A 121,896-nucleotide genomic window follows, 5' to 3' on the forward strand; every position below is an offset into this window, starting at 1 on the left:
GCACCGCCATTTTGTATGTACTGTGTACGTACTAGGGTTGGGGGCATGTGAAAGAAACACCCCCGGGCAATCCTAGTAAGTACAGGGTACATACTAAAAGACCCTTGTGGAAAGGGCCATAATTCCCCTCTTAGAATGTGCCTGATTCTAATTCGGAATACAAAAATAAAGGTGAAAGAAACAATAATCTTGGCTGCATCTACACTGCAGAATTAATGCTGTTTGACACCACTTTAACTTCCATGACTCAGTGCCATGGACAGGTGAAATTCACCCAAGAGTATGCAGAAAGATCTTGTAGCACCTTGGTTAGTTTCAAAAGTGCTAGAAGATCTCTCTACATACTGACTCTACAGACTAACATGGCTATATCTTTGAATTCATCCAAGAGTAGTAAAGTAACTTGCAGGTGTAATTTCACAGCGACTGTCAGCAATCTTTGAGAATTCATGGAGGATAGAAAAGATCCCAGAAGATTAGAGGAGGGCAAATGTTATTGTAAGACCAATTTGACAGTGGAATACATGGTCTCAGAAGGTAGTAGGCTCTCCATTTTTGGAGGTCTTTAAATTGAGGTTGGATGAGCATCTTTCAGGAATGCTATAGCTGTATATTCCTGCATGGCAGGGGGATGGAACAGATGGTCCCTTCCAATTTTAAAATTCTATGATACTAAGATATACTGGATTCAACCTTTAGCCAGCACAGGCTCTGTCTGTGGCAGAAAGCATTGCTGTGCTTTTTTACTTTGTATGAGAGGAGACTTGTTTTTCATTATAAACACTTGGGGAAAACTTTTGCCCACATGTGGCATGAAAAGAGAATCATTCCTCACTCACCTCTTAACAAACAGACAGAGGCACCACTGGGAATCAAACCCAGGATCTCGTAGTTACAAGGCAGATGCTTTGACCAACTTCCTCTCTTTCCACAGGCTCTGTCCACAATACAAAAGGTTGATATTCTGGCTTATCTTAGTGCAAGAGACATGTTTTGCCTTGGAAGAAACCGCAACTGAGAGAGTGGCAGCACAAGCCAGCCGTGATCGTATAGTGGTTAGTACTCTCCGTTGTGGCCGCAGCAACCTCGGTTCGAATCTGAGTCATGGCATGTATTCTGAACTTTTGTTTTCCACCTTAGAGAATTGAAAAAAGCCCTCAGTGAGCTCTTTTGAGCCCACATAAATCATGCTTGGACCAAAGAGGTTAGCTCGCAAGACACCACTTTGTGTCTAATCTAGGATTCCCTATTTACAAAGCAGCTGTTTTGGCTGGTTTATCCACAGTACAGATCTGACCCATTCACTGGCAGAAGGCACAACCAAATTGGTGTGTTAGCATCAGGCCTCCCTTGTTGTCAGGAAGGCTTAGCAGAAAGGCGTTTTCTGTAATTGTGACCTGATTTCCATAAGTGAGGAATAACTGCCTTTCTGACTTGTAGTCTATTGGCATGAATCTTACTAAGGGAGCAGTTAGCTGTCAATTTTGGCCCATCATGCTTAGGAAAGACCTGCCATGTCCTTAGATAAAACAGATGTTCCTACAAAGCAGCATCGTATCAGCTGACTGTACAGTGGCTATTACTCTGCACTGTGGCTTCAGCAACCTGAGTTCAAATATGAGTCATGGAAGAAATTTAGGCATTTTTAAAAGTTCTTTTCCTTCTTCAAGGAATGCTAAATGGTCTTCTGTAAATCTCACTGAATCACATTCATACTGCCAGACAGGGAGTTGAAATCAGGATCTCTGCTTTAAATAGAGGATTGACTCAGTTTGGCCATGGTACCCCACACTACGAGTATCTCCTAGTCACAGGAGGCAAGAATGATATCCTAAGGCCGGTACATGCCTTCCATGTTGTCCTGACTGGCGGCGGCGTTTTTTTTCTCCACAGGGAAGCCGCAGCCACCAAACCATATGGCTTCCGCGCAGAAGAAAAAGAACCCGCTTTTAAAGCCACAGGGGCAGCGTAACAAGTGCACCACTGACACACTAGTTATGTAAGCACTGCGCAGCAACGTGCAGATGCCACGCAGCACTTACATAACAATGGCGGCACCCATGTATACAGGACACCACCATTGTTACAGCACTGTGCCGTACTAGGGTGAGAGACCATGCGGTTCCTGCATGGTCCCTTAACCCTAGTACAGTGCCAGCACAGCGCATTAGCACCATCTGTACCACGCCTATATTAGCAATATGTGCTCTCTTCTGTTGAGGCGGCTTGATGGCAAATGTTGAAAATGTGTTCCTTTATATCTGTCTTATTGGTCTTGTATTATTATTATTGTTTAGAGCACAAATGTTTCAAATTCTGGACAACTCCATACTGCAGAAATAATGTAGTTTGATACCACTTTAAATGCCATGACTCTATTCTACAGAACCCTGGGATTAGTATTTGGATGAGGCACCAGAGCTTTCTGACTGACCAGGCTGAATATTTCACCAAACTACAAATCTCAGGATGGAGCCATGACAAAGTGGTGTCAAACTGCTTTATTTCTGCACTGTGAATATATCCGAGATCATGAAAGCTGACTATACAGTTCAATTTTCATTTTGTCAGGATGGTAAAGAGCTCATTTTCATTGATAAAGACACCTAGGCAATATTTTGGTTAGCTGCGACTTTTTTTGACTAGCGATTCTTTTTCCCCAGTCAGTGTAGCTGCACACATCTTCCCAAGGCTTTTGCTGTGATCATATAGTGGCTAGTACTCTGCATTATGGCTTAAATATGAGCAGCTTATTGATCAATTGTGCCTCCTCCCATCATCTCAGGATTAGGAACCCCTTTAGTCTAAATGTTGTCAAACTCAGTTCAAACCCAAGCCATGGCACATTGTGTGTGTATTGAGTAACAGAAAAAATGAGCTCCACTGTACCACACTCAGTGTGCCATGACCAAAAGGATCAGTTTCCAAGAACAAAGTGATGCTTAGTAGTGTGCATTCTCTCTGCTTGGAATGTTTGATAGTCAACCATAGCATTCCTTGCCTAAAGCCCTCACAATTGTATTTATAACATAGCCCTAATGATCAAACTCTGACTTGCAGACATCAGCTTTATTATTTTATATAGAGTTGAGTCAGTGGCATCACTAGGGTTGGTGTCACCCAGTGCAGTAACTCATGGTGTCACCTCCCCATTGACCTCCTCCCATACTACATCATACAAAAATTTTAGTAATGTTTTTTGTACGAATGTTATTCATAAATTGTTATCCCTATATATCACTGAATGTAATGGCAATATTTGTGACATAACCAACTAGCAAAATTAAAATTATACTTTATATTACAGTGTCATGTGCACAGCCTAAATGTATTAGCATGTACATAGTTTAATTTGGTCAGAGTGAAGATTTAGTAAGATGTGATGTTTTTAAAGAAAATTGTAAAATAATTTTTAAATTAATTTTAAAAAATTAATAAATTTTAAGTTTTAAGTTTTAAAAAAAGAGGAAGAGCTACAACTAAGCCCTCATGAGTCTGGCTAAAACTTCTTTAGATTAGCTGGTGATGAGGTATAATGGGAATGGTAATTCATCAGAATCTGGAGATCCATAAATTCCCTGGGGCTGGCTTAGAGTGTCATCTGGTGCAGCCCACACACCGCGCACTCCTTCTGTGTGGAGTCTACTTTGAGGAAAACAAAATGTATCTGTCATATTTCATTGTGATATTCATTGAATATCACACATGTTCATATATATTTTGGTCTAGTTTGTTTTTGCAGTTTTCACCCCATGTAGCACCGTGGAACTGAAGACTGCAGTTGTCAGGCATGTAGCAAATCAATAAGGAATACAAATGAAAAGGGAATGTGCAAAAAAGTACTAGGTGGTGCAAGAGAAGCTGCCAACAAACATTCAACAATCAACTATCTTCCGAAAACCATTATTTGAACTCCCTGTGGCATTTTGCCTCATTATAGATAATCCTCTCTTTTAATCTCTTATAGTAGAATGTCCAAATCCATGTATATATAACTGAAATTAAGCCGCATGCCTCAGCATGAATACTTTAGAACATTATCTTCAAAACATTTCTATCATGATTAGTACATGGGCACCATTTTCTCTCTGGCACTCTAAGGTCTTGAACATAGAACCACTAGTTAATTAATGCAATTTAAGTTGCAGGCAAATCCACTGAAGCAAGGAATTCTTAGAGTCAGTTTAGACTAAAATATTAGGTCTGTGGAATGTGCAACATTTCCTGGCAAACAACACAGCGTTTTTCAGGCATAGACCTTGCCTGAGGGAATGAATGAACTGGCTCTCTACAATGGGCATTGGACATTGGGTCTGCATTGTCTTCAGGTGTTGTTGTTTGTCTGTCTTCTTTTTTCAATCTATACATTTGGAGGGAAAAAAAGAAAGTTAATTTTCATTGAAAAATTACCAAATTCCAGTATTCTATCCCTTCATGAGTACAGATCAAGGCTGCCTTGAGCGTCACAACATTCACAAATAGCAGAAGCAAATCTGTAGAACAAACAGGTCTGTTGCCATGAATCAGTCTAGCAATAAAATTTAATCTGATCACCTAAGAAATACCAGCACAAATGTAGGTTTTTGTACCACCAAATTTGGACTAAATGAGAGAAGTGCAAGGGGAAAGTCTTCTCAGCCAAAGAAGCTTCACTGGCAGTTTCTCCTAGGACTGATCCCCTATAAAAACATTCAGGTCATATTGTTTAGTGAATGGAGGAATGAACATTTGGGTTTATCCCCAGTAGCTGGACCTAACACTAAGTGGGAATCAGCAAAGTAGAATGCCTATAGGGGCTACTTTAGAGCTCAGTGCCTCAGTTTGATAAAATAAAGCTTCTAGCAGCACTGCAACAATAGTAGCCGTTCCATTATGCATGACTTTTTACTACTTACAGTATCAGTGTTCAAAGGAAAGATCAGTGAAACATTAGGCTTTTAACTCTAGTTGAATCATATAGGTTAGTTGTTTTGATCTTGTATAATACGTCTTCTAGTAGCAGTGGGGCATAAAGTTGCTTGCCATTTAGGAATCTATTGTGCCATTCAGTAGTTCCCTATATTGAAGATCATGCTGAGCAGAATAAAAGAAAAAGAGAGCCAACCTTTAGAAAAGTAATATAGTGTCTCTGCATAGTGTTTGGCGGCTGAGGCTTCCCTCCAGCGGAAAAACAGGCGCCAGCAGGCTGCCTTTTTGGGAAGTCTGTACCAAGCCTATATCTCTCAGGAAAGTGTTAAAAGGACTGCCATATAAACTAACAAAACCAGTCATTTTTAACTTTGCCCTCATAATAAGGAAAACAATTCTGACTTTAGATTTTGTATTATTGCCTTGCTATTGTTATACTGGTTCTATTTTTATATATATTATCCTTTCTTGAGAATCCATTGTGTTCAAATGACAAAGTAACAATGTCATCATAAAATTTAAAACAACCAGTCTCTCATACAAGGCCATAACAAAGGTTATGGATAGGATAAGAAATTGTTTGTTTGAGCATCTGTTGTCCAGCACCATTTGCTAATACGTCTCTTCAGTGTGGGCCACACATCACAGAAAATGGACTTTGAAATCCATAAGTTATGTTGCAGAGTTCCTATTATTTTGCTCCTTTTTAACATCTAGCTTTCAGCCTTTTGTAAGGAGACAAATAACAGATTTACAAAAATAATCTGGATTTCAAAATATATTCAAAAAGCTAACACAATTGGGGCTATTTGTGCACAGTGGAAAACAACTTATTATTATTATTATTATTAAACTTTATTTCTATAGCGCTGTAATTATACACAGCGCTGTACAAAGTCGGTAAAATTAGGAGTAAATAAAAGCCTGCCCAAGGCGTACATTCTAAGATAATAACAATTAAAAGAGGAATAGATAAAATTACCATATAGAAAGGAAAAAACAGATTAAAAACATCAAATATCAAACAAATCACATCACATCAAATATTGTCAGACAGCCAGATAACAATCACAAATTCCCTGAGAACGCTTCCCTAAACAATATGGTTTTCAGCTCAGCTTTAAAGCTGGTTAGGGAAGTGATGAGCCGTGCATGCAGAGGAAGAAGGTTCCAGGAATGAGGGGCAGCAAGAGAGAAGGGACGGATCTGGGACGGGGCAGAGAAGATCCTGGGTTGAGAGAGGAGATTTTGGCTACCAGAGCGGAGAGTGCGAGTAGGGATGTAGGGAGAGAGAAGATCGGTTAAATAAAGAGGGTCAATATCTCTTTACTGCACATATGAAACAAGATAGAAAAGATTGGTTTTATGTTTGAAGGAGGGTTCAGCCCATGTGACTTCACCTATGAACATATATATTTGTAAATAAAGGCAAATAATATAAAACATACCATCAGTCACCAATGATGTCTTCCTTACAAAAGAAACCAACCCTAGCAGAATATTATTCTCATAGCTTACAACATGGGGAGGGGGGAGAGAATACAAACAAAATATTTCAATTCAAAGCCAGTGCAAGCTATTTTGCTGCCTGAAGCAAAAGACAAAAGTTGACTGGACCAGCAGTGGAATCTTGACACTGGCAAAAGGAAAGAGTGCACCACCAGATCTATGGAGTGATACCTTTGCTGGCCAACCAAAATGCACAAAATACATTGTGCAAGCTTTCAAAGCTCCACTGGCTTTATCATCCACCAAAAGATCTTTTGACTTCAAAACCAACTGAACTATAACAGAAACATCATCTGGCACAATATTTGGGATGGTATGACTCTAACACTGTCACCTATAAAGCCCTAAATGCTTTGGGCCCAGGGTACTTGGAGGACCGCCTCTCCCCATATAATCCGCCCCGCACACTCAGGTCAGCCGGGAAGAATCTGCTGAAGGTCCCAACTGTGCAATATGCGGCAACCTCGCAAAGGGCCTTTTCCATCTCAGCCACAAAAAGGTGGAACAACCTTCCCGACGAGCTCCGTTCCACCACCTCCCTGGACCTTTTCAGAAAGAACCTTAAGACCTTTTTCTTTCACCAAGCTTTCCCCCCATGAGATGTGATATTATGCCCTCTCCCCCTATTGTGTAACGATTTTCGCAATGTTTTTGGATCAATTCAACCAAACTGGCTGTGTAATAGCTTTTAATGTGATATTTTTTACATTGTTTTTATTGATATGTATGTATTTTTATGTTAAAATTTTAATCTGTATGCCGCTTTGATCATCGCGGAAAAGCAGGATAAAAATAAATCTATTATTATTATTATTATTATTATTATTATTATTATTATTATCTTCTCCTCTAGAATTTTTAAAAAACATGTTTGGCCTGATGAAAAAGCCAGTGGAGCTTTGAAAGCTTGTACAATGTATTTTGTGCATTTTAATTGGCCAATAAATGTATCATCCTTTTGTGGATTTTGTATTTTGTTGTTTTTTGTTACATTTTTTTGTTACAACATCTATTTTAATTACACTCAACATGAAAACTGCATATGTGCTGAAACCAGTACCAGACTGCTGCACTCTTTGTTATATTACCTATTTTGATGATTAAAATCAAGATGGAAACTGCATATAGAGTGAATACTATCTTCAACTATGCCCTCTGGCCAAAATCAGGGAGTAAGGCAAGAGGGACAAAAGATAAATATCTACTGTGGATTACAGAATGCAACGCTCTGGAATCTAATGAAATTGCCTGAAGCAGAGCACAAAATAAAGGTGAAGATTCTTAGAAGATATTTGCACTTAGACTGATGTAATTTGGTCACACCCTGCTGGGTTTCTCCCAAGACCCAATGGTTGAGAGAAGCTGGTCGAATACTGAACAGCAGGTACTGTGGTTATAGATTCTTCCACATGATGATGAAAGGAGCGCTGAAGAAGATGTGATTGTTATTAACACACACACACACAAAATTATACATTGTTCGAGAGTTACTGCTGATGAATTATGTATGAGCTTTAAATCGTTTTCTCAAAGTATGTGCAGCCTCTAGCAGAGCTGCAAAGCAGCACAAGGCTGTATTCAGTGCATGGGGCTACATTGTTCTGCACAGGGTTGTGCCTTCAGAAATGAACGTGCTTAAATCATATCTGCCATCACTGACAATTTATATCTGAATAAATCTTAGGCCTTTGATTGCTTGAAGCTTACTGCGTACGTTCCCCTTTTTTCCATCTACTAGGTGAGAAGAAAGCTATGATTGTTGACATTGTTGGCTTCTCTTTTTGCAGTTGAATCCATTTGTGACTAAATCATATCAGAGACCATAAAAGGACTCTGTTTGTTCAAAGCCTAATGGCTTATTGATCTACGGCAGTTTATTGATCTACATGCCTTGTAATAAACAAGTAAAGGGTCGAAACCCATCCATTTTAGATAGAACACATGTTTTTAAATGGTTTCTTTTGCCAATTCATTAAAATTAGTCATGAAGTGCTTGCACATCCCACTGTTCTCAGACAAGGATAGAATTCCTTTATCTGGAAACTTTAGGAATGGTCATGACATTAATATGGATACAGCAGTTTCATTCCCTTGTCAGCAAGGGGGTTAGTATCAAGTTCTTTTTAACATTAATTCTTCTCATCGTTTTGCATGCGTACTGCTGCCATTTCAGAGATCTTTTCATGAAGAAATGTCACTAGTAATTTGATATACTAACATCAGATATAATGTAGTATCTCTACATTTGGCGCCCAGAGAAAAGTGGAAAGATATATGTTGACAAGTAAAGTTTCAATCAGAGCCCAATAGTGACCCACAGTCCCTGGGAATGTCATAATTATAGTAGTAAACATAAAGGTTATGCATTGGTAGTCATTATCTGAGCATGGAAAAATTACCTTTTGGGCTACATGTTCCAGACACCATGATCATTGCTAAAACAAAGACACAAACAAAAACTAACTCCTAGATGCCATGGATTGCTAGAAATACAAATAAATGGATCCTAGAGTTAATTAAGCTTGACTTTTCCCTAGACGCCAAAATGACTATACTGTGGATATCATATTTTGGACATAGGATGAGACAACATGACCTTTAGAAAATATGGTAATGCTTGTTAAGGTGGAAGGTAGTAAGAAAAGAAGATGACCTTATTACAGGTGGCTATTAAAAAATTGACCATCTGCAAACCATGGTCAGGTGATTCCAGGCCACACAGCAATGATGGTGATTCTACAGTTGCTGCCTAATAACAGGTTTATGCTCAAAAGAACCCATGCCATCCACTGCTATTTCCACCTTCCAGTTCCATTTTTGCCTGATTTACATCTCTTTTTTATCAACTGTATCTCTCATGAGAATTCTTGCCAGCAAAGTGTGAACATTTGGCTCAGTCCTAATAATAATACTATCTTTCCTTTCAAAGATGTTACATGGATCATTGAGATAAATTATGTGAAGCACTCTGAATGCTTGAAATGTCTTACATAAGTGGTTACTATCTTTGTTACCATTATCTTCTCAGTTTCTTTCCCAAGCTGCAGAAGTGATTCAGCTCCACTGACAAACTTCATCCCTCCAAAGGTTGCGATCCATCATGATTCTTGGGATCAGGCCTAGACTTTTTCTTCTCTTGTCATTCCCATTATACTGAACACAAACAAAGAACAGCAAGCTTACACTAAAGTAGTCCTACCGGAAAGGGAACAGCAATTATTGTGTGTAGATAATTCAATAATTATAACAGAGACGTGTCTCATATATTAAACAATATACATCTGTATTAACAGTACTAAATTGTCATACCAAACATTAGAACAATTGTATATCCATCTATGACATAGTACTGTGTCCTTGCAATCGTCTCAGAAGGTCCAAGACCATATAATGAAGCTGTAGCAACTCAGTCCCATCAGTCAAAATGTGCAGATATTCATGGGTACTTGCAGCAATGAGGCATGAGAATATGACATGTAGTCTTCCCTGGTAGCAAGGCAACAATTCAGTCCCATACGTCAAAATGCACAAATCCTCATAGGTACTTGCAGCAATAGGGCATAAAATTGGTACTTGCAGCAATAAGGCTTGAAAATAAGGCTTGAGGACGGCTACCTCCGGAGTGTTTTAGGGCCGTTTCGACCCTTAGATGGTCTTCCTCAGCAATTCGGAGTATTTTATGTCGGATTAGGACTGGACATTATGTCATATTTCTAAACATACAAGGTTGACAAAAATTAATGCAGCAATTATTGCTGCAAGTACCAATTTTATGCCCTATTGCTGCAAGTACCTATGAGGATTTGTGCATTTTGACGTATGGGACTGAATTGTTGCCTTGCTACCAGGGAAGACTACATGTCATATTCTCATGCCTCATTGCTGCAAGTACCCATGAATATCTGCACATTTTGACTGATGGGACTGAGTTGCTACAGCTTCATTATATGGTCTTGGACCTTCTGAGACGATTGCAAGGACACAGTACTATGTCATAGATGGATATACAATTGTTCTAATGTTTGGTATGACAATTTAGTACTGTTAATACAGATGTATATTGTTTAATATATGAGACACGTCTCTGTTATAATTATTGAATTATCTACACACAATAATTGCTGTTCCCTTTCCGGTAGGATTCCCATTATACTGTCATAGATTCTGGATAACTGGAAAGTATCAGAGAAAATTAAGTCTATATGCATCCCGCACCTTTTGATGTCTCACTTTCTGAAACCTCGCTCTTTCAACGCTTACAAATTACAGACAAATTCCATTAATTCAACAAGTGTTCACCGTTTTCTACAATTCTTTTGCACAAGGTCACTTGGGACCATTCACACTCAGTTTTGTGGTGTAGAGGTGTATAGTGTGTGTTGATTTAGCTTTTGCACACATTCAGAAATGATATATTGTGTGTCATTTACATTTTCAGTAGGCAACATGCATTTGCTTTTTAAATATATATAAAAAACAAAATTTTATAACTAAAAAAGGGTTACATAATTGCCTATAACTATAAGCTTATTTTACTACCTCTATTCTATAGCATTACTTTACAAACTTCTACTTGTAAATCCATTCTAATATTACCTGAGCATCTATCAATCACTCATATGATTATCCCTATAACAATTCTATTATCATTTACTAAATCCCAATATTATTTGTTTTAATTTAAATAAAAACCTATAATTTATCCAGCAAATTTTCTTTTAAGCAAAACTCTTGTCCTTAGTTTTCAATGAAGAAATTCCACCTTAAGAACTGTAAGCAGATACTAAGGAACTGTGCACACCAGCCATAAAGGCTGGCCTGGAGGCAAAGTTGGGGTGTGGCACATGCCCACATGACACATGCCCTGCCTCTGCCCCCAGGGTGGCATTATGCCGCGTGCCACTCCACATGGTGTGCGGCATCACGGGGCTCCTCTGGCACTGTGTACACACAAAGGAGAGCCTTAAAGCTGCAGCATCATGGCTATTGCACCCTTTCCAAGGCGCAAACTGGACTGCTTTTTGCAGCTCTTTTTTGCACCCTGGAAAGGTCAGATCGGGGTGGTGCCGCAGCCCTGATCCAATGCATCTTAAGGCGGCTGCAGGCCGCCCCTTAGGAATGGTCTGCACAGCCCCTAAGTCCTTTCTTTAATTTAACTCTATTTTCCACAAAAGGTAAAGCTATGTTTAATTCATTTTCTGTATGATACAGCAGCCTTAATTTCATGAATCTATTACCTCATATTTTTCTTTTCATTTTATTTCATAAATCTCTATTAAATCATATCCTGTTACAAATGTCAATTATTCAAAATCTTTTTTTTCCCCTAAACTGAATTCAGCTAAGAAGCTTAAACCTCTGTTTCTTCTTATATTTAACATTTGGTCTCTTGTAAAATTGCCACTATTTTACTAAAAAAAGAGAGAGGGGAGGGAGGATAACCCAGAGGAAAAGTTTTGGGACAACATATAATATCACATTCACCTTAAATATGTCCCTTTGATTTTGTTCTTCCTCTATGAAGACCCCTTCCTGCATCTCCTCCTCTAATGCTTTCATCTTCAGTCGATTAACATATTCCTCATCAGAAAAATCCATACAGACCTCCTTTTTCACATTTAATAATTCCTTCTTCTTGTCAAGATTTCCCTTAGTTTCTTTCACCTGAATATCTTTGGCAATTCTTTGAATATCCATTTCTTCATCATCATAGATTATCACACTTCTTTTAAACCGATTTACCCCCAATTATTATCCAGAGGCTTTTCAAAAATGGGAGCTTGCTGCAGATAATAAATAATAAAAAATTTATTTATGTTTCCCCGCCTCTCCCAGTTGGATCGAAGCGGGGTTACAGACTAAGTAAAAACACAGTATATGCACTAAAATTCTCTAACATTAAAATATCCAACATATAATTAACAATTAACAATTAACTATTAACAATACAATCAATAAATAGCACAGTGTCTCATTCAAGGGGGTAGTCGGTCGGTATATTATATCAAATCAGGATATGCTTGGCGAAAAAGCTCGGTTTTAAGTGCTTTCCTAAATACCTCCAATGAGGTCACTGAACGGATATCCTCAGGAAGGCTGTTCCACAGTCTCGGAGCCCTTATAGAGAGGGCTCTTTGGGATGTGGAAACATATTTGGAATTCACAGTTTCCAATACGTTCTTGCCCAATGTTCTAACAGTGCAGGGCGGATTATGTAGGGAGAAGCGGTCTCGTAAGTAACTCGGACCCAAGCCACGTAGGGCTTTATAGGTAATAACCAACACCTTATATTGTGCATGGAAACTGATAGGGAGCCAGTGAAGATCTTTTAATATAGGTGTTATATGGTCAAATCTCGAGGAACCAGTGACCAGTCTGGCTGCCATAGTTTGTACTAACTGAAGCTTCTGAACTTGGTACAAGGGTAGCCCCAAGTAGAGCGCATTGCAGAAGTCTAGGCAAGAGGCTACCAGAGCATGTACCACCGTTTCAAGATCCCTTTGGTCAAGGTAGGGTCGCAGTCGACATATCAACCGAAGTTGATAGCAAGCACTTCTGGCCGTCGCACCTACTTGAGATGACAACTGCAGGGACGAATCCAGAAGTATTTCTAGACTGCGAACTTCATCCTTCAGGGGAAGTGTGACCCCATCAAGGACGGGTTGACAAATTTCCTTCCTTAGACCTTGGGGACCTATCACAAGTACTTCCGTTTTCTCTGGATTCAATCTGAGTTTGTTTTCCCTCATCCAACCTATTACCGACTTCAAGCAGGCATTCAGAGGAGAAATGCCTTCCTTTGACACTGCATCATTCGGTGACATAGAGAACCATATTTGGGTGTCATAACACCTCACCCCATATCTCCGGATGATCTCTCCCAGAGGTTTCATGTAAATGTTAAACAGCATGGGGGACAAAATAGCTCCTTGTGGGACACCAGATGTCAGTTCCCTTTTAGAGGAGCAAGTGTCCTCCAGCTTCACCATCTGGAATCTGCCCAAGAGGTAGGAATGGAACCACTGAAGTGCAGTGCCTCCAATTCCCATCTCTCTCAGATGTTTCAGAAGGATACCGTGGTCGATAGTATCGAAAGCCACTCAGATGTCCAAGAGCACCAGCAAGGCCACATTTCAGTGCTCAGACGGAGATCATCAACTAAGGTGACCATAGCCCGCTCTGAAGCCGGTTTGAAATGGGACCAGATAGTCGGTATCATCCAAGACAGCTTGGAGTTGGAAGATAGGTTGCACTCACCTGGCCCCAACTGAGTGCGATAACACCCACTTTTAAATTTAAATTCAACTTTATCCCTTTAAAAGAAGTATGATAATCTCTACATTCTTATCACCTGGTTTCTCTGACTTTTCATACTGTTCTCCAGAATCAGCTTCTTCCTTATTTGACAATTCCTCCTCCATAGTCATCTGTTTTATTTGTTGATTAATTTCTTTAAGCTCTACTTCCACCATCTACTTCCACTAGCTGTTGCTGTTTCACATTATAGATTGACCATTGAGATTTAACTTGTATTTGTGGGTCCAAACAGACAGGTCAAAATAAAACTGCTTTGGGTCACTTTGGAGGTATGCTGTTTAAATGACACATGCATCTTAAGAGGCCAGAAGCTGCGCCAAAGCTGCGCTCCAATCCTTAGCACTGGAATGTGGTTTTGGAATGGCTTTTGGTCTCATTTAAACAGCATACCTCCAAAGTGACACAGATCAGCTTTATTTTGGCCTGTCTCTTTGGGCTCTTAGTCTCATTTCATCAAAGGTTAGTACAGCAATCACTTCCCTTGGACACTGCAAGGAGATGGCCTTGACTTTATCTCTGCAAGAAAACAACACATTATTTTCTCTTTGAATCCACCATTTTAGGTAGCTGTTGAGACAAACTGAAGTCCATTTAAAACTTGTTTTAAAAATGTTCAAGTCTAAATTGGATTAATTCCCCCCTCTTTTTTTTATCACCAACAATTAAGTATTTCTCAGTTCTATTTTTCACAATTCAATCATATGTGCTTTGATCTAAATTAATTCTCCCGAACATTTTGATCACCTTTTCATTTGTAGACGTTATTTGTGGAATTTGTAGAAGTGTTCCCAATTAACTGGCAAGTGCCTTAATTTCATTTAGTCTATGTGGATCTTACTTACAGGGCAATTAAGATAGTTGAGTGTGCTTACTATAAGCCTTGAGTGCAGCAGGGCATACTGGTACTCATGGTCCCCTCTGTTCTTCCAGTATCCCAGCTGTTTCAGAGGTGTCCTGGGGCACTCAGAGCAGGCAATGGACCCTTGTGTGTTTCTTCTCTGAGTCTTCTGAGCCAGGCAGGCAGTTCCCGCTGGCTATTCTATTTCTAGCTAGCAACCACTACACTCAGCACATCTTCCCTTCATGGAGCACCATAGAAGACTGCTTCATGAAGCCATTTCCAACCCAGAAGTCAATAAAATACATTTGAAAGCATTAAAAAAAACCTGGGTTCTACTTTTTAACCAATACCACTTTCTTACAGTCCTTAGCCCATCAGGGTTTGCATTTAGGGAGAGATGGTTAGGTAGGCACGGCTCCACCATGCCTAGTCCCAGAGGAAGTTGACAGGCCCTCCCTAACTCTTAATTGCTACCATCCTGACTTTGCAGAGAAAGAAGGAGAGGCAGGCATGACTCCACCATGCATAGGCCCAGAGGAAGATTAAAAGCCCTCCCTCCATCTTAACTACTACCATCCTGGCCTTGGAGGGAGAGAAGAACCAGCAGTATCTAATGGATTTAGTCCCCTTCCCCATTGCCATTCCCTTCTCCTTTTATGTGATGTAAACCTGAGGGCGGGGAATTGTCAAATTAACAATCTGTAAGCCACTCTGAGAGCCTTTGTGGCTGAAGGTATTTCTGGGTATAAATACACTAAATAGATAAATAATTGAAATGTTGGTATATTTCACTACTACTCTCTCTTAAATAGGATGTAACATCTTCCAGACTTTTTACAGTACATCAACACATCACAGATCAGTGCACTAATGCAACCAAGGTCAAAATTGTGATTAGCACATTCTAATCAAAACTGTTTATATGGCATAAACATTGAAGCTCAAATCAGTCTCCCCCAACCTCCCCATGAACTCATATGAAAAATTAGTCCTAACATGAGATTTGGGAAACATGGGACCTTACCGCACAGGGCTCCTGCGACGGGCTGAGAATAGTTCAAAAGGGACTGGGAAGGGAACAGAATGAGTAGAGGACGCAGTTTACTGCACACAAGGAAGTCCCTCACTCATTCCGTTCCCCTCTCTTCTGTTCCCATTCCGTTCCAGAGGAGGCGATTTTTGAGAACTGCTCTGAAGAGTTCTCAAAAATTGTGTCCCCTGGAACGGAATGAGAACAGAAGGGAAGGGAACAGAACGAGTGAGGGACTTCTGTGTGCAGTAAAATGTGTCCCCCACTTGTTCCAGGCCCCTCCGTTCCATTCTCAGCCCGTTCCACGGACCTCCTGTGTGGTAAGGTCCATAGTCTAAAATCCCAATACAATGATTGGATCAAAATGTGCAACTGGAAATATCAATATTTCTTTTAAAATATAGATATAATAACTGAAAATATAAGGGGTACAATGCCAGCATGAGAGGTCACGTTTCAACAGCATGGGGGGTGGGCTTATGCAAGAAACAGAATGGATATATTTATACCTGTAGGAGAAGAAAAAGAAAACCAGAGTAAGTATATTTACCATATTTTAGAGTAAAAAGAACAAAAAGAAAGAGAAAATCATAGCGAGTATATTACAGTGCACACGCGTCATATGCAAGTGTGCCATACATGGCTTTCAGCTTATGCTGAAGCCACACACCGGAAGAGACAATGACACATGTGCCCATGGCGTGCATGCCGCACCACGCTGCATGCATGAGCCCCATTGTTTTCAATGGGGCTTGGGCATACTCAATATTTCCCTAACACATTCCGGGGGCCCCACATAAGGGAAGGGCCCACTATAATATTGTTTCCAAGTAAGGAGAACAGAAAGGACTTCATTTTGTAAGAAAGAAGTTTATCGCACTGGGCTTGTGGGCCATTCTCAGAACAGCCCGGAAGGAAATGGAATGAGTGGGGGATGGATTTTACCGCACACTCCAGTCCCTCACTCGTTCCGTTCCCCCTCTCTTCTGTTCCCATTCTGTTCCAGAGGGAACGCTTTTTGAGAACTGTTCTGAACAGTTCTCAAAAATTGCCCCCTCTGGAATGGATTTAGAATGGAAGAGAGGGGGAACAGAACGAAGGAGGGACTGGAGTGTGCGGTAAAATCCGTCCCCCACTCGTTCCGCACTCGTTCCTGCTCCTTCCATTTTTTAGGCGATTTTAGGCTGCATCAATAGAAGTATAGTGTCTAGATCAAGGGAAATAATAGTGCCACTATATTCTGTTCTGGTCAGGCCCCACCTGGAATATTGTGTCCAGTTCTGGGCGCCACAATTCAAAAAGGACATTGAGAAACTGGAGCGTGTCCAAAGGAGGGCGACTAAAATGGTGAAAGGTCTGGAAACCATGCCCTACGAGGAACGACTTAGGGAGCTGGGGATGTTTAGCCTGGAGAAGAGAAGGTTAAGGGGTGATATGATAGCTCTGTTTAAATATTTGAAGGGATGTCATATTGAGGAGGGAGCCAGCTTGTTTTCTGCTGTCCAGAGACTAGGATCCGGAGCAATGGATGCAAGCTGCAGGAAAAGAGATTCCACCTCAACATTAGGAGGAACTTCCTGACAGTAAGGGCTGTTCGACAGTGGAACACACTTCCTCGGAGTGTAGTGGAGTCTCCCTCCTTGGAGGTCTTCAAACGGAGGCTGGATGGCCATCTGTCAGGGATGCTTTGATTTGGATTTCCTGCATGGCAGGGGGTTGGACTGGATGGCCTGTGCGGTCTCTTCCAACTCTATGATTCTATGATTCTATGATTCATTCCATTCTCAGAATGGACCCAGGAGGACCTGTGCGATAAACTTCAAAGTCACAATGGACTCAGGCTGACATGGTGTTGTTGTTTACCCATTTAGATATGGCTTTTGGCCTTGGACTAGGTGGGCCTGAGGACCATAAAGTGCTGCTAATATATCAATCAACAAAAGGACGGATGAAAAGGTTTATGGCTGTGGTAATGGAGTCATGTTTGAACAACAAAATATCTAAGAGGGGTACTGCATCCAAAGAAATGGGTTTCTATCCATGAAAGCTCATGAAGACATTAAAAAAATCATTTGGTCTTGTATTGATATATTGTTCCCTTCCCCTCCTTTCCTCTTTTTTATGGGAATTTAAAAGACTCAGACAAGATGGCAATAGAGTTTCTGCAGATTTTAACTAACAAACAGTAAATATTCATAGAGAACTGTTGCAATTGTTAATAGCCGTCAATTTAGCTTTGACTTATGGAAACTCTATGAATGAGTGACCCTCAAGACACCCTCTCATTAACAGCCATGCTTAGGTCTTGCAGACTCAGGGCCACAGCTTCCTGTTTGCATCTATCCAGCTGTAATGCAGTCTTCCTCTTTTCCTATTGCCTTCCACCTTATCAGGCATTGTCATTTTTTCTAATGAGGGGAGAAACAGATGGGCATGAAGGAGTGGCCACCCCACTTGCAATAGGCCCATAACTGGCCAGGGACCATGGTTATTCCTGTGGCCCCAAAGCTGGCCACTGGCAGAAGCATTTTTTCTCAGTTCCTTTTTCCGACAGCTTCGGGCCACCTTAGGTGGCCTCAGAACAGGTTCTGGCCACTCCAGAGCATGCATCATTTGCACACCATGCCCCCGAAGCAGTCAGAAGCTGCTCTTTTTGCCCCATCTGCTTCAGGCCTGAACCATATGGTCTTATCATATATCCAAAGTACAATAGCCTCAGTTTAGTCATTTTGGTTTCTAGGGAGATTTCAGGCTTCATTTGGTCTTAAATTCATTGCCTTTCTGGCAGACCATGCTATCTGCAGAACTCTTCTTCAGCACCACAGCTGAAATGAATTGGTTCTTACCTCTCTTCAATGTCCAGTTCTCACAGCCATAAACAAATCAGAAATGCTATGGGCCAGATCATTCTCACTTGGGTATTGAAATATATCTTTCTGTATTTATAAGTGCCTTCAAGTCACCTGTCAACGTAGGACGACTCCATGTAATTTATATGGTCTTTGTAGGTAAGGAATACTCAGAGGTGATTTTGCTATTTCCTTTCTCTGAAATATAGCAAAAGCACATGGAATTAATTGGTGGTCTCCCATCCATGTACTAACCAGAGCAGACCCTGCTTAGCTTCCAAGATCAGGATTTGATACCTTTAGGTTATTTAGGCCAATATATCTTTGCACTTGAAGAACTTATCTACTTCCATTATACTTGACCTTCCAAATCCTAGTTTTCTTCTAATTTCTTGACTAGTCTCCAATTTGATTTATGACTGAGCAAAGGTATAGATGACCATGAATATCAATACATTTTCCCTCTCTCACTTTACAATTAAACCATTCCCTTGTCTCCTTGTGTGGTACCTCAGTTCCTATCACTATGTACACACCTACCAGTTTTTCTCATTCCGTACCAACTGCCTGGTTTTTATGTGTCCATCATGTTAACAGACCTTCTGCTCTTTCCTGCCTTTCACAGCTGTTTGTTCCTCAATGGTCAGATCAATTCTTCGTCTCAGCTCTTGGCTGAGATGATAAATTAACCCTCCTCATTCCTGAACCATTCATCTCCACCCCTTGTTTCTTCTACCTCTGTTTGTTTATTTTCAACCACCTTTCTTCAACTGGTCTCCTCTCCAGCTCCCATTCACCCTAGCAACTGTTTCCTAGCAGTAGTTACATTGTGATTCTCCTTCATCCCAAGATTCCTTTTTCTTGGCCACTGTTAACAATGCTCCCCCCCCCCCCCCCACTAATTATCTTATGCCATACCGTTATAAGGGACTGCACAACATAATACAGAAGCAGTTCAAAAATGACATTTCTGGTCAAGACAATTTAAAATAAAACTGGGAGTAAAGTAAAATTGTTAGTAATTAAAATATGAATTATCCAGTCTTTATTTAGTCCTGACAAATGAGCTCCACAGTAAAAACATAGTGATCCTGGCCAATCATAATTATTTTGCATAGTTGTGATAATAAATCAAAGGTCTTATAAACACCAGACTAAGTTCTGTGAAGGTTTGTTTGGATACCCATGCCATAATTAAATTCCATTACTTTTGGCAACTTTCTGTTGTGACTAAGGCCTGTTACAGACAGCCAAAATAAAGCTGCTTCGAGTCACAGTGGAGGTATGGTGTTTCAATGATGCATGCATCCTGAGTCCAGAAGTCGCACCAAAGCCACGCTCCAGCCTGGAGTGTGGCTTTGGTGCGGCTTCTGGACTCTTAGGACGCATGTATCATTGAAATACCATACCTCCACTGTGACTCGAAGCAGCTTTATTTTGGCTGTCTGTAACAGGCCCCAGTTTTGCTGTTCTGTCTGTAGTTTTGTTTTGAGAATACTTGCTATTTAAATTAGGAATGTTGAGAGAAGGGAGTCATTCCCTTATTCTCTCAGCTACTTGGGCAGTTATGAGTATGAAGTAGTGCTGGGCAGATTATCTTAAAGCCAAGATAAACCAAAACAAATTAGTGAGATTCAGACCTTCGTGCCAAATTTTGACCTCATCAGCATCATATTATTCAGTAGCAGATTTCTGTGGTTTTTTTTCTGAGTATACATTTCATATTCCAATAAAACCAAGTTGAGCTTTGATTTCTCAACCTGAATTTTTTATTCTTCTGGTTGACTTTGTCATCCTAATTACATGGATTTGAAATTAAACCCAATTATTTTGGACATAGGATGAGACAAGATAATCCTTTTGAAAATACGGCAATGCTTGTTAAGGTGGAAGGTAGTAGGAAAAGAAGATGACCTTATGACAGTTGGCTGTTAGAAAACTGACCATCCGCAAGCCATGGTTAGGTGATTCCAGGTCACACAAGAATGATGGTGATCTTCTACAGTTGCTGCCAAAGAACAGGTTTGTGCTCAAAGGTACCCATGCCATCCACTGCTATTTCATTCTTCAGGTTCCATTTTTGCATAATGTACATCTCTTTTTTTAACATTTGTATCTCTCACAAGAATTCTTGCCAGCAAAGTGTGAACATTTGGCTCAGTCCTAATAATAATACTATCTTTCCTTTCAAAGCTGTTGTAAGGATCATTGAGATAAATTATGTGAAGCACTCTGAATGCTTGAAATGTCTTACATAAGTGGTTACTATCCTTGTTACCATTATCCTCTCAATTTCTCCCCAAGCTGTAGAAGTGATCCAGCTCTACTGACAAATTTCAGAGCTCCAAAAGTTGTGATCCATCATGATTCTTGGGATCAGGCCTATATTTGTTCTTCTCTTGTCATTCCCATTATACTGTCATAGATTCTGGATTATTTCATTGTAACTGACTTCACTGTGATTTGCAGCACTATCCTAAAAATGGCTAGGGGATCACTTCCCCTGAGGAGTGAATAATGTCCAGTTTCGCTCTATATTGGCCTTCCAAATGTTTTGGCCCACAACTCCCATCATTCCCACCTAGCATAGTTAATGGTTTGGAGGAGTTTTCATCCAAACATTTGAAAGGCCAGGCTCCCCATTGGTTTTCCTGTATAATTGCTGCCTCTTCAGTTTGAACAATTTCTGAGTAGGCCAAACTCTTGATCTATTAGCTGTTTAGCTTACTGGCCACCACTTCTAAAAAATAGATGCTGTACAAATTGTTAGTACCTTCTTTCTAAAGCATAATTTGTAATTTATGCTCTACACTTTGGAACGAGATAAGATGGAGAAAACTAATAAACAAAGCTGAAGCATGGGGAAAGGCTATGAAGTGGTAAGCAAATGAATTTCTTATTAAGAAAATCTTTTGGAAAGCTGAAACCCAGCACAGCCTAGAGCAAATTTCCAATAAACAAATAAACCAAACTAAAGGCATGGCATGAACAAAAAAGATTATTACTCTTTTATCATTCTTTGAACTAAATCCTACTTGGCATTTTTACCACTAAAGTCAGGGGAAATATCCAGACAAATCACATTTGTGAGAGTCAAACCTCCTGGCCAGATTCTAACTTCATTGACATCCCTTTATTCAGTGGCACATCTCCATTTCTTTCTGAACATGCATTTTTAATTTCTACAAAACCAACTTCAGGTTTGTTGAATTAACCTGTTCTTTTTTTAATCTTGGTTTTGACACTGCAGCCCAAAACACATGGATTTAAAATTAAACACAACTTGTTTCATTGTAACTGACTTCCATATAAATGTGTGTGTGATCTAAACCTAGCAGCCCTGTCCTATATAGCTGACTTGTGTTGGCATAAATATTCAAAATATTATCTGAAAATTGGCAAGTAAGGACATTCCTAATTCACAGCTGCTCTCACCTCATATGTATGAAGAGAGGCTCAAATATTTGTGGAACAAAAAAAGCACATTGTCAAACAAAATCAAATACTGGAAGTCAAGTATTTTCACCTGCCAAAGACTGTCAGGCATCAAATTTCATATAGCAAATGGCAAAAGCTGTCAGATATTGAATTCTGTCTGAGTTGCTACAATAGTTGTCAAATATTAACTATAACTGTATCCAATACTGGATATTCCAATACTGCATATACTGTTATATATACATTTCTCAATATCATACTTGAAAATCAAATGTCAAATCATTCTGGAGATCAAATGATTATGCTGAAAACAACTGAAATGTATCTCAGTTCCGCTTTTATCAAATATCTTCACTATAAGCACCAGGATTAGATAAAGCCACTTATGCCTCAATTATCTTACATCACAGTAAATTAGTATATCGCATTTTATAGTAAACCCCAAATGTAGTAAACACCTCAGAAATAGACTAGCCTGTTCTAAAACGGTATGCTTCAAAAGTCACTTTCACCCCACAACACTTTCATACTTGGGGGAGGAAAACATTCATATCATGATTTAATCATATACTGATTAATAAATATAATAAATCATAATGATAATAAATGTGAGACTTGTGGTGATATATGAGGAGGAGGAGAAGGAGGAGGAGGAGGAGGAGAGTCATCATCATCATCACATGATTTAATGGGTCTACTCTAAGGGGAACTCTCAATAAGACTGAGACCATTGAAACTGAAAGAAATGACCAAAAGCTTGTGAGGCAAAAAATTAACTTGTACAGTTACTGAAATTTACATGTTGTGTGCCTTCAAGTTGCTTATGACTTTTGGCAAATCTAAGCAAGCCCTATCATGGGGTTTTCTTGGCAAGACTGGTTCAAAGGGGTTTGTCTTTGCTTTCCTCTAAGGCTGAGAGTGTGTGACTGTCCCAAAGTCACCCAGTGGGTTTATATGGCCAAGCTGGAAACTCCAGAGCTGTAAAGCCTTTGACTGCATAGACCATGAAAAACTGTGGAATGCTCTCAAAGAAACTAGAGTATCACTTCATTTGATCATGCTGATGTGTAACCTGTACTCAGGATAAGAGGTTGCCATCAGAACTGAGTACAGAAAAACAAAATGGTTCCCAATCAGAAAAGGGGCCAGGCAAGGTTGCATACTATCACCCTATTTATTCAACCGGTATGCAGGTTGAATAATTTTCTGTATACAGAAAACATCCTAGTCAGAGCAAGCTCAGACTCAGAGGAAGGAAGAGTGAGGATCAGAGGTCGAAGCATTAACAACTTAAGATATGCAGACAATACAATACTGTTAGTAGAAACCAACAGAGACCTGGAGCAATTATTGAAGAAGGTCAAGGAGGAAAGTGCCAAGGTACAGGGACGTAGCCAGGTTTTTGGGAAGTGGGAGTTAGGTGCAGCAGCACAGCAGCCCTGGTGGCGCAGTGGTTAAATGCCTGTACTGCAGCCATTCACTCGAAACCACAAGGTTGCGAGTTCAAGACCAGCAAAAGGGCCCAAGCTTGACTCAGGCTTGTATCCTTCCAAGGTCGCTAAAATGAGTACCCAGACTGTTGGGGGCAAATTAGCTTACTTGCTAATTAGCTTACTTGCTGTTCACCGCTATGATCTTTGGAATAGCGGTATATAAATAAAACAAATTATTATTATTAGCACACACGCACCATGGAAGGGAGGTCCGGTCCCCACGGACAACCCCCCCCCCTTTGGCTACGTCCCTGCAAGGTAGGCTTGAGGTTGAACATTGAGAAAACAAAAATAATGATCATGGAAGATCTACAAGAGTTCATCCTTGGTAATGAAAAAATAGAAATAGTCAAAGAGTTCCCATAAATTGGTTCAAACATTAATCAGAATGGAAACTGTAATCAAGAAATTAGAAAAAAGGAGAAATGGGCAAGATCCTAAAGTGTAAAGATATGACTCTGAATACTAAAGTGAGGCTAGTCCATGCCATCATATGTATGAATTTAAGAGCTGGACAGCAAAGAAAGCCAACAAAAAGAAAATAAACTCTTTTGAGATTTGGTGCTGGAGAAGAGTGCTGAGAATACTGTGGATAACCAAGAAAACAAACAAGCAAATCAGTTCTTGAAAAGATCAAGGCCAAACTATCCCTGGAAGCCAGGATGACTAAACTGAGGCTGTTGTATGTTGGCCACATCATAAGGAGGCATGAATCATAGAGAAAAACAATAATGCTAGCTAAGGCAGAAGTAAGCAGAAAGAGAGGAAGACCACATGGCAGATGGATAGACTCAATTAGGAAGGTCATAGGCCTGATTCTGTAGGGCCTGAGCAGTGTTACTCAAAATGCTGGGGTCCAGGGAGGGCACCCACTAATATGTGTTTTGCGTAATTATAGTATTGGGTCACATGAGTGTTATAGCACAGCTAGGGTAACAGCGGCCTCAGGATGGCAACCCAACTATACCAGGAATGACAGAACTCCAAAGACAAAGCCAAATACGTTTTGTATTTTTATTAGAGGAAATAATCAGCACACACAACACACATACACTCACACACAAGAGCTAGGGAAGCAAGTGTGGGAGCATTGGAATTTAAGGTTTAAGGAATTGCCAATGGTAATATGTTAGCAACGTGGATCTTGATTCTAATCAATGGGAGTCCAGAGTGGAGAAGACTCAATAGCCTCTATGGCAAGGGGGGTAGCAGGCGTATTGAGGAGCCTAGTCTAGTCAGCCCAGCAGAGTGCCTGCCTTGCAAACGAGACCAAGACCAGAGAATGGCTGTTTTACAACTTGTATATATACCCAGAATTGTCTCTTGGGGGCAGAAACCAAGGTTTGAAAAGTGCTCTGCTAAATGTTTTCCCAGAGGGAAAGAATAATTCAGACCAGAAGTGAACAGTTGGGTGATTGCTGTAAACATGCTAGACAAAGGGATTTGACAGTGCTCCCTTGTCCCAGGTAGTTTCAAGCAATCACTCTTGGCCATGATCCTCTCACTGCCTTCTGTAGAGAAAAGGGATTATGCTGGACTCTCAGGGAATCCCATCATGATAGCTGCCTTATAGACCCTGGCTAGCCCTAACTGGCTTTTCCACATGCAAGCAGGTCAAGTGTCCACAGCAGAGTCATACCTAGGTCATCCCCAGCTTCCTTTTTAATATTAATTTGATATAAAATATGAGAGGCAATCAGAGGCCTGGTCCCGGGCTAACAGCAGAGGTATGGAGGACAGTGAGTCTTGGAGAAGCCTCATCCACAGGGTGCCCAGGTGTTGAGGTCAATCTGGGGGCAGTTAACATGAACAACTCCAGAACTGTCCTCCAGTGGTAAACTACTACACCACATTGGTTCTTTAATGAAATAAAATATCAGCTAAATCTTGAAAGGTTTGAGTCTTTATGCTTTAGTATTTGGCACAATGATTTTAAAAGCCATTTCTTCTATTCCTATCCAGAAAATATCCCTCAGTTACATGAAGAAACTTAATAACCACAGTTCAGATTAAAAATTGTTTTGTTTTGTTTTGTTTTTGAAGATGCAATCAAATAGCAAGGGAAGGGTCTTTAAAAAAAACAGCATTCAAACCTCTTTGGAAATTATGGGATAACAACACACAAAACATATATTTTGTAGCTATATTAAATTATCCTATTTTTGCAAACCTTAAAGGGTGGAGCTAAGAAAAACTATCATTTTTATGATGCTTATGATCAGTTTTGTAGTTATATTTTCCTTATAAATGAATGCAATTATGCATCAGGAAATGAAGCAAGAAAATGTTTTTTTGAGAAAATCCTTCTTATTTTCCCTACACTGGCATCTTACTATATTGAACCACATCACAGCAATGTCAGCTGCAAAGGCTGGATAGATTAACCAATCTCACTTTTTTCAGTAAGTGGCAGGGTTGCAAGATGTCTTGCGGAAATGAGTTTTCTATGGTCTTGGTTTTTCCATTTATTTCCAATGGTTTAGGGAAACAAATGAAGTATAAATTGATTCAAGTACGCAAAGTCCTCAGTTGGAAGAATGCCCCATTAATTCAATAGTGGTCAATAGCTTCTTGACCTACCAATAAAGCTTTAAATGTAGTCTGCATTCTTGAACACTCCAGACTTTGAACAGGTTTATACTTTAAAAGCAAATAGCTGATTATATGCAAACTGACCTTCAGTGATTTGACCTTCAGTGAATCTATATGCATGCAGGAATTATTTTTATTGATGCATTATTCATGGATAAAATATAGGCATATCATCACACTAATGATCAATCAGCATTTTCCTCACTTACATGTGACTGGCATATAAAAGATTAATTCTGTTTTGTCTCTCTGATAAATGTTATTTGGTTCACCAACAGTGTTGAGCATTCCATTCCCCCCCCCCATCCCTAACACACAATTTAGCCAATGTCAACATAAAGGGAAATGTGATTTAAATCACAAATTAATGTAACCACACTGCCCCTATTTCAGATTTTCCATGGCCAAAAAAGCTACCCATCAGAGATCTGGTGTGGTTTACTGCCTAGATAGGGTTGGACTCAGACCAGCAAGAAATTAGTTTCAGTATGAAGAATCTCCCTGACTGCCTGGATCAGCGCTCCTTTGCAGGGTTGTTGTGATGATGTTCTGAGCTCCTTAAAGCAAGGATAGAATGTAAATATAGTGGAGAGGAAATCTGTACATGCAGAGCTCAGTGAAACCTTGCCATTTGGTCTACAAAGTTTTGGTTGGATACAGTCCTCCAGGCCATACATACCTAAGTGTGAAATCAGTGAAGGCTTAAATTATTCCAAAAACAGAGATTGCTATCTGTTGTTGAACTAACCTTGTCTTTTTAACAAAATGGCACAAAACCAACACAAGTCAATACCAATTCAATTTGAAACTGAACAGTTCTAATGACACAGGAGAATTGGAAATCCAAATTGATCTTGATGAGAAGGGAGGATATCTGTAGCAAGCCATGAAATACATTACTGCATTGGTTGGGTGGGCATTGAGAGATGCTGTGAATCAGAAATAATCAATTCCGAGTTTTTTACTTCAAACACAGGGATATAAAATACTTGTCTAGCTGCTCCTTAAAAAAAAAACCAGAAGATGTTGAGGTTGGACACGGAAAATACAGTAGCCGATCTAGTCAACGGATTTTCCTCAAGCTTACTACTCCTTTTTCTCTCTCTCAAGAGCAGGGAATCTAAACAGAGAACTGGTTAAAAGAAAGTATTAATAAATGGCAATTTCCCACTCAAGGTACTTACCTCCAAATGCTGCATTTAACTCCTAGATTTAAAACTGGTGTTTAAAGTCAGCAATTCATTCAGAGCAGATCATTAACAGACAGTCTATAAGCACTTATAAAGGAATGCCATGATCATGAAAAGTCAATGTGGGCTTTTCAGAAACAGTCATGCCAGACTAACTTTGTAGATGTAGCATATCTCGATTTCAGTAAGGCCTTTGATATGTTCCCTCAAAATATTCTTGCAAACAAAGTTGTAAAATGTGGGCTAGACAATGCTACTGTTAAGTGGATTAGTAATTCATTGACCAACGAAACCCAAAGGATGCTCACCAATGGCTGCTCTTCATCCTAGAATGAAGTGACTAGCATGGTGCCACAGAGGTCTTTCCTGGGCCCAGTGCTATTCAACATATTTATAAATGACTTGGATGATGTATTGTAGGGCATGCTTATCAGATTTGCAGATGACACCAAATTATGAGGGGTAGCTAATACCCCAGCGGACAATATCAAAGTTCAAAATGACCAGAATAGATTAGAAAGCTGGGTCAAAACTGACAAAATGAGTATTAACAGGGAGACATGTAAGGTAGTACATTTATCAAGAAAAAAATGAGATTCACAGATACAGGATGAGTGGCAACAGTAGATGTGAAAGGGATCTAGGACAAGCTGAACATGAGTCAACAGTATGATGCACTAGCTAAAAAAAGCCAACGTGATTCTAGGCTGCATCAATAATAGTATAGTGTCTAGATCAAGGGAAGTAATAGCACCACTTTATTCTGCTTTGGTCAGACCTCACTTGAATACTGTGTACAGTTCTGGACATCACAATTCAGGAAGGATATTGACAAGCTGGAATGTGTCCAGAGGAGAGGAACCAAAATGATAAAACACCTAGAAACCATGCTGCATGAGGAGCAGCTTAGGGAGCCAGGTGTATTTAGCCTGGGAAAGAGAAGGCTAAGAGGTGACATGATAGCCAAGTTTAAATATTTGAAAGAGTGTCATATTGAAGATGGAGCAAGCTTGTTTTCTGCTGCTCCCTAGAGACTAGGGAAATTATCACATTGATAAATAACCTGACTGCTCCCTAACGGGATGCAGCCAGTTTGCTGGATGCAGCCTGGTATTATTGCATGTAATTTACCACCGCTGCCACCAGGCGGCTGCATCCTGGCTGCATCCTGGATCCCAGCCGCACTTTGGGGGCCGCTTTTCAAAGTCAGAAAGCTCCCAGCTTCGAAAAGCAATCTCTGAAGCACAGCTGGGACTGGGGATGCAGCCAGGTTGCAGCTGCCCAGTGGCAGCGGCAGCAAATTAGTTGCAATAATACCTGACTGTATCCCATTAGGGAGTAGTTGGGTTACTTGTCAGTGCGATAATCTCCTAGGATACAGAGCAATGGATTCAAACTACAGGAAAGGAAATTCCACCTAAACATTAGGAAGAACTTCCTGACAATAAGAGCTGTTTCACAGTGGAACATACTCCCTCGGAGCGTGGTGGTCTCCTTCTTTGGAGCATTTTAAACAAAAGCTGGATGTTCATCTCTTGGAGGTGCTTTGTGTATGCCTGCATGACAGGAGATCAGACTGGATGGCTCCTGTGGTCTCTAACAGTTCTATGATTCTATGAATACTGTACTCATTAACCTGAGATTTAGTTCTCCTGAAGTGAATGGGACTGACATCTGAATAGAAATGTAGAATACTGTATTGTTATGGACTGTTCAATTGGATTTTGAGATGGAATGAGAAAATCTCTTTTGGTCCATCAATTCCAGGCATCCATGCCATGGCATGATTCTTGGGACTACATGTAAAAGTGAGGAAGGCATGGGTCCAACAATCTTATTGTCCAGGTCTTATTCACACAGTCATCTACACTTCACTTACTCATACACTCATATGTGCACATTCACTAATTCATACATACCCCCACATACACACACAGACACAAAAATCACCCTTTCCTTGCTGCAATTAGGTTTTAATTGCAATTGACAGCAATTGAAATTTTAGAGGCCTGATTACAGTAAGGGAGAATGAGCTTCTGAGTGGGGGAACCTGTTTGCTTATGAATGAGTGATTGAGTGAAGCACAAGGGTAGCCTTTCAAAAGCCTGATTGCAGAGAAATCTCTTATATCAGTTATTGGCGATTAGAGATTTTCAGCAGGGAATTTACTACTTCCGATCAGCTGCTGATTGAAGAAAAGACATATTCAAGGGCAAGAAGGGCCGAGCCTTGAGAGAAGCTGGTGAGCCAGTTGGGCACTGTGCATCCTGCTCACAAGACAGAAGGTTCCCATTCCTGCTTTCACAATTATTTTAGATTATGGTATTTTATTTGCTATTGTGTGTTTACATTTTTATATAAGCCACTTTGCGTGGGGCTTTTGCCCAGAAAAGTGGACAAAATACACTTAAAAATTAGTATAAATGAAAATTTGGGACTTTATTAGATCCAACTGTTTGAAGTTTTTACTTTGCCTCTGATAACTATCCTACACAGCATTCTGGTTCTCAAGAGTCAAGCCTGTACATGTAGAAGATCATTCTTCTTAATCCTCTGTCCAGATAAACAGACCATATGCAGGCTTAAATCTAGTTGCTGATCCCAGCTACACCAGTCCTGCTAAAGCAATGGGATTTGCATAAATCTTGAATTAGCATTCAGTGATTAATTAAATGTTGGGCAATCTAGTTGGGGTTGGCAACTGGATTTAGACCATGATTATTGCCATTTCCTAGAACTGACCAAGCATTTGAAAACCTAATCTCTTTGGAGAAGACAGGTTTCAGAACCATTTGGAAAGCCAAATGAAAGCTACAGAATGTTTTCACTGTCTCTCAAACAAAGAAGTAATTATGGAGAATAATACTAACTTCAAGTAGAGAGACAAGTGCATAGATTTATATATCAATAAATTGGAAAGAAACTGGGCCTAGATGAGCTGTGGAACAAATGAGCTGCAGAATAAATAGGCTACTGAATTGTTGGGAAGGGACTTTAGAAGCCTTCTGAAAATGTAAGCTAGCCTGCATCAAATTTTCTTCTCTGAATCTCTGGTTGCAAATGGTTCAGGAGAAAATCATCCTACCTGCATTTGGGTCATGACAGATTTTGCAGCTTACATACATTAGACCACAACTGATGGCCAAGATATTATGAATATGGTGACATCCTGACAGATATGTTGTGGTTCTGCCCAGACCACATCTTGCAGAACAGAACAAAGCATATCAACTTTGTATTCAAAACAATGTTTGACTTTTCTTTGTATAGCTGGCTATTAGACCAGCCATCAGAATAAAACCTGGAGACTGTGGATTCTGCAAGCAACCCTAACGACTGTTATCTGGAGAAGTAGGAGTCCAATGCCACATTACATCTAGAAACCTGAATGTAGAGCCTAGTGGAGCTTGCTGTGAAGGAGAGAGAGGCATAAAAATATATTTAGAGATACAGTCTACTTTTATAGAACAGCTCGTAGGTGAAAGTAAAAGAGCTGAGCATTCCAAGCACTCTTCATCTAGTGTCACATGGCCCAGTCCCTGTGCTGTTTTCTTATCTGTGTGCCTATACCCATTGTGAAAACAAGTGTTATTTATTTGTGTTATAACACAACAGAATCATAAGTAGGTTCTTTCTGGGAGGGTGGGAGAAGGTAAGATCTAATGGATTTATTGTGGAAGTGATTTGTTACCTATAGGTTGAGTCTCTCTTATCCAAAATGCTGTGGCTAAATGTTCTTAGCAAATTTTTAGTGTCTAAGAAGTACATATTGATTCAAGTGGACATTAAAGCCAGTTTATATTGTTAGATTAGATATGTCAGACAAAAACACATTGATAGCCAAAGGACCTAGGCCAGGACAGTAGGTAGGCCTCAAGCTTCACTATATGATTTAGAAAAGCAAGCAGGGTTTAGCCTTGATGCCTGTTTGCCAGCTCTAAAAGGAGCAGAATTTTGCTGCCTCTTTTTGAGCCTGGAAACTGCTGGATCAGGGCCACAGCATGCAGTTGCCATGGCCCCAATCCAGTGCTGAAAGGGGCAGTGGGACGCCATTCTATCAGTTTTGCCCCCAAGTCTATAAAAGCCTATGCTACAACTTCATCCACACAATCTCAAAGGGAATTACAAAATCCCTTTCCATCAAAAATATAGGTATAGCTAAATGATTCAATAACTAATGCACTTGTATCATATATCCCCAGCATCCAAAGTCAAGTTGATGTTCCACAGAGGATTTAAAAAAACACTAAGGGCCTGCAGAATAATCTGAAAGGACCCAGTGATCAAAAGGAGAAGCAGAGAATAAGTGGGGGTTTTCCCCTGAGCAATAAGCACAGTTAGTAGCTATTTAATACCCCCAAAAATGTAAAGCCTATTATTCTACAACTAGTCAGCTTGCTATACGCACTTTGGTTTGTCTCTCCAGAATTTTATGGAAACATGCCATTAATAACACCAAAGGATGCATTGCAAGGATATTAGTATACATAATCCTTGTTAGTTACAGTGTTAGACTATGGAACAAGAAAATGCTAAATGCTTATATTTAGCAAGAGTATACTGCTGCAATAATAATAATAATTCAGAAGAGTTAACAATGAAGAAAGGCAGTTTAGTAATGCATGACAAAGGCTTTCATTTCCACAATAACTACCATTATCAAAGCAATGTTTTGGAAGCTACTTGGGTGCCAACAGATATCCAGCATCAACTGTATGTGCCTTTTCTGTTATTAAGTGTTGCCCCAGGGTCTCTAGTTACAAATGGGAGATTTTTATGGCTTCAGCTTGATATATTTAACACTTGAGTCACTATAGCGGAAATCATGCTGAAATGGTGATTCTCAAAATGTTTTCTATAGAAACTCATCAACAGAGCTGTGCCTTTTTGACAGTGCTGGGGGAGTTACTTTTAAAAAGAATCAATATAATGACATGCTGAAGCCATCCATAACTGAGCGGTGGTAACATAATGTTGCACATCCTCCTCTCACTGCTCAGTTATGGATAGCATCAGCATCAGCATGTCATTGAATTCATGCTTCTTAAAAGCAACTCACCAAGCTTTCCCTTTTGAGTAGATGCCCAAACAATTATTATTTTTTTAAATCTAAATAAATAATACAGAGGGCAATTTTCTAGGAGGGAGACTGTTCAGCCAATTCCAATATACTTTGTCAAATGGATTATTTATTATATTCTAAAGAATACCACCATCTCCTGCTTCCTCAAATTTGACATCAGGCAATTCTGTGCCTTCTCCTGTTATGTACATTCAGACAGCATAGTCCTTATCTACATTTTTGCTGACAGAATTTCCTATACCACAATCACTGGACATACCTCAGATTTTCCCAGATTTTCAATACTCAAAGCTGTTTTTCTTAATTAGAACTAGAGATGGTATTCACTTTTTGGGTATCCAAGCTAAGAGTAAGAATTACAGTGGGTCCTTGGTAACTGCTGGGGTTTGGTTCCAGGATCCCTCCCCCCATGGATACCAAAATCCATGGATGCTCAAGTCTCATGAAATACAATGTCATAGTAAATGGTTTCCTCTATATAAAATGGCATTGCTGTGGAAGGAGAGGCATTGCAAGAAAATAACACCAGGACACTCAATTAGAAGGAAAAGGCCACAACTTTATTGAGTACAGCTGACAGGTAGAGTTGGCCCAAATGCATGAGGTCTGGATCGAGCATCGACCAACCCACCTGTTGATTGATGAAGCAAATTGCCCGGTCAAGAACAGGCCTCTGGATGACAAAAGGGGGTAACTGGCTGATCGCACGTTCGCATCTCCATCCGTTGTCACCAGGGCACGGTGAACAGGAGTTCCCCCGCAATGGCACCACTTCCATGTTCCCAGCAACCCCGATTCCCTGAGGAATTCTCAATCCAGTGCTCCACAGCACTGGAAGCCATGCCCACCAGATCCAGCTACTGCTACAAAAGGCCAGCCCCCCAAGTGGGGCCCCACCTTCCGCCAACTTCCTGGAACCTACACTGCCTCCCAACAAGGGAACCCATCACAGCAGTTCTCATGGCTGCCCTGTGCAAGAGTCCAAACCCAGATGTACATAAGCAGCAAATGCCCTAGACTTTCACCTGCCCATTTGTGTTATGGAGTCAACAGGCAGGCCACATCCCACTGCAGTTGTAGCTGTCCCAATGCAGAAAGAGTGTCTTCTGAATTCCTCCACTGGGATCCAGCTCATTGCAAAGCCTGATGAAGCAGCAACACCAGTTGGAACCACGTAAGAAGAGTCCCATCCTCATGGATGAAAAGGGGACCTTTGGTCAGGGGATGGGATGCCAGATACGTGTGTAAAGTCCTAACAGGTTACAGCCAGCAGCCATGGAACCTATGAAGTTCAATGATGCACACTTTTCCCACTTAGTGAAGTCAAAGGCTTTCATGGCCGGCAGCCATAGTTTTTTGTGGTTTTTCAGGCTATGTGGCCATGTTCTACAAGAGTTTCTTCCTGACGTTTCACCAGCATCCGTGGCTGGCATCTTCAGAGAATGCTGGCATGGAAGAGAGTTGGGTGTATATATACTGTGTAACCCTGGGTATGGAGGAATGATTTCCATATTAATCTGTATATTGTTCTGTTGTTGATGGCAGGGCCTCAGGGAGGGAAGATATGCAAAGAGGATTAGTGTCTGCATAATTAGTGATCATTGTCTGCTGGGAAAACCCCTGACCCTGGGTTTTCCATTTGTATTTGCTGAGTCTTGATTTTGCTGTTTTGTCATAATGCACAGGGAGGTCACTGAAATCCACAAACACCTGGAGAATTTCAACAAGAAAGAAGAAACCCTTACAGTGAACAAAATTTGGCTACCAGTCCTGAAAAACAGAAATTTTTTCTTTGTTCAACTAGTGCTGATGATTTCTTCTGTTTTTATTAAGTTTTGCTTGCTCCTAATAAATTGGCAAAACCAAAGTGATTCCTTAGAGTTCAGGACTTTGTAATACAACTTGTAACAAAAAGTAAAAATTTTAGAAGGGTAATCCCATCTGTAACTTATTGTCTGAATAAACTGTACTTTTAATATACCAAACATAATCATTTTATGCCAAAATTGTATTATATTGTGCATATAATTCATTTTAAGTTTCTGAAGAAGGAGCCTTTCACATTGTAAAGGATGCAAATATCACTTTTTTTCTGAAAGTTTTCTTTTCTTTTCTTTTCTTTTCTTTAAAAAAAATCCCCAAATTTGTTGCTTCAAAAATTTCCACAAATTTTACATTTCTAGCCAAAATGTTGTTAAAGTGCTCATACAGACAGGCCAAAATAAAGCTGCTTTGGGTCACTTTGGGAGTATGCTGTTTAAATGATGCATGCGTTCCAAGAGGCTGGAAGCCGTGCCAAAACCATGTTCCAGTCCTAAGGACTAGAGCGCAGCTATGGCAAAGCTTCTGGCCTCTTAAGATGTGTGTGTCATTTAAACAGCATACCTCCAAAGTGACCCGAAGCAGCTTTATTTTGGCCTGTCTGTATGGGTCCAAAGATAGGCATGAAATATTTACTTTCCTTTTGAGGCAAACTGTGGGTCATGGCCACCTACTAGTATTCAAATACTGCATAAAGGAGACTCTTGACAAAAATAACACAGTCTTTATTTAACATATCACAGTACTCTGGCAGGACATACACACTGTGTACAAACTAGGCATGTGTTTTTTCTTACCTTCAGAAAAAATACTGTCATTTGAAAGGATGTGTCATTGCTAAGAATATCTAAGAAGGTAAGATGTTTCTTCCTGTGGGAAATGATCAAACGTTGCAACAACAATAACACCAATTCCAGCTTTATTCTGCCCCTGTAAAATAAACCAATTTCAATCTCCTTTGTAGCAACATGTCCCTTCCCCACTCATCCACAAATATTGGTTCTAGAAAAGAAAAGAAAAGAAAATCTCACTCTCAGTCAGAAGGTGCCAGTGTTCTAGTGCACACTGCTAGAACAAAAAAGAAACACAGAAAGCAAAACACTTGTCAATATTTACAAAGTTTCAAGGTTATGGTTTTTTTTCTTTCAGATATCTGATGCAAACACAGTCAAAGCAATGGAAGAATTGGGGGGGGGGGGAGAGAAATGGGTTTGTGGGAAAGTACAAAATAGGAGGGAAATGTCCAGATGAAATGTTTATTCAAACTAGCGGTGACCTTAAATTTAAGACTGCTTGAAGCTTCAAAGAAAAAGATCATCTGAGGGTTGCACACCAGCCAATTTTTTTTAATCCAAGGGAGATATTTTGATTCGGTCTTTGGGCTTTAAAATCTCCTCCTCCACCCCCAGCTTCTAAATTGGGATTAGAGTAATGCCAAGAAAACTGTTATGGTACCTTTTTTTTTTCTGGTCACAACTATATGGTAAAAGTAGCCTTTTTCTTATGTCCACCCACACATCCATTCAATGCTCATAAGAGGAGTAAAATTGTAATCACTGGTCCTGCCTCAAACATCTCAGAATCCAGTGAACTGCCCTCTGATCTCCACATGTTCAAACCATTAAGAAAACAAACCAAAAAACTGAACATCAAGTGTAACTTAACTCAAGGCGTAGAACTAGAACCTCAAACTAGGAAATGGGGTGGAGGAATGAAATATTATTATTATTATTATTATTATTATTATTTTCTTATATCCCGCCTTTCCCCCAACATAGGGGTTCAAGGCGGCAAACAACAAATATTTCCACCATAGAACAGCTTGTCCCAATGGAGTAAATAAACTTCAGAAGCCTGATACCTTCTGATAATCCATCTGCATGACCTAAAGCATGCCTACTGTTTTAATAAGGACAGGTGAAGATTAGAGTAGAAAGCACCACTCTAAAAACTGCATTTAATGCCTCATGCTCTCTTTCATCTCATTGCCTTTTTAGAATTAAAAAAAACTATTTTGTTCATCTATTTCTCTTGTCCCTTCCCTCCCCCACACCATCTCCTACTTTTGTTTTAATTAAATTCTTCCAAAGCTCATATCTTAACCAAGATGTACATTAAGGAAAAAACCTGCTCAACAGACAGGTTTCCTTGCCCTTAGCTTTAGGAGTCACATATTATCTTTGGCCATCTGTTCATGTTCTTGTTATGATGTTTCTCAGCTTATATTATCAGGGAAACAGGGAATGAAACTGCAAAAGTGGTAGAAAAAAATGAAAGCTTGCGAAGTGGATGTGGGAGGAAACCATACCCTTCAATATTTCACAGATGAAAAATGGGACACGTGTGGCCAAGCAACATTAGAGTGTGGTCAGAATGGCCAAAGTTATTCATGGGGAAGAACACAAGGTAGGAAATTATGACAATGGAATGAAACATGTGACATTTACCCCCTGGCTTGTATTTGGAAACACCTGAGACAGGAGGAAAAATTCATGGCTAAATCCACACTTGAAAAATAATTTCCCTCCACAGAAGAACACACCAATAACACTGTGAGAAAATGCAGGCCTGTGACTAACATCATCATTTTTTTCCTCCTGTATGATTTTTAATACCTTTGCATGATGAAGAAGCCAGTAGAGCTTCGAAGGCTTGCTTTTTGTATTTTTGTGCATTTTGATCGGCCAAATAAAGCATCATTGGATGTTATTGTACTTTGCTATATGGCCAACACAGCTACTTCTGAATATGTTTTCCATTTATACTGGGGGGTGGGGGGCGGGGGGGCTCTAAAATCAATTTGAGTTTGGATTAAAAATGAAGAGTGTGTAGCCATACAACAAAGGCTGAATATCCTTTCCCAAGAATTGACAATGGGATTCCAGACTGGTTAATGGCTTTAACTTTAGTGTGACAAAAACAGTGATTAGTTCAGGATATTCCTGAGATGGATGGACAAAGAAGTTTGGCTGGGGACACAACAGGGGATAGGCAGTGAGAGAGACTGGCTTACTGCTTTGGCCGTGAAGAGATCTTTTGTCTCAAATTTCAAGAAAAAATGCAGATTACTTGAGGGAAGGAAAGAGCACTTTTGATTTGATAGCTTCATTTACCTGGATCTCCACACACCTTGGGGAAACGTTTCTTTTTTCCTGGGAACCTGACCTAGTGTTCCTGAAAACTCATCAGTCTCTCAAAACATGCTATCTCAAGATATGAGACATGAAAATATGATGAAGCCAAACTACAGTATGGGATATGTAGGGGTGCTTAACAGTGGGTTTCCAACTGGAGATTAAAACCCTGGTCTTCAGATTTATAGTCCAATGTTCAAACCAAATGCAGGGGTAGAAACTGAACCAAAGAGAGCTCTGACACTGAAAACCATTAGAGTCATGTTTCTGTGAATTATTACCATCTTACTGCTTTGCCTGGTCTCTCTTGCTGTAGTTTGTATGTTTACAGTGAATATTCTTTGTCAAAGCAAACACTGCTCATTGTGGCAGGTTCAGTCATCATTTAAGCATAATGAGCAGAATAAGTCAAATAAGTTCTACGTAATACCAAGGCAATCCATAATACCGCTTGAAATCTGAAACTCTAAATTTTGCTTGGTAATACAGCCTTGATGTTATCTCCCTAACACAGTCTGTGAGTTAAAAGAATATCAAATAAATAACAGTATATAACCCTGAAAGGCCTGCAAGTAAACACAAAACTAAATTTGCTTTCAGTGCTTTGCCACTACTCATAAATCACCCTGGCCAAACTTCCATAGGTTTATGATAGAAGCCATGCTCCTAAAGTGATCAGCAGTCTCATCTTCAATAGGCAACTAGCTAATACCTCATACATTTTAGAACAAAAAAGCATCGCTCTCATTTGTAAGAGTGGTGTGCATATCTACATGTTTAGGAAACCATTCATTAGGTCAGGAGAGAAGCCTGAAATTTTATTTCTATGGATCACAGTGAGTCTGAATCTAAAGAAGTAAAACAATACCTTAAATGTAACAACAACAATAAATATTTATTTTAATCTGAAAGATGACTCAGGTAAAGCAGGAGAAATATTGTATAGCTTCTGGTTAAACTATTGTGAGAAAATACTTTTTTCTGTTGATGTATGTACCTCTCAGGGCTAAAGCTTTGAGAAGTGACATGAGTATGATGGCTGAGGGATTTGGGGAATTGTAATCCAGAAAAAATGACTTGCCCAAGCTCTGCTCTCACCAAAAAAGAATGGTGCAATCCTGTGTAGGTTTCTCAAAAGAATGGTGTTTCCCTCATTTACCAGGGAGAGTTTTGCACATCGCAGGAAAGCATTCTCAAATGGTGTCATTTCGGTGAAGGCTGGCTGCCCTCTTTGTGGGGCTCTTTGCAAGGTTCACACATTTGGGAAGGACTCAAGAAAAGTCAGCTGATCAGGGTTTTGGGGGAAGGGACTTGAGCAAGCCGGGTGGAAGGCTTTACTCAAGTCCACCTCCTGGGTATTTAGCAAGCTACTGAGTCAGTATGTCAGGGCATCCCAACACTAATAACCAAACTTCTTCACCAAAATAGCAGAAAGTCATGAACACTGGAAAATAACTGAGTAGCTAGAATGTGTGCAATTTCACCTGGTTGGCTAATGTGTTATTGTGGTGTCTGTTATTGTTCTCTTTTTGGTATTTCACAGGTGAAATAGCAATACCCCTAAAAGCCAAGATACCATAGACGTTCAGCCAGCAGCAGAAAGCCTCTCAGCCATAAACACAGATTTAACAAGGTATGGACTGACCTGGCACCCTGAGGGACGTTGAGGCCAGAGAAGGAGGTGCCCTGACAACATCCTCCACAACCAAAAGGCCATAGCAATGGTACTAAAAGATCTGTGGTGGCAACAGGACTGCAAGGTTTAACCCAAACCTTGGAGAAGCTGATGGAGAAGGTTGACCAACTGGGGAATGAGAGCCAGGCTGCAATGGCAACTGAGGATAGAGATATGTCAACTCATCACATGGCATGGAGTGTAACAAATCAGAAGAGAGGTCTCCAGGTTTGACATCCAGCACAGTGGACACTTCCAAGGACAAGAGGGATGAGAGAGCCAAAGCAGCTAGAAGAATGAAGCGGAGCAGCAAATGGAGATGGCACAGTGGCAACCCCTCTGTGTAGCAGAGACGCACAAGACGGGGTTAAGGCATAGTTAAGGGGTTCAGTCAGGGGATTACCTTCTGAAATCTACCTTTGGGAGGTTTTCTGGATCTGTTCAAGTCATATTATTTCCATCTGTTAGAATTACTAGTTATAAGTGTCTACACAGTTGGTCTTCCATATCCACAGATTTTGCATCTACAAAATCAAGCCTCCACAGCTTGTAAACACTGCCTCCTCCCCACAAAAATGCCAAAAAACCAAAGCTTGATTTCACAATGATGTTTATCACACTATACTCTTAAAGTGCTACTATTCCACTTTGACTCCTCTAGCTGCCTCCTGTTGCATTCTGGTATTGGCAGTTTTAAGGAGGGGTATTTAGAATTCTCAGGCAGAGAACTTCTCTGCCTGAGAATTCTAAATACCCCTCCTTGAAACTGCAAATCCCAGAATGCAACAGGAGGCAGCTAGAGGAGTCAAAGTGGAATAGTAGCACTTTAAGAGTATAGTGTGATAAACATCTTAATCATCAATGCAATTTTGTATTCACAGGGAGTTCTGGAACCAAATCCTAGCAGACACCAAGGGCCTATGGTACTCACTGATTGCTTTATATGTTTTAGAAAGAAGACAAATCTTGTTTCTTTCTCTAGTAGACCTGGTGGTTAAGTGAATGGGTGTGGGACTGGTTATTGTACAGCTTCTGTCTTGCTGATTGATTACCCTGCTTGGGAGATCTAGTACTATCATTCACATTTCCCAACATCATCTGAAATCCATGCTAAGAACTGTGTAGCATAGTTGCTGACAATGTAAGTTGTTGTAATCCAAAAAAGCCTTTTCAAATCTTGCCTTACTAAATTACTAAAATTGCTAAAATTATTTAGCAATTATTTCTTACACTCTCAGATCTCTACTGTGGAAAATAAAAATATTGACCTCCCTTACTGTAATGATTTTGAAAACAATTGCATAAACAGTGAAAGCAAAACAAATGCTACATATTAAGATCTATATTGCTCTAAGTGGGGCATGCCCTAAGAGATTGAGCACCAGGTCAAAAACTCTGATCAATATGTCATACTTAAGTTTGTTTCTCAGCTGTCTCTCTCTTTTCCAACAGTCAGCATCCTTGATTGTTAGCCATTGTCACATAAACATCTCATTAACATGTTCCCATGCCTGAGAGCATTTCTAGATGTGTATATTTAAAAGGCCTCCAAGATCTGCAAGGAGGGAAGGATGAAGAATTTATTCGCAACGACTGTGGATAAAAAACAGCCTACCTTTTGCCTCATTTTCATTCCACGAATCTACTTCTTGTTGTCAGGATTCACAGTACTTAAAGACGGTGAAAAAGCTTGTGTTGGCTCTGTTTTTTCTCCTGTCACATTTTCCTACTGTAGACTGGGAAACAGAACACAGGATGGATGGATATATATATATATATATATATATATATATATATATATATATATATTGAAGGGGGGATGGTTACATACTGGCACACTGCTCTTTTGATGAATGAAGAAAGGGTACTTTAGTTTCAGTATCTTTTTTACAGAACTCTGGAAGATAATGGTATGACTCCTTGGATATTCTACCACATAAAGGCATTTGTCATTTAAACAGTCCTAGGGCTTGTGTACATCATTAGCACGGCTGTGCATTTTCTGCAGAGGGAGGGCGAATAGATGCAAATTTGCACAGGAAAGTGGAAACTATTAAGCACTGATGCAAAAGTGAGAAAATCTGTAGCAATGTGCATAATACACTTACGTGTAGACTAGCCCTTACTCAAAGTAATGGTCCATGGATTGGTGCCGGCCATCCATTGCCAGCCCTTAAAGAGTTTCCAGGAAAGAAAGAAACAATAGTCACCAACGGGCACAAATATGGTACTGGTTCCTGTCACATTAAGGGGGAAATACCCAGTTACTCACTTATACCAATTTGCATGCAGGCAGACTCTATTGAACTCAACAGGACTTCCATTTTCTGTCTGAATATGCATATAGAGGATTGTATTCCCAGGTTGATTCTTATGTGCTCCTTAATTGCATTTCAGCATCTCTCCTTCTGTTAAGTTCCAGTCATGGTTCAGTACATTTTGTTGGTAATACAGATGAAAATTCTGGCCTATGTGTTAGTTCCCATTGCATACACAAGAAGGGGAGAAATGCTAGTCTCACCCCCTCTGTTGCTTATTCCCATTGATCTCCACACATAAGGGGCAACTTTGTGAAGAGGAAGTCCATTTTTAACTGCTCTCCATACAATCCATAACATTGGTATCGTGAAACCCTAAATTTTAGCTATGAAGAAATTGCATCCTTTTTCCCAGTCCCAAATTCTTATGCACATCCATTTTGAAGGAATAAACCATAACTAGATTGAAGGTGGGTTTGGAGACAGATGTAAAACTGGAATGTGTAACTGGAGCAATTTCCCTCAGATCAACGGTATCAGTGCAACCCTGAGCTGAGCCCAGTTATCTTGATAGCCAGGCAAGCATAAATAAAGGCAAGCAAGAGTTTTGATTCAAAAAGTAGAAGCATTTTAAGTATTAATTTTTGTAATATATATAGTGTAATAAAAAGAAAAACATCTACATTTTTTCTACATTCTTTAAGAAGTGTTAATGCTATGGGGCAAGAATGACTAAACTTTTAAGTTTTTTCCTCCCATCCCTTATGTTTAAAAGCACATATGTGTTCACACATTTTTTCCAAAAAAAGTAGAAAATGACTGAAGAGATCTAAAAGACATGATGTTAATCACAGTTTCTAGCCAGTAGGATCTAATCACTGCCACAATAACATCTTCATTTGCTTCCCTTTCAGAGGAGTAATGTTTGTCCCCCTAATTCCTCAGGTTTTGCTATTTTGATACATTGTGTTATTTTTGTCATGGTTGTATACCAATTGAGGTGACATCCCAATATCAGAGGTAATACATACCATAAATCTGAAGACCCCAAACATGGAGAAATGGTTTTCAGAGCTACTGCAAGACTGTCATGCCTCAGGATGGGGTAGTGACAGTGCTTTTGTAAGCAGTTGTTGCTATCAGATTCCCTCCGCCTAGTGATTCTTCTTTCTTAGCCTTTGGAAAACTAAATATAGAATTAAACATCCAATGAGTTCTGGACAGTTTTGTTCTAAAGGACTCAACTGCTTATGATATCCCAGAAACAGCGATACTTTCAAAATTTCACTCACATGCACCCACCCTTTTCATTCGCTGCAGCTATTCCAATGTCATCCACACATAGTTAAGAAAGCCAGGTGTGCATTTGAAGTTTTCCTTGACAGTCTCTCCACAGTCCTTCCTACTTCTAAAGAGGAAGCCTGGTTTTTGAAAGTGCACAGGAGCTTCTCTTCCACTGAGGGCTGGAGGAAGGGATGCTTCAAGGAAAGCACCATCTGTGTGCATAAAGTAGGGATCGAAATTGTCCTGCCCTCCAGATGTTGAACTGTAGCTCCCAACATTCCTCACCACAAGCTATGCTGGTTAGAGCGGATGGGAGCTGCCATTCAGCAATAACTAGAGGCCCACATAGTTCCTGTTGCTGGCATAAAGAAAGGATTTGTGGGATCATCAGCAGATTTACAAAAGGGAAAATGATGTTTGGCTAGCAAAATGCCAATCACTGTCATAGGAAGACCTCTTATATACATATTTTTATTCCTCTTTTCTATCCCCATGCACACAGCTTGGAAGTAACATGGTTACTCATAACTATTGGGAAGAAGTAACAAGGGTATAGCAAAGTTAGTAGTAGTATTCCCTGTCCTATATCAGAGATCTGAGCTTACAAAAAGCATTAAAACAAGTTACACAATTTAAAACAATACAATAATTAAATAAACTAAAAACATATTAAGCAGCAGTAGTAAGTTTTAAAAGATTTTAAAGATTTTAAAAGTTTTAAAACTAGTACATCCATATTTTGAGTTAATGAGGCCCAAAAACGTTGATGAACAATCAAGCTTTAACTTGGTGCTGAAATGACATGAATGTTGGTGTCAGTTGGACCTCTATGGGGAGGGCATTCCACACTTTGGGTTCCATGGCTGAGAAGGGCCTCTCCCACGTCCCAACACAGGGTATTGATCTCATTGGTGGGGCATGGGGGAGCCAAACTGCTTCTAGAATATTCCACATTATCAGGCCTCAGTAACTGTATGGATTCCACAGACACTAACTGGATGGTATACTAGACACCTTTGGAGACACCGTAACAAATGTGGTATCAAGTTCTGAAAAAATGCAAACAAGTTTTTCTTTGAAGTACTTGGGCAATTTTTTCACAGCAGTTGCATCCCTGAACTTTCTGGGCCCATACCCAAAAGATTTCTCAACACTTGGAATAATATTACTAGGTGGGAGATTGAAGATGCAATCCTAGTTATGTAATACGCATTTTTGGCCTGTCTCACTGCTGCATTGTAAGCACAACAAGAATATTTGCTGATTTTCAAGTGCATTCATTCCAAGACCTATGCCACTTGCACTCAAGCATCATCCAGCCCATTTCATGGCCCACAGGTCTTTTGTAAATGAATAATGGGCTCCACAACATTGGACTGGATGCTTAGCAGCAATTATATCAGTAGTTCTTTCTATCTCTAAATTCCATAGTGAAATTAGGACTTGATAGAATCACCAGCCCTGTCAACTGCAAGATCCCCCACCTCTTCAGACAGGATCTGCTACCACCAAACCAAACTACATGAGAAAATGATCTGACCATGACAGCAGGGTTGTTGAAATCTCCACAAAATAAGATCATCCTCCATCTGCCCAACAGTAAAAACCAGATCCAGGGTATGCTCTGTCTCATGTGTTAGAACAAAAACAATGGTTCTCCAAAACAACTTCTGAGACCACCTCTGCCAACTCAGGCAAGTCAACAGGTAGGCGGCAAATCAATAACGTCCCTGTTCTGTCTCTCTGGCCCAACACAATGTATAAACTCTTGAAATTGTTGCCTGGGCTCATGGATTTCCTGATGAAGAAGGTGGAATTTGTATGGACAATGACAAGTCAGCCAAGGAGACCAAGAAAATCAATTTAATTGGGCTAATTATTTTCAAACATTACTTTAAATTACATTTTGCAGGCATTCTGACAGAAAGTTTTCCAATTTTATGCCATCTCATCAACCCTAAGGTTTTTGTTCTTTTTTTCCCCTCCAAAAACTAAGAGAAACTAATGGAAACAAGTAGTGCAAGTAAAACATTAGCTTTTTTCATCTTTGTAATGAATAGCCACAATGGCGAGTAATGTAAGGAATTACTTTTGAAAAGTAATTTTCCAAGCATAGAGTAACCTTCTTCTTGGGTTGTTGGAAGTGAGATATACTACAAGTAAGGCATTTGTGTATGTAACTCCTGTGCCTCCAAGAAGCGATAGAGATAGAAAAAGGTAGATTGAGTGCCTTGTGTGCTCCTTCTATGTCATATCTGCTTTGTTGCTTTCTCACCTACAAACAGATGATATCAAACTTGACTTCAGTTCAGCCCATATGCTTTTTGCTATGGGAGTTAAGTGAAATAGTAGTGCTATAGTTCTGTAGCATGAATGGGCTCCTGGAAACAAAACCACTTCTTACACACTGTGCAAGAGAAATCCAAGCAGTGACTCTTATTTGAACCAGCTTTATTGCAGCCACAACAAAGAATAACTTGAGCAAGAAAGAGAGGTGCAAATTGTAGGGTGCTCAGAAAACAAGAGCCAGCTAGGTTTGGCAGGCTGGTTGTGACCAACTGCTTTCCCAGAAAGTAACATTGTTTATGTGTCTATAATGCAAAAAGTTCCACCGTTTATTTTTTCTGAAAGAAAAGAACTGAACTTCAATTAGGGTAACCCAGAAAAATAACTGCAAATTAAACCTTAATTCTGTATACAAAACACCTTCTAGAAGATAATTTCCAAACCATCTTTTCTCCCTTATTTTAGTGTGGGTCTACACTGGCCAGGATACTTGCCCTGAATTCCCCCCATTATCTGGGCACTCCAGAGTGATACCATGCTGCCCATCACCACTGGTGCAAGTCAGTTCCTGTAAGGTCACTTTTTCCTGTTACTTTACATATACTTAGCTAAACAGCAGAGCTGCTACAAATTCTGTTAGTAAATTGGGAGGATGCATATCAGCAAAGCAGTGATACACAGCAGTGTGCAATGGGTATTGGACAGTTTGCTGGCTCTGCTAAGCTGCCATGACTCCATGTACTGAAAGGAAGATGTGATATAAATTAATAGTAATCTTAATAATAATCTGCTATCTAGTAACATAGCAGCAGCCCTCTACTGGATACTGACATTACAAAACTGGCCAGTTCTAATTCCCACGTATTTAAGTCCATTTGTGAAGACATAACTTCCATACAGGGAGTTTAAGCTTTCCTCTTTGGCAGCTGCAAAGCTCTGGTTTTAACTGAAGCAGTAGTGTTGCTCAGGGAAAAGAGCAGGAAGAATAATCACCCACTTCCCCAATCTAAATTGTCTCACCAAAGGGGGAAAATCATATTTGTGTTTGTTTTGTTCTTTGGTTATGCAGAGCTAATAGCAGCCTCAAGGGAGGGAGGAAATGACAACATGAAAGGGTAAACACCATTTGCCACAGGAACGCTGTTTTTTTTTACAAAAAAAAATAGAGTACACTGTTTTATTTATTTAACTAATTTCCATGCCGCCTCTCTCCCAGAATGGGACCCATGGCAGTTCACAGATAAAGTCACTAAAATAAATTTACAATAAAAATGTTAAAACAATTTAAATCATCTAACTAAAAACAGTATAAAAATGCATAAAGCATATATACGTTTAAAAAACATAACTAGAGCATCGTACCTTTCAAAAATGTTTAAGGCTTTGAGCGTTCTGAGCACAAACATCTCGCATCCTTTACCTATTAGTAAATAGACCCTTACCTATTTACTTCCAGTTTCTGCAGATTTCTGACTAGTGACAACAGTTATCAGTCTAACAGTTCTCTTTCTGAAATAGTGTCTATATGATGGCCTCCTCCTCTCCCCTTTCCAATGACAATTTTTACCTTAATCTCATCTGCCCTCAGTGGTTCCTGCTAACTCAAGCAAGTTGCTTCCACCTGCTCCATGAGAGACCTAACATCCTCCACCATTTCACAGATGAAAACTAGGCTTCATGTGGCCAAGCTACATCAAAGTGTAATCAAAATGGGGAACATATATATTGAGAAAGACTACACAAAGTACAGTAGGTGACAGTGCAGCAGTTTGCTTTTGCCTGACCCCACAAGGAAAGGCAAGATTCCACCCCTTCCTCTTCTCCCCCATTTGCCCCGGCTCAGTCAATTCAGTGCAAATTACTTTTGGACTTTGAAGTCAATTTGCACCAACAGAAGTAAGCAAAGGAGAAAGAGAGCAAGTGGGAGGAGGAGAGAAACATTGGGATACTTTAAAAGCAGCTGAAAATGATGAAAGATTAATCGTGAATATATCTGACAACTGAGACCATTGGAAGGTATAGAATGACTTTTCCCAATAAAAGCTGGCTTTGATATTTCCAAAGAGAGAACAAGCATTGCTCCATTTTCATGCACGCCTTACTGTAAACTGCTTTTTGTTTTATTATTTTATTTTGTTTTGTACCAGACACCGACTAACCTAATGCTCAGTGCAATGGAAGGCATGTCTGCTTAGTCCCACTGAGTTCAGTTTGGTTTACTCCCCAGTACACAAAAGATTGCATCATTAGTCTGGATAAAACTCTGTTTCTTCCATTTTGAGACTAACAAACTATAGAGACTTGGAACTTTTAGCCCCTTTATACCCAGCAACATATATTCCTTTCAAGATTAACACTGACACAGAGAATATAAAATCATAAAAAGCCCTCTTTTACTTCTCACTGACCTGTATCAAATTGCTCAGACCTTTCAGATCACTGCAGAAATCTATTTTTGTCTGTCAGCAGCTTGTCTCAGAAAAAGGTTCCGACATAGGTAGAACCTACTTTTCCACTACACTTCCCCCATCCCTCCTTTCTTGGAAATTTAAGGCTCACAACTTATTTTTATTTTGTATCCAGGTTACACATAATAGAACTTGGTGTTGCTGATCTCAAGCAGACTTTTTTCTTTATTGTTTTAGTGTTTCCTCCAAGCTAGGGAACATTTTTGAAAATATTATCTAGTGAATTGTGCCATTTGTGTCACTCAATTAACATAAATATTTGATCAAGTAAAAATGTTCATAATAAAGAAGTACTCTTTAATACTGCAACACAATGAAGATGAAGTCAAAGGGAAGGAAAAGACAGGAGTCATAACTGGTAATTGTAGGCTGTGTTACTTGTGGATGTATTTCAGAGAGTTATAACCAAAGAAAAAAATCAGAGAAGTTTGTTTTCCCGTATGGGTATTGCTAGGGCCCCTGGCCAGTATCTACCTTGGATTTTAATTTATATTCTCATCTAGTCCACAGTTAAAATGTGAAATTGCTTTTTCTACTCCCATCCTCATGCAAATCCCTGAGCTTATGTGCAAGGAAGGAAAAATGTTTTTAATATTCTGAGATATGTGTTTGTGAACAGATGTTTGAATTACCATCCTGCAGCAAGATGGTGGTTCGGGAATAGAGCAATATGGACTAAAGGACATCCATGTTGTCAAGATGTGTTTTTAATGCTAATTGTCTCTCTTTAGTGTTTGGTAATTTGTAAATAAGTAACTATTATAGTCTCTTGATATTCTGTAGAAACATCCCCACATTCTTCACATAGTTCTCTATTTTAAAAGTACATTCATAAATAAATTAATCCTTCCTTTTTCTTTTAATTATTTACTTTTTATCTTCCAACTCTGAAACCACAGAAGCAAACATGGCAAACACATGGGACACCAAAATTCCAGGGATGCCCAACTGTATATGTTTTGTGAATATGTATATCTTGAGTAACATTCACAGTTCACTTGCTTTTTATGATTAATCCAGATGACATTGCCAGCCTATACAAACAAACAAGCTTCATTTATATACCGCTTCATACCATCTAAGCAGTGTCTAAGAGTTTTACAACTGTAAGCTAATTTGCTCCCAACAATCTGGGTATTTATTTTAGTGACCTCAGAAGGATGCAAGCCTGAGTCAGGCTTGAGCCCTTTTGCTGGTCTTGAACTCGCAACCTTATGGTTTTGAGTGAGTGGCTGCAGTACAGGCATTTAACCACTGTGCCACCAGGGCGCCTATAGCCTATAGCATAACAGTTTCTATGTTGTCCTCCTTTTTATTTTCAGGCATGATTCAAGATAATTTTTGAAATAAAAAATAATTGCTTTACCACTCTGTTTAGTGTTGTCTAGCAAAAACAACATTGAATGCTTGTGCCTTTTAATTAAAAGCTTCCTTCTTGTAGCTTCTGCTACATTTATTGCTTCTTTTGGAGGATGGAAGTAGCATTACAAATGATTGTGTTCATAAATGCACACTAAACATCCTCTTAATTGCTCCATTTTGTAGTTCCTGTTTGACAAGAGGGCAAGTTTTAATTGTTGATTTCCTTTCTCTATTTTCTGTTCATGTTCTTATTGTGAAACAAAACACAGTAAGTAGGCATTGCTTGACAAAACGACACTATATTCAGTGCTATGGGAAGACACAATCTGGATTTGGCTTCCATCTGATTGTGGAAAATGCACCACTAAATATGCATAGGATGGAAGCAACTGCGGTGCTCTTCTTCCTACACTTTTGGAAGTGTCACACACAGAGATAGCTGAGCAGATTCATGTGTGGATGAGGGATAATTCCTCTAGCTCAGGGAATATGATCAATAGTCCCCTGTAGCACAGAGAGAAGTGTTAGGGGCGCTTTATATGTAATGACAGGGTTACATAAATTAGTCATAGTTTATGGGGGGAGCTGTCCAGCAATGAAGAAAGGGAGAATCCAGCTTCCTAAATGAATACCCTAGCAATTTATACATTTCTACCTAACAAAATGAACATGTACTAGAGCTTTACTGTCCTTGATGCTTAATGTTGGCATTTGCCATGTGTAAATCCCAGTCCTTTTTCCATTTGCAAAAATTGCAAACAAGTTCTATTTTAAAAAAAAAAAATTATACAACTCACTCTTTTCTTCCATATAGCAGATAATCCAAAAAAATTAAAAGACAATAAAAATAATTACAAGAACAATCTGTTTAGCAGGTTAAGACTCAAAATTCAAATAAGACCATTAGCCTCCTGATGTCCATTTCCCTTCATTTAACTTCTAGATGCCAACAGAGTGGTGCAACTGGCAAAATTCCAAATTATTACTTTATGACATTTGTACATGTTATTTTGTACTAGAAAATGAACAACAGGAACGCTCAAGGAAGAGAGAAGGAACGAAATCAAGGATTGGCATCAAGGATCACACAATCCACCTGCTTAGGGTCCACATTTTAGCTTCAAGCTCACTGGATCCATGCTTTCATGCCATAAGTGAGGAAAACATCCATGGACTGGGTGTGTCATCAGGGCCTTTTTGTGGTCACTCCACTCCTCTTTAGACCTGTAAAAGCTTTCACCAACCTTTCCTCCCTCTACAGCCCAGAAATAGGGAGGTAAAAATTGCCTTCCAAGTGGCAAAAACCTTCCAGGAATAGTTAACAGGCTTAGATGGAAAAAAAATCACCACCCCTCCAAATTACAAAAAAATCAATCTCCAAGAGTCAAAAACAGAAAGCAGAAGTCAGTTCCAGAACTGTTTTCAACCATGTGGCAAATAACTTTGAGGCAGTTATGGCCTGCCAGAGAGCTCAGGGGCAAAAATTGGCCCTTACGTTTCCTGAAATTGCCCACTCCTGTTCTATGCTATTGCAACCTAGTCGTTAACCTACATTTTGCTCTAGCCCAGGAAATGGTAGTCATAGTTCTGGGAGAGGAAAAGTAACCTCTTCTACCTCCTTGCTCATTGATTCTCTGCCTGGCAAGCATTCCATTTGGAGCAAATATGAAAAAGAAAAGAAGCTGCTGAAGATGATGGAGGTGAGAAAGTAGATTGAGGGAGGGTAGCCATTAAGGATGTGTTGTTCAAGGGGTCTCCAAAACCTGGGTCTAGCCCTGCAGAGAACTACTGTATCATGAAACTCAAATCTATATTTTTGAAAGCTCGAGAGATTAAAAGAAGCTGTGAAGACAGTGAGAAAATGGGGTAAAGAGAAAAGTTCACTTTCACTGCTAGGCATTTCTAGGTTCTCCAGTGTGATTCTATGATATGCGTGGGCCAGAAGTCATTTGTCTCACTGAAAATAATAAAGATCTCTATTATCTGTGGATTGAGGTATTCAGGGATCTTGGAACATAATCCCCATGGATACAGTGGTCATACTGTACTAATTTGTGTGCACACGTCATTCCTTTCATTTAAGCTCAATGTAGCTACTATTCAATTGTGAGTCACTAGGTTTCCAACTGTGCATTTTGCATCCAGTTTAATTCCCCCCAAAAAATCTGCTTATAGAATTGGTGTCATGCTGTTCTCAAAGACACTAGGAGTAGGGGACAAGTACAAATCACATAGATGAATGAGAGACAGACTTAACCTTTGGGCAATAATATAAAATTAGTGGGGGGCAGGATACAGTTTTAGGGAGGTATTAAATGGATGGGCACAGCTTGCCAGAAATGCAAGTGGCCTTGAAACTTAGAATTTGTCCCAGTGCTCCTGTTTTATGTTTAAGGAGCAGGGGGTCCATTTTAAAACATACAGTGTATCCTACTCTCTAAATAACGTAAAGGAAGTAATAATTTCATACACATTGCAGTTTTCAGATTTTAAGATTCTGAGTAGCTGCATCACCATTTTTAAACACTGGGGAATTAGCTATTTTAGGCTGATCTTGAGTCAGTAAAAGGGAAGACATTTCACGCTTTCAAACAAGCTAGTATATGAAATTAATCCAAAGGCAGAATTAAAAGGTGTGGGGATCATGTGGAGAAATAAAGACTGCTTAACGATGAAGAATTTTCAGTGCTGGAATGCAACACATTTTTGAACAAGTTTAAAACACTGGCATTGCCAAATGGAAGTTTGTTAAAGAGCCAGTGAACCTAGTGCAGCTTGGTGGAAATTAATCTCCCTAAGGACAGCTGACAGACCTGGCAGCCTGGGCAACTGGCCAGTCTACAAGAATTTTTCCAGACAGACCAGACACTTATTTGCCGAAGAGAGAAAAAGGGGTGGCTCTGCATTTCTCAAAGCCTCCTTTTTTTCATAGCAAGTTCCTTTTGCAGAATGTGTGAGCTGAAATGACACCTATACACTCCCTGAATAATGGTTTCTGCATGTGTATGTTTTGGTGAGGAAGGAAAAGCCAATAAAGGGAAAAGATGGCAGGATCGACAGAGGCCCAAAATCACAAGTCAGCATGATCAGGCTGATGCTCTCAAGACTTCCTGAACATAACCTTATTCAAAATATTCTTGTTCAGAACTCTTACATAAGTAATTACATTGATCCACCCAGGATTACAACTGAATGTGTGTAAAATGATCAGCATTGCGTATCTCAGAGATGGCCTCCTTTTCCATTCATCCACAGTTGTAGCTATTGGATGTGACAAAGGCACCATCTAAACCATTCTATGTGACAAGTGTGTGACACAAGCTAAGCACATCACGTGATGGATGTCTCACAAACACAATCACAACTGGCCTAATTGCATTGCAAAAGAAAGACAAGAGTAGCAAAATAGAAGCAGCTTTTTGCTTACCTTCCCGCATGATGTTGTAGTACTTCTGTTCTCCCTCCAAAGGGAGCTGGTAGTAAATGTGTGGCTTTTGCCAAACAGATTTTTCCAGCAGGAAAAAAGCCACGTGTTTACAATCATCTCCCTCAGGGTTAGCGTGGAAGTGTTTCGTGGGCATGTGGGAAGCTAAGTATAAAACCACTTCTATCTCGCTGTCTCTCACCCTTTTTTTTTTTTTAATGTGATAAGGCCCTACTCCCTTCCCTTGAAAATTATCCAATTCTGAAAGGAGATTTTTCACTCAAGTAGTAGTACAAGACCCATTATTCTGCACTGGAGAAATATTTCATATTGCATTTTATACTTTTGTTTATTGATGTACTTTCTTAGTTTTATAAATCAGAAGTGCAAGACACAGAACAGAGACCTGTTTTTAAAACACGAAGCATCCCCCTAAAAATGAGCTTTAGGACACAAAAAACAAGAGCCCCCAACAAAAAGTAAAGGATGCCTTGTATGTAAAAAAAAAATTCTTTCAAAAGGTTTAAGTTGTGCAGTGTGCAGAACAAACAATCAGCTATAAATCACAATGAGTCATGGCCATACATTGTTAAGCAGGGTGATCATGTAGGAAAAGTCAATTTTGCAGACGGCCTGTCTAATAACATTATTTCAGTTAATCTACATATAGAGTCATACAAAATTATGCTTTTAGTGTCATTTGTGCATTCGCTTCATCCATTAAAGGAAGACGTCAATTGCTATCTTCATGGATCTGATGATCTCAGTGATGCAAATATAATCACTTAATATTGACTTTTTGTACTGGATTGCTTAGCTGGGATGGCATTAATCTTGTTTTCATTTCTGTGCTCAAGAAGGTTAATTTCAGAGTACAGTTTCTGTACAGTTTCAGAGTACAGAGAGCATAAGCCTTTATTTTACAGATAGCTTATACAGCATGCAAACTTAGCTGGTCTTACATAATGATAGAAATATACTCTAACTTTGTTGGATTATTATGGAGGGAACTTTTCCTTTGCTGACAAGGGGAAATATACCAGTTAAGGTCATTCATTCCACAGTTCTAATAATTATTTTTATTATTATTATTTGTATTCCGCTTTTTCACAAGGAATCAAAGCGGATTCCAACAGTATAAATAAAACATCAAACCATGAAAAATTACAATTTAAAAATCCCAAAACTCCAACCCTCCCCCCAGTTCTTCACATTTGTTTGTGTTTACCAGATATTATTGATTCAGTAATGCAGGAATACATATTTATTAGCACTCTCCAGGAGAAGGTATCTGTTTCTTCCAAGCACCTCGGTCATGGCAGGAAAACCACATGAACACCATTGCTAAAATGTTGTGGCAAGTACATCCTAGTCACACTGGTGGTGAATCTGTGCCTTCTAGATTTTGTAGGAACCACACACAGCAACAAACTTGATGGGAGCTGTAGTCCAACACATCTAGAGGTTATTTAGTTGTGAGAGGCTGGTATAGTAGTTCTGTTATAGAAGCTTGCTTATAGTGAAACCAATCCCAAATGTATTTTCAATACAGGTTGAGTTTCCTTTATCCTGAATTTCAACACCCCAAATATTTCAGAACCAAAACTTGTTGCATGGGTGGCTAAGAGAGTGACACCTTTGCTTTCTTGACAGTTCAATGTAAAAAAACTTTGTTTCATGCAGAAAATTATTATAAATATTGTATAAAATTACCTTCAGACTATGAGTATGAGGTGTATATGAAACATAAATGAATTTTGTGTTTAGACTTGGGTCCCATCTCCAAGATGTCTCATTATGTATATAAATATATGCAAATATAGGTATTCTGAAATGCAAAGAAATCTGGAAACCAAAATACTTATGGTCCCTGGCATTTTGGATAAGGGATAAGGAAGACTCAATCTGTATTTTGCCTCTTATATGGGTTATTTATATGTAAACCCTTTAAGATTGCAAGGTATGGTAATCCTGGCCAACAGCAAATCTATTCCCATGTCAGTAAATAACAGGAGGTGATGGCCTTACAGTCATTGGGCTGGTCTGAACTTGCTTAGATGATGATCACACCCTTGAGACTCTTTTAGGGTTGTATAAGGTGAGCCTATAATACAATTTGAAACTTCTATTTAAAAAGGAAGCTGTTTTTCTCCTCCAATGCAAGTGTCCAGCAAAGTTATGAAAACATCTATGCACAAATGAAACAAGAAGGAATGTGGTGAGTATACCAGGGGGCCTAGGTATCCGCTGGGGTTTGGTTCCAGAACACACCGTGGATACCAAAATCTGTGGATGCTCAAGTCCTATTAAATACAATGGCATAGTAAATGGGTGTCCCCTATATAAAATGGCAAAATCGAGGCTTGCTTTTTAGAAGTTATAATTTTTATCACTTTCAATCCATGGATACCTGAGGCCATGGATAAAAAAAAAATCCATGAATATGGAGGACTGACTGTATCTGCATGACGACAAGCACCAGGGCACCTTCAATCTATGTGCAACTAATACCAAATTCATAATGACCTCTTTTCTTCATTTTGCTTTGGCATAAGGTATCCTCTTCCTTGACCTGGCTGCATTGTTAATAGTAGTAGAGGGGGAAGTACTGTATGAAACATAATGGTTGGTTTTGTTGGTGCTCAAAACTCCAACTGATCACCAAATTTGGGATGGAAAAGGATTCTAGCCCTCACCAAGCTGGCTAGTGGGGAAAGTAGGCATGCAGTTTTCCAACTCTCCGTCCCAAAACTTCAATTTGTTTGCCTTGCTTTCTGTTTAAGCCCAACATTGTACTCTTTTCCCTGTTTGTGGAATAGAAAGAGTAGTAGGATAAAAACAGGAAAGAATAAAAGTATGATTACATGTGGGTCAGTTTAAGGAACTTGAATACATGTGGATCAGTGGTAGGAACGTGAAACTAGATTCTATAATACATATAAAGGCAGGTTGTGGGTGGGGGGGAAATGAAGGTTGCTGTTTCAACCATAGTTTTCCTTTAAAGGTAGTCAAAATACTTACAAAAGGAGAGTTGCCAAAACATGACCTTAAGGTTTGCAAGGTAGCATAATCATGTCCCAGTGCAAGTCCAGAAGATAATGGGAGATGAAAACAACGTAGTAGGCTTTCACAAGCCTGAATGTGGTTACATTGATCATTAGTTCTCAATAATGGTTGTATGAATTGTGGTTCTAACACAATGTCATTTTCATAGCTAACCTCATATATGAAAAACTGACCATTGTGAAGCCTCACAGAATGGAAAGTACATACTGTATGCAATCCTTGGTGAAAATGCAATTATCTTAATTTCTTAAGACTGGATTCAAAAGCATGGTAGTTTTTTCACTTAAATGTGGATTGGAAAGGCATATGGCATACATCCTTTGGCAAAATGTAAGTAAGCATTTGAGAAATAAGCAGAGCCTTTACATCCTGTTTGCCCCAGAACACGATACACTTTCATCAGTGTCAAAAAAGAAGAGCCCTGTTAGGCAAATCCCTGATATTCCCAGACTTGCTTTTGAAATATATAGTAATTTGTCTTCAGTGCTTGAGCTCAGCAGGAAGAATTTCTTAGGAAATGATTTTAATATGAGCATTAATACCCAGAAACACTGGACTTAGATAAATTTTTGAATTTTGCAAAGTCCAGATCTCACGATTTGAATGCATTACACAGATTAGACAGTGCTCTACATTATTCTAGCTGTGATATTTATTAATTGAGCAACATTTAGAGTAGCAGAAAAAGAAGAGGGAAGTGTGGGTATGACATACAGAGCTGTGGATAGGATTGACACTAGATACAGATTTCTTTGGTTAATCTATACAAATGTTAGTTGATCAGTTATATATTGGCATATAAGTAACAGCAATGGGCCAGAAGCAGGTAGTAGATATTTTTCATAGATGCTGTACACAATGGCCAGAATGTTGTTGATGCACCACTAGTGTAATTCTGCTGTAATAAAAGGGACAGCAGGAATGGCAGAAAAATGGGCACAGTGACCCTGAAAGAAGGAAAGCATTGGAAAACTATGCTTGGAGCCAACGTATGAACCAAACTTCTTATAAAAACAGCATGGTACGATCACCATTTGAAGAGGCATCCAGGCATCCTTGCCTCATACTGGAGTAATGCCTCTTCAAATAAGATGTCTCCTATGACACACTAGAGAGCCGGCATAGCATAGTGGTTTGAGTGTTGGGCTGGAAATCTGGATACCAGGGATCAATTCTTGGCTAAACCATGAAACCCACTGGGTGACCTTGGGCAAGCCACAGGCTCTCAGCCTCAGGGGAAGGCAATGGCAAACTTCCTCTGAACAATATTGCCAAGACATCTCCAGCATAAACATTTGTGGACTCTAGCCCACATTGTCAGATGCAAAGTGATGATGGAGTCCACAGTAGTTTATGCTAGAAACGTCTTTCTTTCATTCTTAAAGTTGCTTGTGGATTGTCCCATACCTTTTAATGTTTTTATTTAAACAGAGTAGAGATCCTAACTACTCTTATTTCAGGTCTTTGTTTTTGTTTTTAAAAAAGCAAACACACACAATTAAACAGCAATGCACACAAAATTTTACCCTACTACAGCCAAAATCTATTCATGGAAGAAACACCTGCCTCTCTCATAAGCTGAGTGTGTTTTTCGGCTGCCCTCAGGCCGTTCCCCAAAGTGCCAAGAGTGAGGAGAAAACTGTATTAGAAAATAAATATTTTAATTAGGCTCCTCTGCCTGCAGAGAATGGGCTGTTGGTTTTTTTAAAAAAAATTAAAATTTATTAATACATTCTAAAGCAAAACATGACAACAAACATGTTTAGTTTAAGAATATCAAAACAAGGGAGATTTGATTGACCTCCAGTGTCTCAAAAGGGTGATAAATTTTGTAAAACCAAAAGCTAGTCAGGAAGGTAACAAAGGGAATGTGTCAGATCTGTTCCATATTAAAGTTTAAACCCAAATGCTAGGAATAACTGGAGTTACAACACTTGGAGAAATCTTATTGATTTGGTGGGTCCACTCTAGTTGGAAAAAGCAGTCCAATTTATACCTAAACCTTACAGCCTCAGTGTATGAGGTGTGGCATTTATCTTGTATTTTTAACATACCATTGGACTGATAAACTATCTGTTAGCTAAGGTTCCACCCACTCCCCACCAACAATATGGAATTAAGCTCTGCCTAAACTGGAGGGAGAGGCAAAGACTAACCCCCCAAAATAGTGTTCAGCAGCAACTCAATCACTGTAGCCTGCTTCACACTGATTATGCTAAGCCTCCTGGTATTTGCAGTTCAACATCAGAAGGGACATAGTGTATATACTCAAGAAGAGTCACTGCCATCATTGTAAGAATTCTTGGGGCAGACGTATTGCATGGGTTAGATATTTGACTACAGTTATTAAGCATCTTTCTGCTGTTCCTCAAACAAATGACTTCAGTTTCAACCATGGACTGTCACTTGACACAAATGAGTGCTACTGTGGGTTAAAATCAGAATCAAGATTGCTGTCCAGTAGACATGCAGGACAAGGTCATCTTGATAAGCCAACTATTCTTGAATCACTCAACAAAAGCAGGTAAAGATCCTAATTAAAAGCATCAAACCAAAAACAAACCAATAAGAGTTTGCTAGTCTATGTTTATGAAATATGATTTCCTTGCATTTTTTTCATAAGAGTAAAAAACAGCAACCATCCACACCAAAAAGAATCAAACAGACAAACAAATCCATAACTGAAGGAATCCTGTCTGAGCAGCAACTCAGCCTTAAAAGATCCTTTCCACCCAACACCACCACCACTATATCAAAATCATTTTGGAAAGGTATGATAGAAACCGTTTATCTCCCATGATGCTCCACAGTAATGAAAAAAGGATATTAACAATGACTGCCTGGCATAGGTGCTAAGTTACATGCCCGACCAGCAATTATTCTTCAAGTACTCATTCAAATTTCTATTTGAATATAAGTAATTTCTATGTCTAGATTTGTTTCAAGAGTCATTGGGAGCCCAGAGAACATCAGTGTAAGACAACATTGGTCCCATCCATCAGTAAGTGAAGATGCAACAACTGCTGCGTGGCTTCTCCTCCTTCACAGAAGAAAGAGTGGCATTTACCCTGGAAAACCAGATTCTCGTGTGTGTGTGTGTGTGTGTGTGTGTGTGTGTGTGTACACGCACATGCACATGCCTTCAAGTCACCTTTGGTTTATGGTGACTTCATGAATTTGATAGTTTTCTTAGACAACGAATCCCAAGGTAGTTTCCCCAGTTCCTTCCTCTGAAAAATAGCCTGCACCTGGTATTCATTGGTAGTATCCCATTCAAATATAACCAGAACTGACCCTTTTTAGCTTCCAAGATCAGATGGGATCTCATGCTTTTTAGGGTATTTAGGCTCTTAAAAAGAAGCATGCTCACAAAACAAGAGGAGTAACGGTTTCTGCGCTCTGCATATTTTTGCAGGGTTTGTATTATTTCAAGTTCTTCTCACCCTGTGAATATGAGGCAGATAAAATACAAATCTTCTAAACAGACAAATAAGTTGAGCTATTTATTTATTGCAATAGACTGCCACTCACTTCTGTGGTTTATATCCTCTCATTTTTACATACAGTAGGATAGCTATTTTCTTTCTTAGCATGGTGAAAATATTCCATAAGTGTCACTATATTAGAACTGTTATCAGTTATACAGCATTTTAATTTGCTTTAGAAACATTTGGCCTTTTTCTTACAGCCCATGCTGATAATAGGTGATGACTTATCCAAAATGACAGAGTGGTCCAGTTGGCATTATTACATTTGTCACAATATGCACAAAAGTTTTGCCAGCACACTTCATGCTAATATATTTTGCTAACCAGCTCCACATTAATATGTTCCATGTTGGGATACAAATGTCAAAGTGAGGTAACTGAGGAATTGCTAGCTTACTACAATGTGCTTTCCTCCTTTGCCATTTTTATCCAGACATGGAACACATTAACAGATTTGCCACAAGCCAGCATCTTAAATGAACTTAAAAGCATGTTTAAAATGCTTGCTAATTCCATAAGCATCAATTTCAAGCTAAACAGCAAACTACTGTACGGCATGGTCTTTGGATTTAATTCTGACATGCTAAGAAGGGAGGATGACTTTGGCACGTGGTTTGTTCACATCTCAGCTGAATGAGCCAATATATGAATGTCCAAATGCAGCAAATAAGTTCATGATAGACAGAAACCTGTATCCCCACATGACCTAGGTACAAATCTAGCACTCTCTGATTAAATCTCAACAGCTTTATTTCTCAGAATTCAGATACTGATCAAATCTCAATTCTACTGTGCCCAAGGGAAAAAAAGGACTGATTCCTCATACTTCTGTAAGAACCATCCTGTAGCAAAATAACTGGTCTGTTGTGTTGAACTTTGTATTTTTATCATCTTCTTGGTATGTTATTTTAAAATAACTGGCTGTTGTTTTTTTAAATGCTCCTCTGGCCCCATGGCTGGATAAAAAGTAGGACAAAGATTTTGGGGCAAAAGATTGCTACTTCTCACTTCCTATTTTAGTATCTCAAACATAAGCCCAGTCAACCTAGCTCATTTTTTTTTCATTCACATGCAAAAGATAATGATGTAGTGCCACCTTCTGGCTGCTGGCTAAAGGCATAAAATACAAAGGAACAAGGGGATGACTAGTCAAGACAGTCCAACCTTATCATGTGTTAATCTGTATTCCAATCTAATGGGCCTGCTGATCCATATCAACAAAAATAGTGTGTTTTAATGGCCAGCTATTCAATAGAAAAAATAAAGAAGAAATGAATTAAGGGTACCCAATTTCCCAAAATGAGTGTCCAAAGGAGAACGCAGGATATTTTAGGGATCAATTAGTACAATAATTATAGTAACCATTGTAGAATTACTACAGTAAAGCCCATCATGTCAGCATCCTATTATTACAGCACAGAACTACAATGAATATGCCTACACAGAATAAAAGTAATGCCTTTTATTTCCTGAAATCAATGTATTTCTATACACCAATCTTAAGATCATCCGATTTTCTCTCCACCCACCCTTTTTAATAAGCTCAAGGCAGCCTTCCTGCTGACAACTTCTTTTCTGACACTAATCAAGAAAACTTCGGAAGGGCTTCCAAAAGCTGACTGCATTGTCTTGAGTCACAGTAATCCATGCTTTTCTCCTCCAAGAAGAAAAACAGAAGGATTTCACGTGGATGAAAAAAAGCATGGGAGAGGCTTATCAGCACAAACTGCTGGAATAAATAACTCCCTAAGAAAATTCAGCTATACAGTACCCACTCAAATTGAAAGTTTTGAGCACGAGTCTCCAAATGAATACATTAGCTTTGGAACGGATCCTGTTCATGTCCATTCATAGTTGCTGCCTGCATCCTGATTTAAACAACTCCTTCTAAAGTAAAACAGGTTTGTTTGTAAAAACAATATAATTGACTCAAATGTGAACAAGTCCTGACACATTTTAGTTTATAACATGTTGAGGTGCTTACAAAAGCTGAAACCAATATGAAGTACACCCAAACTCAGTATGGATAGCCGACACTAGTTTGAAGAATCCATAAGCCACTAATGGTTCACTAGACAGCATAGTTGTAGATAAAATATACTGATTAGGGCAGAACAGCAACTATGACCAGAATGAAACCTTCCATTATATATCTACCCAACCTTTGGCAACAGGTCAACTGACTAGTCATTTGGACATATTATCCAGGAACAAAACCTGCTGTTTGTTCATGCAAGAAGTCTAGCTGTGTGGATTCTCAGTTTTCAAATAAGCTTTTTGGGATCAATTTAATTTTACTACTTGTTTCTTGGTATATTAACCTTGTCTCTAAATGCCTTTCCTACAAAGTAGAACAATTTATCTTATTCTCTCAACACTGCAATTGACTGAAGTACAGTAAGGATAGCCATCTTTCTTATATCTCTCCTTAAAATTGAGTGTTTGGTAACTTTGATACTTAACAAGAGCAGATAACTTCCTCACTGGAGTTCCTGCTAGCCAATGAGCCTTCATCAGCACCAGATCAAACTACCCCCCCCCCCAAAATGATGTGGCACCAGAGCTGGCTGAAGCCATTGCCTCAGCACCACCATCAGAAAATGGGATAAACAGGCAGCTAGGAGGCAAGGTGCTACTGCCCAGATAATGAGTTGTCCAAAGACCAAAGACTCCTGCCACAAGGCCAGCAAAAGAAGACAGTTATGCACCACAGTAATCATGAGGGTCTGTAAACTCTGGAGCTCTGGCTGCAGAAAGAGGAGAGACCACCCTGAACTTAGTGAGGACATAATGCACACTCCCAGGGAAAGCATACATATAAAAGCCCTGAATGATCAAAGGGAAAAGTGGCTTGAAGGACACAAGCATGAAAGCATTCTTGCCATGCAAATCCGGACAAATACAATGAAGGCATTTGCAGACTGTGAGCTGACCGGGAGTGAAGTATGTTGGGGTACTGAAAGCATCTCTGGGGATGTGGCTTCTACAGGAGTGCCTATATGCTTCCATACTGCTCCACTTGTGTATTTTTAAGCAATGCATATTACCAGGACACTGTAAGATTCTGGTTCTCTCTTATGCAAAGGAAAATAAACCCTATTAGGAACCTCTCAATATTCCACTCAACCGAAATTCAGTGTTAAGAAGATTACTGTCTATATTTTGATCAATAGTAACCTGCTACAGAAAGTGTCTGTAATGGACAAGCTGGGAAGGGTCGCTGTAATTAGCCTGTAGCACATGGATATAAATTGTTCAAAGGAGAGGACTGACTAAGAAAAAGGCAGTTGAGATGTCTTCAAGTACATCTGCTATAAAATGTCTCTTCTCAAATTCTCAAGGGAAAAAGACTTAAGCTGTACTGTGTGTTCCTCTCATTACATTATATTGCAGTTTTGTCATAGAGATATATTATGCTATCTATCACCGATTGTATTAACAAAATGTTTATATTTCAGTTCAAATTTTAAAAGCTGATATCAATTTTAGCACAATCTTGAGCTTATGAATATGCACTGTAGAACCAGCATCTAGAGCCAGTAGTCATAATACAAAAGGTATCTGATTGTTATAGTCATAAAACACTGACCAATATGACAACTTATTTTATCAATTTTTAAGAATCAATACTCTTCAGAAAGATGAAAGATTCTACTATTCTTGATTCTTTAAAGCTAGGTTTTCCTGACAGAACACAATCATTAGCAACAACAGTAAGATTTCAGTCCTCCACTCAGCACTGAATAGTAAAAGAAAAGCTAAGTGGTAAAAGATATTTTAATAGCTTTAAGATTGTAATATTTGGTACATTAGATTTATATAATTTATAATTTCAATGAAATGTAAGGAGACATTCATAAACATAATTGGATGAAACTTAACAAATTTTCCAAAGAGACAATACAGTCAAAAACCAATTTAGTCATTTGCTTTCGTCAGGTCCATAATAAAAAAAGGTGAAATTATTTGTATCAGAAGACTTGAGTTTTCACACCCAGCAGGATGAAAAAATATCAAACCTAGGAAGGGAGAAGAGATGGCTCCAGAACATTGTTTTTTAGAGTTGGGCTGGGAATCAGCTTGCATGCACACTTTGAACAGTGCACCTTCAAAAAGACAAAATAGTTTTGTGGATAATTTCAATACATTCTCTGATTTCATCCTCCTTGATCACTAGAGGGGGAGCCAAGCGGATGATATCCCCATGTGTTGGCTTGGCCAGGAGTCCATTGTCACGGAGTCGCAGACACACTTTCCAGGCATCATAATCTTAGGGAGGGAAAGTACAAATAATGAAGAGGTTACTTTACTGGCAATGCAAGGTCTAAGCTAATATGAAGCAAGCAAGAGATGTGCTTCCTTTTCACTAAAGGAGAGAAATGTGTTCAACACTATTACTACTAAACAGTATTTGGAGGAATATTTCCTATAGAGATATCTGTGCCTCACACCCACACACATATATATATTACAAAGATAGTACAGGTTGAGTTTCTATTATCTGAAACGCTTGGGACCAGAGGAGCTTAGGGATTCGGGGATTTTTTTTTTTTTATTTTGGAATACCTGTATTTTGCATATACTTTATGCAAAATCTTGAAGACAGGGCCCAAGTCTAAACATAAAATTCATTCCTGTATGGCAGGCAATTGGACTGGATGACCCTTGTGGTCGCTTCCAACTATGATTCTATGATTTCTGTTTCATACTGTACACCTTATACACATAGTCTGAAGGTAATTTCATACACTATTTAATAATGTGCATGAAACAAAGTTTAGGCACACTGAACCATCAAAAACAAAGATATCACTATCTCAGCCACCCATGAAAAAGATTTTGTTTTTTAGAATATTTTCAATTTCCGAATTCCAAAATACACTGCAGAAATAATCCAGTTTGAGACTGCTTTAATTGCCATGGTCCAGTGCTAAGGAATCCTGGAAACTGTAATTTATTGTGGAACCAAAGCTCTAGCATTGAGCTAGGGCAGTTAAAGCTCTCTCAAATTGGATTATTCCTGCAGTATGTTTTGGACCCTAAATATGAAGACTCAACCTGTACATGCAAATATTGGTTTATAGTCTTTTTCCAAGACAAAATTGAGTAGCTTTTTGAGAAATTTCTTGTTTTATCCCTGGCAAAAAGCCTTCCAAATTTTACCAGCTGTAATTCTTGCTTCAGATGAAAGTTGTTGTAGAGCATTTCTCCACTGCAAGTCTTCCAAGCCTGTCCCCTCCTTAAAGGACATTTGTGCTGAATGGGAATTTTTTTAAAGCAAGGAGGACATGAAAACTCTTTTTCCTAAACAGCATCACCATCCCAACTGCTTCAGATGATTGGAACATTGGGCTATTTAACTGGGGTTTGCACAATTCCCTTAGAAGACTTAAAATTTGTCTTTGTTATCACACCAATGCCACGTAACAGAGTATGAGGATAGTCTCACCTTTAGTTTCACGAATAACAATGGCATTTAATAATCCTTTTCCTCTAACACAAGTCACAATATCTGATGGCGTCTTCATAAGCTCATTCCTCAATATATTGCCCATGATTTCTGCATTGTTTTCCAGCTCCTCTTCTTCAATTACCTGCAGCAATTTGAAATAAAGGAGAGAAAGCTGAACAACAAGCAATCACTGGAGTGGAAAAAACAGTGAAGTTGAGCATGGCTCTCACTACAACAACATTGCTAGCAATACTGATTCCATCAAGACAAAAGATAGCTTCCCTAAATCACAGGTGTAACACTGTATAAATGTGAAAATAAGTATTCTGGTTTAAAGACAAACAAATATTTTAAAAAATGAAATATGCTTCTTGTAATTTCAGTTTTAAAATTCATAGAAATGACAAGCTCGGGATCAGTTCTTTGAAATTTCCAATTTTCAGATTTTTAAACATTGCTGTTGGCTAGTTATTAGACGATGTCCAAAAATTCTCCTGACAACAGAGTTGAGAGAGAAATGATTCTCCTGAACTTCTGCAGTCCCCTTACCACCTTATACTCTGCTCCTGAATGGTTGAGACTTCTCAAGTTTCCTCGAGAGAGAGCTAAGAAAAGAGCAGGCTTGAATAGCCTTTTAAAATCACTGGAAGTAACTTGCTGAGAGAGCTTATGAAACTCCTCTCATTAAATTTCACCTGTTACATACCTCAAGTGCTGCCATGGCCACTCGACAAGCCAGTGGGTTCCCACCATATGTAGAACCATGTTCACCAGGTTTTATGGTGAGCATAATTTCATCATCACATAACACTGCTGAGACCTATAAGACAACAAACTTTAGAAGAATTTTCCTGTTGCTTCACATCATAGCAAAAGTAGCACAGAAGTACACTTGCACAATGATTCTAAACACCTGGTGTCTTATCACCTACACAATTACAGTTCATATATAAACCCTACAGCAGCAATACAGAACAGCTTGTTTTCATATCCCATTGCTTTCTGAACTATGTATTCCTAGGAAAATAAATGGTCAACTGCAGTGCAAGTTGAGGTAGTTATCTGTTTAATAATGATGATGATGATAATGATGATGATGATGATGATGATGATGATAACTTATTTATACTCCGCTCTTCAGCCAAGGCTATCAGAGCGGCTTACAATTTGTAAATCAGACATTTTCCTGCCCTCAGGCTTACAATCTAAAAAAGACAGACACAAAAGGAGAAGGGAATGGCAGTGGGGAAGGGGGAAAGTCCAGTGGATCTACAGTATAGTTAGCATTTATTGATTGATCTTAAACTTCTTATGCAGTGCAAACAAAGTGTCAAAATGCTGACTATAGCATTCAGACTATTCTGCAGTATTATTTTCTGCCTCAAAGCTGTTCCAAGCCAGCTGCATAATTACACAAGATAACATTGAACATCCAGATACCGGACTTTTTCTCTTTCACGTGGCATCATTAGGTGGTCAAAAATAATTTGCAAATTCACCCAAATATGGACTAGTGTCTTGCATTCTTTCGTTTATCCAATTCATGATCCAAAGTAGAACTGAAATACAGCATATCAGCTTTTCCAGATATATGGGATATGGGTATGCAGTTATTCTGCATAGACAAGGGATGGTGAACCTCTGACCTTACAGATATTGTTGAACTCTAATTCCCATCAGCTGCTGGTCAATAAGAACAGAAACTGTAGTCTAACTTCGGAAAGGCCACAGGTTTCCCATCCCTGTCATAGGCAGAACAGTTCTAGTAAAATGTAGATTATGTCATGTTAAGATTAGCTAGGCACACAAGGAAGCTCATAGTCTACACTATGTTCTCTACAATTAATTAACCCACTGGGTCCTTTTTACCACTTTTATATATGCAGTAACAGAACATTTTACTTCTTTCTTTGGCTTCTTACAAGACTTGTCAAAGGGCATGCCTTTGCTTCACAGCTGTTTCCTATGTTAGAAACATTACATCACAGAAAAGTGGCAGCAAGGCAGTTAACATCTAAAAGCCTGCATGGAAAAACTTACAAATATTTCTAAAGGGGAAACAAGTCTGGCAAGGATACAAGAATACTCAACAACACTCATGTTCTCTTTAGTGACAGTGCAGTGCTGATTTCCTTCCCATATTGCTTCTTTGTTTTTGTTTTTTACCAAATAGGAATGATTTGCCACTGTACTATCACATCATAAGACCATAAATGCTGGAATGGAGTTTACCCCATGAGTGGCCCTTTCCTTGGGCCAGTTCTTAATCAGCTCAATACATAATCAGGTATTTTAAAAGAAATACATAATCAGGTATTATGTACAGCAGGAAATACATAATCAGGTATTTTAAAAGAACCAATACTTACAGGATAGACACCTCCAGACAAGGCCTTTCCAAGTAAGATGAGATCTGGCCTAACGTTTTCATGGTCAACAGCCAGCATTTTCCCAGTCCTAGCTAACCCAGTCTGAATTTCATCCGCAATAAAGAGAACCTGTTTTGTTTTTAAAAGGATCAGTGTATAAGATTAAATTTAAAGAGAAATGCTTTTTAGTATAGTAACTTCATCCCAACAATCCAAGTATTCCCATTTTTCCAGACATTAAGTATGCCATTAATCAAACAACCTCTAGTGTTTAAGGACTGCTCAAAATCAACAGTATCACATAATATCTGCACACTTTTAAAGTAACTATTCTAGTCTACAGTTGTGCCCATACTGAAAGAAAATATTGTAGGGGTGACTGGTCAGTAGCTGAGAATGCTTTCCAGCAGGAATGGAGAATTCTATCCAGTGTAAGGAGAAGATTGTCTCTCTGGCACAGCCCTAGGAAGCTTCATGATTTCTCACTCCTTGTCACAGTGAGGCCTTTCTTTGTGGAGATGCACAGTATGACTACCATTGCCTCCTCCAAAGGAAAGCGCCAAAGAAGAACAGCTCCAATATACATGGAAATCTTGTCATGTGATTCTCTTGGTCACATTTCAAATCCGTGTTTATATTTATCTGGCCTTCAGTGTCCAAGTTGGGAGGATATTATAAAAATTCCACAAGACAAGATTTACCACTGCTGCACCCAAAGGTAAACAGGGTTGTTATCTCAAATTAGCCCTATTGACAGGTTGAGAAATAAAGAATAGTTGGCCAAAAGTGGGATAAAGTCCAAATTTAAAGGGCACACAAAGCACATTCCAATAATTTTACTGTCTACTCAAGATAAACACAAGAAGGATAAGGTAGCAGGGTTAAGCAATGGGCTCACCATTCAAAAAAGTGTTCTACCAGGACAATGCTAGCATCAGTGATGAGAAAAAGAGAGCACTGATTTCTCCAAAAATGCTGTATCCCTTACTGATGTCCCTTTGGGAGACTGATTAACCTATATATTAGATCAGTGGTTCCCAACCTTTCTAATGCCGTGACCCACAGGTTAAGAACTACTGCACTAGAGTATTACAGATTATGGTGCCAACCCTGGGTCTTAGGTAACCCCTGTGAAAGGGTTGTTCAACCACCAAAGGGGTCGCGACTCACAGGTTGAGAACCACTGTATTAGATGATATGCAACTAAAACACAGGGGAGAAAGACATACTAAAGAAAACTCAGAAATAACTAGCATGTGTTTTGAAATTTATGATAGTATTATATGGCTGCTAGTTTTGGTCTAAAAAAACTATTTGTATTTGCTAGTTAGAAGACTGGGACACTTTCCAGTATTTAAATATTCTCATTTTATTGCAGTGAGACATACGTACATTGTGTTTTGTGCAAAGCTCTCGCACACCTGTTAAATAACCCTTATCAGGAACAATCACACCAGCTTCACCCTGAATGGGTTCCACCATGAAAGCTGCTACATTTGGATCTTGAAGGGCACGCTAGGGAGGAGCAGAGAAAACAAAATTACTGAATGCAATTATAGAAAGATGCCATTTCTTCCCCATAACAAAGTGCAATGGCCAGGAGCCCACTGGTGCCCTACAAGGGCATGGTAATACCAGAGCACACAGTGGTAGCTGGAGGAGAAATATCCCATGTGTAGCACCCATGAAGGAATTAAGAAGAGGATAAACTGGCTACTCAGAACCAGCACAATTTGTCTGCCTTCCCTCAGTGTTGCTGTGTGACCTTGGAAAAAGTGTAAGGCACCAACAGGATTCCAGCAATTGCATCAAACATCTACACAGGCCTGCTTACAATGATCTCATATGATGATACAGTAATTCTTAATGTAAACCACTAAAAGGTTTTTTTTAATTATTTCAACGCCACAAGCATATATCCCTATTTATGTGAAACATCAAATTGCTTGAGACTACTAAAAAAAGGATTCTAACACCTTCAGCATAAGAAACACAAAAGGTACTTTGATTAGATTCTTCCCATAATGTGCTAGCAATGGAATGCTTGAGAAGCATATAAATGTCACAGTGCTGTATGTATATTACCCTTCTCCCCATCTCTCAGTTCCACTGAAGTGGAAAACTGACTTGCAGATCTTATCCTGACCATGTTACTACCTATACCAGGGGTCGGCAACCTCCGGCCCGCGGGCCGGATGCGGCCCGCGAAGGCCTGGCTACCGCCCCCCGGCTGCTGTTGCCGCCACAGAGACCGCCCGCCGCAGCTTTTCGCCACTCTGGGCATCGCCATTTTGGGCGGCAAAATGGCGGCGAGGTCGCGCGAGACTTCTCCGCCATTTTGGGCGAAAAACGGCGGCGCCCATAGCGGCCTCGGGGGCTATGGGCGCCGCCATTTTGCCGCCCAAAATGGCGGCGCCTAGAGCGGCTGCTGCGGCCGCTGCGGCAGCGGCGGCGGGCCTCTAGGAGGCCCGCTGCCGTCTCTGGGATCCTCCAGGCGGGCTCCCATGGAGGCAGGGGGCCTCTGCGGGGCCCACTGCCGTCCCTGGGGCCCTGCAGGAGGGCTCCCAGGGCGGCAGGGGGCCTCTGGGAGGCCCACTGCCATCTCTGGGGCCCTCCAGGCGGGCTCCCAGGGCGGCAGGGGGCCTCTGCGGGGCCCGCTGCCGTCCCTGGGGCCCTGCAGGAGGGCTCCCAGGGCGGCAGGGGGCCTCTGGGGGGCCCGCTGCCGTCCCTGGGGCCCTGCAGGAGGGCTCCCAGGGCAACAGGGGGCCTCTGGGGGGCCCGGTGCCGTCGCTGGGGCCCTCCAGGAGGGCTCCAAGGGCGGGAGGGGGCCTCTGGGAGGCCCGCTGCCGTCTCTGGGGCCCTCCAGGCGGGCTCCCAGGGCAACAGGGGGCCTCTGGGGGGCCCGGTGCCGTCGCTGGGGCCCTCCAGGAGGGCTCCAAGGGCGGGAGGGGGCCTCTGGGAGGCCCGCTGCCGTCTCTGGGGCCCTCCAGGCGGGCTCCCAGGGCGGCAGGGGGCCTCTGCGGGGCCCGCTGCCGTCTCTGGAGCCGTGCAGGAGGGCTCCCAGGGCGGCAGGGGGCCTCTGCGGGGCCCACTGCCATCCCTGGGGCCCTGCAGGAGGGCTCCCAGGGCAGCAGGGGGCCTCTGGGAGGCCCACTGCCATCTCTGGGGCCCTCCAGGCGGGCTCCCAGGGCGGCAGGGGGCCTCTGCGGGGCCCGCAGCCGTCCCTGGGGCCCTGCAGGAGGGCTCCCAGGGCGGCAGGGGGCCTCTGCGGGGCCCGCTGCCGTCTCTGGGGCCCTGCAGGAGGGCTCCCAGGGCGGCAGGGGGCCTCTGAGAGGCCCGCTGCCGTCTGGGGCCCTCCAGGCGGGCTCCCAGGGCGGCAGGGGGCCTCTGCGGGGCCCGCTGCCGTCCCTGGGGCCCTGCAGGAGGGCTCCCAGGGCGGCAGGGGGCCTCTGCAGGGCCCGCTACCATCTCTGGGGCCCTGCAGGAGGGCTCCCAGGGCAGCAAGGGGTCTCTGGGAGGCCCGCTGCCATCTCTGGGGCCCTCCAGGCGGGCTCCCAGGGCGGCAGGGGGCCTCTGCGGGGCCCACTGCCGTCTCTGGAGCCCTGCAGGAGGGCTCCCAGGGCAGCAGGGGGCCTCTGGGAGGCCTGCTGCCGTCTCTGGGGCCCTCCAGGCGGGCTCCCAGGGCGGCAGGGGGCCTCTGCGGGGCCCGCTGCCCTCTCTGGGGCCCTGCAGGAGGGCTCCCAGGGTGGTAGGGGGCCTCTGCGGGGCCCGCTGCCATCTCTGGGGCCCTCCAGGCGGGCTCCCAGGGCAGCTGGGGGCAACTGCGGGGCCCGCTGCCATCTCTGGGGCCCTGCAGGAGGGCTCCCAGGGCAGGAGGGGGCCTCTGGGAGGCCTGCTGCCGTCTCTGGGGCCCTCCAGGCGGGCTCCCAGGGTGGCAGGGGGCCTCTGCGGGGCCCGCTGCCGTCTCTGGAGCCCTGCAGGAGGGCTCCCATGGCGGCAGGGGGCCTCTGCGGGGCCCGCTGCCGTCTCTGGGGCCCTCCAGGCGGGCTCCCAGGGCAGCTGGGGGCAACCGCGGGGCCCACTGCCATCTCTGGGGCCCTGCAGGAGGGCTCCCAGGGCAACAGGGGGCCTCTGGGGGGCCCGGTGCCGTCGCTGGGGCCCTCCAGGAGGGCTCCAAGGGCGGAAGGGGGCCTCTGGGAGGCCCGCTGCCGTCTCTGGGGCCCTCCAGGCGGGCTCCCAGGGCGGCAGGGGGCCTCTGCGGGGCCCGCTGCCGTCTCTGGAGCCCTGCAGGAGGGCTCCCAGGGCTGCAGGGGGCCTCTGCGGGGCCCGCTGCCATCTCTGGAGCCCTCCAGGCGGGCTCCCAGGGCGGCTGGGGGCCTCTGCGGGGCCCGCTGCCGTCTCTGGGGCCCTGCAGGAGGGCTCCCAGGCCGGCAGGGGGCCTCTGCCCGGCCCGCTGCCATCTCTGGGGCCTTCCATGAGGGCTCCCAGGGCGGAAGGGGGCCTCTGGGGGGCCCGGTGCCATCGCTGGGGCCCTCCAGGAGGGCTCCAAGGGCGGCAGGGGGCCTCTGGGGGGCCCGGTGCCATCGCTGGGGCTCTCCAGGAGGGCTCCAAGGGCGGCAGGGGGCCTCTGGGGGGCCCGGTGCCGTCGCTGGGGCCCTCCAGGAGGGCTCCAAGGGCAGCAGGGGGCCTCTGGGAGGCCCGGTGCCGTTGCTGGGGCCCTCCAGGGGGTCCTCCAGCGCTGGCAGGCCCCTCCCCAGCTTTTCTGCCGGTCTCTGATGGGGCCTGGGGCCCCGTCAGGGGCCAGCAAAAATGGGGAGGCCTGGCCCCGGAGGGTGGAAGCTCCGCCCCTGGCATGCGGCCCCTCCCCTGGAGGGTGGAAGCTCCACCCCCCAGCACACAGCCCCGCCCCAGAGGGTGGAAGCTCCACCCCCGGCACGTGGCCCCGCCCCGGAGGGTGGAAGCTCCACCCCTGGCATGTGGCCCCGCCCCGGAGGGTCGAAGCTCCACCCCCCGGCTTCGCCCCCCCCCCCCCCAGTCGCCTGAGGGACAGCAACCCGGCCCCCGGCTCAAAAAGCTTGCCTACCCCTGACCTATACCATCCTTACTTGTTACAACTAGAAACAAGTGAGACCTGCAATAAAATGCCATATAGTACCCTTCTGTCTTTCACTTCTCTTTGTCTGCTCTTCCTCACTCTTCTGTGTTCTTCCTCTTTACCATTTGTTCTTCTCTCCTACTTTCCTTCTCCATTCCCACAACTCTCCCTTTTGACTCTACAGTCCTCTCTTCCATCTTCATTCACTACGCTTTGAGATGGGAGCCAGGAAAAGATGCCTGCTCCATGACATTAATTCTTCACACACTGCCACTTCAATGGGCTGTGTGTTTAACCTCTTTTCCGGTCTTCTTTATCCCTTTCACATGCATAGTCTGCATTTTCCAGCAGTCAACTTCTTTATCCTTACTGTGTTTGTTTTTCACTCTATAAAATGATTTACCTCTACATAATTTGGAATTGTCTCAGCAAATAGAGTTACAATTCAGCAGAGCTTTAGAATTATTATTAATTCTTTATTATTATTATTATTATTATTATTATTTAGAAAGAATGCTAGTTTTCTATCAGCCAATGAAAATATACTAAGCGGTAATCTTTTGATAGTCAAGTATGACTACTGATTTTCAAGACATGCCCCCCATAATGAATCATGAGCTGACATAGCCAAACAGATCAAGATGTTGATCTATGACCATTTAGAATTAATTCACAAAAGCCAAAGGGTTTCACATGAGCAGGTTCATATAGAGAAACCTCAATGCAAAATGGTCTTCATTTGGACTCAGTGTAGTTGTCATTTCAACAACTGCATTGGCACTGCTGTCATTTACTAGCCACATTTTAGACTGTCCTTAATTCAGACCCTGAAGGGTCAAAAAGAAAACAAAAGAAGTACACAAAACAAAAAAGGAATGCAACTTTGCAGAGGAATGTAACTTTACAGAATGGGAAATAGTGTGATACCTCAAGACCTGGCAGATCATTGTATGGAATAACTTCAAAACCTGGCATAAATGGTCCAAACCCATCGTAGCTTGAAGGGTCTGTAGAACTTGAGATAGCAGAGAGTGTTCTTCCCCAGAAGTTGCCAGCTGCCATGAAAAAGAGAAAGAAACTGAACATGAGATGCCACCTACACATTTAATGTTTAGAAATATTATGCAATCCAACTAGATTCACAAGCCAAAGAGGGTATCAGATAATAAACATTTCAAAAAGGTTGAGATTTATCAAAAATGAGTTTAAATCAAGTCTCTTTACCAGTTCTGCTACGTGTGTGTGTGTGTGTGTGTGTGTTCTAAGTCACCTGTCAATTTATGGCAGCCCCATGAATTTCATTGGGTTTTTTACACAAGAAGTGCTCAGAGGTGGATTTGCCAGTTCCTTCTTCTGAACTATGCATGTGGTATTTGTTAGCAGTCTCCCATTCAAGTACTAACGAGCTGATTTGCTTAGCTTCCAAGACCAGACAGGATCTGGTGTCTTTAGAGTATTTATCTACTTATTTATTACATAATCTCTATTCCCGATTCAAAACAGAAAAAAATCTCTATGAAATAATTTTGGACAACACGTGGGCACATTAGTATTTAAGATTTAAATGTAATATAAGGACACTGCAGTGACTAATGGAAGTGGATAATTTTTTTCAACTGAACTATCTGAACAATAAACTGCTGGATTTTGTGATTTCAAAAATGGGTTTAGCTATGAATGCAATCTGAAATCTGTGCAATGCCTAAGAGAATTTAATGCAACCAAAGGTGCAATCCCACCTCCATCTAAAGTGTACTCTAGAAAATAGTAAAGTGCTACACTGCTGAGAGGATACTTATAGGAATCTGAAGCATGTCTGCAGACAGCTCTGCAAGCACAGATGTACTGCAGGTGGTGTTCCACCAGCAGAGGAAGGGACATGTTTGGAGGGAGAAAATCAGTCCTGGATACAAAAGATTCCCTGAGATACCTGATTAAATAACATAACTATGTCAGCACATGAACTGGCATAACTGATTTTCCCATGTAGTGAAAGGGGGAAATATTTGCACATTGAATAAAAGAGAGTAAGCTGCACAAGCCAGAAAAGTTCAGCAAGCCTTCCCCGATGCTCCTTGATGATATATGACTCCCCCCTATATGTACAGCATTACCGAGCACATTTAGCTGGCCTGGATTTGGTGTATGGTTTTAATCTGTATTCTGGAATGTTTTTATTGAAGTTTTATTTATGTATTGCAATTTTTATTCTGTATTTTGTATTTGATATTGCAATTTTTACCTGTATACCGCTATGATCAACATGGAATAGCGGTTTATAAATAAAACTTATTATTATTTATTATTATTATATGAAGTGGTGCTAGCCCCTATTTTGTTCTACCCATCTCCATCAGCTTGCTTCATCAGTTCCAGTCTCCTCTTACATTCAACTTAATGGTTGTGACTAATTCAGGGCTTTGTGGCTTCAACAGCAATCCTGCTTTTTTGTTCCATAACTACTCAGCACATTTTTGCTTAACATCCAGCTTGACAAAGAATTCTCAAGAACTCAGAACACTTGGTCACTATTTTGACACATTTATTTGTTCCTGTTAAATCCATTGTCCAGCTGGATGTTCTACCCCTTCTAATAAATGAGCATGCTACAGGGGAAACATCCAACTGCTTTTAAGTCAGATGTTCCTACCTAATCCTGTACTTTAAACAGCATTTAAGTTTAATTAAGTTGCAAAGGCTTAATTTACAATAGATTATTATTTAGCTGTCTCAAGTGCTGTAAACCTATGTTCACTGTAGTGGTAACAAAACAAAACAGATGATTTCTTTATTAATATGTCTCTTAAAGATGAGACATTATACCATGCTGCCCAGAAGAGTCCATCCAATTTCAGTCAACTAATGTGCAAACTTTAACATTCTACATCTATAACTACCAAATTCTGTGGCATTTGTTCCCTAAAAAGCATACTTACAACTGCAGCTGAATCATAACACCACCATTCCACCCTTATCTTCTCACTGGGGTATAGACTCTTTAGGGCACCAGACAATACATAAACCATTAATTTTTTTACAAAAATAGAGAAGGCAACCTCTTCACATTATTTTAACTTAATAAAGCAATTCATGATGAAATCACTGCAACAAAAGACATGTCAGTTGTGATATTTAAATAAATAGCAGAGAAGCTATGCTTTAGCACAAAGGTCTATGTAGGTTTTGTTTTTTTTAAGATACAGTCTTTAATAAGCAGCAATTTCCACCATCTTTAGCTTATTTAGTAGCATGAAGTTCTTGTAGTATTATGCTGACATACCTGCAAAAATTATCTTTGCTTTGTATTTTGGAATTCCTTTCACTGTATACGCCCACTTACGAGCCAGCTTACAAGCTGTTTCTCCAGCCTCCACACCTAAGACAAAAGAGTGCATACAATGGAGATGTGTTTAGAGAAAGAAATTACAGTCATTAATATCAGAAGTCATGTCTATCTACAGAGATATATTATTCAAAGATAGGACAAAAACTCTTAATGCCGATCACAGTATGGGTATTAGATGAGGTTATTTTAGTCCCTGGGGATGTGGTGAAGAAAGAGAAATCAACACTGTTGTTGTTGGGTGCCTTCAAGTTGTTTCCGACTTACAGTGACCCTAAGGTGAACCTATCCCATGGGTTTCTTGGCAAGTTTCTTCAGAGGGGGTTTGCCATTGCCATCTTCTGAGAAGGAACGTTTGTGACTTGCCCAAGGTCACCCAGTGGGTTTACACGGCTGAGCCAGGATTCAAACCCTGGTCTTCAAGGTCAACATCTAACACTCAAATCACTACACCACGCAGGATCTCAAAGCAGCACTATTCCCCATAAAAGAAAGAAAAAATCCAATTTTGGCTGTACCTTTTCTCCAGTGGGGAAATTCTGCCAAGGACCCAGAAAATATTTGGAATATACAAATATCACACCAATGTAATTAGTGACTGTAAGCATGGTCAAGACAGACACAGGATTTGGTGCTCATCAGATCTCCAACATTCAGCAAGGAGGTTCAAACTTTGAGAATCCACAAATATCTGCTATCACATTCCACTTAAATAACAAAAAAAACATGGTTTATAAAGACAGAACAGGGAATGTTACCTGTGTTCACTGGAAGTACTTTGTTGTACTTGAACATTTTGGTGACATACTCTTCATATTCACCAAGTACATCATTGTAAAATGCTCTTGAGGTAAGGGTAAGTTTTTCACTCTGGGATTTTAGAGCAGCTACAATCTTTGGATGACAGTGCCCTTGATTGACAGCACTATAAGCACTTAAGAAGTCAAAATATCTTTTGCCTTCTACATCCCACACATAAACACCTAGAAAAGATTAGAAAAACAAAGTTAAGGTACTAGGAAAATACTAGCAGGGCAAATCTTCCACATAAACAAGATAATTTTAGAGCATTAATTGTTTGAGAGAATTAAAGGCACAGAAGTGTTTAGGATTGCAATCTGATACTTGAATCCAGTCAGTCTTACTTGTAGCAGATATGTATAGGACTGTGCGGAGATGCAAACTATAGGATAAACTTTGGTCAAATAAATTTCTACATAGCAGCTTTTCCATACAGGTAAGTGTTCTACTGGCTGCGTTAGAAAATCTTAATCAGTATAACATCAGGACATAGTTCAGATTTCTCAAGTTCCCTGATAGGTTTAGACACAAAGGATTAAGGTTTATCTTTCATAAGCTAAAGGTGTAGTCTTGCACTTACAGAGAAATGCGCATATTGGTAAGTAGGTCACTTACACATTTTAAGATACATGAGTGGCTAATGTGACAAATATTATACAGTCAGCCCTTCTTATACACAGATTTTTTATACACGGATTCAAGCATACACAGTTTGAAAATGTTCCAAAAAAGTATAAAGTTACCTTGATTTTCCTTTTTTTATAAGGGACACCATTTTGCTATGCCATTACATTTAATGGGACTTGAGCATACATGGATTTTGTTATACACGGGGGATCTTGGAACCAAACCCCAGCGTATAACAAGGGTCCACTGTAGTAGCAAGAATAGGCTGCTGTTTAACCAGCATTAACTGGTTAAATTAAGTGCAACAAAATGTATCCTCTTCCCTTGCAAATGGCCACTGAACTACATGTATCTGGTTGAGCTGTAGTAGAATTCTTCAGTGATTTTTGCACTGCGAGTATTAGCCATAGAACATGTTTTTGGCATAGTTTATGATATGGTAACTACCGTGGATGTGCTAAATTCACCTAGAAAAGACTACTGCTAGTTGAATATACATCCCATTTATATCCTACCTAAGCACAGTTTCATGAAGCCAGGAATGTATTGTTGTTTGTTAAGTGCCAACTTTCAAAATGACCCGCATGCAGCAGTTCTGCACACCGAAAAAAAGGGCAAGAAGTGGTCAAAGTTTACAAAAAAACCCCAAAAACTTCCCCTAAAGTGATGAGCAGATTTTCCTATTGAGGCCACAGTGGTGTCTTCTGCCCAATCTACCAAGGTTAACAAGAAAAACTCAAAGACACTATGGTCCCATACAGACTGGCCAAAATAAAGCTGCTTCAGGTCACTTTGGAAGTATGCTATTTAAATGATGCATGCATCCTAAGAGTATGGAAGCCACTCCAAAGCCACACTCCAGTCCTAAGGACTGGAGTGCAGCTTTGGCGCAGCTTAAGGACTCTTAGGATGCATGCATCATTTAAATAGCATACCTCCAAAGTGACCCGAAACAGCTTTATTTTGGCCAGTCTGTATGGGGCCAAAGTCATGTTAATCAGTAAATCAGTATGCAAAGTGATGTTATAGCACCTTTGAGACTAAATGAAAGCTTCTTTCTTTCAGTTAGTCTCAAAAATGCTACAAGATCTTCTGTATAAGAATAAACTTGTAAGAAAGAAGAATGAACGCATAGGTAAACTCACATATTAAAGTGATGAAGCCTTCTCTTGGCCCATGGAATGAAGCCAAGAGAAGACTACTTTCTTGTTTCCAAGGAAAACAGAAGGCAACATAGTTCCCACCCTCGCTCCCTCCTTCCCCACAAGTGATACATTTCAGCAGGCTGCAAGATGCCAAGAAGAAAGAACTGTTTACTTGTCCTCAAGGAAGCACTTGATATGTTATACTTTACTTTGTTACACTGATCTACCTGTCAAACACATATTCACTGAGATAATATAGTTGTACAAAGCTACTAATTTGCAGCTGTAAACCAATAAAGAGGTTGACCTGTAAACATTTTCCAGGCACATCACTCCAAGCTTTAATCTAGCATTATGAGGTTACATAGTAGCAAAAGCACAGTTAGACTTTGACACTATTTAAGCTTCTAATTAGTTTAAATATTACATTAGGTGAAGCTTGCTAAATGTAATAAAACTTCAGAAACAAGTCTAGTGTGGCAAACAGCTGGCGCCCAAATGCTGAAAAGCTCTCTAATATATCCTCAGTTAACTTCAAGACATAACCAGGGACCCATAAGCTTTTACAACAGAAGCTGGAGAAGAGGTAGTAGATCATACAAGTGTGTCCTCCATGACAATTATTCTGAAGATAATTCTACAGGAGAGAAATCGCTGGTGAAACATAAATGCCAGCAAACTATCATAACTATTAAGTTTATCTACTTATTATAGTTTATTCTGGTTTTGAGATTTAGTTAGTACTAGGCCAAAGTACGTAGTGCAATGTAAGCATCCTGAGGAGGAGGAGAAAGCATCTGGGACATAAGATACTCAGAGCTGTGCACATAACATCTACTGTGAATAGTTAATGAGGAGATGTAGTTGGTACCAATTACAACACATAGCTTGGAAAAGGTTTTTTTTTTAATTCTTTTAATTCTTCCTAAATATTCTTTGAACATTTTCAAGCCATGGATGCTTGAATCTGTGGATAAAGACTCTGTGCATACAGAGGGCCAGCTGCAGTGCCTAGCCAGGGCCTTTTGTTTTCTGTTGTAAAGGATGTACTTGTAAGCAGCATTGTTTTGAATGATGGAAACCACAAAATACTAGCACACACAGGCAAAAAGGGACATAGTGAATCTAATGGGGCTCCAGCATACGCTGGATTTCCCTTATGCGGCGGGGTCAAGTGGACTGGTAGCAGACTAAGGTGTGAACTGCATTTCAGGAGCCACAGAAAATGGTTTTCTTGTGTGTCCTTGTTTTTTCTTAACTTCTACAAGGTTCCAACAAAGAGAGAAGGAGCAAACCCAGCACAGAAGAGTATTTTTTTCAACAGAAATAAGCCACAAGCATCAGTGTAATACAATTATCTCTCCTCTGCAAGTCAATGAAAATATGACATTTAGATTCTCATAACTCACTAAAGCATTTTAGGATTCAAAAGAATTGATACCATCTCCACCGACCTGGTCCAAATGTTAAGCGATAGTCAGTCAGTCAGAAATAGACACTCAAATCTCTTTCAGCTACTTGCAGCTGTAGGCTACTCCTCACAGCTCATATATGAGCCTAAATACCATAAAGTCACTAGATCCTGTTTGATATTGGAAGCTGAGTAGGTCAAGCCCTGATTAGTACTTGGATGGGGAATACCAGTTGCGGTAAGCTATATTTCAGAGGAAGAAACAAGAGTTAGAAGAGACTAAAAGGGCCATCCATTCTAAACCCCTGCCATGCAGAAATACACAATGAAAGCACTCCTGACAGATGGCCATCCAAACTCTCTTTAAAAGCCTCCAAAGAAGGAGACTCTCCCACAGTCCAAGGGAGCATATTCCATTGTCAAATAGCTCTTACTGTCAGGAAGTTCTTCCTGAGGGTTAGGTGAAAGCTCTTTTGGTTAGTTTTGGTCCAACTCTCTAATATGTTAAAGACATTTTGAATTCTGAATCTGTCCTCTGGGCTATTACCGCTCCTAATTTAGTGTCATCTGCAAATTTGATAAGCATGCCCTCTATTCCTTCATCCATTCCAAGTCATTGATAAAGATGCTGAATAGCAATGGGCCCAGGACACTGGGTTGCCATAATTGTCCACTTTTACCAGGGACAAAATGTGGAACAAATTCAAGACCAAACTGTAGGACAACTGCAGGACAAAACTCAGGCCAAAATGTAGGACATTGAAGAAAAATGGTGGACCTTAAATGTCCTACATTTTGAGCTGAGTTTTGTCCTGCAGTTGCCCTTCAGTTTGGTCTTGAATTTGTCCTACATTTTGTCCCTGGTAAAAGTGGACAATTATGGCAGCCCTACCAGGACAGAACAACATGGCCTTTTAATGCCCAAACAACAATAACAAGTGGTCCATGGTCAATCATTGATGACCAAAGTTAGGGTTCTGGAGCCAAGTCCCAAGAACTACAGTTCACAGCAAAAACTGAGATGGTAAGCATCAAAAATTTTATGAGGGAAGCATCTGATTCCCATTCTTTTATACTTCCCAGCCAGCCACCCACTGAAAGAAAGGAAAGTTGTCACTACAGATAGCTTCCTGCCAGCCTCTTCCTCCCACTCATTTCTCCACTTCTCACACTAGAATCATATATGAGCTCTCTTTTCTCTGATATAGGAAGAAGGGCAAGTGCAGAGGCAGCAGCTATGGAGTCAGTTGTGTTTCTCAGCTGGATAAAAGACAAGTGATAGATGTTTATAGTCTCAGCATCCTCTCTCTAGTGAAAAAGCACCCATGAGCAGGGAGTGAAGACATTCAGAAATTCTAGTATTCCACAATTTCTTTCCCCCAAAGAAATATTCCTTTTGCACTGAGAGTTCATTAATCACTGGAGGGAGACGGGAAGAAAATAATGATCTGTATAGCTGAATTAAGAACTAAGTACCCAACATGCCTTAAACCACTATTACATTTGAGCATATCAGATATATTTACCTTTCCCTTTTTCAAGTGCAACTGGGAGTGGGTGGTAGTTATGTGCACCATACTTGGCCTCTCGTTCATATATATATTCAGGTGACGAACAGCCCTGGACCGTTTTCTTAGTTGCAATCGATGTGGCTGAACTCACAGAAGCATGAACACCACGACGGAGAACAGCAAGTGATTGGGGGTAGGCCAGCTTGGAAAACATGATTACAGTATGGTGCAGTTCTGAAAACATAAAAGTGCACATAGAAAAACATGTAAGAAACCAAAGGTTAGGAATTTTGGAGCTTTTGCAAACCAGAATTACTAATGTTAATTCATTAAAATGTATAAAAAGAAACTTATAAAGATAGTTGGGATTACATGCAGTGCTTTCAACAGTCTTTTTGTATCTATAGAACATTTTAACATACCGTAGTTATGACAACCAAGGTCTGAATGTTATGTTAGGAAGAAAATACTAATGCAGAATTTTCACAGATAAGGCAGACAACCATTTTGCACACATTTGCTAAAATATAAGGGACACAGAGAGAACCAACCCTGGGCTTCCATCCCAAGACAAGGTGTGGATGCTACAAACTGATGTAGTGCTGCTGAGAAAGTTGTATTTGCTTGTAATAGTAAGATATAGCATAATAGAGATATCATTAGATATAAAATTGATGTGGAAACTGAATTAATAAATTGATGAATGTATGAAAAGGTATAATTATATACCAGAAGATAACAAAGATTGAGGCAGTCATTAAGGAAATTACAATAAATGACTGTCAATTAAACATATCTGTGAGTTTCATAGATCTGACTTGCCATTCCAAGTTGTTGCATTACATCTCAATTTGTGTTCAGCCTATTTAAGACCAACACACCTACCCCTCCTCCACACATTTCAATTTCTGAGTCATAAAACAACTTTTATTACACAGCTTCTGTAACCTGAGAAACAAGACATAAAGAAATCATGCTAGGCAGTTTTCAGTAGCCAATTCTCATTACACAAATCCCAACAAAGCTAGGAGGAATTTTTTTAGCTATACTCTACAACGCTTCAACTCTAGGGGTTGGTAAATTGGACTGACGGTTAAAAAATTAATTTTGACAATAAACTTGGGGGAATAAAATAAATACCATATATCATGTTATGGGGGGATCAAAATTTTAAAGGCATGCACATTTTAACCCTGTAAAATGGGATCAAAGATCAATATAATGCAGTATTATGTTACCAACTGACCTCCATCCAAATATTCTGTGGCCACTCATAAGCCAGGTATGTAAACAACAGCCCTCCCATCTGTACATGACATCTGGTCCTCAGACGTATACTTGTGATGGCCTCAAGTACTACTTTGCATGTTAGATCAGATGCAGGCATACGTACTTTAAGCCAACTGGAAGTTCTCAAAACAGTTTTGTTCTTCTAGCTTTGACCAGGGGGGCATTTTTCTTTTATTTTTTTGCTTTGAAGAAGTAGTAGTTCCTGGCAGTAAACTTCTCTTCCCTACTGCAGAGCTTTAAAAATTGAAAAATTCATTTTCCTTTATGTAACTGCCAGTGGTATTCTAGCTGAGGAATTCACAGTGTTAAAAAAAAGTGGATTTTACAAGCTCTACACTACTTTAAGCAGGCAACTAGCTAATTTCTCTTACTTTCTGTTAACCATGAATCTCCATGACTTGGTAGTGAGGTACAGTGGCTAGGCAGGTGAGGGGAGAGAACCTACCCACTTAAGAGTATACTAAGCTCCAGCTACGTGATGCAGAGAATAGGTCTCTTTTCCCCCAGTGTGCCAAAAACTAGCACTATATCGGGATCCATCAGCTATAACTGTGTTGGAGTTTTTTTTCTTTCCTGGAAACTCAAACAGGGCCAGGCAGCAAATGGCCTACGGAGTGGAACTGGTCCAGGAAGCACAACTTAATAGCACTGGTCTAAATTAAGAGAAGATGTTTAGTAATTGAATATACATGAGAAAAGGGAAAGCAGGGTAAATACAAAAGCAAATAAAACAACAGTTCCCCTCCTAACTCACGTATCTGGGATCTGCACCCTCGAATATCCACGGAGGGGCAACCTCCGCTATTTCCAATGTCCTGTACACAGGGGCACGACCCATTCAAGCCTATGAGGCTGGAATATGCACAAACCTCCATCAACGCCAGGAGGGGGTCTGGAACAGATCTCCCACAAAAACGGAGGGCCAACTGTACATTGCTTTTAACCAATGTTAACTCAAACTTACACATAGGTCAGGGATCATATCTGCCTTGCTTAGTTGAGAAGGATGCTCAAGGGTGACAAAAGAATAAAGCAGGGATGGACAATTGTGAGAGACTGGAGAGGTGCATTAGCTGGTCCGGAGACCTTCCCCCACCACATCCGCAGCAAAATAATAATAATAATAATAATAATCCATTTTGTTTTGCCTTTAAATCCCCTATAGGGGGCTTGAGGATATGTTTGTCATGTTTTTAAGCCTCTCTGGACAATTTTAGGCCCAGGAGAAGCCTTTTTTAACACCAAGTATGAACCAGAAGTTATTTCCTATTTACTTCCTATTTTTAAAAAGGCCTAATTTGGCCCAGGGGGGCCAAAAATGTAGGGAAAGTTCCCCTCTATATAAGTGCATTTTATGACGCCTCCCTTGGGGTGCACTTTGTCCACCCCAAGAGTACAGGGACATAGCCAACATGAATTAAATTCTGCAAGAAGACAGAGAAGCTACCCAATCAGATGTGCCCAATGTATTATTTTTAAAAAACTGTCGTCCTCTCCTGCTAAACCTAGGCCTCATTCCCACTACCTTTAAACCAGATTGTGAATTGTTTTGAACCGGTTCAAACAACCCTGCTTCCCACTCAATCCGAATTGATGAAGCAATTCCGAGAAGGAGGGCCATACACTAGATCCATTTAACCCGCGTCTTTTTGACACTTATTTTTTCTGCTTCTTTTTCAATAAATCGAATCTGCACAAGTGTGAACCACACGAGGATAGGAATCAATTCAAACTTCCCCTTTGGCCATCTGGAACTGAATCATTTTGAATCAATTAATTTGTGAATGGGAACCACAACTAGATTATTTTGGAGGTAAAAAATGTGATTGGGGCAAATGTAGTGGAGAAAATGCGATTGGGGCAAAGGTGGTGGGAACCACGCTCCGCTGTCAAATCAATCCATCGATTCAGATCACACACCAATTTATCTGTAAGTGGGAATGGGGCCCTAGAAAAGTATGAGCTAGAAGGAGATGACTTTGCCCATCTTGCCAGGCTGCTTACATCAAGAAACTTCCTGTTTTGTAGATTTAGAAACTCAGGAAAGGCATGTGACCTTCTGTAACTGCAGAAATGCTCAAAGGCAGCTCAGTGCTCCAATACTGAAATTTCTCTACCATATTACAGAGACACATTTTCGCAGCTATGGATTTAGCAGCAGAGGGAATGGGGACTGGGAGAACAGAAAAGAGCATAATTACTTGGAGGCCTAACATTCTGCTGCTGCTATCGTGGTATTAGAGTACTTTTCCATCCTGCTGAACATGGTTGCATGTTTTCATATATGGAGCTTCTAAAGAACATTTAATCTGAGTTACAATGCAAGTCCTGTTGCCAGACCATTACAACCTGACACAGACTAATCCATAGACAAATACAGCCTGCTTTAACTTTCAGTACCACTGTCTATTGTTTCATAAAGTGTGTATGAATGTGTATGGGAGAGAGAGAGAAGGACTTTTGCAAAGTTACATGCAGTCAACGTTCTCCACTCAGCTAAAAATTCACAACAATGCTATAGGCATATTGGTCTCTACAGTCTCATCCTCTATCTTTAATATCTATATTATTACAACATCAACAGATTTATTTCTTACACCAAAGGCTAGAATTATATTGTTCTACCAAAAACTCTTCTACTTTCAGGGGCATTTCAAGTATGGAAGACAGACTACCAAACCTCTAATTGCAAATTCCTCCAATCTTGGTTATTTTAACTGTCCTGTTCTGGACAATTCTGATTTAAATTGTTTTAAATTAGATTTTCTGATTTGAGGGGAAATTGGCAGAGTAGATACACACACACACACACACACACACACAAATTGATGCCTGCAGGGAGTTAAATACTATATAAAACCTTAATAGTCGTAGATGTTCCCTGACTAGCATTAACCTGGATGGATGACAAAGAGAGCAATGCCTGCTAAATGAGTGAGACACTCAAGTTTTGAACAGTAGACATCCTTTAAAGGCAGTTGACCACTCTTTCTATTTACTTCCATGTATGTGAAGCTTGCCAAAAGTTTCTAGTGTTCCCATGAAAGAACACTGGAAAAGACAGTATTACTCAAAGAAAGGCTCAACATGAATGGGAGAGAAAAATTTAATATTACTTTAGTTTCTTACAAAAATTTTCAAAACTTCAGTACAAATATGTTAACAGTTAAGTGTACTAAAATAAAAGATAGATTATAAAACTACAAAGCTCAGAACCTCTTGTTTTCCAGATACTATAACTGTGCTGTCAAGGTATCAGGGAAGGAGGAGTGACAGGAAAATTATGTCGCTTCCTCCAGCCCTGCAATCATCTTTCTATATAAATGGAGAGGAGAGCATAAATACCAGATTACAACTCCTCCTCAATTTTATTTAATACTTACAATCTACTGACAAACCTCACCACATCTAGTAATTCATTCCAAAGGCAGTTAAAGGTTATACTGTGATGCATGTTCACCAACATTTAGTTGACACATTAAACATGAAAATAAATATCTTGATGTGGAAAGAACAGGTTTCAAAATTCTTAATTATCTTTCCTGCCACTGGACAAGACCAGTTGTGTCCCATATGGCTTATGCATCATATCTCACACTATCATTTATTGCAGCCACATTATTAATGGCAAGGCTGCTCTGTGACCATGCTTGCAATGTGTGAGATCAACTGAAAGTTACATTTAGCAATCTTGGACAGTGCAAAAGAAATGCATGATTAATAATTGCAAGCAAAGCATTTGTTTCAATACCTTTCCTCTGACTTAACCTTACAGGTTTTCCATTTCTACCTGTATCTGTAGGAAGAATTCGCCAGCGTTTTTAATTAATACAAGCCAACATAGTGTAATGGTTTGGGAATTGGACTAGTTGCCCTGATTGCATCTAGCCACCCTGATTGCATCTTATAGAGGGGCAGGATATAAATAAATTTTATTATACCATACCATGCAGCTGTGGACAAGTCTACATAGGGACCACCAAATGCAGTGTGCAAACAAGAATCAAGGAACACGAGAGACACTGCAGACTGGGCCAGCCACAAAAATCAGCAGTAGCAGAACATGCCACAAACCATCCTGGGCATAAAATACTGTTTGAAAACACTGAAATTCTGGACCAGGCCAACCACTACCAAGTCAGGATGCACAGGGAAGCCATTGAAATCCACAAACACCTGGACAATTTCAACCGGAAAGAAGAAACCCTTAAAGTTAACAAAATTTGGCTACCAGTCCTGAAGAATAGCAAAATGAGGACTCAGCCAATGCAAATGGGAAACCACTTAGAGTCGGGGGCTTTCCCAGCAGATAATGATCACCAATTAGCAAACACTAATCCTCATTTGCATTAGCCTCCCAGCCTGAGGCCTGCCATCAGCAACAGAACAATACACATGCAAATCACACCTGCATTCACAGTATATATACAATCAACTTTTTCCAGGCAAAGCATTCTCTGAAGATGCCAGCCACAGATGCTGGCGAAACGTCAGGAAGAAACTCTTCCAGAACATGGTCACATAGCCTGAAAAACCCACATTTTTTTATTATTATTTATTATTTATTAGGACTCTGAGAGATCTGGGTCTGGCTACCCTATCAGCCATGAAAACATACCAGGTAGCCTTGGACAAGTCACACTCTCTCAGCATCAGAGAGAGGCAATGGTAAAACAAATACACTCATCTTTCCATATTTGCGGATTTGATTATTCACAGATTCATATGTTCTCTCTAGGAATATCTAGATCCTCCAGCACAACTCTATGGTCATCTTTAACTAAAAGTTGCACTGAAAGACCTAGAGATTCCTAGAGATAATACTCTACTAGGCATTTGTCAGGTGTTAACCACAGAGTTGCACTGGAGGACCTAGAGAGGTGTCCTTTCAGGTTAAAAACATGTTTTTGTTATTTGCGGTTTTTCCATATTCACAGGGGTCTTGTGCCCCTACCCCTAGTGAATATGGAGAGACAAGTGTATTTCCAAGAAAAGTTTCACCTTAGGCATACCATAAATCAGAAACCACTCTATAATAAATTTTGACACAAATTTCTAAGGTCTTGCAAGCAGCAATCATAAACTTAGGTCCAAAACACACTACAGAAATAATCCAGTTTGAGATCGCTTTAACAGCCCTAGCTCAATGCTAGGGAATTCTGGAAACTGTAATTTTGTGAGACATTAGCCTTCTCTGTCAGACAACTCTGGTGTCACAATAAACTACAATTCTCAGGATTCCCTAGCATTGACCCAGGGCATTTAAAGTAGTCTCAAACTGGATTATTTCTGCAGTGTGTTTTGGGCTTTAGGCAGGAATCCTAAACTTATTACTACTGCAGAAGTCTTGCAAGGCAAACACTATGCTGGAGACTTGCAAGGGAAACACACAGCATGGAGGACTACAGCGTGAGTCTGCTACAAAACCAACACAGCAAGAGCTTATACAACTTGCAAGTTCTTCAGAGAAAAGTAAACTATTTCTCCTTCAGAGAAAAGCGAACTATTCCTTTTAATATTAACATAGGATGCTAACACAGTTCCAGTATGTTGTTTAGGGATTTCACAAAAAAAGAACAAGTACCTCACCCCCATTAGGACTGGCAGAGACCCAGACTTAAAATTGCATCACTGAAACATGAATCTGGATGAATTACTCCATGTGATAGGACTGTAAAGGACAGGCCCCCACACGCCCCTCAAAGTAAATAAGCTAAGAGAAATAGATGCTGCCTTCAAACAGATTGTGATACAGCTTATTTAATTGGATAGCTTTGATATTATAAATGTAACTGTGAGAGTTAACGCAACATTGTAATCCCTGCAAATGAGACTCTGGGTATGTTCACACAAGCCAAGCCAGGGGTCACCAGGGGTCCTGGTTTGGCACACAAAAGCAGCAGTCTGGTGCATGCTGCACAATTGCTCCCACTTGCTGTAGCTTAATAAACCATGATGCTATGAAAGGAAGATTAAAAATTTGGATGTAAACCCATTTTCCACCACACAACAGTCTGTTTAGCTGCTTCTACTGCAAGCAGTTTAAACCAATACACTGCTTATTCACAAGCCAGGCTTCCCACAGATCCCTGGTCTTTCATGTTACCTTTGAAACTACACACTATAATGGAACAGAAAAAGGAAAGAGGCAGTAACTTCTATATAAAACATTAAATTTATTCTTGAGAAACAATTGCTCTTATCGAAGATTTCAAAATTATACACCTAAACTGTTTTTGGACAGTGTTCTTAAACTGGGTGGTTGTAAATATACTTCCAATATGAATATCTCCCTTCTATGGTGCTTCCTTTTTATTTTTTCCCTTTTATTTGAATGGAGAAAGGTGATTATGATATTGATGGGGAAACGACAAAAATGTATAACTGGGCTCACATCATAGCAGGAGAAAGACATAAATGGAAGCTCACAAATAAATGAAATCTCGTAAATCTCAGGCTGGAGGAGATAGTATTATTTTAGAAAGCTGGAGTCAATACCGAAGGGATGCTGCACAAACTGTGTATGCTCACCTCCCCTTTGCCACTGTCAACAGGTTTTGCAAGGTGTGTACTGTTTCAAACACAAACAAAAAGCTTGTTTGACAGGCAGCACCAGTAGGACAAAAATATGTATTTGTACCATTGACAGCCACACTTCTCTCAAGCAAGTTTATTCTTGAAAACCACTGTCCATTTCCACCTAGTCTTTCATCATACTAAAGCAGAAGAGTAGACCTAGGAGGGGAAGGGGAATGAAAAACAGAATTATCTTTCAAACATACAATCCTATCTATTCCAAGGTAAGCCTCAGCAAGGTCCAAATAAAGTCTTCATAGGGCTGCCATCTGAACCGCCATAAGGAATCCCAATTTTCTTTGCTTCAAAGGAAAGTATGTGGAGTTAGGTTGTTGTTGTGTCCCTTCAACTTGTTTCCAACTTATGGTGACCCTATAACTGGGTTTCTCAGCAAGATTTGTTCAAAGAAGGCTTGCATTTGCCTTCCTCTGAGGCTGCCCAGCGGGTTTCCATGGCTGAGCGCAGATCTGAACCTGTATCTCCAGAGTCACAGTCCCATGCGCAAACCACTACACCATGCTGACTCTTAGAGTCAGTATCTTCCCCTAAGATTGCATGCCACTATGGCTGAGGATACCAAGGGCAGCCAAAAAGACAGGGCCCTAGAACAGAGCAAACTAGAACTCTCCCTGGAAGCCAAGATGACAAAACTGAGGATGTCATACTTTGGCCACATCATGAGAAGGCAGGAAAAGGGATTCCACTTCAACGTTAGGAGGAATTTCCTAACAGTAAATGTTGTCCATCAGTGGAATACGCTCCCAAAGAAGACAGAGATTATCACACTACACCATGCAGGAACTCACCGACAGGTGGCCATCCAGCTTCTGTTTAAAAAGCTCCAAAGAATTAGGTAGACTTCATTATCACACTACATTTTTAAAGTGTTACTATTCCATTTTACCTGCTCTGGCAACTTCTTCCTACATTCTGGGATTTGCAGTTTAGGGAGGGGCAATTAGAATATGCAGCCAGAGAGGTCTTAGGCCTCACTGAACTACAAACTCCAGAATGCAACAGGAGGCAGCCAGAGCAGTTAAAGTGGAATAGCAAAGCTTTAAGACTGTAGTGTGATAATCTAGTGAAGTCTTCCTTCTTCTTCGGAGGTTTTTAAACAGAAGCTGGATGGCCACCTGTCGGGGATGTTTTGATAGTGAGTTCCTGCATGGCAGGGGTTGGCTCTTGTGGTCTCTTCCAACTCTATGACTCTCTAGAAGAGACAATAATCTTAGGAAAGGTGGAGGGCAATGGAAAGAGAGGAAGATCACATGTTAGATGGATAGATTCAATCAGGGAGGTCAGGGGCCTGAACTTACAGGACTTGAGGAAAGCAGTGGAGGACAGGCGGTCTTGGACACGTCTCATCCACAGGTCGACTCACTAGAAAAGACAAGAATGCCAGGAAAAATGGAGGAAGAGAGGAAGACTGCAGGACAGATTGGGGGTCTTGGAGATGTCTCATCCACAGGGTCGCCATAGGTTGGGGTCAACTTGAAGGCACTTAACAATAACAGCAATGACTCTATACAGTTCTTTACAGACAAGGAGAAGAAAAGACAGAAATCAAGTTCCTGTAACGGAATGGGCATCGGATCTTCCAGAGCACTGCTACTCAAAACGATGGTCTGCAAACCAGTGCCAGTTCCCAAACCAATGACTGCTGGTCTGCCACAGAGTTTCCAGGGAAGAAATAAACAGCTGTAATCAATGGCTACAAATTCCCTGGCAGATTCCTCACATCAGACAACCTGAAAAGCACTGCCCTAAAAGCTATTAGACTGCAACCTCCATCATCCCTTGCCCCCTCTGCCCCACCATGAAAAGACATATACACATACAGCAGGCAATTCACTCGCTACGCAGGCCCTTCTAAAGCATCCCCAGCCTCTTTGGAGATGGAGACTTGCAGGGAATTTTTGGGGTTGGGAAGCATCCAAAGGTCTGCTGGAAATAGGGTTGCCATATCCCGCCTGGGGGCGGGACTTTCCCGGTTTGGGGCGTGGCCACACGGTCCCGCCCTGGTTTGACCCCGCCCCCAGGACCCCCCACCCCCCCACCACCAACGCCAGGCAGGGAAAAGAGCCTCGCCTCAGCAAGGCTCGTTCCCTGCTTGGCCTCCTCCGCTGGCCAGGGAGGTAGCCTGGGAGGGCCAGGGGAAAGGGTCTTGCCTCGGCAAGGCCCTTTTCCCCTCCCTTGCCGCTTTCCCCGCCAGCCACGGAGGCTTCAAGGCAGGGACGAAGGGTCTCGCCTCGGGGAGACCCTTTTCTCCCTGCCTTGAAGCTTCCTCCGCTGGCCAGGGAGGCTTCAAGGCAGGGAGGAAGGGTCTCTCCGTGAGGGGAGACCCTTTCCTCTCTGCCTTGAAGCTTCCTCCGCCGGCCAGGGAGGCTTCAAGGCAGGGGAAAGAGCCTTTCTTCTTCTTTCGCCTCCTCCTCTTCTTCTGTCTCCTCTCCTCCTCCTCTTCTTCCTCCTCTTTTCCCTCTTCTTCCTCCTCCTCCTCTTCTTCTCCACCTCATCCTTCCCCTCTTCCTCCCCTTTTTTTCCTCTACTTCCTCTTCTTCCTCCTCCTCCTTTACCCCTCCTCCTCCTCCTCCTCTTCCTCCTTTTCTTCTTCTCCACTTCCTCCTCCTCTGCTTCTTCCACTCTTCCTCCTCTTCTGGTTTTTGGCCAGCAAGGGAAGCACATTTCTGCCATCTGTCTAGGAATAATGCCAAATGTCCTCCATTTGTATCATGCCTAAGAAACATGCATTTATATGAAATTTTTTTAAAAAACCATCACTTTTTGAGTGTCCTCCATTTTTTAAAAATGTGTCCTCCATTTGAAAATTTTGTCCTACATTTGTCCTACATTTGTCCCAGTTTGGAGGTCCTGACTGATGGCAACCCTAGCTGGAAACCATTCCCATGACTCTCTGAAGTGTACAGTTCAGAACAACGAATTGATCGCCAGGCTTAGATGGACATCAGGATGCCTCTGCTGCAAAACTGGGGCACGGGCTGCCCTTGAGAACTACAACTCCCATTGTGTTTACCACCACTGGCTAGGGTTGAAGGGAATGGCAGCCCTTGAGATGCTGATGAACTACAACTCCCCTGTTTATCACCCACTGGCTAGGCTAGCTGGAGTTGATGGGAATGAAAGCCTTTGAGGTGCTAATGAACTACAACTCCCATCATGTTTATCACCCTTGGCTATGTTGACAGGAGTGAGAGTCCTTGAGATGCTGATGAACGATAACTCCCATCATGTTTACCACCACTGTCTGGGCTAGCTAGGGTTGATGAGAATTAAAGTCCTTGAGCTGCTGATGAACTACAACTCCCATCATGTGTATCAGCTGGAGTTGATTTGGGAGTGGGAGTCCCATATGGTCCCATGCTCGAGAAAGAGAGAGGCTGGAGAGGAAGCGGGGGAAGCAAAAAGCCAGAGCCTGAGCCAGAGAGGCAGAGCATTATGGGGCGAGAGGGGGAGCAAAAGGTCTGACGTCACAATCGGGGGGTTCCCTGGGCATCCCCCGAGAGCGCTGCCCGCGCGCCCAACCGTTGGCCGCACCGCGCCCATATCCCTCCACCATACCTGCCAGCGCCGACCTGCTTCTCCACCTCTCCCTCAGCCGCCGGCGCTCCGCTAAAAAGGCAGCGCAGCGTCTCCGCACAGCCTCTCACGCCTCGCCCGGGCGGCCACGTCACAAACCCACCCCATTGGCCCGGCCTCCCCCCGTCTCCACCAATCACGGCGCGGCAGCAACGCCTCCCCCCTGCAGCCCGGCTCCCTATTGGCTGGCTGCTCTCCCGGTCTGTCACCCTTCTAGAGCAGGCCTTCGCCCTCTCCTAGCCAATCAGGCGCTGCCTGTGTTTTAGGTCCAAAACACGCTGTAGAAATAATCCGGTTTGAGAGACTCCTTGAACTGCCCTGGCTCAGTGCTAGGGAATTCTGGGAATTGTAGTTTGTTGTGGCACTAGAGCTCTCTCTGACAGAGAGAAGGCTAAATGTCTCACAAAACTACAGTTCCCAGAATTCCCTAGCACTGAGCCAGGGCAGTTAAAGTGGTCTCGAACTGGATTATTTCTGCAGTGTGTTTGGGCTCTAAATCTGCCTGAGTGTTTCACCTCAGAACTCAAAACACTTTGGCACTTCTCCAACTGCCATGGCCCAGTGCTATGGAATTCTGGGAAATGTAGCCTGCTCTGTCAGAGAGCTCTAGTGCCACAATAAACTACAAACTCCATAGCCTTGGGCCATGGCACTTAAAATGGTACCAAACTGCATTAGTTCTACAGTGCAGATGTAGCTGTAGCCTTGGTTTTCCCAGTTTCACATCAATGTTAAATGAAATATCAAGGCTACAACTATAGCCGCCTTAAGTCCCTGTACTGGGAGGAAGGCAGGGTATAAATAAACATAATAATAATAATAATAATAATAATAATAAATATTTTCTTACATGGGAGTAAAAACCTGAGAGGCTCAGGGCGGCCAAAAACTATAAAACAAAATTAAGAAATAAGAACCCAACTAGAAAAACAAAACTCAGACAAAATTCTGATAATTGGGCAACTGGGAGCCAATAATTAATCCCTCAACTGACAGAACAGCCAAGAAAAAGAATTGAGGAAAACTACCAAACTTGGATGTTTTTTCCCAATTTAAAAGACAATTTAGAATCCGTGAAAGGATTTACGTTCCACTCCCAACAATACAACAATAATAATAATAATAATAAAAAATTATTTATATCCCGCGTCTCCAAACAGGTCGAAGCGGCTAACAATAATAAAACAACATTAAAATACCGTAAAACATCATAACCCAAAAACCCTCCCATCCACAATTTAAAAAATACATTATAATTATAAACTAAACAGGAACAATTGAGGGGCAATTGATGAGAGGCTAGTCTGGGAAAGCCTGTTGGAGGAGATACATCTTGACTGCCTTTAATCATTAATGATTAATCAGTAGATCTCCTTCTCTAGAATAGATATGTTTCCAGTGCCGTCTATTTTATTTTATCCTATAAAATAAAGAAAACGTTAGAAGAGGGCAAGAAACACTGTCACTGGAGACTAAATGGAAAACTGCTATTAGAGGATAATTTCACCAAAAGCTTGAAAACAAATATCAGGTTATATTTCTCAGAAAATAAGACGGACAACACACAACCTAAAACATTGTGAGTGGGAATGCACACAAAGCAGTCATTAGAGGACTCTTTATAAAACGCAGGGAGGAATTTAAGGGGGAGGAGAACACCAGGCAGAAATAAGGACACTAGAAAGAGAAATAAGAGATGTCAAAGAAGAATTAAAGGGGAAAAAAAGTGTCTAAAAAATTTAAAAACCAACCAAAACTTTTACAGAAACAGATGGAATCGGTACTAATGGAGGAAACAAACACAACATAAAGGAAGCGAAACAAACCTACTATGACTTTTCTAACAGACTACTTATATGACTACTTTATAACCAATTACTGTACGACGGGGCTCTAATTCCTAGGGAAGATAGCACAAACCTAAATTAATATATAACAACCTTGGAAATCTCAACTGCAATTAAAAATCTCAAATCAGGAAAGTCATCTGGTCCGGACGGTTACACGGCAGAGTAATACAAAAAGTTTGAGAACGTGCTTAAAAATCCCTTGAGGGATATACTTAACGCCATCCATCAGGGTGGAATATCAAATTCATGCAAAACAGCCAACATAATATCGACTCCTAAAGAAGGAAAAGACCAAACTTTAATAGGGAACTACAGACCAGTCTCTTTACGCAACTTGGACTACAAAATATACACCTCTATATTAACTAGACTGAAGAATACAATAAAAGACATTATTCATGAGGACCAAACAGGATTTCTTTCCCAAAGACAAATGAAGAATAACATCCGAATCGTACTTGATATGATTGAATATTACTAGAAAAACAATAAGAAGTTGGTTATGCTCTGTGGCAATTGGGAAAGCATGCTAAAAATATTAGGGAGATCAGGTCTTGGATTAAAGTTTATGTGCTGGATAAGGAACATATATTTAGTGTTGTAATCCGCCTTGATTCCCTCGTGAAAAGGCAGGCTATACATAAATTATATTATTATTATTATTATGAAAACAAATATCTGAATAATTAATCATGGTTTACTTCTTAAGAAAATAATACAGCCAAAGAAATTTGAATAAACACTAAATTATAAAATAATGAGTTGGGAAAACATTATAGAATCATTCATATCAAATTGAAAGAGTAAAAGGAAGAAGAAAAGAAAGCAAGAATAGAAACTTAACTAATAACAATACACAGACATGTAAAGAAGATACATATTGTATGTAGAGGAAATTTTAAGGGAAGAGTGGGGAAAGGGTACTACATATTTATGTAATTGTATAGTACTGTTATACTCTGTCTCTTCAATTTTAACCAATGGTTAGCACTAGGAAATTCTGACATCCTTACGATAGATAAATATTTATTACAGTCACAGACCAGAATGATAATAAAATACAAGATAAAAATACTATATACAATAACAAAACAGATAAAAGAAATAAAATGCATATAAATATTCCTAAAAATAAAAAATACAAAAAAAAAAAGATAATCATCTGCCAGAACCCATCTAAACCTGACAAAGCCCAACTAGAAGTTCAATTACTAATCCGTTGTGCAAGTCATCATCTGTTGCGTTTTAATGGCTGCTGCACAAAATTTTGCTACTTTATGTGTTATTGTAGAATTAGTATCTGAAAGCAGCACGGAAACAAAGTACTGTTCTGGATGTTTGTGGAAGATTGGCAAAATAAACTCAATGTGTAGATCTCTATAGTACAGATACTGCAAAAAGACATGTTCCACCAACTCTATTTGACCAGAATCACAAGGACAGTGTCTTTTCAAATATGGGATCTTCCTATAGCATCCTTCAAGGACAACTGAAGGAAGAGCGTGACATCGAGCTAAGGTGAAGGCGTTATGGTGTTTGGGCACTTCTAAATTACTTATATATGCCATAGAAGCTGTAAAGTATCTACTGTTCTCACTGGCAATAAAGGAAGGAGACTTGCTGACATCCTATCTAAATAGGGAAAAACAATGTCCTTCTTTTAGATTTTATTCTAACATCCAGCAAAAAAAAAAAAAAAAAACCAACTAGTGCTGATTTCTGCCCAAGGCAAGGTGAGTGAAGCTGTGATCTTTTGGAGCGCTGTCCACATACTTGGATGACTGGATCATGCCTTGCTACCTATCCGTTCTTCACTTGGACAGCACTGAAACGGAAGATTCATGTTTGATACAGGAAGTAAAATTTGACTCAGATGCCCAACATCTGGAAATGCCTATGCAGAGCAGCAGATTGACTAAGAGGGCAAGGTCACCCTATGTTCCTGTCTCACATGACACAAATTATTTCTGCAGCTGTTCTGCTTGACAGCCCAGATCAATAGGGTGGGGACCATTAGAAGAATTCTGGGCCAATGAAATGGTAGAGGAGGAGGTTGTGTGTCTGTGTTTGTGTGTGAAAACTCTGCTCCTGGCAATGTATTCCCTTCCTGGTAGGGTTGTCAGGTTAAATAAGGGACAGTCTTGTCCCTTACTGCACTTGGCAACTCTATGTCCTGGAAATGCATGTTATTGAATCATAGAGTTGGAAGAGACCACAATGGCCATCCATTCCAACACCAACACCATCCGTCATGCAGAGAAGACACAATCAAAGCATTTATGGCTGGCCTCTACTTAAAAACTTCCAAAGATGAAGATCCACCACACTCTGAGCTAGTGTATTTCACTATTGAACAGCTCTCACCATTAGGAAGTTCTTCCTAATGTTTAGGTAGAATCTCTTTTTCTGTACTGTATATACTCATGTATAAGTCTCAAAATTTTAGTCAAAATATTGGCCCAAAAAACTGAGTCGACTTATCCACGGGTCAAATTAAATACTGTATTTTAACTCTTGCCAAAATAAGGAACCATTCCCTGGTGAAAGGTAAGAGTGTAATCTGTCCTGGACTCACTGACTCTCCGTTTTCTCACCCATCTTGCCTTTAATATAAGCACAAACACTTATGCCTGCTGAAATTTTATAAGTTCTTTGGCATTGTTTTCCTTTGCTTTTCTGCTGGAAACTTTGCTTTGTTACATGCCCCCAAAGTTTTACCCTCGACTTGTCCGTGGGCCATATCAAAATCTGTAATTTTGGCCCCAAAACCTGTCCTTGACTTATATACATGAGGTTGACTTATTGTTCAGTATATAAAGTAGTTTGAATCCATCTATCTAAGCTCCTTGGTCAAACTCTACTGTATATTTGCCTGTCAAGCCTTGCCTTTCCTCTCCTCCTTGTCACAAGCTAGATCAGACACCAAGAGTCAGTTTGTTTTCAAAGACCCAGGCCCCAAGATGGTGCTTTTTAACACTGTGGGCAGCCTATAAACCCCAGGGGTGGGAAAATGTGGTCCTCCAGATATTGTTAGCAAGGATATGGGTATAATGTAGTTGTATGTATGTATTTAATATCCCATTCTTCCCCCAGTGCTGGACCTGTGGTGGTTGACAATACAAGTACAAACAAAATACAGCTAAAGCCAATCATTTATAATATTGGAGAACATTAAATAAACTTCCAAATTAAAAACAAGCATATGTCACTCTACCTTGATCAGGTTAAGAAAATAAGATTATTGATATTCTGGATCAAAAGTCGATCTCATCCAGGACACTTTTTTTTTAACCACAATGGAAAGCCGGATAAATTTGGAAAGTGAAGAAACTGCAGCCCTGCTATTTGTCTCCAGCAATAAAATGCATGTGCCTTTTGGACTAGGAAGGCACATTTACTATAATAGCTAACATCTAACAACAGACCCTCCATTCTGTCAGTTTATCAGTTGAGACAATACTTGGTAGAAGCACTGTTGGCAGCAACTGCAGCTTCGAGTCTTCTTGGGTAAGCTTTGTGCATCTGTTCTGTGTTGGGTTGGATAAGTACCACTGGTGAACAACAACAAAATTCAGATTTTGCCAGAGATGCTCAATCAGACTGAACTGTGAGCTTTGGGGGGGAAATCAATTTCTTGCATTTAAACATTGCCATTATACATTTGGCCCTCCAAATCTATATATTCGTTATCCATGGAGTCAACCATCTATGGCTTGAAAATATTTTTGAAATTATTCATTTTCAAAAAGCAAACCTTCATTTTGTCATTTTATATAAGGGACACTGTTTTACTATTTCACTGTTTTTAATGGGACTCAACCGCGGCGTCTGGTTGAGGAGTGATGGAGGCAGGAATAGTCTCTGGCCACTACTTTTGCCCCGTCTGCTTGAGGCCTTTAACTGCCATGGCTTGATGCTATGGAATTCTGGGAACTGTAATCTTTTATGGCGACAGACCTCTCTGACATAGCAGGCTAAATATCTCACAAAAACCTACCCATCCCAGAATTCCATAGCATTGAACCATGACAGTTAAAATGGTGTAAAATTGCATTGTTTCTGCAGTGCAGATGCAACCCAAGTCATAGCAGCATCTGCAACTCTACAAGCAAAATGTCAATACAAAGAACATAAACGCTTCCACTGTCTTCTTGCTATCACTTCCTGGTCTCCAATCCATACATTTGCAGACTCTGGTCCAAAACACACTGCAGAAATAATCCAGTTTGAGACCACTTTAAATTGCCCTAGCTCAATGCTAGGGAATCCTGGGAATTGTAGTTTATTGTGGCACCAGAGCTCTCTGACAGAGAAGGCTAAATGTCTCACAAAACTACAGTTCCCATAATTCCTTAGCATTGAGCCAGGGCAGTTAAAGAGGCCTCAAACTGGATTATTTCCCCAGTGTGTTTTGGACCTCTGTTGCAGCACATTTGTCCCCATATTTTTTCATTTCATATTGTCCTCCCTTTACCTTTTTCACCTTATCTTCTAGATCCTGCCCTCACTTGCCTTCTGCCAACCTGGAACTGTTTTATGTTCCAGAAGTGATTTATAACATACACCGACTCTGTTGATGAATCTCTAATCTCACTATGCTCATTCTAATTAAAATACTGCAATAAAATAATAAATTCTCAGTTAACCTTCTGTTTGGAATATAACATCACGAGGCTTTATGCTGCTGAACCAGATTAACAACACAATACCATATTGATATACTCAGAAGTTAAGTTCCACTGAGTTCAAATGGTGTTGTTTTAGGTATGTGTTTCTGGGGGTTTGTTTGCTAAACAGACCATAATTCTGTAACAGAGCACCAGCTTTTTAAGCAGAAGACCCCAGGTATAACAACTGTCATCGTCCAGTAGTGCTGGGGAAATTACTAGGTAACTCCTGGATAGCCAGTGCAAGTCAGCATCGACAACCAAATACTTTGTTGTTATTAACTGATGTCAAGTTGACTTTGTTTTATGGCAACCCTATGAATGTGTAACCCTATGAATGTCATCCTACCATCAACCACTCTGGTTGGTTCCGGGCCATGGCTTCTTTGACTGAATAGTCTTCCTCTTTTTCTACTGCCCTTATCAAGCATTGTCTTTTCTAGTGAGGCATGTCTTCTCATGACATGGCCAAAGTATAACAGTCCCACTTTAGTCATCTTGGCTTCTGGGAAGAGTTCGGGCTTGATATGGCTCATTTGTCTTTTTAGCAATCCAAGGTATCTACAGAACTCTTCTCCAGCACAGCTTCTCAAATTATTTTCTTCCTGTAAGATTTCTTTACTATCCAGCGTTCATGACTATACATACAAATGGGAAATACACTATCATAGATAATCCTAACTTTACAATTCCATTATCTTTATACTTCAGGATCTTGTCTAGTTTCTTCATAGCTGTCCTTCAAAGTTCTAGTCTTCTGACTTCCTGACTGCAGTCGCCATTCTGATTAATGACTGAACAAAGGAAAATCTTGAACTAATTCAATGTTTTCATCACCTACTTTAAAGTTATGTAAATCATCTGAGGTCATTATTTTTGTTTTCTTAATATTCAACTGTAAACCTGCCTTTACAGTTTCTTTGTTGCCTTTGTTCAGGGATCATTCCAAGTCTTTGCTGCTAGTAGTATGGTGTTGTCCTTCTTCCAATTTTCATGACTCCTCCCTCTGAATCTAGTCCTGCTTTACATATGATATGTTCAGCATACAAGTTAAATAGAAAGGGTGATAAAATGCAACATTGACTGACTCCCTCTCCAATTGGAGACCATTATGTTTCTCCATATACAGTCCTAACAGTAGCCTCTTGTCGTGAGTAAAGGCTATGTACTAGGATACTCATATGCTGTGGCACTCCCATTTCTATAAGAGGGATCCATAATTTTCCATTCTAGATATTCTAGTTAGACCAAAGATCTTACTACATAAGTCAGGTTCCAAGGTCCCTGGGCTTATTCCCATGCACATAGCTATTGGATGCATCCTTAGGGAATTTAAGATTTTAATCAAGGCAGTTCTCCTCCTATGGGAGGAACAATTCACTCCTTCACATTCACAATAGTGAGTTCATTTTCTCCAAATGTTTCAAAACAGTCAAAACTTAGAAAAATTAATTTGTTTTGAATGGCAGCTCTCAGAATTCCACACTGGCCATGCTAGCATGTGTTCCAACTGTCCCAGTTTGGCAGGGACAGTCCCAAGTAATACTATATTGTTCCACTTTTTCAGCTGTTTTTAAAATTGTCCCAGTTTCTCTCTCCTCCTTCCTTTTAGCCCTTTCATCCTGACTTCAGTTGCTGCCAACTGAGTTCAAAGAACAAAACTAGTTTGCATTCAATTAATCCAGCAGGGAGGAGATGAGGAAAGGTTAGAATCTTTCCCTTCCCAATAGGCTCAGGCAAAAGCAAACTGCTGTCCTGGCATGTGTAATCTTTCTCATTAATAACTTTTGCTTCTTGCTTGCACTCTGATGTTGCTAAACGAATGTGGAAGAGCCCACAGTCTGCATAGCATTCACAGTTGTAACAGAACTAGCTAGACCAGTGCTTCTCAATTATTTTCTGTCATGCCCCCCTAGGAAGAAGAAAACATTTCGTGCCCCCCGCACGACTGTAAATAGTATCATTTGTCTATAAAATTGTTATAAGTACACCTCTGCATAACAGAGCCTCGTGCCCCCCTTTACGGAGCCTCGCGCCCCCCCTGGGGGGCCCGTCCCACTATTTGAGAAGTACTGAGCTAGACCAAGAAAAGCACTACATTGTCCTGCCCACAAAATATTATTATTTGAATGTTGGGGGAAATGTGGGAAAATGTGGATTTAATGTTTCAATGGCACCAACATGAAAAAAGCCATCTGAAGTCCAGTGAGTGTCTTTAATTGTAAATTCCAGTGCTCTGTGTAAAGATGTTTGCAATAAATGCTTTATTAAATTCATCACCTTGGCTATCCATTATCAGTCAATACAAAATAATGGAAAATGACAAGGCTCAGACAAGGTGGAGAGATTTGATGAATATTTAAAATTTCAATAAGGTGTTCAGCAGATGTTGAGGGGTGATAACACTACCATAGGCAAAAGTAACATCTCCTGCATATGTGACCCTTACTAACATGTTAACTGCTGTGTGTAAAGGCTAGTAAACTAGAAAACAGGAAACAAACAACAGACCTTACTGAATGCTTCAATTAGGTCCCTAAAAGTGCCATATAAAAATGTCTTTTTTGAGTTAAACATTCAGGCAAGCATATAGGAGAATTCTCAACCAGCATTTGTGAAATTACCCCACAGACCAGCTCAGAGTCAGGCTGACCTTATTGGGAGTTTGTTTCTGTAATTAGGTATCAGGAATTGGTCCTTATCTAAAGTCTAACCTTTGGCATGTTGTTAGCTATATGGTTAAATATGTTATCTTATCTGTTTGTTGAAACACAGAGAGAGCATTTGCTGTCCTGCCATTTACCTTTGGGGGCTTGTGAACCTTCCGGGAAGTTTCTACACAGAGAAGCTCACAAGCATACATAGGCTAGAGTCTGAGCCTGCTGCCACAATCCAATGCACCCCTTTATAAATTCAGCATCCTCACATTAGCTTGTGTACTATAAGAGGATAAAGTAAGAGCAACACATGCCTAGACACATCTTGGTGACATATGCTACACTAAACCCTGTTGTAATGATGTCTGTATTCCATGCCGGAACTGTTTCAAACTAACTGTGAATGATCTGTACAAGTTATCTTGGCTACTATAAAATAAGGTATATTTTAAGCCACATTAGTCTTTCACCATCCTTGAAATCATGCACTGGGGAAATGCTCCTTCTCTCATCACAGCTCGTTTCCAAGATAAGAAAATATTTGAAGCAGCAGAGACTAGAAAAGAGCAGAAAGGCTTACACATTGTCCTCATCAGACACAGAAAGCAGTGGGAAAGGATTTTGTATGATGGCATTGTCATGCCTCTTCCATCACAGCTAACGCTCTTCAGTACATGGTGCAGACACACTGCACGATGTTTTTACCTAAGCTAGTGAAATTTAAGGCAGTGGTTAATGCTACCACAGAAACAGTCCAGATTATGCACTGTTCGTACTAATGATGTGAAGAAAAGCTTTGAAGTAACAAATATTATACTGGTAGCGGCCTGAGACTTAAAGTTAGAATTTAAAAAGAAATTCACCTGAGTGGCCTTCAGCTAGAGAATCTTCTGATTCCAGTGAGAATGCCAATATATTGTAGAGTATGAAAATGTCCAGTTGTCCATAGCAGTGTCCACAGATACAGAATGAAGAGAATTCCACACTCCCAGCCCCAGAAAACCCCATGATAGCATTATCTTAGGGTTATCATAAGTTGGAAATGACTTGAAGACACACAGCAGTGCAACAACAACATGGACTTAAAAGGTGCTGTTTGATTCTGGGGACTAAAATGTCCCTTCTACCTGGATGAGGGTTAAAAACTGGATTGTGAAGTCACATTCAAAAGCAATATGAATAGTGGAAATGAAGCTACTTTGTTGGTGTAATGACTAACATTTTCTAGTTACTTTTAAAGGATACTGTGAAACGGCATTTTAGAGGCATTTGAGTAAATTTTATCAGTTTTTTTGTTGTGCCCTTCAACCTGAGGATTTTTTTAAATAACAAAAAGTAAGAAAAATAAAACAAATTGTTTTTAAAGCATCATGACATAATACAACAGTGCATTACTTCTCAAAACACTATGACACATAATAGGAACACATTACTTATAAAGCTAACTTTTGGGGCTCTGGTATCAACTTTGCTCTGTGCAGCCTTAAAAGTTACACAATTGGAATACAGTGCAACCCTCTAAGGCAGAATTGCATATCTATATTGACTAAAACTGCACAATTTTATAAGCATCTGAATGGTTCAAAACTGAAAAGGAGAGAATGGAATTGAACATTACTTGAATGCTAAGCCCTAACGTTACACACCTTAACACTTAATCCTCACCAAGACTGCTCCTCTCCTGCCTCCCCTTCCTCTGCTGCTGTTTTTTCTCAGCTGAGTTTTTGCACAACTTGCTCCCTGAATTTTCCGGGCTTGGAGTCTTAGCTCTCCATCTTTCCTTACCTGCCTGCCTGTTCCATTTCCTTCTCATACTTGGTCATTCACTTCAACCTCACCAAGGCTGCTCCTTTCTTGCTGTCCCCTCCTCTAAGTTAGTTTTGATTAAAACAGTGTGAGTTTCTTGAAAATGTACCATTTTTAAATGTTGTGGTACATTTTCTGTCCTCAGCAAGGAAAAAAATCCTGATTGTTTCACACTACGGAAAGAAATATCAATGCTTTTTCTTTGACATCTATCAGGAAGTGGGAAAATCAAGAATTTCCATACCTCAAAGCCTCAGAAGCACTGCAAAAGAGCTTTCTGTTTAGTATTGATCTCCCAAAGGAGAGGTGAGCAGCCTCCAGATGTTCTTGGACTGCACCTCCCAGCATTCCTCACCATTAGCTAGGCTGCCTAGGGCTAAGGGAAGATGCAGTCCAACAATATCTGGACAGTCATATGTTCTGTATTCTAGGCCTAAAGCCAATTGATAGTACCTGGTAGAATAAATCCACTGACTCAAGGGAATGTACTAACTTGCTTTCTTGCAGTCACTTCAATGAGTCTATTCTAATAGGAACTAGAAATAGGATTTAGGCCTATGTTAAAAAGAGTTGACCACACTAAAACTATTTTGCTCCTTGTGTATCAGCATGTCCTAATTTACAGAGCACAGTCCTCTATATGAAGGTATCTCCTGTTTAAGTTGGACTTAGTCATCCTGTCTAAGTGCTGTTAAAGATAAACATTAAAAATGGAGAGAAGGAGCCTTAATGTTGCCCTTTAGCAGCTAGCAATTAGGCAGCATTCCAAACAGGCACACTAGTCACCTGCTTACAGTCTTTTCTGCTTTGCATTTCTATAAATACAAAATACATTTCTTTAAATGATAGTTATTATTTCTAAATTTGTATTTATCATGAATATATATTAGAATCCACACTTTTTATATAAAGCTGTGCCTTTTTTGATGTTGTATAAATAGCTACCCTAAGTCCAAGGCAGAGAAGTGAATTGTTCCCTAAGCAGATATACAATACTAACTTGAGCAGGTTGTTTTATTTTGACATCAGAGACAGAAAATCCCTGGGCCAGTGCTAACATTAGACAAAGGCAGTTGCGCCGGCCTGGATACGTACTAGGGTTCTAGATACCCCACAACCCTAGTACGTTGTAATGGCGGCACCCTTTCTACATGGACGCCGTCATTATGACATCATGGCCGTGCCGCAGCCAAACAGCGCGGCACAGATGTGACATCCTGGTGCTGCTGGAGGGCGCTTGTGGCACCCTTTCAGCAGCGCCAGAAGGAGCTCCGTTTTGGAACTCCTTCAGCAGCGTGTATCACTGGCGCGGCTTTTAAACGGCCGCGCCAGCGATACAAAGAGAAAGGGGCTGAGCAGCCCCTTTCTTCCTTTCCCCACTGCATGAAGCCCCAAGGACACCCCTTTCCAGGCTGCAGGGAAGCGGCATTTTGCCGCTTTCCCGAGGCCAGGAAAAGCGGCTGATCAGGGCCTCTGGGGCTGCCGCTGTGGCAGCTGAGGCCCTGATCCGTCAGGGAAAGCCAACCACCTTCCAAGGGCAAATGTGGGGAGTTAACACCAACTATTTCCTGCTGGCTTTTGTTTCTGAACTCCCCCCCCCCCCCGCCCAGTTCCCCTCTATTGGAAAACAGTCAAAATAACTTGCTGCCCTCAGATGTGGTGGAAATGCTATAGCATGCCAACACTGAAATAAGACTCAGCAAAAAGTCCATCTAGTTTCCATAGATGGAATGGTTCCATTGTGCTGTGGCTTCAGGCAGCAAAAGGTCTCTGGGTGGCCTTGGAAAATAAAATAAGTGCTCCAAATCTCCTTGATAATCAAAATGCAATAACACTAAATTCTGTATTTAACCATTTCTGTCCTTTAATCTAACTTCAAATTAGATGCCTTAGAATATGCCTCACTCTGACATATGGTAATGATATACGGTATGAAGCAATTGTTCCTTGAAGATTCATTTTCATGCACAGGGCTGCCCCACACCTTTTTGTTGCTGGAGGCAAAATAACAATCACACTTTCTCCTTTGTGAGGAATTCTTGCATTTTTCCTAGAACCTCAATAAATTTTCTATAACCAGTATACTTTCAGCAGCCCTTCTCTCTTCTCTTCTCCCCAAACCAGTTTTCAGTACCACAAAGTCTTTCAAAGGATATAGCAAGGAGTAACTAGTTTGGGGGTATTAAAGTCTCTGTCCTCAAACATGCAGGAGTTCACTATATTATTTTAGATTGTTTGTTTGTTTGTTTGTTTGTTTGAAATATTTATACACCACCCTGTATCAAAAATCTCAGGGTGGCTTACAAAAATATTAAAACAAGGTAAAAAAAATTAAATAATAAAATAATAAATAAACTAAAAGTCTATTACACTAGCACTAAATTAAAAACACATTTTAAGAATTTAATTTAAAAAAAATATGTACACCATATTTAGGATAAGTTAATGAGGTCCAAAGGCTTTGATGAAGAGCCAGGTTTTAACTTGGCACCAAAATGACATGAGTTTTGGTGCCAGTTGGGCCTGCATGGGGAGGACGTTCCACAATTTGTGTGCCATAGCTGAGAAGGCCCTCTCCCATGTCCAAACACAGTGTATTAATCTCACTAGTGGGACACGAAAAAGACCTCACCTCACCTAGCAGACCTTAATCCTTGGGCAGGCACATATCTAAAGTATCAAGTTCCCAATCCATTTAAGGTTTTAAATGCCATCACAAGCACTTTCCATTCAGACCAGAAATATATTGGGAGACAGTGCCAGGACTGGCATGATACACTGTCTGTATCAGGGGTAGGCAACCTTTTTGAGCCGGGGGCCGGGTTGCTGTCCCTCAGACAACTGGGGGGCCGAAGCCAAAAAATAAATAATTAAATAATTTTTAAAAAGAATTAAATAAATAAATAAACCGGGACAAATGTAGGACAAAAATTTCAAATGGAGGACACTTTTTTTTAAATATGGAGGACACGCTAAAAAATTTGCTGATTTTTTTAAAAAATGTTAATATAAATGCATGTTTCGGACGCTTCTATAGACAATTGCCCCCCATGCCCGCCGCTTGCTCCCCTTGCCTGCCGCTTGCCCCCCTTACCTGCCTTCTCCTGATAGGCCAAAGGCTCCGGTGGCAATCGGCGGCAGCACCGGGCTGGGGCCGGTCCCAAGGCCTTGCCGGGCCGCATCCGGCCTGCGGGCCACAGGTTGCCTACCCCTGGTCTATATGGTACTCCAGTAAGCAGTCAAACTGCTGCATTTTGCACAAGCTGAAGCTTTCAAGTCTCCTTCAAGGGCAGCCACATGTAGAACATATTGCTGTAGTCCAGCCAGAGGTTACCAATGCATGGACTACTGTGGTTAGCTTATCTCTGTCCAATAAAGGCTGTAGCTGGTGCACCACTCAAAGCTTGAGCCAAGCACTCCATGCCACAAAATCCATTTGGGCCTCCAGTCACCAGGATGGTTTGAGGAGCACTCCTAAACTATGTATCTGCTCATTCAGGGGGGAGAAACCCCATCCAGGACAAAGTGAGCCTAGATAATATGTTTCCTCCAAGAATACTTGATGTTGCACAGTCACTACACACTTGAGCACCATGCCCTAGTCACAATACTTTCCTACACATATGAGCCCAGAAACAAGTCCATTTGAGTTGAGTGAAGCTTCCTCCCAGGTAAAGTGATATGTTTGCAGCTTTAACAGCTTTTCCTAGGATTATCTGATATGATTAAATGAAAATAATTGAATGACTTGATTTTTCTTGAACTACTGTGTTAACCAAGTAGTCAGAAGCATCCCCCCCATACACACACATGGAGCTGTACAAAGTATAAGCACACACACAAACAATCATGGGAGAATATAATTCATTCTACAGAAATGTGTATATGGAATGAGATATTGAGTAGTCTAGACAAATTAATATGGAACAAATTTCAGTTTTTGTTAAAACTACATTACATATTTATCAAAGTGATTTCAAGAAAGGGTTTTGTAAAAAAAAATAGACTGGAGTCAGGGAACATGTATATTTTAGTCCAACGGATGGAATTGTTAGAAAAAACACAGGGGCATCTATCCCCATGACGCAAACTTTAGATGCTGAGAGATATAATCTGTTTTTCCACACCAGCTGCGACAGCAAATGCCTGGATATACTTCAGACAAAAGTCAATAAAACAAAATCCTTAAAATTAAAATTAATGAAATGTATCAATCTATTCTGTTATTAAAATTATACTACCATTTCTTCTATGGGAAGTTGTCAGATGTAAGATGTGAAGGACTGTGTTGTGACTGGGTAGTGAAGAAGAGCTGCCTGGGGTCCCAGAAATGATTTCCTTTGACAACAACTTGAGTTGACAGAACTATAAATGTTTGCAAATTGCAATGGTGCCAGTGCATCGATGTGGCGAGTGTGCTGGCATCCAGTGTCTGCCTGTCTGCATTTCCCACTAGTTCAGTCTGACAGGATTCCTTGACTTGCCTTTTGATAATTTGGGTTCCTTCCTTTTAAACAAGTTGCTGGAAGAGAACAGAATGCCTGTAGTGGTCTGGCTAGGAAGAAAACAATAAGTTCTCCATTGGCATGCAGCTAGACCACATGAACTCTATGCCTCCTTCCACAGTTTTAATCACATGTGCATCTTGTGTTTCATCTAAGTAGTTTAGTGTGGTGCATGTGGTCTCGTCTCATCTAATTTTAATATCACAGCAAAAATGAGAGTGAGGATTGGGATAAGAAACAGTAAGATGACCCAAGTAGTTTCATGGTTTGGTGGAGATTTGAACCTGAGCCTCTGAAGTCATAGTCTAAACCGCTAACCATTACACCATTACACACTGATTCAGGGAAAGATTTATTTTCTGTTATAGATTTCAAAAATGAGGTGAAATAACTAGAAGGTTTGGTTTTCACCCATGAAAGCTAAGTTCAAAACTCAGCAGTTCCCAATCTAGCCTTGGTCCAGCTAAAAGTAATGTTAAAAACAATATTAATTTGCTCCAGCAAGTGTACAATTAAATAAATACCTGCATTCATTGGACTGTCCACTAGAGGGCACAGGGTTATTGAAAACAAATACACACACCTGCATTCACATACACACTCCAAGGAGTAAGGATTAAAAATGTAAGGATTACGTTTCCTGTTATTATGAGAAACTGCTAGAGGAGTAGCTTTTATATTTTCCTGTTGCAGCTAAGGCAGCAAATTTTGTGTTGCTTTAAAACAAACAGATTTCTGATGGCCTACATCTTAATGGACTGGAACAAACTTCATCAGACTCGTGAAGTGTTAGTTGTAGAAAAAACATACATAACATGGATATGGAGCAAAGTGTGAAAGCTGGATGTAAACAGTGAGGCTAAAAAGCCACAAAATGTAATAACTTCTGGACACAAAGCTCAAATGTAGACAATGTATATAAGCTGCTAAAAACAGTGGTTGATTTTTGTTAGGAATAGTCACTGTTCTCATCTTGTACACATCTAAATTTTGCATTGAGAAGTGACATGCAGCCAATGGTGTCACTAGAGTTGGTGTCACCTGGAGCAGAAATCCAGGGTGACACTCTCCTTCATTGACCTCCTCCTATACTATACCATATAGAATCCTTAGTAATGTTTTTTGTACTAACATTACTCACAAATCATAATTCTCATATATCACTGAATATAATGGTAATAGTAGACAACTACCAAAATTGTAATTACTGTACCATATATACTCGACTATAAGTCAACCTCATGTATATGTCGAGGGCAGGTTTGGGGGTCAAATTTATGGGTTTTGATATGACCCTTGGATAAGTCGAGGGTAAAACTTAGGGACATGCAACAAAGGATCTATTCTAAATGAGGAAGCAAAGGAAAACATTGCCAAAGACAAAATTATGGCAGACATAACTGTTTTGGCTCATGCTAAAGGCTGGATGGAAGAGACAGCAGAAGGAGGCCAGTGCTTCCAGGGCAGATTACACTCTTGCTTTTCACCAAGAGGCGGTTCCCTTTTTAATAAGAGTTAAAGTATAGTATTTATATTGACCCATGGATAAGTTAGCCTAGGTTTTGGGGATCAATTTTTTGACTAAAATTTCTAGACTTATACATGAGTATATACAGTATACCTTTACATTACAATATCATACACACAGCCTAAATGAACTTAAACATACATAGTTTCATGTGGTTAAAGTTAAACTTGGTAAGATGCGTTGATTTAAATTTTAAAAAGATTTTTTCTTAAATACTTTTTTTTAAAAAATTAAAATTAAAATGTATTTTTTTAGAGGAAATCTGAGGCCTCTCCCCATTCCTCCCATTGAGCCTCACCCTACTTACACTATCTCTTCAGCATTTTAAACAGACACAGGTGAATGCCACAACCCGTTTCTGCCAAAAGGTAGATGCATAGGAAACAGTGGTGTCACACACACACACACCTTTTAGGGTGTCACCTGTTGCAGTCTGTACCCTCAGCATCATATTAGTAATGCTTCAAATATGCTATTTTCCCTCTGAACCCGTGTGATACAACAGTAATACACATTTGCACAGCTCTTGCAAAGATTCAGATCATGCACTTGGCATTCTCACAACAAACCTATCAGGTAAGTCAGTATTATTACCCTTACCAACACCCCTGTAAAATGAGATCTGTAAGAGGGGATCCAGGTTTTTAATTATACCATAACCCTGGCTCATTCAGTGAATTTAATGTCGTTGTCCTAAAACCATAATCCTTTACTTCCCACAATCTTTCCCCCATTTTTGTCATTTTCTTACCAGAGAAAATCAATTAAAGTGTAAAGAGGGGAAAAAAGATGGAATAGCTTCACAGAGGTTTTTGACTGCTAGCGCTGAGAAATACTCTGAGGCACCAAGAGAGATGGGGTTAGAGGAAGAAACATGCCTAAGATTAGCCAGTGGGTTCATAAAAGTGGCAGTTTGACCTGAAATCTCTCCCATTTAGGAGCGCCTTCTCTTACAGTGTCAAGCTTATCACACAGGCCCTATTTGCATTACAAAATGTGTGCACGCACGGGAGCTCACAGAATGGGATGGGGCTAAGATCTGTATTTTACTGCACAAGGGAACACTGCCACTGCCGCCAGGATTCCAATTGCGTCTCCCTCCGTTCCAGAGGGCGCGATTTCTGAGAACGCTTTAGAACAGTTCTTAGAAATCGCACAAGCTAGGAGGGGCTATAGCAGTTTATTTCTCTCAAGCCTAGTGGGAAGGGCACAACTCTGCCCCATCCTTTCCTCCCACTCCCCAAGCACACTGAGTACAAAAGCTTACTGAGGACAAAGGAAGAAAGTGAGATGAGAAGAGGGGAACTGGGACATTTTAAAAAGAGCTGTAAAAGTGGGATGACAAAGGATTGATTGGGACTATTCTTACCAAATTAGGACAGTTGAAGGGTATAGGTTTCTCAGAACGGAGACTCAGGTATTACATATATACAACCACAGCCCTAGCAATCACATTAATTCTTAATTCCTGGGCAGCCCTACACATATTTTGGGATGACAGCCCTCATCCTTCCTGGCATGCTGGCTGTGGTTGATAGGAGTTGGAACCCCATAGCATTGGAGGGAGGGCGTCTCCCCAATCTCTATTTGCACCAAATGAGAATAATATTTCAAACGTCCAAAGTGAGTTCTTGTCAATCTATGCCAAATAAATCTTTTTAGGTTCTTGTTTTGCTTTGAAAGAAAATACAATCCAAGATTGGGGCTCAGACAAAAGCATGCACCCACTCAAACACTACTGTTTTGTCCAAGCAACTAGTTGTACACAACAACAAAAACACTATAGGATTTATATTGTGATTAAGCTTGCTTAGGATTTGCCCCATTTTTAACTTAATATTTTATTGAATCCTATATTATGTTTATGCTGCTCCCTCGTGTTCCAAACCCAACCCAACCCATGAGAACAGTTACTTTAAAATGCTGTACAAGATGCTATGCACATTTTATTAAAATACTATCTTCATTTCCAATCTACAGTTTGCATATGCCGCTATTACACACATCCTGTATTCCCATCTAGGGAGAGAAGTCACTGGTCAAAGCAGGGTCATGCAGCATGCGTCCCAATTGGATGGACTGGTCCTGCAAGTAGCAAATTCAACAAGAGTGGAAATGGAATTATGTTGGCTAAGTGGGTATCCAGGCAGTTGAAGGGAATAAAATTACAGGGGGGAGGAGAAAGAAAACCAGCTTTAGTTGCCCTTGCTGGCTGTTAAATCCACAACATCTGTGTCTTCTTCCATTCTGTATAGATTAGGCATCAGTCATATAAATATCAAGTACTGCATACTTGCTCTGTTTTGTGTAAAAAGGAGATAAATCCAGATGCTTGCATTAAAGTTCCCTCTGCTTCCAAAGGGATGTCACACTTTTAACTTGTATAGTAGTGGTTGAGTGTTGGACTATGACTCTGAAAACCAGGGTTCAGTTCCCCACCTGGCCATGAAATCTTGGGCAAGTCACACTCTCTCAGCTTCAGGGGAAGGCAATGGCAAGCCTCCTCTGAACAAATCATGCCAAGAAAACCCCATAATTGTTCAAGTTTATTCTACATTAGGAGACCAGGCCTTTGCATACAACCACAATAGGTTTGCCTTAGGGTTGCCATATGTTGGAAACGACTTAAAGGCACACAACAACAACAAGCCATTCTTGTTTGCTTTTTCTCATGGAAAGGTACAGGAGGAGTCTTTCTTTATCATCATTATTTCTTGCCCTTCTCTTTTCCCATCCACAGAACACTCAAAATGCACCTAATGAGAGTAATAATCATGGTGATCACAGGGTGGCTGAATTCAGAGGACATGTGGAGAGGATTAAGACCTGGTGTCTTATTATAATTTCTGTTCCTTTGGCGTTTGCTCCTCTCTACCTCACTCCAAAACAAGGTCTGGAAACTCAGTACTGAAGAGAGTTGTCTTAAACAAGGAGAAGAGAAGGTTAAGAGGTGATATGATAGCCCTGTTTAAATATTTGAAGGGGTGTCATATTGAGGATGGAGCAAGCTTGTTTTCTGCTGCTCCAAAGACTAGGTCACAGAGTAATAGATTCAAACTACAGGGGAAAAATTCCTGCTCAACTTGAGGAAGAATTTCTTGGCAGTAATTGCAATTCGACAGTGGAAGACATTCCCTCAGGGAGTGGTGGACTTTCCTTCTTTGGAGGTCTTTAAACAGAGGTTGGATGGCCATCTGTTGGGGGTGCTTTGTGTGTTCCTGCATGGCAGGGGGTTGGACCGGATGGCCCTTGAGGTCTCTCTATGATTCTATGAGAGGAAAGAGATCCACGTCTCCAGCAGCACCATAAAATGGGCCAACTATTAAGATGAAAGCCAGTGTTGTGTAGTGGTTTGAGTGCTGGACTAAGACTCTCAGTCTGGTTCACCCTTGAGGTCTCTTCCAAGTAGCCCTGGTGGCAGAGTGGATAAATGCCAGTATTCTAGCCATAACATTGTGAGTTCGATCCCAGGGCTCCAAGGCCACTCAGCCTTCCTCCATCCCTTTGTAGGTCAGTAAAATGAACACCCAGCTTGTTGGGGGCACTTAGCTTACAGACTGTAAACTGCTTAGAGAATGCTGAGTTCACAATTAAGCGGTATAGAAATATAAATGCTATTGCTATTGCTTCCAGCTCTATGATTCTATGATGGTATCTTCCTGCATGGCAGAAGAGTTTGGACTGGGTGGCCTTTGGGGTCTTTTCCAACTCTAGGATTCTATAAGTGTGGGCTATAAAAGGGGGCCAGATATGTGGGGCTGAGGAAGGAAGGAAAGGGTCCCCCTCCTGGGGCTGCCGCCAAAGAAAGAGGTGCCGGGGCTGGGAAGAGGAGGTTGGAGGGGGCGTACGAGGGGAAAGTCTGGTAGGAAGCTAAGGCAATGGGGCCTGGGGGGCTGGGACTGCACACCCTTCCTCCTCCACCACCACCTCCAGGGGGGTTCCCTGTGTTGCTCCCGGGCTGTCCAGTGCCATCGAGACCCGGGTTCTGCTTCTTCCACTTGGTCCTCCGGTTCTGGAACCAGATCTTGACCTGAGTCTCTGTGAGACTAAGCGAGAGGGCCAGGTTGAGGCGCTCGCACACTGACAGGTACCGGGTGGCCCTGAACTTGTTTTCCAGGGCTACCAGCTGCTCATAAGTAAAGGCTGTCCGGGCCCGACGGGGCTTGGAGCAGCTGCTGACCTCCAACCGGCGACGTTTTGAGGAAGACGGCAGAGGTGGCAGGGGGGAGAAGGGCTCCCCTGGGTCCGAGGGTGAGGAAGAGGAGGCAGGGAAGTCCAGCAAGGGGGAGCCCGGCCCTGCTAGGCGACTCCTGGCCCCGCCATCGAGTGCCTCTGGTTCCGATGCTTCCAGGGATGCTCCAAGCTCTCCGAGGTTGCCTTTTGCATCTAGAGAGACACAAGAGGGAGAAGGGTCAGGGAAGGAAGGACACCACATTCTTCTACTCACATGTACACCCCACACAACCAGGTGCTAAAGCAATAGCAATAATAAATGCATTTCTATACTGCTTATCAATGAACCTGCACTCCCTAAGTCAATGATGGCGAACCTTTTAGAGACTGAGTGCCCAAATTCAGCGGCATTCCTGTACCAGGTATCACCTGGTACCGGGGGGGGGGGGGACTTCCAGGGGCGGGACTTCTACCTCTTGGGATGGGACTTCCAGGGGCAGAGCTTCTACCTTCTGGGGGCAGGACTTCTAGGGACGGGACATCCAGGAAAAAACCTAAGGCACACTCTCTCAGCCTCAGGCTAGCAATATCAAACCCCCCTCTGACAAAACTTGCCAAGAAAACTCCATGATAGTGGAGGTACCACACACACAGGTCACGCTGTCTCAACTTCAAGGGATGCAAGGGCAACCTCCCCTCTGCTCCTTCCTCTGCCCTCCTGTGTCTTTCACCAGATCTGGGAGCCAACCAAAGGCACAGAATGAAAAGGGAAGGAACAGGCAGTTCAGAAAGCCAGTTAAAGGCATAGGAGGGCAGGGAAAGAGGAGGAACAGGTGTGCACCAGCTCGCCCTTTTCCTCCATCCTCCCATCCCTTTAACTGTCTTCCCAGAGACAATTGAAGGGACGGGAGGACGAGGGAAGAGACCACATGCCCACAGAGAGAGCTCTGCGTACCAGAGAGGGCACACATGCCATAGGTTTGCCACCACTGCCCTATGTGGTTTACAATGTGCGAGCCAATAACACCAAGAAGCTGAGTATTCATTTTACTGACTTCCAACAGGATGGAAGGCGGAGTGCACCTTGAGGCCTTCCTCTACGATGGAACATACAGCATTGTGGCTGCAGTACCAGCATTTAACTACTGCACCACCAGGACTCCTTATAAAGGGACAGGGGACCAGATATGTCCTCACTTCAAAGAGGGCATGGCACTGCCAAATGTAGGAGATTCAAGACAAATGGACAGCATGGCCAAAAGAAAGGTCAAGGCCTGTTACAGACTGCCAAAATAAAGCTGCTTCGGGTCTCTTTGGAGGTATGCTATTTAAATGATGCATGGGTCCTAACAGTCCAGAGGTCACACCAAAGCCACACTCCATTCCTAAGCACTGGAGTGCAGCTTTGGTGCAGCTTCCGGATTCTTTGGGTGCATGCATCATTTAAACAGAATACCTCAAAAGAGACCCGAAGCAGCTTTATTTTGGCAGTCTGTAACAGGCCCATGACACTTATAAAGAAGAACTGTTGGACCTGATCACCTTCCCCACCACCATTCCCTTCTCCTTTTGTGCTGTGTCTTTTTAGATTGTAAAAGGGAACCATCTAATAAAAAATAATAATTGTAAACCGCTGTGATAGCCTTTAGGTCTGAAGGGCAGGGTATAAATAACATTAAAAAATAAAATAAAATAAAAATACATATAGAATCTTAGAATCCTAGAGTTGGAAGAGACCTCAAGGGACATCTAGCCCCAGGGTGGTAGTCCACGACTCAAACTACTACACCACACTGGTTTTCTGCTTAATAATCAAACCATTTTATGGTGCTCTTCCCTGTTTTCATAGAATCTTAGAGTTGGAAGAGACCCCAAGCACCATCCAGTCCAAACCACTGCTATGCAGGAACACACAATCAAAGCATCCCCAATAGATGGCTACCCAGCTTCTGTTTAAAAACCTCCAAAGAGGGAGACTCCACCACTCTCTGAGGCAGATTATTCCACTGTCGAACAGCTCTTACTGTCAGGAAGTTCCTCCTAATATTTAGGTGGAGTCTCTTTTCCTGTAATTTGCATCCATTGCTCAGTATTCCAATCTTTGGAGCAGCAGAAAACAAGGTTGCTCCATCCTCAATATGACACCCCATCAAATACTTAAACAGGGCTATCATATCACATCTTAGCTGTTTCCTCTCCAGGCTAAACATATCAGTACCCTAAGTCTCTACTCATAAGGTATGGTTTCCAGGCCTTTACCATTTTGGTTGCCCAAATGGAGGACATGCCCAAAGGAAAGTTCCATATAAATTTAAGCTTCTTAATCATGCTCAGAATGAAGGACATTGTGAGATTCCTCCTGGACAGAAGGCTGAAATGTAGGACATATTCTGGAAAAGGATGCCCCCTGGTCCCCCTGCCCCCTGCCCCCTAAGGCACATCTCCCTGCCCAGAAGCATACCTTCTCCCAAGGGAGTGGCCTCATGGACAGGATGACCAGATGTCCTAACTGCAAAGGAGGACAAGGCCAGAGTGACCAGACATATCCTCCCTTTCTGGGACATGTCCTCCATTTTGACCTTCTGTCCAGGAGGAATTTCAAAATGTCCTCCATTTTAAGTGTGACCGAGAAGCATGGATTTACAATTATATGAGTGTGAAGTCAAAGGCTTTCATGGGCGGCATCCATAGTTTTTTGTGAGTTTTTCGGGTAATGTGGCCATGTTCTAGAAGAGTTTCTTCCTGACGTTTCGCCAGCATCTGTGGCAATTATATGAATGTTTTTAGCTTTTAGGTTGCAATGTCCCCCATTTTTCTTGAAGGCCCTACATTTTGTGGGGCCTTGTCCTCCTCTGAAATTAGGACATCTGGTCATTCTGGACAAGGCACTGCAAAATGTAGGACCTTCAAGAAAAAATGTAGGAGATGACCAAAGAAAAACTCAAAACACTCATATACATAGACATGTATATAACAAAGGAGGACCTCTAGTTATGCTGCTTGTGGAGATACCCAGGGGTGCTTTGTGAGCAGCCAGAGGGGGGAGGCCAGTGGTGGGACTTCGGTTCAGACCCACCTCTTTACCCATCCCAAACCCAGGAGGATATCACACAACTGAAATTGGAAGTATAATCCAGTGTCATCCTGAACGCAATCATGTGTATTCACGATATTGCACAAAAGGTTACCACACACGATCGCTGGCAGTCCAAACACACTCCGAATGCAATCACGTGTCAATCCACAATTAATTAAATTTGGTGAATTAGTGAAGTCACAAACCCCTATTCCTAGGCAACTTCTCACTCAGTGCGCTGTTGTTTGGTGTGAGGTACATGTCTCCTTTGGTCCTGGTTCCCCCCCCCCTTCAATGTGGAAGGGGGGGTTTCCCATGAAGCCATGCTGCAATTCCACTCCAATTTTGCTTCTGCTTGTCCTTCAGCATTGCTGAGGGGGGGCTGCTGCCTGCTAATTAAAAGGCATGGACTGGGAGCTATTGGATAACCATTATATTCACATTTTAATGTGACAAGAGTGAATGTATGCTCATTTTAATGTGAATAGAGCATGTTCTTTCAACCATTCTTCCCACCCCTCCAACCTCTTTTGTAAATTTTGGGGTTCCTTGGTTCTTCTCTCTCACTCGCCTAAATATGCTATGCTCCAGTCATCTGGAGTCTCACTGAGCATGCACAAGGGTGCCAATTCACAATTAAGAACCCACTGATGTGATGGCTTACTTTGCACAGAAATTTGCCATTACAGCAAATTTAAGGTGTGATAAGTAATCACGTAATTGTGTGAATTTTCGAATTGACCTTGCTATCTTTTCTTCCGAAATTGAGAGCCTCCCATCCCGTTTGATAAACTCCCCAATAATCTATCCTTGACTTCCTAGCACTTTAATCCTGGGACAGATGGCTCCCAGTCAGACAGTCTGGTCCTGCAAGTAGCAAATTCAATAAGAGTAGGAATGGAATTATGTTGGATCTGTGGCCCTCCGGGCAGTTGTAATCCTGGAAGATATGCAGTATTTTCTGAAACTTTAATCTTGGAATATATGCAATCTTGGAGGCCACCTCATTTCCATACATACAAGGTTTTGAATTTGGATTGATATTCTCACACACTTCCCAAACATGCATCTGCGGAAGTAGGCTGAATTCTAGTAGGAAAGCTCATGCTACCAACTTCTTTCTTTCAGTGGATCTCAAAGGTGCTACAAGATGTATTTGTATTAAATGAGAGATTTAGCAATACGCAGCTTAAACTGAGCTCTTGAGCATATCTGCTGTCTTTCCCGTGCAACTCAGCCAGCTGCAGAGTCTCTAGAAAAGGGGCAAAGGAAAAGGGGACCCTCGGTTGTTGACTTGAAGGAAAAACTTCTCACGTACAAGTCACAAACTGAGCACCTTCCATCAAATGTTCACAACAGCAGCAGCATGTTCAGAGCATGTTTACCTGAAAGTTAACTCCCTCTAAGTTAATCTGCCTTGCTAAACTATTACGTTTAGGAAGGGATCATTCCAATAAATATTCCTATGTTTTGGTTACACACACACACACGGGAAATACAGACTATGGAACAAAACCTGTCTCTCTCCAAGGAATCGGCTTTGGCCTTTCAAAATGTACACCGAAGGGACATGGATGCCTAGGAAAGCTTGAACCCTAGTTCTTTCGATTTCTCCAAAGCTGTGCGGACATCTGATTTTTTTTATTAATATATATTTTTTAAATGAGGGATTAAGAATAGGGGAATCAATTCCCTCTATATCAGAATTGGGGATTGCAGATGATCAAAAAGAGGTTGTTATTGCTATTGTGTGCCTCCAAGTCATTTTTAACTTAGGGTGACCCATAGGGTTTTCTTGGCCAATTTCTTCAGAAGGGGTTTGCCACTGCTTTTTATTTAGTTAGTTTATTGTTGTGCAACTTCAAGTCATTTCCAGCATATGGCGACCCTAAGGCAAACCTATCATGGGATTTTCTTGGCAAGATTTGTTCAGAGGGGGTTTGCCATTGCTGAGAGAGTGTGACTTTCCCAAGGTCACCCAGTAGCTTTACATGACTGAATTGGGAATCAAACCCTGGTCTCTAGAGTCATAGAGTCACTGAAACCACTATACCACACTGGCTCATTTATTTAGTAGGCACCTGCAAATATTAGGAGAGGCAGGATTGCACATTTTCTGACTGCATCCTCCTGTCAACACTTCTGTCATTTCCAGGCGGTCCCTTCCAACAAAATTATTCTGAAAACTGGGAAATTAATTTGAGGGAAGCTGGAGCAGATTCATGTGCTTTTTAAAAACTTTCTTAAAAACCCTTCAATCTTATGCACACTGTCCCATGGATTCAAGGAGAGTGAGGTCAAAGGAGACAGGCAGAGGAATGTGTTAGGGCAGGGTTGTTTTTAAAATTACATTGCAAGTCGCACTCTCTCAGCGTTGGACCAGGACTCTGGAGACCTAGGTTCGAAATGTCCCTAAGCCTGCTCCAGCGCTTCTAGCATTTCATAGCCTTAGTGTGCTCAGGAGTTGAAGTTGTGTCTCTTTCATAGGGAGTATACGCTTTTTTACGCATTGTCTAATATCAGTTCTTGAAACCCCATTGGGTGACTTTGATCCAGTCACACTCTCTCAGCCTTAAGAGGGTGGCAACGGCAAAAAAAAAAAAAACCTTCTGAAGAAAGTTGCCAAGAAAACCATGTGACAAGGTCACTCTAAGTCGGAAACTCAAAGGCACAACAACACAAGACACACAGAGAGGATGAGAAAAAAACTGCCTCTTCCCACCTCCTCCTCTCTTCTGCAGCCCCCTCCCCTGCTCTTTTTCCATCTTCTTCTTCCCCAGCCCTCCTAATAGAGTTTCAGATTTGTGAAGGGGCAGATCGATAGATGTCATCTATTAAAGGTAAGTTTTAATCGAAGAATATTAGGATCAGACAAGGGGAGGGCTGGGGGAGAAGGAAAGCGGTTTGAAGAGGGTCCCTGCAAGGTGCGGAAGGGAGATAGGCCGGAGTCGGTAATGGGATATCGATCCAGGGGGGGAGAGAAGGTATCTGGGGGAGAGCAGAGAAGGCAGGAACAATGATCAGGCTTGTCCTTTCCCTGTCTGGAAAAACCAGGATGCAAAGGGAGCTTGCAGCACCTGGGAGACCCCCTGAAAGCAAGAAGCTGGGAGCAGGAGCTTTCCTCCACTTGAGGAAACTCAAGTCTAGGAAATTCAAGTCCTAAGAAAGCTCCTGCTCCCAGCTTCTTGCTTTCAGGGAGTCTTCCAGGTGCTATGATCCCTTTGCATATTGATGAATGAAGAGAGGTTTGGAAGAGATCTTAAATGCCTGTGAGAGAGTTGCAGGGAAAGTACAGAGGGATGGATGCCATGAAAGCTCAAAGGCGACTTGTAGGGATATATTGTCTCCTTCATCAGGTGCATGCAAGTCTCCCAAAGCTCCTGCTCCCAACTTCTTGCTTTCAGGGAGTCTCCCAGGTGCTCCCTTTTCATGTTGCTGAATGAATAGAGTTTTGAAAGAGATCTTAAATGCCAAAAGAAGAAGTAGGCTGTCCAAGGTGCTACAAATATCCCTTTGCAAATTACAAACTATAGGAAGCCGGCGGGCTGGGGACACTTCTTTGGATTCATTTCACATTTTCAGTCCCGATCATCAGACCTTCTCCTGCTCCAGGATGGCAAAGCAAAAACGTGCCTTTTTCTTCCATGGGACCCCCTTCAGAGTGACCAGGCAGGTCCTCCTTATTTTTCCCCAGGACCTGCCCTCCATGTCAGCCTTCTTGCCCAGGAGGGATTCCAAAGTGCCCTCCTTTTTGGAGCATGGCAAAGAAGCATGGATTTACATTTGTAGGAGTGCTTTGGGTTTGTTTGGGTTTTGTCCTTCTTGGTGGGTAGGACACTCTGCTCCCCTTTCCTCACATAGGCAACTCCTTCCCCCTAAAACAAGACTTTTCTGTGCCTTTCATGGCTGCCCCTCAGGTAGAAATCTAGCTCCTCAGTCCTGTGAGAGAGGCTTTTGTTGCTGCGGTGTGCTGTCAAGCCTTTTTTGACTTCTGGCGCTGACCCTATCCTGGAGTTTTCTTCTTTATTTAGTCATTTCATTTCAGAAGGGACTCAAGAGTTGATCAGAAAAGGTTTGCTCTTGCCTTCCTCTGAGGCTGAGAGCATGTGGAAATCCAGCTGCTCATCTCTGTGTGTGTGTATGAGAGAGAGAGAGCCTTACCTGCTGGATTTCTGCCTTAGGGGAGGGAGAAAAGAAGCCCACCAGAAAACCCTAACATTATTGGCAAAACCCCTCTGGGAAAAACAACTTGCCAGGAAAACCTCATGAAAGCTTAGCTATAGGGTCGCCATACAAATGACTTGGAGGCACACAACAAAAACAACAACAACAACATTTCAAGAGATTCGAGAGACACCTCAAGGATCATCTACTCTGAAGCCCCAAACGCACTGCAGAAACAACCCAGTTTGAACAGCCCTGGCTCAGTGCTAAGGAATCCTGGGAATTGTAACTCAGTGTGGCACCAGAGCTCTCTGACAGAGGAGGCTGACAGTGTCCCCCAAACACAACAGTTCCCAGAATTGTCTAGCACTGAGCCAGGGCTGTCCAAGCGGTCTCGAACTGGGTTATTTCAACGGTGTGGATTACAATAGAAGCAACCCCGATCCATCCAGCCTCTTAGAGGGAAGTTTGGGGGGAAAAGTTTTACACATGAGATCAAAGCAGGCGAGCCTTGCCTCCGGAGCATCTTTGAGCCATGGCAGTTAAAGCGGTATCAAACCGGATTGTTTCTGCAGTGCAGACGAAGCCAAACCTTCCCCCAAACCCGCCACACTGATCCTATTTTTCCTCCCAAAAAAGAAACCTCTCCTACCCTGGGACGCCTCGGTCTTCTTCTTTGGGTGGCTGCTGCTTTTTCTCCCGGGATCGACCCGCTCCAAACTTTTCTCCGTCTGGGACGGGGGGCTCTCCTCTTCCCTCCCCTCCGGGAGGCTCTTCTTCTTGGTGAACTTCTGAGGATCCAGGATGTCCAGAATGGAGAAGGAGATCTTGGTGGTGGGGGTGCCTTTCCCACCACTTTCCTGGCAGTCCGGCATCCCCCCTTCCCACCTCCCCTTCCTCCTCTTCCTCTTCTTCCTCCTCCAAGCCCTGAGTAGATCTCCAAGCAGGTAGATCCCAGGAGCAGGGGAAAGCAAGCCAGATCCCTGCTCCTGGAGACGCCTGGCCAGATCCCTTGGGAAGGCTGCTGTCCATATATATATAGAAGAGGCGCTGGGGATGGAGGATGGGGTCCCCTTCCAGGTGCCACTGCTGTGGATCTTGGAGGCGATCGTCTGGGAAAAACAAGGGGGGATTCTCTGAGAGGGTGGGGAAAAGAGGAGGAGGATCTCGGCTTGAAAAGGTCTCCGATTGGAAGGAGGGGGTGGCTGGATGGCTGCCTCCTCCTGCAAGTACTTGGCAGCCACCATCCAGAAGTGTTTCAGAGCATCCTAGAGTTGGCAGAGAGAGCCCCAAGAGGCATCCATCCCAATCCCCTCCTTTTGCCAGCCAAGAAGATACCATCCACACCCTCTACACAGAGATATACAGAGAGAGAGAGAGAGAGAGAGAGAGAGAGAGAGAGATGGCCATCCAGCATCTAGGGTAGGCAGATGTCTGATAACACCAAAGGAGGACAAAGCACCCCAAAATGGAGGACCTTCCAGAGGGGGGGGGAGGCAGCCTCCAAAATGTACCAAAGCTCAAAACCCTCATATAAATGTCCAAATCAAAGACTGAAACACTCATAAATATAAAGGCAAGCTTCCTAAATAAAAGCTGAAATCTACTCATGTAAACATAAAGTCGTGCCACACAAGCAAAAGGTAAAAATGCTCACAAAGATAAAGTCGTGCTTCCAAATAAAAGCTCAAAACAGTCATATAAACAAAAACATATGCTTCCAAATAAAAGCTAGAAAAC

General features: G+C 41.2%; 2 protein-coding genes across 5 annotated transcripts; both read right to left on the reverse strand.

Annotated features, from left to right (window-relative positions):
• Positions 1-61,946: 61,946 nt before the first annotated feature.
• On the reverse strand, positions 61,947-91,815 carry OAT (ornithine aminotransferase). Of its 3 annotated transcripts, none has more exons than XM_089510103.1 (11): positions 91,713-91,792; positions 89,453-89,516; positions 80,286-80,504; positions 75,534-75,758; positions 74,713-74,808; positions 72,360-72,487; positions 67,730-67,852; positions 66,338-66,466; positions 64,675-64,788; positions 63,966-64,110; positions 61,947-62,785 (listed from the first exon to the last, which is right to left on the reverse strand). In XM_089510103.1, exons 3-11 carry the CDS (start codon positions 80,482-80,484, stop codon positions 62,625-62,627), a joined length of 1,320 nt encoding a protein of 439 aa, XP_089366229.1. In that variant the 5' UTR covers positions 80,485-80,504; positions 89,453-89,516; positions 91,713-91,792; the 3' UTR covers positions 61,947-62,624. The 3 variants fall into 3 exon arrangements, with proteins under 3 accessions (XP_089366229.1, XP_089366228.1, XP_089366227.1); XM_089510102.1 differs by lacking the exon at positions 89,453-89,516 and adding an exon at positions 81,517-81,794 and having other exon boundaries at positions 91,713-91,777; XM_089510101.1 differs by lacking the exon at positions 89,453-89,516 and having other exon boundaries at positions 91,713-91,815.
• A 20,646-nt stretch (positions 91,816-112,461) lies between these two features.
• Positions 112,462-121,031, reverse strand: NKX1-2 (NK1 homeobox 2). Of its 2 annotated transcripts, none has more exons than XM_089507827.1 (2): positions 120,809-121,031; positions 112,462-113,120 (listed from the first exon to the last, which is right to left on the reverse strand). In XM_089507827.1, exons 1-2 carry the CDS (start codon positions 121,029-121,031, stop codon positions 112,462-112,464), a joined length of 882 nt encoding a protein of 293 aa, XP_089363953.1. The 2 variants fall into 2 exon arrangements, with proteins under 2 accessions (XP_089363953.1, XP_089363952.1); XM_089507826.1 differs by having other exon boundaries at positions 112,462-113,129.
• Positions 121,032-121,896: the final 865 nt, after the last annotated feature.

The sequence above is a fragment of the Sceloporus occidentalis genome, unplaced genomic scaffold, assembly GCF_023333645.1.
Source record: "Sceloporus occidentalis isolate IW3139 unplaced genomic scaffold, rSceOcc1.0.p SCAF_2, whole genome shotgun sequence".
Classification (NCBI taxonomy): Eukaryota; Metazoa; Chordata; class Lepidosauria; order Squamata; family Phrynosomatidae; genus Sceloporus; species Sceloporus occidentalis.

Bases quoted from the DNA above. Each gene is read 5' to 3' on its own strand.
- OAT (XM_089510101.1), bottom strand. From the start codon at position 80,484: ATGTTTTCCAAGCTGGCCTACCCCCAATCACTTGCTGTTCTCCGTCGT. The intron at 72,488-74,712 runs GTATGTCAGCAT...TTTTCATGGCAG, and splicing joins AGCAAAGATAATTTTTGCAG to CTGGCAACTTCTGGGGAAGA. The intron at 67,853-72,359 runs GTATCACACTAT...GCTCCTCCCTAG, and splicing joins ATGATCTGCCAGGTCTTGAG to CGTGCCCTTCAAGATCCAAA.
- NKX1-2 (XM_089507826.1), bottom strand. From the start codon at position 121,031: ATGCCGGACTGCCAGGAAAGTGGTGGGAAAGGCACCCCCACCACCAAG. The intron at 113,130-120,808 runs GTAGGAGAGGTT...GTGTCTCTCTAG, and splicing joins GAAGACCGAGGCGTCCCAGG to ATGCAAAAGGCAACCTCGGA.